We start from the raw sequence: 144,179 nt of genomic DNA, 5'->3' as shown, positions 1-144,179 counted from the left end.
CTGAACCAAGCTGAAAGGACCCCTTCAGATGTAATGTGGTTTTCCCTTACACACACGCTGTGACTATTAAATTTGTCTCCAGGCGCCTAATTTGCATTTGACTCACTGGGACTTTGGCTTTTGTTTTTAATGAAACTGTATCATTTGAGTAACTTTGGGGAATGTAATTAGACCTGACAAAAAAACACACACACACACACCCCACCCCCACACACACCAACACACACACCTGCACATAAATATACATCAGAAAGAATTTCTGAACATTATTCAAAAAGTTACCCTAGGGGGAACAGACGTTGCATTACACATACATCACAGGACTGAGCTGAGAAATCTGTGAACCTGATCTTCATCCCCCATGGAGTTCCTCCCTGATTCATACCCTTTGCAATCTTCAGGCCAGTCCTCGTTATACAGTGATAAACTTTACTAGCCTCACCATTTATGACCAAGCTGTATGTCATAACCCAAGCGGTTATTGCCCATAGCTGAAATTGCAGGGCTGGCAGAACCCTGTGAACTTCTGACCTTGCAGTATGGCACATTTTTCAGCCCTTGAAATATGAGCTTCTCAACCCTCCTGATTTACTCCACGGCTCTGATTCTGCTTTTTGAAGCATCCTCACAGCTCACTGGACAAGTCAGTAATACATCACACTCTGCAGTTTGAAGCAAAAGAGACCCTTCTTCTTGCAACAGAGATGTACTTTTAAAAATCTCCAGCATCTGCCAAAGTTGCCTTCTCCCCATTTCTTTTATCACAAGTTATCAGTTCTAGGTTGGACAGCTGTTACTCCCTCATTGCATCTGTCTTTCAATAGATGGTGAATCTGTAAGCAGGTTGACGCTGGCAGTGACTGGAATACACTTTAAACTTCACATTAAACACACAAATGGTATAGATGAGCATTATTTTGAAAAACTAAAATGTAACTAAACATTATAATTTTTTTTCAATACTAGCATTATGTGTACTGGACTTGAATTCAGAAAAAAAAAACAAAAAAACTTGTTTAGGTTGTTCGCAACTTTTTTTTTTTCTTTTTTTTTTTTGTGAGTACCTATGCCAGTCCTAAGACATGCCGCTCTGGGCAGGTAACCGCAACGCCCATATCAAAAACCGCCACCGGCTCTACAGAAAATGTTCACTTGGGACTAAATTTCTTTGCGGTTCTGTCAAGCTAAAACATACCGCCTGTTTGATTTCACCGCCTACTGAAGCCAAGCAAAGGGATGTATTCTAAAGCAGCAAATAAAGACTTTTTGATTTTTTTAAAAAAAAATGAGGTTTCACTTATACATTGTTTAATATTGACAGAGTATCAGCAGCTACCTGTCTATGGAGAAATATAGGATTCATTGTGAAAGCTTCCATGGAAATAGGCCAATTGTCTCAGTTTGCTGTAAACAAAACAGTTTGTACAGGGTATCAGTCAGACACACTCTAAGTGTTGTCTTCCAAATGATGACACAAAGTGGGCTGAACAGCATGCTGTCAAAGAAAATAGTCCACAAGCAGGTGCAGCTGTGTGAGTTACAAAGCTAAGGATGTTACACTCTTGTCTCATAAATTAATCATTGGTGCTGGCAGAATTACAAACAGTTTTCAAAGAACAATCAAACTGCTTTATGTCGCTTTTGATTTCCAACACCTTCCAGGAGTTGTGTGTTAGATAAATACAAGCACGTACAGTATATCCACATTGAAAAAAAAAAAAAAAGTTTTTCTGAGCAGTTCTTTGCCCTGTTCTGTGGATGTATTTTTCTACATTCATCCATTTCTTATACATTTAAATGAGGGGAGTTTTCTTTTGTTTCATATTAGTAAGATTCTGTTTTAATATTTGACTTCACCTGAGCTCATTAAGTCAAAAGCAAGTGCTACCAGATTATGAGAACAGGTACAGAACCAACCATTCATTGTCTATACCCACTTATCCTTGTAGTGATGCATGGGGACTGGTGTCTACCTACGGCAGTCATTGGGTGAGAGGCAAGGGATACCCTGAATAGATTGCTAATCCATTGCAAGACAACAGATAGACAGACAAACCACACTCACATTCTATAGAGACCAATTAACCTACAAGACATGTTTGTAGGCTGTGGGACGAAGCCAGAGTACCTGGAGAGAACAGAGAGAATATGCAGAAAGACCTCAAGCCAGCATTTAAACCCAGGACCTTCTTGTTGCAAGACAACAGTTCTGTCAACTGTGCCGCTGCCCAGCGCCAGTATGGATCCAGCCATCCATTCGTTCATTATTTTGCTCACTTTCCCTAGCGGGGTTGTGAAAGGTGCTAGTGTCTATCTCCAGCGGTCAACTGCTGAGAGACGGGGTACAACCTGGACAGGTCGCCAGTCCATCGTAGCATATGGAACCAGTCAAAAGAATATTTACAAAACTATAGAACTACATGTAGAGGGGATTTGATTTGATGATCCAAGTTAATTGGCAACAGCCTGTAACATTTACTGTATTGATTCTATTTAAAATTCATACCTTGTTCACCAAATATCTACAGTAGGTAATATTTTGCACCTCTAAAAAGAAGCGTGGTAAAAACCAGCCAATTGTTTTATGTTCTATGTGGGTCTGGACTCTTGGATATTGGAGCCAAACATGATGGCTGTTAACGTTGAATCAATATTTGGAAGTGTGACCAGAGGCTTTGTTTACTTCCTTCCCTGCCACTACAGGCAGACTACAATTCTAAACCAGCACAGAAAATCAGTGTCATCATTTACAACTTCTTCTTCTGTTCACTGATTAGCCTGGCTGAAATTTTACTGGAGGAATCTGAGTCAGTGGGAATGAGCCCAGAGTGAACTGTGAAGAGAGATTAGAATCAAGCGGAATTGCATAGGAAGGCAATGGCCAGGCTACTAAAAAGTGATTTTTTTTTTATTTTAGAGAACTTTAACATTTAAAAATGTGAAGATTTTTCCTCCTGTAAGCAAAGCTTGTATTAGGCATGACCACAAAACTTTCTAAAGCCCTTAAGTTGTATGTTTTAGCTTTACAGTACTGAAGAGAAATTTTGTGCCAAGTCAAGAGCTAATATGATTCTGATTTAGGCTAACTCTTCATTGCAGAGAGCCATTCCTCCTGTGGAACCCTAAACAGGATCAATATTCCTTCATTATAATGAGATTACAGCTGTGTGAGCAGTAGATATTATTTCTTAGAGTTCTTAGCTCTAAAAGTCTGAAAAGGCCATTCTGGTTCCTAAGGGAGCAACAGTGCAATCAATTTCCTAATGCTCAAGTGAAAATGTCAACGACATTTCAGAGTTGATTTGCACCGGGGCCCCTGGTTTCATGTGAGTCTCATTAATTGAATGTACTGTAAAAGTCTTTGCGCTACTATAGCGACTGAGCATACTGCCAGACATGTTTCATTTTTACTAAAAATAAAACCTGTTAGTGTTTTGTAGATTGTCACATGGGAAGATAAATATAACAAAACATTCAAACTGATGACCTAGGAAATTTCCTGTTGATTTATGAATATATGTTTTTTTGTAATTATTTTTAAGTAACCTAGTAGAGACTGAAGTCAGAAAAGGTTGTAGATCTGGGGGTGCTGATGACATTTTGGAAGTTTGCTTTTTTTCTTTATTAATATCTTGTAAGTTCAAGACTACTGTCCTTCACCATTATACAGTTAAAATTCTTATAAGTTAGGTGTGAAGATGATACTTTATTCAAATCTATACAAAATCTTCTGAAAGTTCTGAAAGTTAGTTTTTATATGTTTGTGTCAAGGTCCAAAAAGTTAATAAAGGAGCAAAAGCACTGAGGTGCTTTTTATTTAAATGCAACTGATCTGTACATGTCACACTGATTTCAGTTCATCAGCACCAACAAAATTTTTCTCCCAGAACCAAAATAATGTTGGTCCAGGGTCATTCAAAATTGTTTTGCAATAAATCATGCTGCACAGACATTTCCAAAACCTATCCAAGGAAGAACAAACATCTCCAGTTTCATTGTTGTCTTTTTTTAAATTCTAGCTTTCGATTTCTCTCATATCACAGTACGTACATAGATGCATTCAAAGCCCAGAGTGATCTACTTATTAAATCAAGTAACAGTATACATCTTTGTTACTTAACATCAGTGATAAAAAAAAAAGTAACCATGTTGTGGTGTTGCTTTTGTCATGGTTCATTGTTCCTTTTCTTGATGGAGTCTAGTTTCAAACATGATTTCCAATCTTTTCCTGTGTCATAAGAAGATGGCTTGATTAGTCTGAACTACAGGCTATTTGGGATCCCAGAAAAGGTGGAGATCCATCCATCCATCCATCCATCCATCCATCCATCCATCCATCCATCCATCCATCCATCCATCCATCCATCCATCCATCCATCCATCCATCCATCCATCTATTTATTTATTTATTTATTTATTTATTTATTTATTTATTTATTTATTTATTTATTTACACCCTTGTCCCTTAGATGGGTCGGGAGGGGTGCTGGTGCCTATCTCCAGCTAACGTTCTGGGCGAGAGGCGGGGTACACCCTGGACAGGTTGCCAGTCTGTCGCAGAGGTGGAGATTAAAAAGAGATTGAAATCAAGGATGCAGTTCACACAAGAGATAACAGTCAGAGGAAATAATACTTCTGGAGAAAATCTCTAATGCTGAAGTAATGGCTTTTTTTCAGTTTCATTTCAAATTCCACAACAAACGTATTGTGCTATTTCAGTTGCACCAACACTTTTCCTTCCAGGGTTGTATTTCAGGAATATCTTACATTGCCTTATTGTATTTCATGAAATCCAGGTCATTTCATGCAGAAACACTGTGTTTATAAAACCGCCTGAGGCCCTTTGATGAGAAAGATTGTTGCCTAAAGCCAGCAATCCCAGTTGAATGAGTTGAGCCAGACCCCGTCTTCACCTGACTGATAAATGGCTTGGACCAATCCCCTCGCTTTGCTTTTTTATGGCGTCACCTGTCTTTGATGTCATCAGATAATTGCTCCTTTTAGAACTCGGAAAAGGGCCACTCAGCGCTCCTGGGATGGAAGTGTATCCATGGTGACAATCTTTGTTATTCCACACTGCAAAAAAAGGTACCTGTTTGTTATACTGGATGAGAAAAACACTTTTGAATGGATACGGAGCACATCTGGGGCTGAGGAGAACAGGAGACAGAAACATAAAGACATAAATTATCCAGGAGAATAGAGAACAAGATGAGAGACACACTATATTTGTGTCTATAAGCTGGTGATGGAAAGGAAGAGAAATGGGTGCTGAATGGACTCTGAATGTCCCGGGAAAAGAGAGAATGCTTGGCTGTTGTAGAAGAAAGAAAGACAAATCCGTAGGATTAGCTTTCACAGAAAAACTCTATTTGAACAGCATCGATCTAAACCTGGCGACACATGTATCCACCAAGTCTCATAGTGACCATTCAATTCTTCTTTCAAAAACTGCCCCTTACCTATATGTTGCCATCATATTAACCATTATTTGTCTTGTAAAATACCAATCATAGTCATATTTTAATTAACTGTGTTAATCCATTTGGAAGTTTGTGTTTCTTCTTTACTGAAGTCACTGAATTCCTGAATTTCTCATCCTCTGTCAGTGTCGCTGTGCTAAACTCCACCACAGGTCGAAACACTTTGAATCACTGTCCTCTTCATACTCCAGTGCAACAAAGAAATTGGCCGTCCAGCGTTATGCAGTTATTACAGTTGGATACTGCCCAATACAATTATGGTAGGCAATGCATGGCTTACATCCAAGGTTTAAGTATGACTGACTGCCATCTTAAGGTTGATTTTATCTTGACAAGGTGATGAGAGTCAAACAGTCAATGTAGGTGATCACCTATTCTCACTGTAACATATTTAGTGCCACGGACAAGGAAATGTTATACAACTGATATGTGCAGGGCGTGGCGAAACTGTTCACCGATTTTGAATTTTTACATTTCTTTTATGTGACAATCACAACATTTGGAGGTGTTTTGGTGGCAGACCAAAATAAAAATATTGCATTACTGTAAAGGAGAAGGATATTTAGGTTTTTTTTTAAATTACAAGTCTCTTAGAGTATGTTAATAGTATATTTCTATATCTAGAGATTGATGTTTTTACAGCACATTTTAGGTTTTGCAACAGATTTTAAGTTAACCTTAACCATTCTATTGTCGCTGTGGATGAAGTTTTAAAGTCATTTTGATGCTAAAAGTTGAACTTCTGCACCAGGATAATGTCTTTTACAGTTTCTGACTGGTTTTCCTCCAGGACTGCACTGTCTGATTTTCCATCCATCTTTCCATCAACTCTGACCAGGCTTCCTCTCTGTGCTGAAGACAAGCATCCCCACAGTATTGGGGATCCCCACAGAACTGGTGTTTTCACCATTACCTGAAGTTACATTTCCTTCTTTCAAATATTTACTGTGTCTGTTAAATTCAAGAAAGATCTATTAACAGCTTTTTTCTTACCACTCTTCCATGAAGGCCATTTTTGTGGAGTTCATTGATAGTTCCTGCCAAAGTTTATTGTTGGCCCCTTGCATGCTGCTTTGACTATTGCTCCCCTTGTCAGACTCTCAGTTTATGTGGATGGCCATGTCTTGGTAGTTTTGCTTTTGTGTCTCCTCCTTTTTTGGAAGGTGTATCAAACAGTATTTGTTGAGGTGTTCGAAGGTCGAGATATGGTTTGTTAACCTTATATTGCTTCAAATGTCTCCACAGTTTTATCACTGACTTACCTGGTGTGTCAGTGATATTATGGTCTTCATAATACTTTCAAATTATTAATGTCTTCTAATAAACCTCTGATGCTATCAGAGAAAAGCCATATACATTTATGCTTAGAATAAACGATTTGCATGCAGACTCTGTTCACTAAAAAGGTGACTTTTAAAAACAGCTGGTTGCAGTGGATTTTTTTTAGGTATATCAGAATGGGGCTTCACACAAATGTATGACACTCTTGTTATATTTCGATTGAAGACAATCTTCTTTACACCCCACAGTTATATGCTACTTTGTGTTGCTCAGCCATATGTGGTTGAAACGTGTCAAAATGTGAAACAAGCATAATGACTGTTGCAAGCCACCATGACATATTTTGTGAAAACCTTCCTCTTTCTTCAGACAAACTTTGAGATTACCTTCTATGCAATATGTACTGTTATTTTAAAACCAGATGAAGTTCTGATCACTCATGGATATCCTCTGCTGTCCACAGCAGGTTCAATTTTAAACAAGTGTTAGATGGTGATGGAGTTGTTAAAAATATGTATGGACTCACGGAAAAAAATCCTCTCTGGAGGAGTGAATGTAATATGTGTTTAAGTGTAAACCACATGGAGCCCATATCATGTGAAATTGCCCTCTGTCCATAGCCATCTGTTTCTGATCTAACCATGGTTGTTGTGGTGTATGCTGGAGTATTACCAGCAGCACTTGTATCAGTGAACTCTCAAAGATATCTCTGGGGTTTGGAAGCACTCACCTTCCCTGCACTGCATTGCAATGATGGAGGAATGGATGCAATAGAAAAGAAAGTAAAGGAAAGTAACAAGAGCAGAAGGAAAGTAAAGAGTAGATGGACATCTAAGATGTCACGTTAATGCAAATCTACATATCCAGTGCTGGAAAAAACTATTTGCCCTCTTATACATGCCCTTCATCCCCCTTTTTGTCACATTTAATTTTTTCAGATCACCAGCCAAATTGTAATTTCAGATAAATGCAACTCAGTGAAAACAAAATGCTTTCAAATTATGACTTTATTTGTTAAATCCTACGACTCCATTTGAAAAGATTCACCACTTTTCTGTGTTACAGTTTGTGGATAATGGCTCTCGCTGTGGTTCCCTGGGATCCCAAAAGCCTTAGAAATGACTTTGCAACCATTCCAGACTGATCGATATTAGTAAATTTGTTCTCCTTTGTTCTAGATTGGACCTGCTTGTCGTTTAGTCTTCATTGTGTCAAAAAGTTCTTTTTAAGTGCTTTCTTGATTTTAGATATCTAGCAGTAACCAGGCCTGCATACAGCTAGTGAAATTGAACTTAGCTGTCCAAACAACTAATGCAATATAAGCTCCACATGCTGCAGCTTTACATGTGGACGCATCATTTATGCATCTGGCCGTGGATGTTTGTGATGGACATCACACCTGAAGGGTACATCTTTTTAAATATATTTTCCTCTTTAATACTACCACATGTCTCTTAAATGTACTCCTACCTTTTAATTTAGAAATAATCTAAATCAGAGTAGCTGCTTAAGCAAAATGAGGTCTGTTGCTTTTCTGATGCCTGCTTCTTCATGTATTCCACCTGATTACTGTCTTGCCCATGGAAAAACAGATGCAGTAGATTGTTGCAGTATAGAGCAAAATATCTGCAGAGGGATGAAAATGGATGTGTGGGTCATCAGACATTGTTTGGAGGGTCTTATAAAGCCCTCTGAGGCAAAGCTGGGGATTTTGAGCCATATAAATTGACCTGATTTGAGAAGCACAGAGTGGAAAGGGGACAAAAATAGGACTAAGGGATTGCCAAAACAAAAAAAGAAAAAGAAAAACAACTAATAATGAAGACAATCTTCTTTACACCCCACAGTTATATGCTACTTTGTGTTGCTCAGTCATATGTGGTTGAAACGCGTCAAAATGTGAAACAAGCATAATGACTGTTGCAAGCCACCATGACATATTTTGTGAAAGCCTTGTCTTCTGCAAACTGACCACAGTCTAAATAGTTACAGAAGGAAGGAAATGATTGAGGCTAAAGAAACAAAAGAGTTTTAAAGAAAGGTGTGTGTGTTATGTTCCTGTATTCTAGTTTGTTTTAAAGACTTTGTTTGGCTTCACTTTACTTTGCTTGTTGCCAGTGTACATATGATCCCCATAGAGTTTTGCACATTGCATTAACGTCACTTTGCTTGGCTGAGCTTTGCTATAAGAGCTGTATATTGTTCACACATCTGTGGTAATCCTGACCTAATCCTGTTGGATTAGTGCTCAAAATTCTCCTGTGGTTTTCAGACCCATCTTTATTGATGCTGATTTTTTGTGTGGAACCTCAGGAGATGATTTCTCTCAGTACGACCAAAATCAGATATAATTTCACTGTCTACTGCCTACATTGATTTTTCCCAGTAGCTGCCACTGTCACGTTCATCCGTGCAATTCTTCTTAAACATAACTTACTGCTGTAAAATGAAAACGGTCAGATATTGGTCTTGTAAAAGAATTACAACATTTAGAAACTACATCATTACATTAAATTTCAGTTTTGAAGAAGATGATAGATGTTCAAAAACAAAAGACTTCATTTACTTTTTTGTCTTGTCAGTTCTTGAGCTAAACAGAAGTAAACCAGTTGTTTTCCACCTTTGGAGTCCAGCAATGAAAGTGCTGCTGATGCAGAGGGGGAAAAGATGACCTCAAGATATGAAAGAGCCGCAGCTCGTCTTTACTGACATTTACTATTTAAATAAATTAAAGTTCAACATTTTCATTCTTCTGACCCCAGTTTCTATAGATATGAAGGGTACAAAACACAGCTATAGCTATAAAATATCTTAAGCTAAAAAATAAGAAAAAAAAATAAAGAGAACCCACCTTTTAAAGGGTTGTATAATTGTATATTATGTGTTATGTGGAGCTCACAACAAAGAGTTCACACTTGCATTATATAGTCATTTACTTATTTGGTTTATCAAATATTGCATTTGGTTATTCAAATGATGTAAGGATAAAAACTAACTATGATGGATGATAGACAGATGGATAGATACTTCATTTATGCTAACAGGAAATTCCTTTGTCTAGATAGCACCTATAAAATCACAAAAACAAGCACACCAAAAATACAGTACCATAAAAAAATCATTATATTTGTGAGATTAGTTAATGCTGTATTCAACATCACATTGTGTGCTTTACTAAAATTACAAAGACATGGTGTTGTACAATATAAAAACAAGAATTGCATGATGCTGGGCTGGCCCTGGTGTGATGGTTAGCTGAAAATACAGTTGTGTTTCTATAAGCACCTTAAAAAAGTTTCCATACCCCTTGAGGTTTTGATTTGGTTTACATGGACAAAAAGGATTGGGCAGAAGTGAATGTTTATGTGCACACCATTTGAAGACGTTTTTGGGTTACCGTTTCTGGAGTCAAATTGTGAAATGGTTGGAGTGTGGAGTAAAAGGGAACATCCACATACAAAGCAGTTCAAACTGGGATATATACGTTTCATCAAATACAAAATTTTATATTTTGTCACAGATACTTCTGTGACAAAATTACTACTTCTTAATAAATCTGATTTTGTAGTTACTATTTTAAATAACATAATTGATGAGTAGTACAGAAACCCTGAGATTAAATAGGTTTTCACTTCTTTCCAATCCTTTTTGTACTTTTAGACCAACTCAAATACAGAGGGCTTTAATGTAGTGATTATGTTTTATTTGTTTTGCTTTTATTATTTTAACATATATGTATAGCTATATGTCTACCTATACTATTTACATGCCTGGAAGTCAATAAACAAACTACCTTACTCCTTAACTTTGGTCAAGTTTAAAGGTGATTAAAGGCAATTTCTGCATTACTTCAACATTTACACTATTTTAATCCACTTTGAGGCCTAATTTTGCATTAATAAATATTCATGTTTATATTTTCTTCTTGGTTTGCTTGTTTATGTGAGACCTCATTGTCAGACTGTAGAATGTGGGTGTCAAGCAGATATGCACACACAGAATTTCTATACTTAAGGCTTTACTGTAACCCCAAATAGGAATTAGTTTTTAAAGAAGAAATATTGCCCCAGATTAGTAGATTAATTAAAGTAGGAGGAAGGTGTGAGATTTTAGCTGAAACATTTATGCTATTTAATTTTGTTTGACTTTTGATAATTTGCAAACATTTTTTGTCAACTTGCCAAAAACACTTTTACTTTTAAGCAGTAATTTTTGGCGTGTTATGGTTTCCTTGTTTTGACAATTGGAAAGCATGATTATAGTCATTTTTAGAAGGAAGTAAAACCTTCAGAACAATTTGAATTTTGTCCAAATTCCACATATGAAATAAAGGAGTTTTGCCAAAAGCGTTCTTATTAGACTTTCAGCATTTCTCATTAATTGTGGTCATGACCCTTTTCCCACACCTCCTTTCATCCTCGTGGTAATTGACAGCTTTGGCTGTTTTTATCTACCCCTTCTGTTCCTTTGCTCTGACTTTCCGGAGGCCTTTTCAGCAAGAATACACAACCCCTATCTTCATAGCGTTCTGTTCAGTTGGATATTCTGTGACGATTATCAGTCTATTTTTAAAAACCAGAACTCTTTGTATATGACTACATAACTAGGTATTATGGGGTCTTAATACCTAGTTATGGTTTGCATTGTCTTTCTTAAATCATTTAGAAAGACATTGCAGACATCTATACATTGTTTAAAATTAGATTTTTTATTTGCAATGGCTGGTCTGTAAAGTTAGCACATTAGCATCACAGATGTTCCAGCACACCTCCGTGTGAGAGTGACGCAGTTGCTGCAGAAGCATTCAGACCCCTGAGGGTAGAGAAATAAGACAAGCTGACAGCAAGTCTTACTTTTGCTGTCAGCTTTTGTGACAGCATATACTATCATGCTCCCTTCACCTGTGAAAATATCACTTACACATACAGGTAGACACCCCCCCCCCCAAACTGCTGCTTCAGCAGGAACATCCTCTGCGAACCTTCACAAGCAAGAAGGAGGAACTGTAAGAAAACTTTTGTGACAGTTTAAGACTGAAGATTGCTGTAATGGCAAAGGAATTGTACTCTGATATTGCAGATGTTGACAGTGTGTTGATCCTGTGTTTGCATTATTAATAGGAGTGTGTGCTGTCCATGCTTTGTTTACCTATTGTCATTTTGTTTTCTCTGAAAAGTAAGTTTTGTTGTTTCAGATTAGGTATTAGTATTCAGGATGCCTTAAGTGCAAACAAAAGAATGAATAACATTTTTGGTAATAAATAAATAAATAAATAAAACCGTTTCAAAATGATTTAGCATAGCTCATGAATGAGCTAAACTATATTAATGATTTACATCTCAAATCTATGAAATAGATAATCTGAAGAATGAAATCCTGGCCTCTCCATTAAGATGTCCCTTTAAAAACATCAAGAGAAGAGAAATCTGTTTATTTCCAAGGGCTAGGATTTATGTAGAATCAATTACAAGAATTAAGGCAGGCAACTTTATTTATATACCTTTTGGCCAAGGGCAACTCAAAGTGCTTATTCATAGAAGATAACTTGTTCTTATTTTTAGCTCAATTTTTATTAGCTTTGTTTAATTGAGTAACATTCCTTGTTTCCTTGTTTTGTTTTTGTGTTGCTATTATCTTGTTTGTTTTATCAAAACAGGTCTCTCTGGCAAATGATATTTTGGATCTCAAAGGCTACTCATTTTAAAATAACTTTATTTTAAAGTTATTTATTTATTTTAAAATAAAGTAAATAAATGAAACAACAACAACATACATCAAAATAAAACACATCAAAACATATTAAAGAGACTTTTAAATAAAATGAAGTTAAGTGAATGGGACAAATTTTTATGCAATTAAAACAGGTTGCATAAATATTTGATAAATATTTGCAATATGTATATATCTAGATATACATACACACACACACACACACCACACACACACAGATATAATTTTCATTATTTTGTACAATCAGCTTTTTTACATCGGCTCTTTTGTTGATCATTACTGATTTGTAAAAGCAATAAAAGTATAAAACATCCAAAAGACATAAATGGGTGCTTTATGTCTGTCTCCTGTGAGATTTGTCTGGTTGTAGATTCCTGTTTAGGAAAAATAAAATTCTAGAACACAAATATTCTGCCTCCCCCATCTTACTGATTTTTTTCTATCTATCAACTAATTTGTATTTTTCCTTAACAACATTTAAAGTGTCTCCCAATATTTCAGATGAGAAGGCATAAATATGGATTCCTCTGCAGAAAAAACTTAAGAAGGAAAGGTCAAGGATTTCATTTAGACAGCAAGTGGATGCTCTGCTTTAATGAGTGGCTTTTTTATGAGGATCTGTACAGTAGTAAGGTTCATTTTTGTTTCTGACTCAAAACTGGAATAGCAGTAAATTTTGACAAACAAAAAAGATACAGGAGAAGCAGAAAAACTAATAAGAACAATTATTTGTTTGCTGTGGTTTGTCTATAGTTACACCTTCTTAAAAAATTACACCCAGTGTTTAATACAGGAATCCTGGAATGAAGACACAGTACAGAAGATTGCAGACAAAGACATGCTACTTGTAAATGATTTTAATCAACAGAGTATCGCTGTGTTTTTTTCTTTTTTCCTCTGGCAATGCATATTGGAAATTTGTTAAATAACAAACAAAACAAACAAATATTGATCAGGAGGCTTCCAGTATATTTTCTCCCAAAATTTTTCCATTTTCCTCCCACTACTAAGAAACCAACTGAGAACACACACACACAGGTTCACCAATAACATTTCCTCCTGCAGAACTCCTCGGTCACCTGCCAGATTTATTCACATCACAGCCCTGTGCAATCCACAGGCGAGTTGTGCCGTTTATTGTTGGTGATATATGGAGCCTCATGTGTCCATCAGTTGAGGTTGCTGGGTTTTTTCCAGCACTGCCATGAGTTTTTGTTTGAGCAAATATCAATGTGTGGCTACTCTCAGTGAATATTTGCATGCACACCCATTTATATTTCTCTAGAAAAGGATGTAGTCAGAGCAGCAGGAGATAAACCCCCTGGCAGCTGTTGGGTCTACATGTATCTAACCGGCATCACAGACTTGATCACTGAATGAGGGATCAGGCTGTTCTCATGCTTTGGATACGGAGCGCTGCAGTTGGTCCAACAGAGATGGTTATTCTTCTTCTGCCTACCAAAATAAGTCTACAAACATAACCATTGACGACAACCTCAGACTTCACAAATGTAAAACAAAAGCAATGAAGCTCTCAGAGTGTGTCTACTTATGCATGTACAGACACATTCAAATGACTAACACATTATGCAAATCACACGCAGTATGTGCAGCTGTAACTACTAAAGTGACATATTGTATATATTTTGAGCAAGAAAAAGATTTATCTTTCAGTGCACATGTGCCTGCTGCAGCTGCTTCCTCCAGGGTTTTAGTTTAACTTCTGGCCTGAACTTTGATCATTCTTCTATTAGCTCCATGCAAGAATTCTTCCTTTAGGGTTTCCAGGTGCACATATTTAGGCACAGGATTAAATGTTTGTGGCATGTAGACATAAAGGTATACATAGTACTTTGCAAAACTATGCAAAACTATTCATAGTAGTGAGTTGATGCATATCAACGGGTTAAATTAATGTATTCTGAGATTCAGAGTTCAGTCCTTTTTGTCCCTTCAATGGCCAGGCTCAAAAGAATGCATGCGGCTGTATATTCCACTGTGTGATTAAACGCATTAATATTTTCAACACAGCATTTCTTCCTATAATGAATTAATTTAATTAATGTGTTAAAGTCCCACTCTTATTCCCAACCATGGAACTTTTCCCACATTTAGGTGCAGTACAACCGAAGACTCCAATGGTTACTCTGAAGGAGTTAAAGAGTGTTAAAGCTCATGTGTGTAATCCAAAAATATGTCCTTTATGGAGGAGTAACGAGAGGAAAAATATTTGTTGATGAAATCCTGTTGGAGTCTTCAAAAGGCCAGAGTGGAGGTTCGCCTCCTTTCAGGACAGCTAAAATGGTTTGGCTCAAAACATATCCGTTTGTTGCAATGAACCAAAGTCCAGTCCTCAGTCCAATTAAAATTGTAGTCAAAACTTTAAAATGGTTATGCACAGTCATTCCCCATTCAACCTAATGAAATTTGAGTTATTTTGCTGTGAAGTGCAAGCAAAAACATCAGCCTCCATGTAGAGACATGCCCCAAAAGACTGCCAGCCTCAATTACAGCAAAAATTTGTTTTGGGAATAAAAATCCATGGCACTTACTTTCAGCAAATTAAATTAAATTAAATACTATGATTGTACAAAGTTTGAAAATATTCAAAGTGGAAAAACACTTTGGCAAGGCATTATATAACATTTGACATTAAAATGAAATCTTTTTTTTTTTTTTGCAATTTATTCTCTGTTTTTGTATTTGTTTTGTCTGTTGCCAGATTGTTGTAATAGTTGCGTTTTAGTTGGGTGACTTTAAATCTATCCATATATGGGAAGAGTATTTTTTTTGTTTGTAAACACACTTAACATTGACCCCTTAATTTTTCAAGCATAAAAAATGCACACATTGGTGCTTTGTATAGTTTAGCAGTAGAGCAGATGCACCATAAACAGAACCCAGTCCTCAATGCGGCTGTCCTGGGTTCAATTTCTTATCTCCTGCATGTCTTCCTCCTTTCTCTCTGCCCATTTGTCAATAAAGGACATAAGTGCCAAAAATATTTTACATAAAACAGAATGCATCCATCATCAAAGGATGAACTGCTGTTGTAACCACACTTACTTATTAAAAGAACCAATCTAAAATTCTGTCTCCAGGCGCTCTGTTAGTAACAGCCTGTCAGAAAGATATAATTAGTTCCCCTTTCTTCAGCTGAGTATGTGAAAATACCAAAGATAACATGGTTTGACAGGCAAAAAAATTGTAATTTTGCATTAACAAGTTACTAGCATAGCACTTAGGTTTTGAATGTAGGTTACAGTAGATGAATCAACCAAGGAATGATTAATCTTTCAGGGTCATCTTTAGGAAGATTTTTTCTTCAGTTTGGTTCTGAGATTTTTTCAATAGCTCTTCATGTAAATGATGAACATTTTTAGGTGAGAAGCTTCTTCTGTTTTTCTCTTTTCCAATGTCGTATGTTTTTCCAATGGTTCTCAAACTTTTCAGGCCTAGTCCTCCTTCAGAAGAAAGGAAAGTAATCCATCATCATATAATAATGTTCATATAAGTCTCTAGTACACAGAGAAAGCCTTCTGTATTAAATTGTGTTTTTTAAAGATTATAGATTATGTTTCAAAGACATTATCGTTGTCAAAAAGGTTAAAGCTAAAAAGTAGAGAAATTAGAAGATGAGCTTTTTTAAGTATTTAGATTAACAAAGAAGCACATTCTTGAGACAGCAACAGTAATCTTGCAAAAAATATTGCTCAAGTTTTATTTCTGTTAAGTGAAAAACAAAGACTTTTATTGCAGTTTTTCAATTTCCTATATTTCTTGCAGAAATTAACTATTTTTCTCTGTAATTTTTTTTCAAAATAAAGAGGCTTAGAAATAAGAATAGCACTTGAACAATAATGAAAGAAATGATTTCAAAAGAAACAAAAATGCAATTTTATACAGAAAAGCCCTCCACCTTCTCTCCTGTCATGTCAACATGTCTCCGTTGTGGGCACAGCACAAAGCTGTTAGATTTAACACTGTTTCCGTAAAGTATTAAAGAGACACTTTTTCAAAAATATGAAAATGTCCTTCATTATTTTCATTAAACTTTCTACTATTAAATATTTTTCCCACATTATCATCACTTTTCAACAAAATGCAGACACATAAGTTGTTCATACTTGCTGTTCTCTTATGTTAAGATGCAGAGTGCTTATTTTAAGACTCCTTTTCCTGGACATCAGCTCAGCTTTTATTTCTTCAAACCCCAGCAATTAACGGAAAAGCTGAGCTCACAAGACCAAAATTAAGGAGTCTATAATTAGGTATTGGACTTCTTGACTCTGACTGAAATCGTCAGAGTTGACAGTCTCGTATCGACTATCATCTAAGAGACCACAGCCTCACCCTAAGACTTTCTTCTGAGCTCCTGCTGTTCATCTTGTTGACCCACGACTGTGCTGTCACATTAATCAGTAATTACATCATTAGGTTCACTAATGATACCATAGTTGACAGTCTCATCAGCACAAGTGGTGAGTCAGTTTGCAGGACACACAATCTCAGACTACAAAAGATCATGAAGATAGTGAAATGGGAGGTTCACAAAAAGCCATGTCTACTGGTGATCACAGATGCCATGACCAAGATGACGGCCCATAGCACAGACTCGACCATTTTCAGTCTAGAATCTGGGATGGATCTTTTCCAGTTTGTCTTTGTAACAAAAATAAGCTGTGAAACAGTAGTAATAGTAAAGGGCCACATAGTTTTATCCCATACTCACCTCCACCACCACCTGATGCTAGAGAGAGGTGTGCAAAATGTAGAGGTAGACTTAAAGGGAGAGTTCATAGATAAATTTGAATTTTGATTTATCCCTAAAACCCACTCACTGCTGTCTGGAAAACATAAGGAAGTGTCTATGAAATGACGTGAAAGTTGGACTCTTAATCTTTGCATTTCACATTGAGATTTTTTCCTTCTTTTATTTTCTTCAATGTGTCCTGTCTGACTGAGTGCCAAGGTGTGATCCAATATATTTACTTTCACAAGCGGAGCATTACAGTTTTCTCTTTGATTCGCACAGTTTATTAGAAATTGCTTTGAATTTACTTCAAATGTAATGGACAAAGAGAGAAACAAAGAGGGGAAAGAGGGAGAAAGGTGAGGGAAAAGTTTATAGGGAAAGAAGGTGATAGAAGTCTAAATCTGCACCGGCAGAAAGAGAAAGAGAAAAAACGAAACCCAGAATCTATGTCAAGAAATATACACATATGTAATAACATCACTGAAAATTACACTTTATAATACAAGATGTATTTAATAGCAACTGCAGTCCAATGTAGAGTTTATCTGAAAACACCAGAATATAATTTTCTGAGATTTTCATTTCATTTTTTCCCTCTATTTGGCTGGGAAAGAAACTCAAACGTCAGTCTCAGACTCAAATGTATTCATATATTCATTTGGGATTATATGAATGAATAAAATTGGCATAATATAGCTTTAGATTAGACAGGTTGAGCTGGAAGTTATTTTTTTGTCAGGATCAATGACAACACATTATGCAAATAAACAGATGATCAAGGAATGCTAGAATAAGTATAGCACTACTTAAAGACACTGATTAATCTTAATCTTGCTGTTCTCAGCAAGATTTCTGCTGAGAACTGCTTTGTTATCAGTTTGCTAAGATGTGATAAAAAAGAGGTAAAGTTAAAGTTTTTCCAAAACCCCTTAATTAGGTGAAAACTGGACAATCAACAGTAAAGAGGAAACGTATTTGTTTTAGCATGTTCATTAGTCTGTGCATAGATTTGTGCCTGAAAGTGTCCAATAAATGAACACATCTTTCGCCTGCGTCAACGTCTTTTTGGCAATTAAGGTAACGTCGCTGGAAGTAAAACTGTCTGTGCCTCATGAAACAGTGAGCAAGTGGATAATGTTGTTAATAGAGATCCACGGTGAAGCCATATCATTAGAGGATGGGGTTCATTACTGCTAGAAAGTGTCAAACTTAGTGGTGGATTTTAAGATGCAGATTAACACGTAATCACTCAACTGTTGCCCTCGAGAAAAAAAGCAGACATATTATTTCGACTTGGACTGTGTACGTATTTATGAGATGCATGGTGGGATTCTGTGAAAATGCACTGCAGGAGCTGGCAACAGATGAAACAAAGACAGTTGTTGCTTTTTTTGGTGAAATACTTCATTTTAAGGCAATAGATCCTTTTCTTGGCAACACGTTTCTTCTTGGTGACAGGCAGTAGAAATGATGCAATAAGCCAAGGGATCGTTCCTTCTCCAAGATCCCCACCTCTCCTATCCTGTCTCTGGCTCTTTGTCTCTTACTCTGTCTTCCTGTGGTATTAACAAGGTGCCAAAGGCAGTGTGGTCAGATTTCTGATTTTGACTTGATCTTGAGTGAAAGTCACTGCTATAGAACCAAGAAAGTATTATTTATTTATTTATTCTTTCTTCTGTTGCTAGATTTCGAAGGTGAATAAGAAATTTAGCATTTCAGTAAACTGGTTTGGTGATAAAGTTCTTGTTTAAACAAGTTACTGTATATGTTTAACTGATCTAATTTCGTACTACTTTGTTTCTTGGTAAAAATCTTGTCCCATACATCAAGTGTTATTTTTATGATTATATCACCATTTATTAACAGTCCTTGGTAAATACGTGGAAAAGGACAAAAGATAAATCCATCTATTTTATTAGTTGCACAATCTCAATCTGAAATATATAGAAAAATCTAATCGATTTGATCACACCAGCTCCAATTTAATTGAACAAAGTTGGCTATGCTAACAGTAGTGGCCTTAAAGAAAGACAACTGAAACATTTTTTTTAAATTACCAACCCAGAGTTTAAAAAAATAACTTCTATTTTCTTTTCCTTTTGACTTTTTTACTTGGGCAATGGTGGCAACAGTTATAGGAGTTCCTACTGTAATTGGTGGGTTGCTGGGTTGAGCCCCCACTTTGTTAATTTCAGTTCTTTCCTATGCAAGACACTTCCGGCACTTCACCTGCTTTGCCTGTTGGTTCTAGTCAGTGGGCCCAGTGGCGCCGTTGCATGACAGCCTCACTTCTTTCAGACTGTACCACGGCAGCTGAGACTACAGTCCAGTAGCTTGTCACCATCAGTGCTTGAATAACTCAATGTAATTTTAAGTGCTCTAGACCTTTTCACAGAACCAGTATACATTAATTGCTGTTGCCTCTTTCAAAACTAAAAAAAACACCCCATTGGTTCAGTAAGTGTTTATTTTAAGGTGATGGAAAAGCCTTTAAATTTCAGGTCCCAGGCTGGTTGAGCATCTGCCTAATGCTTCAGGACAATTATAACTTCAATCCTTACAGATCCCAACTTGCAGCACATTGGATTTAAAAAATCTGCTGCCAATTTATTGGTTTCCATTTATAGAACCTCTCCATGGTTTTAGTAGAGTTCATGCATCAAAATCTCTGGGCTGTTTTGGGAACGTTCTATTATGCAGGAGGTCTGATTGGTGTATTAAGCAAATAGTATTGTTTCTGTTTTGACTGAAGCCATTGCAAATTTGGAACAAAACTATTTTCCATTCATTGGAATTTTCATTTTAATTGTGGCCACTATTTTCCTTTGATGTCTTTTATAAAGATGTTTTTTCTACAGAGAAGTAAAAGTAAATGGTTGGCTCCTTGAAAATAGCTGCCCCCCACCCCCCCTCATTCTTGCTACATTAAGATCTGCCCTGGAAAGAACTGTAGGACTGCATTTTCTTATTCCTGTTTTAACAATTGTCTTTAATTTTATGCAAGTTAGTGAAGAAATGAAGAAAAATGAAGCATTAAAGCACCTTTCCTCATCAATTAGTGAATTTAAATACCTCTCATTAGAGCTGCCACTTCAGTGGTGTTGGATAATGTTGCTCAGTGAGGAATTGTCTAAAAAAATTGCTTTTTAATGGCAAGCTTGAATTTACACAGAAGAAGCTAAGTTTCCATTTAATTCAGAGGAAAGTCTTTTTTTATCATAGGTTAACAAGTTAATGGTTGCCAGTAACGCTGTTTAAGACATTGCAAGCATCTTTTGACATTAAAAGTAATATGCAGATGTTTTTATGGAAAGTAAAATTTTAAAAGTTGTTGCTGTAAGCTCAGTTTGTGTCATAGTACTAGTGCTTTTGTTTTATGTATTATGAATTTTGTTTTTGTTTTGAGCTTTAGTTCACGGTTTGTGTTTCTTATATGAAAGAAGAAAAACACTAAGCTTCATATTTATCTGACTTTTACCCCTGTAGTTAAGGGTGATGTAACATGTTTTTGTGTGTACTCATTCCTGACTGTAGGAATCCTAAAATCCACTGTTTTGTCACCATTTTTTCAAACCCAATTTCAAACTCTAGTCCTACAATTTGATCTTGACTCTAAGACTTAGTTATTCCTTACAAACTTGTAGGCTCTAGCAATTTTCTTGTGGTTATTGAATGCTTACAGGGTTTGATCTTATTTTTCGTGTCCGTTGCACTATAATAAAATATCCAATAGTAGCATAAGTGTACACATAAAAGAAACAAAACACATCTCTGAAATGATAACTCCCTCCAGGAAAACTGAGAGGGCACTTGTTTAGTTTAGAGAGGTCTCTGTTTGATGCAATCAGTGTTTATGTCACGTTGTGGTGCTCTGTACCCCACCTCTGTGTCTTTGCCCCACACACTTAACACTGTCAAAGTTTAGAAGCTGCAGAACTCTCATAAAACAACACTAAGCAGTCCTCTGGGAAAGGAAACTTTAAGAAGTGGCAGCATGTTTTTCTTTTTGTAAAAGCGCAGTCAGACAAGTTCTTTAAAGTTTTAAAAGCTGATGTGAACTGTTGCCGAGGTTGAGACTCTTCATCTCCTTTATGCCTTTGAATTGTCTGTGAAAGCAGCAAGTAGCACAATGGATTAGACATTGTTTACCCATTTTTGTGTTTGCTGTTGGCCTTGAGCCCATGTCGTCCATCTCAGTGATGAGTCTGTGTACAAGCGGGTGTCTGATTGTCTGCCCACAAGAGGCTGTCTTGTCCATCAGAATTTGGATCATTTTGCGAAACAGAAATGACAAATTTACTTCCAGCAAACCTGCCTTGTAAAAAATAACCTCATCTAAAAACAGCCAAATGCCCATTTCTCTGTGTCAGAAAGAGTTTTGTGGTGTTCTATCACAAGCTTGAGTAAAGAGAGGAAGCGTCTCCGGGGTGTCATGGGTTGCGAGATCACTTTAAAAAGCTCAGACAGATCACAACAACCCTGAAGTATATTCTACGCCAAAAATTTGGTCGTATATGTTTTTCTACTTTTATTTATCCTAGTTTTTTTTTCTATTGATGTCCATATTTGAGTCCTTTTTTTAAACTTTTAGGTAATTTTCAAAATTCAATGTTTTTCCCCTCCAATTTCCCATTGCAACATATGCACAATTCATATGGTGCACTGAATCTTTCTTTCATTGCACCATATTTTTCTTTTCCCTTTCTGACCACTCAGAAAAATGTGCCTTAAATTTCTTGTGCGTAGCTCTTCCAGCAATCATTGTCATCATATTACATTATGGTTTGTAATTTTGTTTAGTGTATATCTATAGTGGTTTAGTACATACACTGTCAAATACACACATATCCCACACATAAAATGTAATCATAGTGGTTAATGGATAATAATGAGACAAGGAAAACTCTGGAAAACTGGTTGGATAATATATTTAAATGACACTGCCAGTACACTTGTGTGGTTAGCTTTCGCCATTATCAAATAACACCCATATCCTGATTAGTGCTTTTAATAGAGCTGAAATTTTCTCAAACACTCAGCTGGACTGAGAAGAAAAAAAGACATCAAAATTGTGTCCCAAATAGATCAAAGGCTTTATTGTCAAATCATCAGATCTTGAGTTGTTATTAAAATACATCACAGTGCTTTTAACATCTTAACACCACTGTCAGCAAACAATATGCTGAGGAAATGTATTTTTAGACTATCATTGGAGAATTAGGATATCAACAAAGTGCTCCTTGATGCCTTTGAATGCAACCTACATTTTTCAGTTTATATTTAGGATCTTCTTAGGAACAAACATTCAATTTGACAATCTGACAGATTTAAAATGACACTTGAAAAAGCTTATTGATAACAGACTCCAGTTTTGTTTTGCTGATGCTAGTGATGAAGAGTGTAGACGTTTTCGAATGACTTACTAATTACTGTGACATATTTTACTAAAAAAAGAGCAGATTATTAACAGTTAGAAAAACTTAATATTTTCAAACATTACATTGAAGTTTTTATAGTTCCTTGCAAGTTAATCAAAAGCCTCCAACATTTTTGCATTTTGCCACATTATGATAAAAGACATCAGTATATTTCACTAATATTTTATTTGATAGGCCAACAAAAAGCTTTACAAATCTGTGAAGTGGAAGAAAAAGTTATATATTCTTTTTTTTTCAAACTAAATTCTGAAAAGCAGTGTATGGATTTGTATGCACCCACCTCCCTCCCCAACAACTTTTATTTTATTTCATTTGACAAGTACTTCTTTTATGTGTTTTGTTTGTATAGCTCATAGCAAATTGCAAACAAGGCCTTACAGTTTCTTTCATCATATGACAAAAATGTCATAAATGTAGGATGACTTGTAGTTGTTACGACAACAGATTATCTGACTTGAGGTTTGGATCTTTGCAGCTCCTCCATAGGAGGAACCTTCTGATGGCAACTGATGAGACTCAGTTTAATTTTGGAAAGTCAGAAGGGACATGAATTCAGTTGTACACCACACTTTTAAGATTCTTAATTGTAACACTTGTGAAGTATCTCTAATAAGGTCGTTGCCGTATTTGAAGCAACAACTTTTAAACTTTAATAGCAATGACAAGATCTTAATGCAAACAAACAAATGTCAGATGTTTGGTTTAATAAGAGTAACAAAAGTAAGCCAGCCTCTAACTGGCCCCTATTTTATATAATTTTCTCTCTCTTTTTCTCTCATTTTCTGCACTGAATGCAATTCAGCCTTTGTGTCCTCACCCTGCACCCATCTAACTATATTTCACTCAAGAATCCCACAGTGAGTGGGATTAATGCAGTCCCAAATTCCAAACCTTTGATAGAGCAGCATAGTTCGACGCAGCTCGGCCTGCTTTGTAATCCTATATATCAGGACTGACATGTAATGATATTAATGGTTTCACACACTCAATGTGATTCATATTTGAGAGCAATACCTTTCTTTGCTTTATATTTCATCCTCTACTGTAATGGTTTCTCTGAGCCTGTCATAAGCCCAGAACCTGACCCCAAAGGCTGCACTTATGTGATTATTTTTCTCCAAATCCATTTGATTCTACTTATGTTGTACAAAAGCAGCAGAAAGAAAAAAACAATGATACATTCAAAGAAACAGGAAGACTATAAGAAGAGAAAGATCTCATGGCTGCTGTGGCAGACTATCAGTCACTTTAAAACTTAATGGACATACTGTAGCTTAACTAATCTATGTGGTTATAAAAATAAAATGTGATGACTTAAAAGAAAAGGATTTACCCTTTCCACTGAATTAAAATGAACATTTGAAAAGAAGTAATCATTCTTATTTCTGTATATTTATTGAAGGAATAAACACTGAAAATCTAATAGTTTACTAAAACTTGTAGGGAAGAATCACATGTGCTTAATGCATCAATGTCTACCTTGTATCAATAGACAAACTGAAGACAAAAAAACTGGCCTAATTATCCAACAAACAAGAAGAAACTAACACTACAACAAATGACTGAGGCCTGTAATAGACTGAAAGTTTTTTTCCTTTAGAACTAAATCTTCAAAAATGTGTTCAAAGAGCCAGTTTGTTATTATTTGTGATTATCTTTAAGGGCACTTTCATAAGGTTTATGTATTTTGTTTAATGCAAGAAGGGAGTTTAAAGTTAAAAGAGGAAAAACCAAATTAAAGTTTTTCATGCAATAAGCCCCCAGCCCTTTTGAGGTTTCTGCAACCCCAACTCAGCCCATCCCTCCCCTCATTCCTACCTCCCTAATGTCTGCTATTCGCGTAACTAAATGGTCAAAGTGTTACTTTTTATTTCTAAAAATGTTTTATATCTTCCATTCTTCTGTTTTATTGGAAAGTAAGTTTGGTAAGCACATACTGGACTACTGCAGTATAGATGCTGGGCTTCAATCTTTTTGAAGTGGATTGTTGCACGGAGCTTTTGTGAACCTCTTGTGTTGGTGTACTGATGTCACACTGTTAGAAAAGATGTGTAGCCCTTGCCTAGAGTAATTTTTGAACACCCTGACCTTTTATTCACTGAGGAAGTTGTCCTTGCTTAAAGTGGCATGTGTTTATATCCCACCATCAGATGCCGAAAGACAGCTTGCTTAGCTGAGAACAGACGTGGAGGAAAAACACCCAGCCTTTCTCATTTTTATTCTTTATTCTATTTTAACATGACAAACCTTTTCAATGAGCTTCCAAAACGTAGGCAACATATTATGTGTTCCACAAGGGATAAAAACACACTGCACCACTGTTGTGCAGCTTAAAGAGATACATATTATGCTGTCACAAGGTCTACTTTGGGACTTTCTGATCACCAGCTGTTTTATCTTATTTCAACCTAAAGCAATATATGAAAAACGTCTAAGCCTCTGGTTGGGGCTGTTAGAAAGTGGAACAGTCAAAGCAGATGTTACAAGTCTGCATAGACTGGTGTGGTTTGATGCTTCAACAACAGAATTAAGTGACCATGCTGAAACTCTGACTTCATCGGTTTTTGTCCATTTCTTTACCATAACTAAATAAGAAATAGATGAGTTGTGCATGACTAGATTTTAGTGTGATTAATAATAAACTTAATCCTGGTTATAGCTGGTTCTCTTAGGATTAGCTGTAGTGTTGATTAATCTTAGTGTCCATTCTTAAGATGACTTGATGCATTTATGAGATTTGTTTTTTAACTTTTAACTTCTTTTTGCTATAACTAATTTGGATAGTAAAAACCACCATTTCTTCATTTATTTAGTTAGTTTTGAAATGTTTGTTGATCTGAAAAGCAGGTTCAGAGCACATTTTTTCTACTCGTTGATGTGTGTGATAATAAATCATTAGTTATGAAAACACAGTGAGCACAGGAATCATTCATTGGTGCACAAGTAACATATTCTTTTCATGCACTATGGATATTCAAAGAATAATCAAAACCTGTAGGTTTATTTAGTGACATTAACTACTTGCAACCTCAATTCAGTCATGTACTGTATGTTCTGAATAAATCATCTAAAAATTGCATCCTCAATTAAGCTAAATTGAAAATGAAGGTTGCATGTTTGTCAGTATTCGGTTTAGAGTTAGTCACACCTGCTCTACAGTGGATATGAATTTATCAATAAGATTCATATAAGTTTCAAATAAGTAGTCCTGTCAGGATCTGATACCGCAACACCTTAACTTCATGTCTTGTTTGTTGCATTCCTATCTGTCCTCTATCTGCAGTCTGTCCATCATCCCACTCCAACAGATCCACTACAAGCATCATCTTGATGTGTTGCCACAACAACAGGTGCCACCCATCTTTAGCAACTTGCATGACTCACTGGGATTTCTTCCTGAACACTTGTTTTTCCTGCGACAGTCCCTTATCTTTTCATCTTGTGTAAGTGGATTTGTGTATAGGGGTTACGTAACACATGATAGGAGATACAGTGGAAATGTTGTCTGTTATGTTTTGCATTATATGGTGTAATGTTTCCAAGTTTTCCGTACTTTGCTGCAAAATCTTAAAAAAGTTTTAACTCTAAGCACATAGATATATTTAAAGGGTAACCTATGAGTAACTTCTTAAGACTTTTTTTTTTCTCTAAATCCTTTTTCAGGTAAATGTTAGAGAATCTTGAAGGTAAAAATGCAAAGATTTGAAACATGTAATTTTAAGCCAAACATGTAAATGTACATACACTGAATGAAGACAACCCTGTGTCTCAACTTGATTAATATACTGCATGTGATTGCTTGTTATTTATTTATTTGTTTGTTTGTTTATATCTAGTCATTATGACATATTCACTCTTTATTATTTACTCTTAGGTATATATATATTTTACAAACTTTGTATTTATCACCTAAGATGGAGTCGCTTTCAACAAATAAGCAATTTCCCCTTGGGGATCAATAAAGTATATTCTATTCTATTCTATTCTATTCTATTCTATTCTATTCTATTCTATTCTATTCTATTCTATCTGTCATTAAGTCAGACTAAAGTTGCCCAGCTATAGGTCAGTTAGGATACTTAAAGTTATTTCCAGCTGCTAAATGCCAGAATATTGGCAAAATGTTTTTGTACAACTTTTAAAACTTTCTTTGAAGTCAGAAATTTACATAATGTCTCCTTGGTATTTGTATATCTTATTATTTGATCCTACTGGCCAGATCTATATGCCTCCCAGGACAGTCTTCAGGTTTGATCTATTTGACTTTGTTTTCCTTCAGCCATTTTGTAAGTGAAATTAGTGACTAACAAATTTATGATCATTAATTTTTAATATCCATTTGTGCAGAAGTTCTAACTTTATGGCGGATCTTTCAAGATCTTACTTTAATATTTCTGGAGCAATACACCCCAACATGAAGATGCCATCCCAGCACTTTAAAGTTAGTATGGTATTCTCAGGCTTGCACGTTTCCCCAGTTTTACTTCAAGTATAACAAAAGTCAAATCAATTTTATTTTTATCAGATCATAGGACACGTCTCTAGAAATTAAGGTTTTTCGCAAATCAAAACCTTGCATTTTGTGTTGCACCTGAGGTAATGGCTTCTTTCTCACTGAGTGGTTTTTTGGCCCATATTAGAACCCAGCAAAATCTGAATTTCTTACATGTCCTTTACAAATATGGTGGTGATAATCTTACAGCTCAGCAGAAACCCTGTTGTCTTGCTCCTTATATTCCTGAACATAACGACGGGCATGCTTCCAGAAGGTTTTGAAAGGGGTGACCACATGATGACCGCTGATAGTCTGATGTTGATGGCATATCCAAACTTGAATTTTGTGAGTTTTGGGATAGGGTTTGTTTAAAAGTGGCAATCTTTGCAAAAACTAAAGAAAAATGCATAAATAACTTAGAAATAAGAAAATGTAAAAAAAATAGTTGAAGCACATTTACTTCCATTTTAAACTCACTGTCGTAAATAATATTCAGCATATGTGATTGGTGTGGAAACAAAATTGTAGAGGTTTCTTCATTCCCCTTGCGGCTCCACTGGACATAAAATGGACTCAGGAGTTTTTAATGACAAACTAATTGCTTTTATTTGTTTCAGTGCTACAAAGCTTGTTGCGTGAAGATGGAAGCCCCTTGTGCCTCATGATCAAAATGCATTGAATCAGCACAAGACATGTTCTGCTTGACAATACAACAATGGTTGTCAGTCGCATGTGGGGGGCTACATAGCTACAACACTGAAGAAATATGCTTGTACATTGAAAATGTATGCCTCAGCCTTGTTGTCTGCTTGTTTAATACACAATCTTTCTAAAACATTCTGTCCCTGAATAAAAAGTCTGTGAGTTTTTTAATGATCTTTTCTTTTTTGCTGCTCTGCACAGTTTGTTAACATCTCTCTTTCTTCTGCACCTAATTTTATAGAAGAAAAATCACATTTTTGCGCTCATGGTCTGTGGAATTTGCACTTAATGATCTTCTTGAATGCACTTTGAAAGTCTTTGTTAAAATAGGCGTATATAATGGGGTTAAGGAGGGAGTTTGAGTAGCCCAGCCAGTTTATAACGGCACCCAGCCAGTCGGGCATGTAGCAGCTCTCCGCGCAGAAAGGCAGAACTAGCGCCACAATGAAAAACGGTAGCCAGCACACAATGAATGTTCCCATGATGATCCCCAGCGTCTTCACAGTTTTGCGTTCCCTGGAGAGCGCAAGCTTTCTCTTTGCTCCCGAGTTCCTCTCGTTCATGTTCTCATAACCATGAGAGGAGGACTGAGGGGTGTTAGGCAGAGGCAGATGCGTCTTGGAGTTGCTGATAACTTCTATAATCTCCAGCGACTCGCCCTCCTCTCCGTGCTTCACAGCGCCGTTTACGCACGGAGAGCTGGATTTGGACTCGTCGCAGCGCCTCCAGCCTTTTCCACGAGTCTCTCCATTGCTTTTCTTGTGGAAGATTGCCGGAGACACGGCCAAACACTTGTCCGAAACTTTCGCCGTCTCTGTTTTCTTAACCGTTTTTCGAATCCGAAACCGAGCGGCCCTGAATATTCTGCCGTACAAGACTAGCATGAGGATGAGGGGGATGTAAAAAGCCCCGAAGGTGGAGTAGATGGTGTAGCCTGGATCCTGGCTGATCATGCATGCGTCTGGGTTCGCCCTGTCCTCGGCGCTCCTCCATCCTAACATGGGTGGGATGGAGATGGAGAATCCGATCAGCCAAGTTGCGGAAATCAGGAGCGCTGCTCGCTTTGGTGTTCGTTTATTTACATAATCAATGGGGTCTGTTATGGCCCAATACCTGTCCAAGGCGATTGCGCACAGATGCAGGATAGAGGATGTGCAGCACAACACATCCAAGGGAGATGAATAAGTCACAGATCTCCTGCCCCAAAGTCCACTTATTTAGAACCTGGTAGAGGGCTGCCATAGGTAAAACCAACACCGACACCATCAGGTCTGTAACGGCCAAAGATCCAATCAGATAGTTTGCCACATTTTGGAGAGATCTCTCCAGGGCGATGGCTGCCACAACGCACGCGTTGCCAAATATGGAGCAGAGGATGAGGGCCACCAGGAGCAGAGAGGTGATTATCTGGTAAGCAAGCACCAGATCGGGTTGAAACCTAGACTCCGTAGCGTTGTTTCCCCCGATCCAGTCGGCGACCACGTCCATCCCTTCGGGGTAACCGCCGGTGGCATTGCTGGCATTGGTGCTCGTTAGAAAATCCATGTCGTCGAACTCAGAGCTGCAACTTTTCTACCGCAGCTGGCGATGTGTAAGCGTAAAAAAAGCATAAGGCAGTCAGCTTACACTGCTGCAGCTGCTGCCGTGGGTTTTATGGTGTCCATCGGAGTTCCTACTGTCGCTCTCAGGACGCATGACGCGGTGTTTGTGGGTATGCGTGAGCGTGTGCATGTGTGCGCGTGTGTTTATGTGTTTGTGTGCGTAGGGGTCAGCCTGTGTGTGTGTGTGAACAGCCAGGTGTGCACTGGTGCTTGCGAATAATCTGAGCTTGGTGAGTCCGTGAATTCATTTATACCAACTGCTCTACGTACGTCAGACCGGGAGGAGTTCACCCTGGAGTTTTCTGCTGCTGCGCTTCCCAGATGCTTCACTTTTCGCTACTGACAGAAGAAGGACACGCTGTCGTTCCCTTAGGTTTTATTTTAACCTTTATTATTATTATTATTATTATTATTATTATTATTATTATTATTATTATTATTATTATTATTATTATCATCAGGACTAGTACTTAAAAACTCACTTGCTTGTGATGAAACTACAACCAACCTTATCCGGAAGTATCTTATTTTTTTGCTATAACCTATTATTTAATTAAATTGAAGCAGATGTTTTTGTTTTTGTTTTTTGTTTTTTGTCAAAATGCTTCCAAAGGACAAGAAGTGCAAATTCAACGTGCGCAGACAGTGGAAATTGTAGTTCAAGACCAAGAACAGCTCCTTCTAAAGGCCAGACAGGAACAATGCTGCCATCTGCTGTTCACTTTTTATCTTGCACCGACTGTTCTTCGGACATTTTCATTTTGGCGGAATGATTGGGCTCTCGGTGTAGAGGATAGGCTGCTTCTTTTTTTATTTATTTATTTAGTCAGGATGTTTTTGCTGTTTCTGCGAGCTGAATTTTATGTTCAGAGTGATTTTACTTCCAAAATTAACCCACAGAACATTAGATTTGTTTCTGCTATCTGTGTAAGACGTCCTGCAGTGTCCAGTAATGTCTTCATGTAAATTAAGATAAAGTCATTTAAATGTTTTTCTGTATTTTATCGAGATTGTGTGTGACAGATCAACACAAAGTAGTGAATAATTGTAAAGTGGGAGAAAGCAGAAACATGGAATAGAAGCAAAATACATCATGAAGACCATCTCACAGGTCAGGGACATAATCTTGGAGAAATTAAAATAGGATTTGTTTGTAGCACAATAAGTCAAGAAAACTGACACTTCAGCCTGAACACATGATTTCCTTTGGATGTAGTGGTGGCAGCATCATGGTAAGAGGAAGCTTGCTGACATTGATGAGGTTGGATGGAGGTAAAAAGAGGTCAACCCTTGGAGAAAACAGATGCAGAATACTTAAGACTGAGCAAGATGTTCACCATAAAGCAGGGCATATATTCTAAAAATACATTTATTTCACACTTATTTCAAACTTCATTCAAGCATTACAATGTCTCAGTCACAGTCTAACTACTACTAATGCAAAAAATAATGTCACAAAAGCTGGTTTGTCAAAGTATTGATTCAAAGTTTAGAATACATATACATGCCACACTTAACAGATTTTTATTTGTAAAAAATTAAAAAACTATTTTCCTTTCACTTATCTATCATGAGCTACTATTTGATGGACTATGACATACAATAATAATACTTCCACTAATAATAAGGATGTTACTTTGAAATTTGTCGTAATGTGACTAAAAGAAATTCCATAGGTGTGAATATTTTAGCAAGTCACTGTATCAAATAGTGAGTGAAAAGCTGATGCAGTGCTATTTACCATTAGACAAAATGTGACTCTGACTTTTCACTTCATTTTTGTCAGTCCTGTTGGTCCATAATGGTGAGTTTTCTATAGGTTGAACAGCACTATAGTGAGGCTGTGAACAGAGCAACTATTGTAATGGAGCTCAGCATGAGGACTTTGTCTTTGTCAACAGTGTGGAATGCCCCAGGGGGCTCGGTGGGGTAGGACAGGCCAGACCAGAGAGCTGCACCGCTCATCTGCCCTGAGCTGGAACACTCTCTGTTTCTCTAAAATAAAATGCTTGAAAGTACGTGTAGAAGAAATGGGAAGCAGTAGGAAGAGTAAGTGATGTGTGAGAGAGGGTAAAAGCTGCTTAGTTGGTTGAAGTTCCATCCAATGTGATCGGATAATTACGGACGGGTTTTAAAGTTCATAATGAGCTCCCGCATGGGAGTGTCCATCACTGGTGGCGCTAGCAGAAACAGAGAAAATGAGAATGAAGATCCGAGTGAAGGAAACGGCAGCAATGAGGGTCACAATCAACGGATGAGGCCGACGACATCTTGGCTGAGTGATGCAGATCAAGCTGGACAGCATCTGGCCAAACCTGCCCTGTCTGGAAGAAAGGCACGCAGAAAGACCTGTCCTGAAGACAAACAAGGAAGAAGAGGGGACAGAAACCAAGAAAGGGACGAGGAGAGACGCTTCAGAGGTAAGGACAAAGGTCAAGAACTGTCTAGAAGGATGGAAACAGTATGTGCAGATCAAGTCCAAGATGAACCAATGAGAGGAACCGTCTGAATGCTTTTCCAGCAGTAACTCTGAAATGCAGTTAAAAACCATTTTTGAAGCTGGAGAACCATCAAATCATTCAGAAAGACAACATAAAAGTTTTAGATCGCAAGCTGTCAGCTTCACCCAAACTACAACAACCAATTTAAAATCTCAGTCTGGACGGCCTGCTGTTCAAAGTCGATTTACTCATCCGTCATCACAAGACCCTTTATCCAGAGATTTATATCCATTCTGGGCAGAAGTGAGAACAGAGCGACCATCACAATACCCTTTGAGTCAGGACGCAAATCTCAGTGTCAGAGGATGAAGAAGAGGAAGATGAGAACAAGGAAGCCATTGAAGAAGGCTGTGGTGTGATCGAAGTGACGGGTCGAGCCATGTACTCCACAGAGACACCACCTTGTATTGCTTCAGGAGAGAGGAGGATGAGTAAAAGAGAGAAAAACAGGATTGAAAGTCTGAGAAGGAGGCAGAGGAGGAGGGAGAAATGGAGACCAAGTCAGCAGCCAGAGAGCACACAGGTAAATCTCACTGTGGTTACAGTAATCATACCGCTTTTATTAAATGTTCTTACTGTGAGTTCATACGTTTATGCTCTAAATAAATCAAAAAAACAATTATTCAATTCAAATGAATTTCTTTTCTACTGCTATCCATTTGATGTTAGATTCATCCAACATAATTAATTTAGTACTTATTCAACCTGAAAATAGGAGGTTACACAGAAGTTTGCATCAGTTTTCATGGGGCAAGCACACTGACCAGTGAGGACATAGGAATCTTGCCAATGTTATGACTTCAAATTTGGAAGAATTGTTAAATTGCATATCATTGACAAAGCAAACTTTAACACTGCTGAAATTTTTATTAAGGTATTCCAGATTGCTCTAAAGAGCAAGTTGAATGTGTGTACATGCAGGATGAAAGCCTATGACCAAAACAAAGCAACATCTGTGTGGGCATTTGTAGCACAAGATAGAAATTTTAACTTCTGTGCTTCTCTCCTTTCCACCACATTTATATTTAGGTCTTCACATGACACTGCGTGTGTCTGTGTGACTGTGTAAGTTCAGCTCAGCCAAACTCCCAACACTTGACAGCTATGGCTGCACCTAGCTCATTTCAATAGCCATTGTGTTTGCGTGGTTTAAAGTGGGGTTACATCTGAATTAGCTGCATGATGAGGCTTGGGCAGAGAGCCCTTCAAACCTGGCCAGACAAAAGAGCTGGTTCAGTTTTGATTGGTTGCTGCTGATCTGTAGTCACGCTGCCAGACTAAAATTATTCTAACTGCTGATGCAGGAAGACTAACATGATTGGTGGAGTAGAGAAACTTCCAATACCAGTCACATAATTAATAGATCACAGATAATGATATTGTTTCAGATGGTGTGGCACCCCAGGTGAGGAATGATTTTAAAAAAAGAGACTTAGAAGAGATTTATTCTGTATATTAGTGGCATAATCTATGACTGAATAATTTTATAAAAAATACATACCATACTTTAGTTTCAGTATATCTACTGTATACATTGGGGTAAGAAGTTTTTTTTTTTTTTACAAAAATCAACATAGCCACATTTATTGGGATCCTTCCATTTAATACTAATTTCCCAGCACATTTTTTAAACTGGCACTTAAGCTTTTCCTGTAACATTTCACAACGTTGGAGCAATCAGAGAGAAGAATTTTTTATCCTTCTTCCGTCAAGTCATCTCTTTTGTTCTTATCCATGCAGCTCAGTACAGGTGTTATATAGAATACAGGTTTAGGAAATTTGATTGTTTTGAAAGAAGCTTTCTAGTTTTTTTAATGAAAGATATGTCATTAAAATGACTTGATTTAGAAAAAACTGTAAACTGCACTTTCATGAGGTTCCTCGAAGTCTTTGCAAAAGAAACAGATCTACAGCATCACACATCCTTCACCATGTTTTACAATGAAAAACATGGTAAAGTTGTCATGATGGCCTTTTTCATAAACTCTTTGTTTCATAGCTGACTCATACAGTGTTTGTTGCCAAAAAAGTCAACTTTTGGCTTTAGTGCTAAGAGAAGTGCAATGTTTTATTTCAAACACTCTGCTACGACTAAATACTAAACACTTGGAAGTATCCACTACTTTATGTTGTGTCACATAAATCCCAGTAAAATACATGGAAGTTTGTTTTTCTACTTTTGCCAGGACCTGAACTGTGGATTTTGTTATAGAGGAAGCATATCACTATAATATCCCTTAATTAATAATTTGATCTGATTCCTAAGTTTTATTTGTTTATGAATTTGTTTTATTAGTTGAGATAATTGTAATCAGATATCTGTTTTATTTGATTATGAACCAGCTGTAGCCAACAAGACACTACCGTGTTATACATCCTGTGCTGCCAGGGAAGAACCTCAGTGTCCGTGATTACTTAAGAGCTGTGTACGCTCAGCGTCCTCTCCTCTCTCGGTGTTAATGACACACCTTGAGAGGCAGAGTTGCTGCTACAAGGAAGTCCCTGGAGCTCCCCCTGGGTGAGAAAGCAGTAATTACTGTGGAAACACCCTTAGGCTTTCTTAACACTGAAGCTCAAGGCACATCTCCCACGGGTCTGCAACTGACACATCTTTGTGCAAGAGGTGGAGGCCGAGGTAAATCCCTTCACATGAGGTCTAGCTGTTATTTGGAAATGGTAGACTCAGTGTAGATTCAGGGGCAAAGACAGAGAAACTGACAACTCAGTAGTTTAGGTATGAATAATTTGACTGGGGAAATATTTGGTGTGATGCAAGACACATGAACAAATACAGATGATGCAAGAAATATTAATGCAAAACTGCATTTACAGTGCCTTAAAAATGTTGTTTTTTAAATGAAACACTAAACACAATGTGGTTGTATATTGTAAATATTCAGCCTCTAGGTGAATTCATTCCATAACAAAGTCTTGCAGCAATTACAGCTGCCAGTGTTATGGGTTATGCCACTATCAGCTTTGCAGATCTAGATATATAAATGTTGTGACTATTCCTCTTTGCAAAATAGATGAATCTCATTCAAAATGGATGGAGAACATCTGTGAACATAATTTTAAAGTCCTGTCACAGTCGCAATTGTATATATGTCTGTGATTTAACTTGGCCATTCTAACACAAAAACATTATTTTATTTTAACCATCGCCCTGCAGCTCTGGTTCTAAGTTTAATGCCATTGTCATTGGCAAAATGTATAATAGTGCCTTTCTTTGAACAGCAGCTTCCTTCTCGCAACTCTTTCTTTATTTCTGACCAGTCTGAAGTTTCCCTTGATTTTCAAAATGTTTGAATACTATTACAAGGCATTGTATAAGTGATAAATATATGGACTGATTCATTGAATTGAGAGGTTTATTCTGGAATTAGTTATCATTCCAGCATTTTTTTCTGTTTTCTATAAACCAAGTTCAAATAAGAGCCAGTATTTATATCAAATAATTCTCTCAAACAAATGTTCATACTACAATAAGATGCAATAAAATGCAGATAAAGAGATAGTTTAGCTCCTTGAACTAACTCCTAAACACATGTCTACTCACACATATTATTATATGGCAAAGAAGGTTAACACTCATCAAAAAGGGTGATAAAGAGAGAAAGACTTTCACAAGGAGTTGGCAAAATATGGTGAAATATTTATCACCAGCTAGTGCAATATTGTCTTGTAGAGTGAATATCTTGTGTTTGGAGTTACATAATTGCTACAAGTGATTCCAAGAAGGGGGAAAAGTTCGGAAAACAAAATCATTTCAAAATTAATTCTCTATACCAGACGAAGCTGTGAAGTAAAATTTTCTGTCTCCTTTCCCAAGTCCAGTTGGAACTGTGGTTGCAAAATTTGGACAATGCAACTAAGAGTGAATGTCAAAATAAAGAGTATTACAATAATCTAACTTTGAAGTGATTTCAACAGTAATAACTCATTTTATGTCATAATTAGAGAGAATGTATTTTTATTTTGTTGTAAGAAAGTTGAAATATTTTAAACTTTGAATGGTTTTCAATAAAAAATTTAAAAAAAACTAAATTTCTTGCCTCGGCCTGAAGATTAGAAGAATCTCAAAGAGGTGTTTGAAGGATCAAAGCTGGCAGTTTCTGAGTTACTGTTACTCATATAAAAATACCTGTTACCATGCTTTAGATATAAGGCAAAATAGTTCAGTCAAAAAACCTGCAGTAATTCATTATAAAATGTGGTAGAAATGTAATTTTTTGCTTTAGTATTGCAATTTCTTTTTCATGCTTAAAAAGCAGGACCCAACATGAAAACTGTATGCTCTTCAACATAACCCCTTCAATGCTGAAATACCTTACACACATTCACAATAGCAGCAAGTTTGCTTTCACACATAAAAAACATATTTGTGTACTTATGATGGGATGCTGACTTAATTATCAAGCCACATATTTTTTTCACTGTCTCCTTTTATTCCAGAGTTCAACAGAGACCCCCACTACCACCAGCAGCTGCAGCAGCACTGAGGATGAAGAAACTCTGAGCATGAGAGACAAAGAAGGTTTCATCTGTGCCGTGTGCTTGGATGTGTACTTCAGTCCTTACATGTGTCACCCATGCAACCACATCTTCTGTGAGCCCTGTCTGAGGACGCTTGCAAAGAACAGCCCCACCAATACCCCCTGCCCTCTCTGCAGAACCATCATCACTCATGTCTTCTTCCAAAAGGGTGAGTCAGTAGTCAAAAACATCTATGTTTAAAGATTTGTAAGCATTATTTAATTTATCTGTGCATCAAAAGTAATATGATAAAAATGCAGCATTAAATATGTTGTGACTGAATTTTTAGTTTGTTTGTTGTTAGTTGTACAGATTAGATCTCTGAGCTTCTGATTGTTCAGAGGGCCCAGCTGCACATGTCCTGCAGGGAGCAGGGTGGACCTTTTGTTCAGCTCACACCAGATGAGTCACAGAGGCCGAGGGGACAAAATCAAACACAATCCAAACACTTTCATTTGATCCACTCCAGATATAAGAAGTGGTGTTCCTGTTTGGTAGGAAAATAACCCCTGTGATAGAGTGAAAACAGATGTATCAGGATTGTTTTGTACTATGCTGTAATATTTTAATATATATTAATTTCAAGCTATTCATACTTATTATTTAATCTAATAGACAAACAGAACAATACATAATTGTGAAGTGAGAGGAAAATGATCAAAAACTGTTCACTGGTTTTGGAAAATAAAAATCTGAAAAGTAAGACTTTGTGCCCACTATCTTTGCTAATATACAGTCTGAAGTTTTTGCCAATTTTTCTACTCAAGTCCAGACTCAAGTGAACTTCTGGGTACAGCAATGTTCAACTGCTATCACAGATTCTCAGCTTGATTTTAAGTCTGGACTTTGGCTGGGTCCGTTGTTAAACATGAACATGCATTGATGAGAATGATTCCCTTGCTGCTCAGGCTGAATGTTTAACTTCATCAAACTGGAAGGTGAATCTTCATCCCACTATCAAGTCTTTCTAGGGTTTCTTTATAGATTGTCTTTATTCCTGACCTATTGGTCATGTTCTTTGAACATCATGATGATTCAATACTTTTGCATGGCACTACATAGTGAAATTCATAGGTTATTTACTCATTAGGTAACTTCTGAGGGTAATTTGATTTTGTTTAAGGATATAAGACCGGTGTCTCCAACCCTAGTCCTCAAAGTCTTTTAATGCAAGCCTTCTCTACCACACCTGAATCAAATGAATGGCTTGTTACCATGCCTTTGCCAAACTTAATGGCATGCTGAAGAAGAGATAATTCAATAATTTGAATCAGCTGTGTTGGAGAATGAATGAATCTAAAACCTGCAGGACATTAGATCTTGATGACAACGGCTCCTGTTATAAAGATAAAAGGCTTTGAAAAGACATGCATGCTGCATTTTTACATTTTATTTGCTCTATGTTCTATCTTGTGCTGATCTATCACATAAAGCTACAATAAAATTAATTTACATTTGTGATTTTAATGTATTTTCTGTGATTTATGTAAAGGTTAGGGGTATACATACTATTCCAAGGCACTGTGTGTCCTACTCGCCAACCAATGAATTAGATGAAATTTTATGTGAACTAAATAAAGATTTCATCCTATATGATATGACTCTGACAAAAATATGAATAAGTAATGAACTTCATGATTCAGACTGGCCTACTTTTGGATACAAAGTATGAGCAGCATGGTAAGGATGGCTGCTAGGACTGCAGAAACAAGTGTTCTTGTAAATGATAAGATGAAAAGAACTTGAGATTGTGTTGATTGTGTAAGTCAAGGTCACACTGAGGCCAGTGAGGCTAAATCTGTTTCTTTCCAACATGGTACACAAATCAGACTACAAAGAAATGAAGCTGTTTGTAAGATGATCACTTATTATATAATTATTGTGTTTTTTTAGAGCTGAATCAAACAGCAAAGACATTCTTCCCCAATGAATACCTTTCCAGGAAGCAAAACTTTCAGAGAGCACCTTGCTCAAAGTGGCCTCTCCCAAGCTGCAGGAAGCTCTTCCGCATCTTTCGAGGCAAGCATTTTTTGTTTTTCCATTTGTTTAACTAGCTTTTATTAATAATTTGGAAAATGTGAACAACTTATGGGGTTTTACATAATCAAATGTCGAAACTTAACTGGCATAAATTTATTAAATATACTTACTAAAGTAGGTGTAGATTTTTACTGGATACAAAACTCAGTCATGTAAATCACGTTGGTAGTGTTTTACAATAAGCTTACATGAATTTTGTTTCATGAATAAGGTTTCCAAAGGCAGTCAACCCCAAGTGTGAGACGCCAGTTCCCCCATGGAGGAGGATTCCCACTCGACACTATCGACTTTGAGGATGACTCTAGAGGCTGGCGTTTCGACATGGACATGGTCATAATCTACATCTACTCAGTCAACTGGGTTATTGGATTTTTCATATTCTGCTTCCTTTGCTATTTATTCTTTCCTTCCTTTTGACAATCTTGCCGACTGTGATGGGACGGCACAGAAATGCAGCACGTTGAAGACTGAAGAGGAGAAAGTTATTATTTAAAGACGCATTAAATGTATTGTGGAAGAAGGAAGACCTGAGCAATCAGTTTTAGCGAGAAGCCAATGACTGAACTTCAAGTAGGTGCAAAAATAAGAACTTAAAAAGAGCAAATTGTCTAGATGAGACATTTTGAACTTAAATGTTCTGTTTTCTGACTTCATCTGACCCACACACAGGGAAGCAAAGCCAAGTTAATAAATCATTCAGGCTGCAGTGTTTATTTTTGACCTGATTCAGTTATTGTTTAGACACAATTGGTAGGTGTAGTTGTTCAAAACTAAACATTGATTTCAATTATGAAATACTTTAAAAATGCAACATAAATATTTTGTCCATATGTAAGACCTAATAAAGGAAAGTTTTTTGTTAATTACCAAAGTTTTGTTTTTTGTTCTTTCATTTTCTTTTGGAGGCCTGAGGGATAGGAGGGACAGTGCTATAACATGCAGCACTGTCCCTATTCATTGGTGTAAGACATCTTTAATTATGGTGACCTTTTAATGTAGCAGCATATTTTCGCAGTGCAAAATTAAGAAAAATCTAACCTGAAAACATATATTCAGTAAACAAAAAATACAGTATATTAACAAATTGTTGTTTTAACTAAATCAATGTTGCCCTTATGTGTTATCACTCCTTCAATTTCATAGAAAACAAAAATTCTGCTTTTGTTTTTCAAGTTGATCAAGACTTCTTAAAACATTTAATTAGTAATCAATAATCCAGGATCCGAATTATTAAAACTTATCATTGTAGAACTGCAACAAAGATCTTGAGGTCATAAACTTCCAACTAACAACCATAAGACAATTTCACCATGCCAACCAGTTGTCGGGACTGATGTCTGGAAAATAAAAGTCCTACCATCATGAACATAAACATGCTGAGTTTGCTAAATACAGCTGGAAATCTTGTATGAAATATATACTGTATGATGTGGTTAGATACAACCAAGATTTTAAAAAAGGAGAAAAGGTGTAAAAAGATGGAGAGACATCTAATGCCAATGCTTTGGAAAGAGGATTAGAAGACATGGGATTATAGACTACTTAAAATACAAAGACATTTAAAATAAATAATAAAATGAATATTGTTCATAGGAACAATATGACTTTATTCGGATAGTTTTATGAAATATTTTCTAGTAAATACCAAACCTTTTCACTTGAAGTATAATCACTCTTCTTTCATGAACATTCTAGTCTCATGCCCTAGAAAAGCTGTGGGTTGAAGCTGAAGAGTTGAAAGCAAAAGAGATGATGTATTAGGATGATCTAGAAAGGTTGCATGAAGATGAATAGTTAGAGATTCCTCCCTTTGTTAGTTCCAGACCTTCAAAAGTAACAGTTGTAAGGACTTAGTGCTGTTGTAAACTGGTTATCACTGTACTTAAATACAAAAAATATATTTAACGAGTTGGCATTTCATTTGGAAAATGTATTGTTTATTTATTCTATCAGTGTTGAGCTCTCACTGAAGCCAGTTGAACATACACAATACATTAACAGCAGGTATGCACATGAGTAGGGTTAAGGTTTTTAGTTATTGATAAGTGAAGAATTGCATCAAATGTATCTTTTAGGATGTAAAATTAGATATGTGAACTGGAAATCTCGACTGCTGTTTTTTCAACAGAGGTTTAACTTTCTCCTTGTATTTTGACTTGGAATTTATGCATGTAATTATTGCAGTAATATCAGACCTCTCAGCGAGTCTAAATTAAAACATACTGTATTTAAAGAAAATCTATCTACTATTTAAATGAATTAAGGAATTATGACCCATGATGTAAAGTTGCCTCATAATGACTTTCTATGATGCATCATTAGAGTTAAAAGCTCTTCAGAGTCTTCCTCTTAAACACTTAAAAGGTAGTAGCTTGTATGAGCAATGTTTAAAATGAGCAGATGTCTGTAAGTCTATTAATAAATTATGTCTATATGTTTATAATTTATCATATTAAAATGGCAAGCTGTCAGACTGTTTTAGAATACAGCCTGACACATCTTTGTGTATTTGTTACTAATGCAAATACATTTATCTGTATGATTGCAGTTGCCTCATACTTGAGAAAGCATTGTACTCGTTGGCCTAATATATGATGTGTTTCCTTACTTATTTGGTGCCACAACTAAAACATTTCTATTTTTATTTTGAAAGCCTTTCCTTTGAATTCACAACTCTATAGCAACATATCTACAGAAAAGCCACTACTGTACACTGAAAGTGGTTCCTAATTGATTCAGGACATCTACGTTCTTTTTGCGGTTTGCTTGTTTGTCCAAGAAGGACCAAACAACCATTGAAAGCCTGCAACAAATTGAGATACATTAACAGGAAGCAAATGTTTGAGAGGACCATTTCCTTCTGTGAAAGAAGTAACTGACCCATATTGATCACTTTAACATATATGGATTTATATAAAGCATATGCAATTGTTTTATTTTCTATATAGCCACTATCCATGTTTGGTGCGATGCTCAGTGTGTGGCTACTTTGATCATAAAATATGTGAAATAATTTTATTTTAAGAGAGTTTGCTGTTTTAAGCCTGAACATCATAAAAACAACAAAAAAAAAACCCACGTGTTTATTATTTGGCACTGATTGTTTTAAATTAATGTTTTGAATGTCTGCTCTGTTTTTATTCAGAGAATAACATTTTGAATATGAAGGATAGAAAAATCTCTTACAAATACTGATCTGGGAGTCTACAATAGGATATTTCCATACAAAACTTAGTGATTGATTACTGTTGTTTGTAATAGTTCATAATTGCAATTCTAACAATTCTAGAATCTTTCGCATACACTTAGTTAGCTTGAATAGCTAATGGTAGCTAGCACCTAATGGTGCCAATGTGTGAATGGTTTTGGTCACATACTTTAAGGTGTGAACTTAAAAAAATGCATGTTCGTTTAAATGAGAAGAGATCAGAAAAATACTTCTCTCCATTGCAAATTCGATGAGGACTCAGGGCTTGCTAACAAAAGGTCTCTCATCATTCATCATTGTTCTACATAGTTGCTGTCGTATCAGGATTTGTTAGTATCATTCTATAAAATCCACAGTGATACAACACTATGCTCTGCGTGTGTATGGTTGATGCTTCTGCTGCTGTGTGTGAGTGTTATCAGAGAAGCAAAGCTAGCCGTGGGGTTGAAACAAACATCTATTATTCTGGGGCAGAAACTTTGTTGACGTACAATTCAGCTGTATTAATTCTCTCTTCATAACTTTCTCCCCCTGGATAGACACCACAACCTCTGGATTAATACTCACAATATTCTGTGAGATTATCACAGTAACACTTTCCCTGAACAATATTCACACCCTCCTTAAAAGATAACTCTTTTTCACCTTAACAATAGGTGTAAGTTGCCTGGGGATACAAGTTAAGACTACACCGCAAACAAACTGGAGAAGATTCTCTGTCATCCATGATATGGTGATCCTTACAGTACTTACAGTAAGTAGAAGACAACTGGACGTCTTCTCTTGTTTCCCTGAGATGTTTAGGACACATGAGTAAGCTTAGCTCAACATTTTGGTCATTGTAACTTGATAATCCAAAAGTGTTTCTGATGATACCATGTGAGTTGTCCCAAGATGTGATTTGCTGTAAAAACACCTGGAGAGACAAGTCAGGCTGCAGAATAATACTCCTCCATGTGTGTGTTCAAAGTTAGAATCTCCCCAAAATCCCCCCATTCAGTTTTCCATTATTATGCTTGTACAGTAATCGAGCCAGACACTTTTCTTCCTAAGATGATTCCAAAATCTGGTTTGGTATTTGAGGAACACAAGGAAGTCTTAGCCAATGTTTTGGGTATGCATGTGTGTGGAAACCTGTGCATCATATTGCTTCCACAGGAAGCAATATTAGGTTTTTGGGAATTAGAGTTAGGGGCTGGAAAAGATAGATACAAGAGATACAAATGTAATGCTAATAATTTGTTTATATTGGCCTCCCTCATTATATTTCAGATAGGTAGGGTTAGGGGTTATGCAGTCAAATTGAAAATCAACCTTGAGGTTGGTTGGCGAGTTCTAACTTTCCGAGTCAGAATTTGAGCATTGCCTAGCCTTCTTATTGCTTTTCTGACTGGGAAAATCCAACTTTTGAATGTAAAGATAATGTATGGGTTTTATGTCACCATAATTTTGTAGATTTTTTATTACTCCTGTTGTTTCTGCACATTTTCATTACTCTTTTTCCTTCCACTCAACCTTCTATTAATGTTTCCGGATAAAGCAACCTGTGAGCGATCAGTCTGTGCAGCAATCTACATCTGTTCCCTGCCCTCCCTATGGAGGGCGTAACTCTGTGTTATATCATCTTTGATGTTGTTCCAAATTACAGAGTTGCACCTGTAGATCACAGCACAAAAAGTACATTTCGACTCAGTTTAAAAGTTTAAAGTGACCAAGTTCAGTCCTCACATAGCTCGCAGCATTTTTGATTGGACAATAATCTTCATTTTCTAGAGGTTTACTAGAGTCTGGTTAAAGGGCCCTATTAGTATTCCCGTCCCACGGGTGCGCAGTGTTGCCAACCACAGAGCCACGTCAGGCCTGTAGGAAGTACTCATCTTCGTTCTGCCTTTCCAAGGTTAGAGATAGGCCCGCCCGACTGGCAGGAAGCACTCAAAGAAGAAGAAGAAAAAAGACACTCAGAGCCGGACTGGAACTCCGACGCCACGGATCAGTTTCATATTTTCTCCTACACAGAAGCTCAAAGTGTAGGCTGCGACTTCTATTCTCAGCGCACTCAGACGGCGTTATTTGGTCCGCATAGAACAGAAGAAAATATTTTTAATCGCCCGGTGCTTGATGGAAACGCGCAATCATAAAAAATGGTTGCATTTGGAGACCATCCGTGAATGCGATCTGACATCTGTGCGTCAGAAAGGACGCTTCTGCAAACTGGACTCCTAGCCGAGTGTGAAGAGTCCTCGTTGTACACCTTTATAGCGGCGCGGGAGTGAAGGTGACTTGAGCCCCGACGCAGTCAAGGCAATGCGGAGAGGAGCCACAGGCGCGCATCCTCTACTTTTCCTGCGCCCTTAGGCTCGTCTGGGATTTTTTTTCCCCTCCCTCTCCTACAATAAATAAAGGTAGCGACAAAGAGCAATAAGAATAGATCGAGCTTCAGTTGTCGAAGGTGAACGGTAAAGGGTGCAGGGTGGTGAGGTAGAAGGAGGACAGCGGTGGAGGAGTTTTTATCATTAGAAATATTTGTGGCTGGAGTCGGACAGAATCGTTCCGTTTTGGGGCTGTTTTAATCGTGGATGTGTATGCATGAGTTCTGCATCGAATGGGCGCAAAAACCGCCCCAGATCCACCGGGAACATCTTCCAGATCGGCAAGCCTCCGAACCGAGACCCGCAGCGGAGGGAGAGCACCGAGAGTACCCGCAAAGCCCAGCGCGCCGTGGCCGACTGCAGAATGGTAGGTCTGCGGCACGTCTGTGTCTGCAAGGCGCCTCTGATAAAAAGAGTGCCAAGATTTCTTTTGCTGTTTGACAATTGAATATCCTGCGCATCTAGCACGCAAAAATGAAGTGACTTTACCCAGGTCTGCCTAAAAATAGCCGTATGCATTTACACTTAAGCCAAACAGAACACCTCGGCGTGCAGACGGACTGTGTGATTTGCATTTAGAGTGTGGAAAAGAGATAGGTGCTTATGATTTGGGGCTGATTTGCTGAGATTTTTAAAGAAAGGATATAATTACATGAACATATGTGCAGATGTTCCTAATCACGGCACATCTGTCTTGTGTTTTAACAGAAATGATCAAGCCTTTGCCATACATCACTGATCGTCATGCAGTCTTCTCGTTTTCAGGCAGGATGTACAACACGAGCAAAAATACCTGTGCCCCAATACGCTCACAATCTTATTTCTCCAGGCAAAGAAATTAAATAAAACATGAGTCCCCCCCCAAAAAAATTATATATGGGTGCACTAACTCTTGTCTATATAAGCTGTTCTAATGGCGATGCTTCATAAATCTTCAGTCACGTTTTCCTGACTTTGTAACTGCAGATGTTCAAGTCTGCACATTTTTCGTTTGCATACTGCAGCTCCCCTTGCTGGGTTTAGGTAATCTTCGTTTTCCACCGCTTCTCATGTTTAACATCTCAGACTTTTCTGCTGCAGTGACAGGACAGGAACATAAGTTTTCTCAAGGAGGTGCTGGTCTATGAGTCAGTTTTGCTGCCCCACTCCCACAATTGTATAGTATTCATGCAGATTTCAGATTAATAGTAAGGAACACATTACCTCCAAGGTTTATATTATCCAAACAAACAACAAAACAGTTTTTCTGAAATAACCTCTTGTTGAAAGTTTTTTAAATCACAATATAATTTCCTAGCATGTCTGCACCCATATAAAAAAGGACCAAAATCTTGCTAGTAACTATGCCAGACCTGAATGTAGTGCTGTAACATGGTCATGAAAATAGATATTTATCAAAAGAAGGAGCAGTGGAGCATTTGCTTATAGTTGCTGTTGTTTTACATCTGTGCTTGAGGTGAAGTGTATGGTTAGATGTGGGGCCATAATGTCATATTTTTCAAATTTTTGCATATTGGAATGAAAATCCACCAATTCAAAACACACAAACTTAAACTTGCTTTTTAAAACTTCTGTTGGAAATTTATAAAATAACCATCCATCCATCGCATACTCGTCTATCCATTTTAGGGTTGGAGATGTGAGGTGGCTGCCTGTAATTGTAATTTTCTGTCACCATTCATTCTGATGTGCTGCTGTTTAATGTGTCACTTGAAGCTCAGATTAATTTTTGTGATCCTTTTTGTCTCAATTTAACTCAGATCGTCCAAGAATTCAACACACTTGTGGCTTTGTACCGTGAGCTGGTCATCTCCATCGGTGAAATCACTGTTGACTGTCCTACTTTGCGGGCCGACATGCTGAAGACCCGAACCAAAGGCTGCGAAATGGCAAGGGCGGCACACCAGAGTCTCTCATTGATTTCAGGGTGAGTTTGCTGTCCATGGTGCTGAAAACTATCACAATGTGCCACATTGTCGGAATTTGGAAAGTGGTTTACTTTTTTTCTTCAAAGCAAACCCCTTGTTTGCATAAGCATCAAGATTGTTGGCTGGCTTGTTTTGTTTACCTCAGCCCCTGTAACACAGACAGGACAAGGCATAACTGAACTAAGCAGCTGCTTTTGGTCCCTCTGGCCAGTGCATGTGCTAGACATCTCACACTGACTACAGATATGAAAACATCCAATTTATTGCCATGTTTTTTAATAACTAGACACAGATATAAAGCAGTTTAAAAATGTCAGGATACAAATTTTAGAAGACTTATTAAAACTTTGGTAGAGCCTGTAGTTGCCAGCTAAGAGAAATGCTGTTTGTAGTTTGCAAATTGTATTTTTAAAACTGTGCTACCTTAACGTACATAAGAGAAGAACCTTCTTTATTTTACGCACTATGACTGTTTCTGTTTTCCATGCAAAAGTGTTTTTCAAATTGTTAATCACCCATTCATGTAAGCTAGGTGTGCAGCAACAAAAACATCAAAACATGCAAGACTGAGGATCAGGATTGGGGACTTCTACTTTAGACCACAATAACAGTAAGATGAAAAATATTTGCAGTTAAAAAAAACAGATATACTGTAATTATTTCATTGATTGGTTTATGAACGGCTATAGACATCCAATTAAGCATAATAATAAATTAATAATGTTTAAAAAGATAACACAAAAAAGCAAAATGTTTAAAAGGTTTGTGCTTAATAGCCTATCTGAGTGAATATATCTTTAATTAGCTTTTGAAAAGTGCTGGTTCAGTGATAGCACAAAAATCCAAAGAAAGTTAATTTCTGATCATGGGTGCCACCATCCCATTGTCCTGGGAACATCCAACAAAAGATGTCTTAATGACCCAAAGGATATGCCACTCAAACAAACACTCAAAAGTCCAGTTAAATAAGGTCTGAGGTCATTAATAGATTTTAAAAAAAATTCTAAGTTTAATATCAATTGTAAAACTAATACGACACCCGTGTAAAGAATAAAAAATAGTAATAACATACACACGTGAGGACGTCTTAGCTAAAAGATGGGTGGTTGCATTTTGGACAAGCTGAATATAATTTAGGCTAAACTGGAAGACACCAACATACACAGCACTATGTTGTTGAGTCTGGGGCAAATAAAAGCCTGAAAGGCTTGATTTGAAAAAAGGCTTAACTTTGTCCAGAAGACAAAACTGAAGAAAGTTTGTCCGGACCACAGAGTCTATTTAAATTTTCAATTGTAAAATCCTGATCAGTTATTAGCCCTAAATGTTTAACAATATTTTTCAAATTTAAATTCTAAGCACTGACCTAAGTGAACAATTTAGAAGCAAACAAAATCATTCTGTTATAAAGTTAATTTTTCTTCCAACACAGAAATAATCAAGCTTGTAAAAACTAAAACAAAAATGCATTGCTGCTGTGTTGTCTGGTGGATGATGGACTTTAGTGGAAATGAGGCCCTGACTCAAATTCTGGTCAGGACCCAGGACAATCTTGAGCCGCCTCTGCTCTATAAACATGCAAGCATTAGCCCACTCCATTAAACATACTGAGTTTGAGGGAAAAACAGAACATGAGATCAGCTTTTAAAAATCATCTGTAATTTGCAAGCGGAAGAGCTTTTCCAGGAAACGATCACCACACCATGGTGTAACCGATCACTTCCATTTAGCTGTGGCTAATGCACAAAGTGGAGTGGCAGTGGGATGCTTCCCCGGATGAATATTTGAGAAGATATTATCAATGCTATAAATCCAATGATTTTTTCCCATGCTTTTAATACATTGTATGCTTAGTTCTGACTTAATTTTATAGGTTGTTTCTTTGTTCTGTGATTTCTGTATCACGACTGTGCTTATTTTCCTCGCTCCTAAGTGGTCATTATAATACAATACTTTGGTATCTTTTTTTCTAACAATATCGTGGATGCAATAAAGGAAACATCAATGCTAAGTGGTTAGAGTTTAAATTAGTTTCCTCTTTCTTGACTCAGAGTACAGTTTCATTATAAATGTACACTTTAAAATAAATCTAGATAAATAGTGGTAACAGAAAGCTGAAAAGGCCTAGTTTGACGAGAGGTTTCCTTCAATACTTGTGCCAGTGGATGAGGGGGATTTTAAGATCCTCTGAGGGGTAAAATGCCAGATGCCTTGGCACCATCAAACTTACTTAAACAACAATTGGAAAAATTGCAGCCAGTGGTGGGTGAGAGGAGAGAGATTTGGAGGATGTCTGTAGTTCAATGTCGTTGCCAATGCCCATTGAATGTTGGAAAGACCCCAGTATTAAGTTTATTGATCTAATACAGCCCATATCCTTGCCTGCCTGTGATTGGCAGACTATTAGGTCTGTAAAATCCCTTAATGAGCTTTCACTATAATTAGCATTTTACTAGAGAAATATAAATTTAGCTTGTTTGATTCTTACATAATTTCATTTCTCGTCTTTCAACATTTATAAAACTTTTCATTAACTGTTTGGTGCTTTTGTTTTACAAATGCTCACATATTTAGCCATTGATTATTACTAATCTTGGTTTAATATCACCTGGATATTTTAAATCAGGACTGCCCAGTGGAGCTGATTTGTTGCAGGAAGGTAGTCGATAAAAACATCTTTCTGAGACATTTGTGCATGCAAACATGAATATTCTCAAGAGAGTCCAGTTGCTTCAAATAGGAAGATAACGTACATGTTAAAATTATTGGCACCTCTAGCTTGCCCTTAGGAGTGAGTGTGTATGCATGGTTGGTTGACCTGTGATAGACTTGCATCCTGTCCAGTTTCTTCCCCACTTCTTGTCCATTGACTGTAGGAGATAGCAGGTATGGGAAATGGATGAATAAAGATTTTATTCCTAGACAGGAAATACAGCAACATACTTTTATAATCATTTTCTCAAAGCTCACAATTAAATAATTAGCTGAGGAATGCAGAAAACTATGTTTTTTTTCTGGCATATTTCTCAGCTATAAACCTTGAAAATGAGTAGAACTTTTATTTCCTGGTGTTTCACCTTCTGAAAAGAGATGATACCACGACTATTTTTGGAGGCTATTAACTGCTGATAACATTAACCTTTTTCTTTAAGATCCTTGGATCTATTGTCAAACCCTGACCATGCAACTACTGGCAGCTAACACTAGTTTCTTCTCCAGTACATATACTGTATATTTACAATACCATGACTGCACACTCACCCCATACAACACCCTGTTTCAACTTTTATAGATGCCGGAAAGCAGGGTGTTGGATCACCAGCTCACCTCTGGTACTATAGGTCATGCTTGAAAAACTCAGTGTAATTAAATTGCAAGTGCCCAGAAAAAGTCACAGAGAGTTTTCAACTCTCGCTTATCTATGTAAAATATTTCAGGTTGAAAAATGATTATTTCTGGTTATAGGAATAATGAGGATTTACACAAAGTTAAAACGTTAGAGAAGTAGTCACATATGCAGCGATGGTCTTGTATGAATTCTTGAAGGTCTTAGAACTAGAAATTTGGGTCAATATATACCCTGTAGGAAGGACAGTATAGCCTCTCCCAGTTATAATTATTGACCAACTCACATATAGCCCCATTGGGATTTAAACATCACTTTATCATGTATTTTGTGGTGACTGAATCAAACTTAGAAGTTTTACTTTTTTACTACTTTGGGCCTTTTTGTGCCCCAAAAAATGTTGATTTGTGACTAATGAGTCACAAATCAACATAATGGTTGATAAAATTTTTCAAAAAAAAGAAACATAGGAAACATCAGGATACTAGTGGCACTTCTCATAATCATTGAACAATAAGTATACTTCCTGTTTTTTTGTATTTTTTCAAAGACTGTAGAGAAAGTGGTAGCCCAACAATTAATATATTTATATATACATTGAGTCTGAAGTCCACCTTCATCCCATTCAGTTCAATTTCTGGATTGATTATTCCACTATAACATCATGTTGTTTTTTTCTGGAATTCCTGAAATTGTCCTTGTAAAAAGGTAAAGTGGTAGGTTCACCCTTCTTTGATCTACAGTAAGCTTTTTACTGTGTTAATATTGCTGTGTCAATATTACTGTGAGTTAATATTTTAAGTTGACCTGGTTCAAACTGTTCACAGTTATCACTGCCTTGCTAAAATCCTACCATCATAGGTGTTCTCAGTGTCTTCCTAAATGATGCCGCTAATGGGACATTGCACTACTGAGGTGTCAAAAGGAGACGTTTGAGGCATCTGTTATTTAGTTTATATAACAACCTCTCATCTGTGTTTGGTAATGATGTTGATGTTCAAATGTATGCTGACGATACAGTCATTTACACACAGGATAGACATAAAATAAGTGGCAGCCATATTATCAGTAGCAATGGATTGAAGTGCAAAATTGCAAAATGTCTTTCTTCAAAAAACAAACAAAAAAAAAACAAAGTAACTGATAAAGGAGAAAAACAATGTCTATTGATGAGCATAAACATCAGGGAACAAATTTAGACTCTACTATTAGATTTTAAAACATATTAACTACTGCTCTAAAATGAAATTTGTCTAACTTTTGATGTATAAGAAACATCCTATCCATATGGATGGATAAATACTCTGACAATCCAGAGTGATATGGGACACATGAATTCTTTAAGCATATCTTCTACACATTTTGCAATGACACCTTAATGTTCTCATGTTCTGTTTTCAGTTCTCCAAATATGACAGTATTTAGCATTTGACTTTTCCTGCTACTTCTTTATGTTACAGAATACCATAGAGTGCCCATAAACATATTGATCTAAGACCTTTAAAATGGCATAACTGTCAGCTGTAGCCAATAATGTTTTTTTGCTTTCACTATTTGCCATTTCAGGCCAGAGGACGGGGAAATCCACCCTGAGATCTGCAGGCTTTTCATCCAGCTGCAGTGCTGTCTGGAGATGTACATCACAGAGATGCTGAAATCTGTCTGCCTGCTGGGATCCCTGCAGCTCCACAGAAAAGGTTAATGCACATAGACTGCATGGCAGTTTATGGGTAACATTAAATCAAGTTTTTAAAAAAACGTGAAATGATTAACCATAAAGCATGAAGCAAATATATTATTTAGTACTTCAGAATGAATGACTGTATGCAGATCAGAGGATTTCGTAGCTTTGTTTATGTTTGTACCAATTACCACCTTCAACTTATGTTACATTAACTTAACTAAAGGTTAAGTTAGTTAACCTTTAACTTAGCTAGAAGTTAAGTTAATGTAACAGAAGCTAAAGAGGCTAAAGGTGGTAAATGATAAGTGATCAGATTACAAACTTTTCTTCATCGGCTTTCTCATTTTCAGATTTTTTACGTTTCGGATATTAAATAAATCGTATCAAACTTATTGTCTTTGTGCTTTAGGTAAAGATTCATGTTGTCCTCCTGGAATCGACACTAAGACTGAAGACTCTGACATCCCCATCCTGGAGGATACCTCTTCTTCACCCACTGATTGTTCTCAGCTCTGCTGGCTGGTGGCCACTGATATAGAAAACATTGAAAAGTAGGTTGAAAAATGTTTTCTGAGAACAACCTGAACGTTTTATGTTTTTTTACGCAGGTCTTCAGAACTCTCCTAACATTTAGACACTAAAAGTAAAGAAATAATGCTCAAAAACATATACCAAGCAGCCATGTATTTTTTTTACTTAATTATTTAATTTAAATGTAAATGAGAAAAAGGTTTTCAAAGACATTACATAAAGTTGTTTTGTGGGGGATCTGTTTCACACAAGGAGCCAGCCGATAAAGTCTACCGTATGAAAAGCCTCATCGAAAGGACTTTAGAAGTATTGTACTTCTTTACAATACTGCAAAGAAGTGATTCATGCTCATTGGATTTTTTTTTTTCAAAACTATCTCTAAAATCTTTGTCCATTTATAGTTATAGAGAAATCAGCAGATGTTTTCACAGCATGTCCGATGGTGTAATATGGTTATTGATTATTCATTTTAACAACGTAATCAAATCCACAACTGACATCTGAAGATGTCTGAAGATACACAATAAAAACTGAAGGAAATCTTTTCTTTAAAATGTTCTGTAAAATTTAATAAAATTGCAATTTCTGCCAACAAATTTTTTCGAGTAGGTGTTCAAAACCTCAACTTGATGTGAATTAAGGAAACTGAAGAAAATTGGAGACTATTTTAAGCTGGGTTGGGCCTTGAGAATTGAACAAAACATGAGTGTGGCTTCACTTCAATAAAAGAGCTGTCCGGTCTGGCCTATTCAGCATTTGCAGCCAAAATATATTGTACAAAGGAGAGTGAACGACCAACATAATGTGATAACGGAGACATGGTTTGGAATAATAGAGTGGTCTGTCTTTGAGGTACTGCGTCAAACTTCCTCCACTGCTGCTTCCTCTTCCGGCTATGACTCCCCAGCCTCGAATGACTCCATTTACAGTTTTGGACTCTGTGTTTTTAAGTTCTTCTCTTTTGTTTGTTTGATTTTCTGCACCAGGTCAGCCTATCAGCAGGAGCTCAGTAACCTGCAGCATCAGATACATATGTGTAAATGCATCTTCATCAGCTTTTGAAAAATAAAGCTCTCTTGCAAAGGTGCACTCCTGTGAAAAGAATTCAAAACATTAACTGTATATTCAAGTACATGTGTGTGATATTTATAGAGTTGGAAGTAGTCCAAGAAAATAATTCCTAGTTAAGTTAATGAAAGGTAAAAATAATGAATTTTAATTGAGAAGTTCAGACTATTTTAACCAGACAAATGGTTATATGTAGCTCCTTTGAACCACGTTGACTTCTTTGACTCTGTCTCTGAGTAGAATCGGAATTGAGAATAGTTTGGAACCGGAATCATAATCGGAACCAGAATTGTTCAAATTCAAACGACGCTCAACCTCAATTTTAAATGCCACATTTCAGTTACTCAAACTTTTGTATTTTTACAGGGACATGAGAGATATGAAGAACCTTCTAAGTAAACTCAGGGAGACAATGCCTTTACCACTGAAGAACCAAGGTAAGGGAAAGAGTATGCCTCATTTAACACTAAGTTTTATTCAGTAGAAAACCAAAATAAAAATGCTATCCATATAATAGTCAGAAGTCCCAATAGGTAAAGAAAGTTGGAATCTCCTTGCCTATATTGCATACAAATGGTATATATGTAAGATATATACAAAGCTGTATATATGGTGTTTAAATATACCGTAGCATATCCATGATGCTGTGTGCTGCCTCATCTCAGTTCCCAGACATAAACTCTGTAGTGAAACTCTAAGTTTCTGTAGTGAAACTCTGAGTGAAACTCAGTAAGTTTCAGAAAATAAAGCATAAAAGAGGACTCAGGGTTCGTAACAATCTACAAATTATAATATTTCCACTTCAAGATTATGCAACTGTAATGAAATTTTTAACTTTTGGGTTTTTTGAAGTTATAATATGTAGACATTTATGATCACTTCGACTATCTCCCATAAACTAATTAGTCTAGGTAACAATTGAATGTGTTTATGTTCATTTATTTTGCCTTTGTTAAAAAATAATTGTGTGCTCTTTTCTCCAGATGACAGCAGCCTGCTGAACCTGACTCCCTACCCTCTTGTCCGACAGAGGAAAAGGCGTTTCTTTGGGCTCTGTTGTCTGGTAACCAGCTAAAGTCCCCACCTTCTAACGTAGGAGGCGACAACAAAGACATCATCACCCACTGTCTGTCACCACTCGTGTCTCCCACCGATCTACTACTGCCACTTTCAAATGTTCAAATGTTCTCTTTTTTTTAAAAGGCTGCCCATTTTATAATTTTATTTTGTAATACAAAGGAGAATTGTAACTGCAATGTAATAAAAATAAAACACCATAATCATATATTTTAAGATATTTTGCAGAAGCTTTTTTCTTTTTCTTTTTTTTTAGTAAATAAATCGACTACTTGTCTAATTTGAAAAAAAAGAAAAAAGAATGTGAGCTCACATGAAACAATGTCATTGTTTGGTTATTGCCACAGTCCCGAATGAGTGAAGTAAGGATTCATGTTTCAAAAAAGGGAATTTAAATGTCTGTACTTGTCAGAAATAATGTGATATGATTAAAAGCGATTTGAAGAATTAAAGGCCACACTCCCAGAAATAATGGGATGCCTTTGTCAAATATTAGATGGCAGGTTTGTGCAGAAAAGTTGTTGTGTATTACAGTCTCTGTTTTCTGTTTCTTGCTGTTTTTGTTCTTACTGTACTTAATTTAGTCTTCCATAAACCAAGAACCTGTATTCAACTTAAACTATCCAGCTTCAAATGGAATATATGAGACATTATTCAAAGGAAAACTTCTTTGCACACAATATCTATCTATAAAGACGTTAGACTTGTACATACACATACGCAAGGCTCTTAATTATTTTCAAAGCTGGAGTTGGTTAGCATAGAGAACCTGTTTTGGGGTAGTAAATGAGCAAGGATCTTGTACTAACTGAGGTATAATGGAAAAGGAGAATGTGAAAATAAAAGCTGTAATAGGTCATTTTACATTGTTAATAAAACTTTGTTATTGAAACCACTTAAATGGTGTGTCACACTTGTCTTACAAGTAATGCATCAAAGTGTCCATAGGGTGGAGACAGAGAAACAAAATTGAAAGACTATAAGGGGTTTATTGTGAACACAAATACTGCACATGAACAGAACAGATGCATGATATGTCATATGTCAAAAGTAACTGCACATTTCTGTTGATATATACATAATGGCATCTGACTGATTATTCAGAATGCCTTAGGATTTCAGGATTAGGATTAGGATTTTTTTGTGTGTAATTGTGTTACTGGAAAATTCCTGTGTCTTGTTATGTATACTTATTTGCATTGTTTTAGTTTTTCTATCTGTACTTATTTTGCTCAGGTTCCTTGTTCACAGCTGGCCTACATCATCTGATCTGGAGAAAGCTAAGTAAATAATGCAGATAGGCTGAAGGCTGGACTTCCTTAATACTTTAACAGTGCCACAGATTGGTTAAGTCCTCGCCATGTTGCCTTGATGCAGTAGTTTTTGCAGAAGAAGCCCAGACTAGTTAAGTGCCTATGCTATGTATATAGACACACTTATTTATTTATTTATTTTTTCTTTTCCTGAGAAAATTAATTTGATGCTTTGATTATATGTGTTAGGATTCAGTTTTGTGTGAGTGCTCTTCCTATAGACGATTTTCGTGGGAGAGTTCTGGCAGGCTGGCACACCTGCAGCTGATTCCAGCAATCGGCTGGTGGACTCTTAAGAAGAGCAGTCATTCATTGCTCGATGGTCTCACTTGTTAGTCAGAGTCAAACCTCAAGTTCATGTTGCTGTTGTTGTTATGAGTCGTCAAGTTAATCCTGTTTTGCCATCTCTCAGATCCCGATGAACTGTTTGGATCAAGCCAGGAACCACGTCCAGCCAAGCTCGCATCTGCGACTGCTCCTCGCCAACTGGATACTACAGCCTGCCGCTCGTTTCCCCGCTACCATCTCAGAGCCTCTGCACTTACCTGAATCCTTTCCTCTCCCTGAGCACCACCTCTGTCTGAGAAACAGTAAGCCCTTCTCTCTATTCCCCCTGTCAAGATTCCCTCAACCCAGGTCACTACTAACTTCTCCCTTCTCCAAGCAGAACCTAAGCCGGCCAGCCACTCCCGATCCCAGAGGGCAAATCTGGAATATATCATCGTCAAGTTTTACTGTTACTAAATCATTGAGTCAAAGATCTTCCGGCCTTATGTGTGAACCTGTATGTGGGTGAAGAAACTCAAATCCAACATGACAATATGTGAGAGGGCAGAACTCTTGTCTGACAAACAAACCTCACTGAAACACATGTTCTAATTTATTGAATATGACTCCATCCATACATCATTTTCATGCGAGTCTAACACAAGCAGGTACTGACACACATGGGCTCACAGTATGAGAAGGCAGCGAGCCAAGTGGAAGGAATAGACTGCCAGCAGGAGTGTGTTCTGCCAGCAGGGAGCTTCTATACTGTCAGTTATAGTGAGCAAATCTCTTAAAATATATTTCAGTTTTAAATTCTAACAGTAGAATTTACATGATCATTTTAAGGAACATTTTTTAAATTTTCTTGTCTCAGGTAAAGAACTTAAATTTCATATGACAGTCAGTTGTGTTTACAAAGCATGCAGTTCAAAATGCAATATTGCCACTATATTCAGAGTAGCTGCTTAATGCATTCTGATTAGGAGTTTTTAAAAGTGTCAATTAGTGAGGAATAAACCATACACAAAAAATGCTTCATGACTTAAAAGCACTTTAAACAATGTAAGTGAAATATTTTATTGAACAAAATAAAAAAGGAAATAGAACAACATAAAGAAGAAAATAGAAGATACAGTTGTCAGTTTTCCCTCTGACCCTTTAAGCTTTTGCGATGTTTCTAAACTTGCTACATGCAGTATCTTGGTATGTCCAAAAGGCATTTATGTAGGTTGAAACATGAGGAAAAGAAACACATGTTGTGTGACCACCGATGTGTAATATTTAAACAGAAACATCTGCGCTTCTGCTTAGGCTGCTGCCCCCATAACCTGATCCCAGATTAAGCACATGATGCATTGGTCAATCCATCATGTGGATCATCCATCCATCTATTCAGTTATAATGAGCAGTTATAGTGATGCATGGATGGATGGATGGTCAAGAGTAATTTCATGCATTTGGCTTGTTGAAAAGATTGTACTTTCATCAATACATAAAAGGAAATGAATACATTTTTGTCTGAGCCAACACTTCCACAGTATGCAACTGGTCAAATGCTGCTGAAGCACAAAGCAGATAAACAATAGCATGAGTGGGAGGTATTAGGAAGCACATGGTTGGATACTGACAACAGTCACCTTCTCCCCTTTGCATCGTCGAAGTCCTGCTTCACACTCGCTCATGGTTTGTGGTGCAACCGTTGCATCCTCACCAACACGGATGCACACACTTTCTTCTGGATTCAAGCAGTCTGCAGAGTCTTTGCAGCGACACTGATTGGTTTGGGCTGACAAAATGGTGTGAGAGTAAAAAGGGATGACTGATGAAAACCTAAAAATACCAGAGATGATTTTCAATTGTTTGTGAGCTTCTATGATCTCACCATCACAGTTTTCCCACATGTGACATCTGGTGCAGTCTGTGGTGCTGCGCTGTGGCCACTTGCAGTTGCTGTCATCTGCTATCTCAAGGCTTTTTCCCGATACATTTGATTGCCTGAATCTTGCACACAGTCAAGAGAACAAACTGTCCATTTATTGGACTTATGGCACACACCTCCAGCGAAGAACTGATAAAAAATGAAGAAAAATAATATACATCAAATTAAACCAACTAGCAGGCAAAATGCTAGATGATCACAATGATGGTTAGATCAGCAAATATACCTGCACTCAGGAGGCATTTTGCAGACACATTTTCCTCTAAATGGCTTCTGCCATTGTTTGCATTGTGCTGGGGAAGCAGTGGGCTTCTGGCTTCTTTCAGCTGCGGGATACATTTTTTTTTCCATTAACAGTAAAGAACAAAAATAAGTTAAAAGCACTACTGTACTCTAAATTGTAGTAAAGTATCATGTCTTGGCAATCTGCCATCGTTTTGAATATATTGCCAATAAAAGGTATTCACCCTATTGGCTGTTTTAGCTCTCTTATTGCTTTTTGCTCCAAAGCATCCCCACAACATGATTTTGCTATCATCATGCTTCATTGTGGTTAGGATGTATTTGTGGTAATGTGCCATGTTTGTAGTCTACAAACATATCTTCTTGTCTGGTCTGATGGCCAAAGAGCTTCATTTTGGTCTCCTCAGAGCAAAGAACTTTCTTCCACTTGACCATGGAGTCTCCACATGCCTTTTGGCAAACTCTATTTGAGCCTTGATATGAGTTTTCTTTAATAGTGGCTTTTTCATCACATAAAGCCCATAGAGCTTTGACTGATGAAGAACCTGGACAACAGTTGTATGCAGAGATAAGATAAAATAGGGGGACAACAATACCTTGGATGCACCTGGTTTGAGCTGGGTCTGGAGAAAAATTCAAACTGGAATCACAAGTAGCCGTAGCTTCACCATTTAATGAACGACCCTGTGGACAGGACAAGCTAACGGAGTCTCCCAGATGATAAGCCTCCTGTAAAGGAGATGCTATGACATCCGCAGCGAGCGGAGGAAGCTTACACACTGAAACTAGGAGGGGAAAAACAAACATGGAGTTAATAAAACAGTTAGTTAACTATGATATTGTAGTTCACATTTATTACAGATATAGCTACCTGCGCATAGCCCAGGGTTTGCGGACCAGGTTTGATCAGCATTGCATTGTAGGATGCTGTTACCAACAAGATAAAATCCGGCGGTGCAGCTATATTCCACTCTGTTACCCACATAGTAGTTGTCCTTGGGATCCTGTGCAATGTGGTTGGAGAAATGGCTTTATTATAAAAAAAAAAAATCTTTATGTTTCCATTTTCAAAATTTGTTTCAGTGTCCACAATACTGAGTATGGCTAAATTTATCACATATTTCCTGATTACATATAATTGGTTACTGCAGGTGTAATGTTTTTATCAGTGTTGTATAGTAACGAAGTAAAAATACTTCACTACTTTACTTAAGTATATTTTGGAGTACTTCATACTTTCCTCGAGTATGAAAATTTTTGATGACTTTCACTTTTACTTCACTACATTTCCGAACTTAATTGCGTACTTTTACTCCGATACATTTTCAATGTGTGGTTTAGTTACTCGTTACAAAAAAGCGAGAGAGAGAAACAAAGTGTTTTGACCCCACCTACTGATTAGCAAGTAGGCTACCGAACAAAGTCCGTAGCCTGCTTGCCTGGGCTTGTTCATCACCTCCAATAGGATACACCTGTTTCGCTTCTCCCATTGTTGGGGAAATCAGAAATCAGAACACCGTACAGAGTGCTGCCCGCACTGACGCGGCTCAGGGATTACGTGACACGCAGCGCCGTGCCCTATAATGCACTGTAAGCTATGTAATGTGTTTGAGGCAGTTGACCAAAATCCCGGACAATTTTTAAATTCCCCCCGGACATCTTTTTAGGTCTGAAAAGTAGGACATGTCCGGGAAAAAGAGGACGTCTGGTCACCCTAGTTCAATGGGGGACAGAAGCCATAGCGATAGCAATTTAGACTAAATTTAACGAATATAGGAAAGGCATGCAAGTTCAAAACCACAAACCATTAACATGTGCTACTCTTTAAAACTGGAACAATTTATTAGCAGGTTTAATTTTGTCTGCACTTGGTTGGGTACATTATTTTAAGTTTATTTGACAAGTTTACCAAAATATAAGAAATGTCATTCACACTTGCCTTGTTTTACTTTTTACTTGTACTTTTCATTACATTACTTGAGTACATCCATTTTTACAGTAATTTCCATACTTAAGTACAAGACGTTTCAGATACTTTAAGACTTTTACTCAAGTAACATTTCAGTCAGTGACTTCGACTTTTACCAAAGTCGTATTTTGGAGAGGTACTTGTACTTTTACTTGACTTTGAGATTTCAGTACTTTATACAACACTGGTTTTTATTGTGCAAAACACTTAGAACTACCTTGTTGCTGAAGTGTGCCATACAAGTAAACCTGACTTGACTTATATATATATATAACTATATCTGGCATTATTAAGGTGAGTTCTATTTGAGGTTGAAATATTAAAGTTGTTCTTTTTTTCTTTTGGAGTTGGGCAGGTTTTACTTTCTGTTTGGGATGGAAACTGTCAGTCAGACCTGACAATTTTGGTCATAAGCTTACTTAGTTAATCCATGTTGGAGCAACTAACAGATGCTGTCCTGCAGAGACTCCAGTTGGGCCAAAATATTTGTTTCAATCAAAAAAAATTTAAAAAAGGAGGCCGCACCCTCCAGAGGGAGTTGTAATACAGATTGAATTTTCCTGAACTGTAATGAAATACTTTTCAAGCCAACACATCACATTGGTTCAATGAAGCATCCAACTTGGACTCAGTAGATTAAGGGTTAGACTTGATGTAAATAGCACTATGAGTTTTGTTCGAGTTCCACTTTTCCTTTGATCCGCATTGTACAATAATTTAGCTTCATCTTTACCAGGATGTAGCCGTTGATCAAATTGGGTGGAGTCACACACTTCTGAAGTTCTGGGACAGTTTGATCAAAGCACTGAGGCTCCATGGTTCTGTGGAAATGTTAAAATAAAAATTTGTATTAGTGGGCTTTCAAAAAAATATTGTCTCCCTAAAAGGTTAGCATATTACAATCACTTAATGAATGTCTACAAATACATTAATTCATATATTACATTGCAACTAGCTCTGACCTTAAGTACTGCAGGTCCTCTTGATCTTCGCAGCCAGCAGTCTCAGTTGGTTCCCCGGTACAGTGATGTCCACCGTTCTGAGGGGAAGGGTTAGAGCAAGAGCGACTACGCGAACTTCGACCCCCAGAACACAAAGACCAGGCAGACCAACAGGACCAACTACCATGGATCACACCTCATTTAAGGGGTGCAAGAGAAAAATAAAAGCATTCATAGTATTTCATTTTAGAAGCAATTGTAAAATAGTAAATTATATTGTATGAAAATCAAACAGCTACCTGGTTGGCCCTCTGCCTCAACTCCTTGCTCACAAGCCAGCCCTGATGTGCCAGTTTTGCAGATGCATTTGCATTTGTCTCCATCCATGACAGCCAGGCCATTATTTCTGCAGGACTGGCAGTGGCAGGGATGGCTCTCATACAGGTATTGTTCTATGGCTTTACGGAGGAAGAGTCTCTTAACTCCAGGACACTGAACTTCCTTAACCAGTTCTGAAAGAGGTCGAAGCTATCAAAACAAAAGAGTTAGAGGGTCAAACTAAAGAGAAAAGTCCTTTATTTAAATAAGGTAGGACATTGTTTTCTTCACCTTTTGCTTTATGACCGCAGGGAATGACCTGATAGAGTCAGCCCAATTTGAGTACAATTCCCAGTTCTTGTCTGCATCATCAAGTTGAATTTTCTCTAATGCTGCAATATGTGATGGACCTCCTCCCAGCACCTCCACTTTTGCGTTATTGTCAGATCTGCTGGCACCTGTTTCAAAACACCTTTATGGATAAGAAAAAGGCAATATCTAGCATATTTAGATTTCTTTATGAGCTGGAAAAATTAACAAAAGTTTTACCACTGTGCCATGTGCTTGAATCTCTAGCGGTTGTGCAAACCACTCTTGTGATAGGGAAGAACAGAATCCAGCGTTTTTTCCTTTCACATTCGTGATTGTCGAAGCTCTGACTCGCTTTAAAAGAGATGAAAAGAGAGGGAAATGCAAATTACCTTTGAGGTAACTTAAACTAACTCTAATTTCTTCCAAAAAGTTTATTTTTGCACTAATTTACAATTTTTTTCAGTCCAATTTCTGCAAAGGTTCATGACAGACTACTTAACTTAATTTGCTTCAGAAGAACATAGCAAATGAAAATTAGAAAAGGGCTTGAAAAAAAATTATGCCAAAAGAATTGAAGTTGTTATAGATCCATAGTGGACATTATATTAAACCCTACAGATTAATAATAGGATATCACTTAAAGCTCAAGTATGCAGCTGTTATAAAAACATGTTTTTCACATATTTGTTAGAACTGTTACTATGTCATTATTACAGTATGGTATGAGACATAAAATATGTAACATATGTAAATTGAGCTCCTCTCCCTTCTCCCAGTGCTCATTACAGAAATGTACAACTCGGTCAGAAACAACCAATCAGAGCAAAGAGGAAGATCTTGGCACTTTCAATCATACTTGCTCTCAGCTACCTTGCAGCTTTTCCTGAACAGCAGAGCCACAAAAAAGTGAGAAAGAGGAAAGACATGTGGCCAAGGTTATGGGGTCAGGACTTGAACTGATGATGGCTGCAACAAGGTCAAAGGCCACCGTATATCGGCTAGGCGCTCTACCTCTTCGACATAGCAGCACTAAAATTCATAGATTTACTAATCTATGAATTTTTTCATAGATTAGTGAATATTTAAAAAAAATGTCTTAGAAACGTTATCTGCTGCAGATTCAAATTCATACGTCTGTGATGGCAAAGACAAAACAGACATAAAGACCAACCAAAACAAAAATTAACATGAGTTTAGGAAGACAAAAGAATTGTGTTACTTTTTAACAAACGTAGCTCACTGTAATGAGTGATCGGATGAAGTGTGATTACTTCAGACCAAAAGTCAATATAAACCAACTTAGTCACCTAAACAAATTGCAAGTGTTTTAACCCTGCCGTAAAATTACCACAAAGCAAAATTTCCGTTAACATACTTTTAACTGGTCTCAGAGAAAAATGATAAATGTTTATTAAACTTTGTTTTTGAAATTTGAAAATCCTTACTGATGCGCTTTTCAGTTTCTTCACTGATTGAAACGATGGAGTTCAAGGTGCCCCCCATGCTTCCCTCAGATATGTAGTGTGTTCCAAACCTCTCCAAAATCTTCCTGTAGGCTGAGTAGTCATAAACAGAGGGGAGCTTGGCCAGGGCCTTCCAAAACTCCTCTGATATTGGAAGGTACTTAGGAGAGTTGCTTTGGAACTGAGCTACTTCTATCTCATTCTTTAACACCACAATCCTTTTAGTCTATAGAAAAGGAAAAATGTCATTTAATGAACATCATTTTTAATCATGGGTTTAGTTGTTGTTGTTTTTTTTTTAAAAAAGGGTTTTCAACAGTATTTTCTGTTGAAAAGCAAAAATGTGAATCCAACATACTTGAGACGCGTCATGTTTATCATGGAAGTCATAATTACGATGTCCTGTTGTTGTCCCGGTTACTGTCTCTCTGTTGACAATATCTTTTGCATAGTGCCATTGGCTGGTAAACATCTCATCACTGAAATCCTTTAGGACTGTAACCTGAGAAAATAACAGGATTAATAATGTTTCCATATCAAGATAAACAAATATTTTGAAAAAAAACATGTATAAAAAATAAAATTGCACTCTATAGTTTAAATCTTCGAGCGACAGATCAAAGATGTTCCTGTTATATTGCTGTCAGTTGTTAGTGTGTTACTTGAAGTGGGTAACTGTTTGAACAGCCTCCTTTTGGAGAAATAAAATATTCATCCTAACAAAAGAATCAGGCAAACCACTTAGATTTCTAATTTTAAAACTATTGTAAATAAAGTTCACCCTTAAAAAACTAATTCTCAGGTTAGAACTGAAACTGTTAATTCTGAGCAAAATAGACTTATAATTTGAGTAGGTTCTTATTCATCAGTTATTTTGTGGAATTAAGTGAATCATTTAGCACAGTGGAGTCACTGGTCCAACACTGAATCAAGTTTCCTCCTCAGAAATTAAACAAAAATGACCTAATTATTTGATTCAGGTGTGTTGCAGCAGAAACCCATTCAAAAGTCGCAGGACACTGGCCCTCGAGGACTGAAGTTTGACACCTGTGAATGAGCATATTAAGTAAATCACTCTTTAGGCATTTGGCACCTCACTTTTGCCTGCATATTCACATCTCTTTGGTTCTCTGCTGTTCTTCTTGTTGATATTCTTTTGGTCTTTTAGATTGTACACCACTGGCCACACCACCACTTGGCCAGTTGGAGTATAAAGACTGGTGTAGCCTGCTGACTGCTACTACTAAATATACACTGTATGAGTTAAATTCAAATTATTATTATTATTATTATTATTATTATTATTATTATTATTATTATTATTATTTGCTCCATTATGTTGCAAATCTATGTTTCTTCAAGTTGTGGTTATTCAGCAAAAAAATCTACTTTTTAAGATTATGACTGCTTCAAATAAGTCCACATAAACCCGCTCAAAGAAATCTGAAGTTATCTGGATCTATATGTTTTGTTTATAGAAGTGAGGTCTGCAAAGAACTGCAAACTGAAGGGAGTAGTTGTACAACACAACAGAAGAAAGGATAATAAAGCTGTTCAAAATATATTCCAGAAAAGAGCCATGTTGGTATAAAATTCCATCTGAGCTAAAGTGAAAGAATGAGAGAAACCCAATTATCAATCATTTTTGCTCTGAATCTTTTACAAGATGCCAGACTTTACTCATTGAGCACTAATCAGTGATACACAACGAGTGAAAGAGATCGAGTTCAAAGGTAAATGGTTTGTACTTGTATAGCGTTTATCAAGCACTTCACACTACATTCAGTCATTCACCCACACACTGATTATGGCATCACTACAGGAGGCAGACAAAGTTGGAATTGAACAGGCAGGCAATCCACCAATTGCGGGCACAAACTCCTACCACCAATGCCACCATCGTCCCAACCAAGGCCCTGATTCTTCTACTAACCAGGAAGTTGTACTGAATAGTGCTGAGGGGAAGCCGATAAATGTTTTTGTGGACATCACTAAAGGCGGTTCGACACTGGCCCCCAAAGCTCCTAGTGTTGATGACACTTCCTCTGCTCTTTCCAGATACCACATCAAACCTACAGGGAAAAAAATACATATATATATATTCTGATGTTCAAAGGCAATTTGTGGAACTGGATTTTATTTAGGAATATTAGTGTAAGTGCAACTTAATGCACATGCATGATACACTTTTTAAAGATTGTATTGGTAAATGGTTTTGTAAGCCAAGTATAATTTCCTTTCAATTTCACAGTAATGCTCTACTCTGTATTAGTCTATCGCATAAAATCCTGAAGTTTGTGGTTATAAAGTGGCAAAATGTCCAAAAGGACACAGGATGAGAATGCATAGGCATGATGTGCTTTTTCAGATGGTTAAACGCAAATGTTTCTCTGCAAAGGTTTCTCACTGACCCATTCCCAAGTAGCTCTACTTGAGGAGGGGGAACTGTATGTTCACATGTGATGAACTTTTGAACCGGACAGTCCTGCTCATCTAGTCCATCTTCTTCACAGTCCTGATCTCCGTTACACAACAAAGACTTGCTAATGCACTTCCCTGCAGATCAAAGAAGAAACAGATATTTAGGGGTAATGTATTTTGTTTTGTTTGACTTTATAAAGTAAAGTTTATTTGCAACCTGATTGACAACGAAATCTGTCTCCGCATCCATCTTCCAATGGACAGGCTTGTGTGGTTTCACAGGCTCTGGTCTCAGTGCGGCCACCATCACAGGGGTTCCCATCAAACTGAGCATAGACAGCCATGGCTCGGCTTCTTGTCTATAATGTGAAATGACAAAAATCAGCTTTATGATTTACAACCCTTTCCAGATGGGGAACCAAATTAGCAAAAGTATTTAAAACTTCTCCAAACCTGCAATTTGGTGCAGGGATCACAAGCTGACCAGCTTCCAAAAGGCCCCCACTGGCAATGAACACGCTGCACACAGAGCCTTAAAAGAATAATTCAAATCTAGTAATTCAGCACACTAAAGGTAAGTGAAAAAAACTGCAACACATCAAGTTTGTTTTTTTATCACCATGGATTTGTAGTGAAACAGGAGAATAAACTTACACTCTGGCAGAGTGCAGGGTCAGCAGCAGCGAAACTGTTGCACAGAGTTGCACAATATTCTAACAAGAGAAGAGAAACGACAGTCATAAAAAACAAAAACGAAAAGAATACACATTCTTGTTAAGATCACATTCAAATGCTAAACATCTGTGCTTATCCAGAACTGCTATTAAGAACTACAAATTGTAGTCATACTTGCCTTCATGATGTTCGAAGCTGAGCAAACAGGAGGCATGTGTGCAGGCTTTCACACAAGTATATTTAAGGGGAGTGTCATTGCCGGGAAGATGCCCCATGGAATTCAGTATATTTCATAAGGCAGAGTATGTGGGGGTGGAAGAAAGGGGGAAGGATTGTTTCTGAAGAATGTGTGTGCTTCTTTGGTTTTGATGAAAAAAAGTCTCCAGCCAAAAAGCTTGTGCAAAGATTCCTTCCAAATCCTGAGTTTACTCAGTAACATTATCTCACTACTGAAACGTGGAGTTGTTTAAATGAAGTTCTCTATGTTCTTTCAGGGTCTCTAGAAAACCAGTGTTTATTTTAACTTTCCACTTTACATGCAATGACTTTAAAAAATAAAATAGCTGCCTGAAGAAAGATTTGTTTCCTTAGCAGCTCTAAATAGTCCATAGGTAATCATCCCTCAGTGTTTGACTGGGTTAAAATTTGAAAAGAGGTTTTTGACTCTTCAAACTGAGCACCACTTAAACTGAATAACAGCTGAAAAACAGCTACTTGTCTCTTCACACTTTTTGTTAGGGCTACAGTTCACTACAGCTTTTTGAATTATAAAGTACAATAGCTCTCTAGGATGTTATTCACATGTAATCCATTTTTTTTCCTATTACTCAGAATTTTGGGTGCTTGGAACAACCCGTTTAATCCCACCGGCAACAATTCTGGAACTTCTGGAAGCTCTAAAATAATTGTTTTGACTGCTTGGCTGCTAATTGAACCAGTCAAAGCTGAAGAATGTTAGTGTGTCAGCAATTATCTTTACCATAAGTTAGGTTAATGTTTTGTATGTTATTGTTTTATTGCTGATTTTTTTTTTTTTTTGTTGCAGTTATTTTAAATTAAATTTGGCATTTTAATTATTTATATATTTTTGAAGAAACTATAACTTGCAAATACTGTATTGATAAATATTATTATTAGTTGCGATTTAATTTAACAAACACTGGAGGGCAACAGAGGTCTGAAATGCTTTTCTTTTCCGCGGTTAAAAATAACTTGCATTGCTAAACAAAAACCTTTCTGTATTTTACATAACTCCAAAAAAAAATGACCCATTCTATTAGCTTAACCAGACTGTTGACGTTTATAAATGATAAATAATAAAAGATAAATGCTTAATTATGTGACTACCAGTGGTATTTTTTTAGTCCAGCTTGGTCTGTTTGCCATATTTGTCTGTATTATCCTCAGGACTCTCTAAATATGGCTATATTTGTGCAGTCATGGTGACATGCTGTGCATATTCATCACACACTAGCTGGCAATACTCAGACCTAAATGGATTTTTATATTATTTCTTTTTCTTTAGTGAGGTTGTCTTGTCTGGCACTTATTTTGGCTGCTCATCATTTTGACAAGTAACTCTCGGAGCCATTTTTCACGCTTTCAATTTTAGGGTGTCATATTATTATTAATGTAAAGCTTGGTGATAAAAATGTGCTGCAAAATCTCATAAACTGTACACTGTTGACAGAGTTTTGTTTACAATTTAGATATACAATTTGAAGTATTCAAATAGAAGAGAAAAATAAGGAAAGAGATTAAAACAAATGCATTGGGCACACATGGTAGTTTTTTTATTTTCCACACAAAATTTTTAGGGTTATATACTGTTTAAAAGTAGTGATGGCAGATTTACCAATGTTTTACAGCACAAGAGAAATTGATTGCTTTTTATCTGAAGATATTCACAAATGGGGCTAATATCGGAAATTTTATGAAAAATATGTCTCTACATAAGATTATCTATTTGGGAGATTATCTACTTTAACTATTCTTGTTGGCTTCATGCAAATAACCTTAGGGTTCTAAAATACTAATTCATGCAATATCTGTCACTGCTCCATTGTCTATTGCAGTGACACACAGCCAGATATCACTTTTGTGTCAGATTTTGGGGTGTACAAGAAACATGAAAATACAAAAATTCTTAAAGGTTCTTGGTTTTTAGTGTGTTAAAATTGATGCAGGTCATGGTGAAAATTCAAGACCATCATATCCAGAGTCATGGGTATTCTCTCCATCTACTGAAATATTTATTGCAAAAATGATTCCTTTATTTCTAATATCACCCCACTCCCTCCAAGTGCTGCATGACTTAGCAAATGTACAACAGCAGGCTAATTTCCAAAGCCTCCAGCTGGAACAGCACTTCCAACAGTTCAGACAAGAGGCCACCAGAGCGTGCCCTCCATTAGTCCTTTCTCTGTGGGTTTATGATATGCAGAAGGCCATCTTTGACTGCCATCTGCCCTAGAAGTTTTACTTGTCAAGGATCCAAACTCATATTTGGAAATTTCAGCTGCTTTTGTGCAGAAATAAATCTCTATGAATTTATTTGTATGTTCACTGTACAAGATCTGTCTACCCTAACCCTATTTTAAATAGTGTTGATTTTTTTTTTGTCTCTTGGGTTAATGATTATCAGTATATCCATTATACACTGCTCAAAAAAATAAAGAGAACACTTAAACAACACAATATAACTCCAAGTAAATCAAACTTCTGTGAAATCAAACTGTCCACTTAGGAAGCAACACTGATAATCAATTTCACCTGCTGTTGTGCAAATGGAATAGACAACAGGTGGAAATTATTGGCAAGACACACTCAATAAAGGAGTGGTTCTGCAGTTGGGACCACAGACCACTTCTCAGTACCTATGCTGTCTGGCTGATGTTTTGCTCAGTTTTGAATGTTGGTGGTGCTTTCACACTCGTGGTAGCATGAGACGGACTCCACAACCCACACAAGTGGCTCAGGTAGTGCAGCTCATCCAGGATGGCACATCAATGCGAGCTGTGGCAAGAAGGTTTGCTGTGTCTGTCAGCGTAGTGTCCAGAGGCTGGAGGCGCTACCAGGAGACAGGCCAGTACACCAGGAGACGTGGAGGAGGCCTTAGGAGGGCAACAACCCAGCAGCAGGACCGCTACCTCCGCCTTTGTGCAAGAAGGAACAGGAGGAGCACTGCCAGAGCCCTGCAAAATGACCTCCTGCAGGCCACAAATGTGCATGTGTCTGCACAAACGGTTAGAAACCGACTCCATGAGGATGGTATGAGGGCCCGACGTCCACAGATGGGGGTTGTGCTCATAGCCCAACACCGTGCAGGACGCTTGGCATTTGCCAGAGAACACCAGGATGGCAAATTCGCCACTGGCGCCTTGTGCTCTTCACAGATGAAAGCAGGTTCACACTGAGCACATGTGACAGACGTGACAGAGTCTGGAGACGCCGTGGAGAGCGGTCTGCTGCCTGCAACATCCTTCAGCATGACCGGTTTGGCAGTGGGTCAGTAATGGTGTGGGGTGGCATTTCTTTGGAGGGCCGCACAGCCCTCCATGTGCTCACCAGAGGTAGCCTGACTGCCATTAGGTACCGAGATGAGATCCTCAGACCCCTTGTGAGACCATATGCTGGTGCGGTTGGCCCTGGGTTCCTCCTAATGCAGGACAATGCTAGACCTCATGTGGCTGGAGTGTGTCAGCAGTTCCTGCAAGATGAAGGCATTGAAGCTATGGACTGGCCAGCCCGTTCCCCAGACCTGAATCCGATTGAGCACATCTGGGACATCATGTCTCGCTCCATCCACCAACGTCACGTTGCACCACAGACTGTCCGGGAGTTGGCGGATGCTTTAGTCCAGGTCTGGGAGGAGATCCCTCAGGAGACCATCCGCCACCTCATCAGGAGCATGCCCAGGCGTTGTAGGGAGGTCATACAGGCATGTGGAGGCCACACACAATACTGAGCCTCATTTTGACTTGTTTTAAGGACATTACATTAAAGTTGGATCAGCGTGTAGTGTTATTTCACTTTAATTTTGTGTGTGGTTCCAAATCCAGGCCTCCATTGGTTAATAAATTTGATTTCCATTGATGATTTTTGTGTGATTTTGTTGTCAGCACATTCAACTTTGTACAGAACAAAGTATTCAATGAGAATATTTCTTTCATTCAGATCTAGGATGTGTTATTTGAGTGTTCCCTTTATTTTTTTGAGCAGTGTATATGTTCAGATTTAGTTTTGTGTTTTTCAGACTGGCTTTTCAAAACATCTCTCCTGCAGTCTTCTGCCTCATCGTCCTTTTCTGACCTTCATTATTAGGTCTTTGGACTTGAATGTAGGTCTGGACTTTGATTTGGCCATCTTAACACCCAAACATGTTTTAATCTAAACCATTTCACTGTAACTCTGGCTGTATGCTCTGTGTGAAAATTTACGCAGAGCATACAGCAACAGCCATCTAACCTGTTGCCTTCCAGTATTGCCTTTAATTTACCTCCATCCATTTTCCAAAAAACTCAGACCAGTTTCTGTGTCACCATTAAAGAGAAGCACCTCAACAACATGTTGCTACCACTGGTATTTTTCACAATATGGATGGTGTTTTTTTTTTTTTTTTATGTTTTCAGTCGTGCCACACTATGCTCTGTGAGATGTTGAAATTGATTTTTAAAGTAACTTTGCTTTAATTTCCCCTACAACTTCCCTTGTGATCTGTCCAGTGTGTTATTTTGGTTCATGCTGCCGTTGTTCACAATTGTTCTCCAACAAACCACAAAGGCCTTCATAGAACAGCTGTGTTTATTGTGAGTTTAAATTACACACACCTTCCCTCCATTTACCAATTAAGCAATTAAGTTAATGTATGTTGAAAGCCATTCATCATTTTTCCCTACATGTCATACAAATGTTAGTTGTTTTAACTTGAAAACTTTTAAATTGTACAATGTGAAATTTTTCTGTCAAACAATTTACTTATTCTTCCCAGCATTTGAAGTTCAAAGTTCTGCTGTTTCTTTACTTGGGATTTCATGATGAGATGTTGTTACCTGTGACGTCTTCTGATATGTGGCTCTTTTGGAAAGAAGATTATGACTGAAGCAATCATTAAGTGTCTCCTTCTCTCTCTCCTCTTTATGTTGCAGACTGCCATTTTCATGTTTTTATTTATGGTTCATTCTATATTTTCTTGCGTATTTATGTAACCTGCCATGGTTGTATCCAATTGTTTATCCATCCATCTGTATCTACCAAATCCTCTTAAGAGCCATGAGGGTGAGGGGGTTTAGAGTGGTCAGCATTTTAGAGGTATTGAAATATAACCAAATAGGTCATGTATGACAGGTTATGGTTTATGTAAGCAAAAAACAATGAAATTCTTTCGTGATGAAAATGCATATTGTAGGCAGAGCAGCTGTCACCCTGTGCACACATGTAACCTTAACAAGTAGAGACAGAAGTGCTTGGAAAAATTACTCCTCCTCCTCCACATACTCCAAACTTTTATGAAGCTGCACATCTCGCCACTGCCCCTCTTTAAACTGTCTGAATGCCATCATCCATCTCTGCCTCCCACACCTCTACCTCCTCTTCACTGCTGTGTGCGTGACAGAGAAAGACAGACATTTTAACATGCACACGCTCTTTAACAAATCATTTGCATTTTCTCATCTTTTTTCAGCAAGCAGCCATTTGTACAGAACCTTGACAGCGGTGTTACAGAAATTTTGTTAGCTTTGTTTTTTTTTTTTTCCTGACAGTTTTATTATATTATTGACCTGCAAAAAACAAAAGTGAACACCAACCAAAAATTGTGTGAACAACAAAAAGAGAAATTAAATCTAGAAAATTTTGTGAAAACAACTATTTATAATAACCCATTGGGGAGCTTTACATATTTAGTGATGAGATGCTAAAACTTCAAATCTGTGATTTGTTCTCAAAGCAGTTTAGTGCGTCAGAATGAGTAGAGAACTAAAAATTTTTGTTACAAATATGCACACAAAAAAGAACAACACTGAGCTATTGTTTCTTCTTTACCACCTGGCTGCTGAAAGTCTGATGCTGAAACACAACCTCAGCAAGGTCACACTAGGTGCCGCTGCCCACCCTCTCTCTGTGCTCATCACCCTGGAAACAAGATAGTTTTCGGATGCTTTTCTGCATGAACAGTGAGAGAAATGCTGCCATGCTTGCATTAAAAGCTGAAAGGAAGTCTGCATCAGATCCTGAATAATTACAATTTGCTCATTAAATGAAATTGCAGCCTTATTATGCTTGTTAACATAATAATGTTTTCAGTCAAGGAGTTAACCAAGCAAGCGAACAGCTAGCACTCAGCAAACTGCTCACAGAATGACACTTCACCCAAAGGCATAGAAGCTTTATTTGATTGGCCATTTTCCACATAGAACAGAGTCACTTTAATTTGAGCAATATTGTTTGGATTTTTACAACAGCAAAGGACTCTTTTCACATCAAAAAACAAGTAGCCATGACAACAGTTTGGACCAGGGGAAAACACAAATGTCCTTACAACACAATCTACAACCTTCTCTTTAGTGGGGTTTTGGCAGTGCAATAAGTAAAAATTGATAGATTTTCACCTTAAAGGATAAAAACATTTACAGTTAAAATGAACACATGCTCTTCAGGGTAATAGTGTAAAAATCGATGTAGATGGAAAGAAACCGGATGAATTCTAAAAGCTTTTCATTCATGCACAAAGTGAAGTACGAAAGAGATTTGAAAATTAACAACAGCTCAGTTATGATACCAGTTATAGGAGAATGCTTTAGTAATTTGCACATTTTCTGCAGTTACAGAATGTAGAAACCTTCCACAATATAAAGTGTTTGACATAACTCAGAACCACACAGAAGTGAAAGTATTGGAGCAGATACTACAAACATGTTAGGCTGAAACTGTCACTCAGATGAGACTTCTTAAGAAATAATACATTTACTCACAAAACATACATTCAGCAATTCAGCTGAGTAACATTTTTTAAATACCAAACATTATCAGAACATCCTTACATCCTTTACCAGAAGGATGTAACGATGCCATGATAATTATTAGCTTCATATGATTATTTTCCTGCATATTGTGTAAAACCCTGGAGATGTTATAGCTGTAGGGACGTCCCAACCCAACCATTACACCTGTGGTTAGGCTACTCATTGCAAATTAGTTTTGCACAGTCAATTTTGAAAAACTATGATCTATCTTCAAGTATGTTATTACAATGCAATACTGTGTGCTATGGATATTAATTTGATGATCTTGAAAATCTGGGTTTTCAACAAGGTGAATGTTTTTTACCCTTTACCCTGGTGCTCATAGAAAACGTGACATTCTGTGAATTTGTCCTTCTCTTCATTTGTAATTTAAAGTTATTAAAACAGGGGAAGAACTTTTTATGTCAGATTTTACCGCACTGAATGACACACCAAATTGACTTGCATATGTAATGTGCATCTCGTCTCAAACATTCCCAAACAGTTGTCAGCTTAGACAATTAAGGATTGTGAAGCAACTCTAGTGTATGGAATTTAAAGCAAAAGGATTAGAAAAATGTTTTCTGTAGCTTTTTTTTTTTTTTTGCCTGAGGTTAACTGAAACCACTCTGAAATACGTTAAGTAAATTATCAACAAGAAATGTTAAAATAGAAAAAATAAGCTAAAATTAGCCAAGCACTTCCATAAACTCATCTTCAAATTGTCAGCAGGATCAAGATGTCAGTTTGTTTGTGTTTTTTACAAATGTAGCTATATGTGACAGATGTTTTTAGTGAGTTTTAAGTGATGTGTTGTCAGAACTTTATAGTAACTTTCTTAAAGACATGGTTCAGACTTTGAGGCAGCAGATGCAGCCAGCAGCTGCAATTATTTAGCAGACAAAACATCTACAAACTTCACAACTTTGGCTTGCAATACAGTAGACTGCTAATATACGGTAATGTAGCACTGAGTCCTATGGATATCCACTGTTTCAGTTTGAGTCATTTTAAACTTGCTAAAATGACTAAAAGAGGGGTCTGTCTATCTAGCTGTCAGCTGCCACCACACTGCGAATTTTATAATTTTTTTAACAAGCTCACTGCAGCATAGTATTTCCCTACATAGAGTACTATTACTGATGATAACTTTACTTAGAGTAACTTAAAAAATCCGTACTATCCTTTTAACAGAGTTAATGCTTGCTGGAGAAGCATATTAAGGCTGAACTGCAGAAACTACAGCTGGAACAAAACATCATTGTCAAGGGATATATGCATATTGATGTTTGGAATATTATTGGTGAGTGCATGTAATCCTGGTAAGGTGTAATGTATTTTACTGAGCTTCACAACTACCATTTTTTATTAACCATAGGTTAGCCTGAAACTGTGACACAAAATTCAGTCAATTAAACTCATTGTACAGCACGGTGGCCACATTTGAACTGCTTAATCTATCATGCTTATATTTTTTTGACTTGAATTAAGTTGCTAAGTGACTGCTAAGAAGTGTTATCACCTGTTATTATGAAGGAGAAGATCTCACAATGACTCATACGTGCTGCAGTATAGAAAGAAGCACAAACAAACATACAAGGGTCAAGTTAGTTCGCAAAAAGAAGGCAGACTGTGGGTACACTCATGTACCAAAATATAATAATTTACACTTGGCTATCGCAACTTAGAATCCACCATGTAGTAGAACAAACAGTTGGATGTTTAACCATTAGAAATGAGGGAATAAGTGAATCTAAGTGCATTTCTAACAGAGCAAGTAGAAGCTTGTTATGAAAATGGGAAAATTATTGTCAAATGCAGATGGAGAGAATATATCTGCACCAACAGCATAAATATTATTCCCCAGTTAGCCAAGCTGCACTCTGGCTCTCTCTTCCTGTGTGGTTATAAATGAGCGAATCCACAGTTTTAATCAATCAATCCACAGCTGCCTATAGGACTGCCTGAATAAATGTCTCGGCTGTAATTCCAACTACAGTGCATATCACTACTGAGTAAAAACCTCAATGAAAGATTACTGCTGGAGGACAAATATGGAAATTATTTCGTTCTTGTCAGTGTAATAAATAAACACACTGGAACACCACATTTTTATGACACTCTGCAGTCCAATCTTCAGGAGGAGTCTTTGAAAAACACCTGCAGTGATATGAAAGGATGCATATTGTCTGAAAAATAAAATAAAAAAGACTGCACTTGGACTGATTTTTCAAACGGGACATACAAGAGCTAGCTACAATTTACGAGCCAACGATTTCAGTTACATATATTTATTTAAAACACCCTCTGGCAAAACTATTATTATCACTAGAATATCAAGACGGATGTAAAAGTAAAGTCAGTTGAAGGTAATTATGCTCTGAAAACCTGTGTTAGACGGAGTTGCGAGCCTGAAAATGGCATATTTGTGGGAAAAGCAGACATTTTTACAGCCAAGGGAGTAACTTAAATCACCACTAAATCTGGAAATAAAAAACGTCTTGATCCCAAAAATAGGAAATCAACCTCATTCTCATGGTGCTCCAACCAAACATCAGTGTATTTTTTCACCAGCCTAATCTTGGTCTCTTCTCCATCCTCCCTGATCTCTCAGTCCACTATAGCCCTAAATAAAGAGAAAGGAGCCGCAACATTGCTTCCCTCCTGAAATAAATGCCAAAGAGTGTAAATAGAGAGCAGAGACCAGAACAACCGTTATCCGGTAGTGGCAACTGCGCTCTCTGTTGTCCCAACGTGGGCTCTCAGGTTGCATCATCATCTTCGTCTTCATTCAGGTGATGATAGTTGAGGCTGATGACAGCACTGATGAATTCACCGAGCTCAACAAAATCAGCTGTAATAATGTTGATGCCATTCTCCCCAGGTCTTTGAGATCTGATCCACTGCATCATGCCTGGTAACGCCCTGAGAAGAAGAACAGAAACAAACAAAAAACACACATACAATAGCGTGTTAGGAAAAAAGGGCAGGTACTTCAGGTAAATGTTTCTCTATCAGCATTAATCGTTTAACTACCCCCTGGGAGTTTAAGGTATGGCATCGTTGACATGGTACAGTATTGTTTCTCAGAGAAACGTATAAAACACAGTTTTGTGTACGGAAAAAGGAGCTGTGATAAAAGATCTTTTTAACACAGCATGTGATGTCTGGCTGTGTCCTTCTCACAGCTGGTGTCGGGCTGTGAGAAGTGCACTCCGAGCTCTTGCTGGACATGCTCATGAATATCGAGCAACAGGGGAGGACGTTATCTTCGCAGATACCTCACTCCATGTGGCGCCCCGAAATTCTAGGAGTTTTCTCCCTCCCCCCATCTCATGCACAACTGTTTTCTGGCATTGCAGAGTCCTCTACTGATTTGTGAGTGTTGTGAAATGAATCCTTGGAACTTTGAAGGATGTCTACATCAAAGTAGCTAACTGCCTGGTGAGAATGGCTGATAGAGGAATTATCAAATGAATAATTCATACCAGGAAAATTGATGGTTTTGGTGCCAAAGCTTTTAACAAGCTGGTGACATTACGATGGAGTGAAACACAGACAAAGCTGGGGATAAACCTAGAAAATTAGTCCTCCAACACGGGGGAGGTACACAAAGAACAAAGAGAAACAAAAGCAATGGTTTTGTTTTTTAAAACCAACAAACCAGCTCAAATGAGGTCACGGCCAAATGCTGGGGGACATTAGTAAAACCCAACACGCATGCTGATTAAGTTATTTAATGCCACAACGGCTCACATATTCCTATCTCAGTGTGTCCACACAGTGAGTTGTTATGGGTAAATTATGCCACCTCAGAGACCACTGGCGCTTGGGGTGTAGCAGCAATTTTGGTCCCAGATGGTTGTTACTCTTTTTCCTAATTGGTGTAAACTCTGCATGATTTGCATGCCCTATCGTAATGCTGAAAACAAGCATAACAATGTTTTTGTTGGGGATTTTTGGCTTCTCTCTGGAATAAATACCTTTCCGTTATCGTCTCCCTCAGTCCGCTGGCCACGCCCTTCATCACAGTACTTGCCTTTGGTGTTAGAACCACCTGGGAGACGAAGAACGTCCCCTTCCTCCTGCAGAAAAAAGAACATGTGTATGTAAACTTCTGATCAGAATAGGATGAGAGCTGGTTATTGAAATAGATGTGGTTGCAAACCTGCGGTCAGTTACAGATGCCTGGAGAAACTGAACGAGCTTCTCTGGGTCGGTGGTGTTGGCCCACGGAGCAGGCATCATCTGGCCAGGCCACAGGAAGGGTACCTCCAGGGCCATGGGATGGTGGTAGAAGACAAGCACCTGGTACTCCTTCTCCCAAAGATACTTCAGAGTCACCTATGCATAGTCAGGGAATTACAGGATAACAGATCATTTAATGAGAGATGAACCTTCCTCTATTGTGAGTTCAACCAGATGAATTGTGCATAAAGAAGCATCCTAACAAGTGAAAAATTTAATATCATGGGTCTCGGTTCCATTTAATTTGACTGGAAAAATACATTAATCTGCATGTTTTATTTCATTTGTGTGCAATAGAGAAGAAAATATTGGCAGAATAAAGATCTGAGGAGTGCAGGAAGACAGAAAGATTGTACAGTGCTGTTTTTAATCCACTTGTAAAAATAAAAGTATTAGTTTCAGATCCAGAGGGAGGCTATATGAACTATCATTGCTACTGTGGAACTTTCAGCCTGAGAAACAAGAAATGACTAGCCAATCAGACTTTGTGGTGAGAGACAAAACAGAACAGAGAGAATCACAGATCGAAATGATGATTAAAAGTAACAGCAAGGTAATATGAGAAGCACAAAAAAATGCCATAGGTTCAAATAGCAAACAAAAAAGCTATGAAATGTCGAGGCCTCTGCAGCACATGGGGCTGTGATCTCCAAACTGGGGGAATGGCTGCAGCAGATTCCAGAAAAAACCTCTGAGATCTCAGATGAGTACAGTTCTAGCAACAGCTAAGATATGGAGAAGTGAAGAGAGAAAATTCTTCGACATTCCAGCTGCACGTCACCCAATTCACCATGGAGAAATCAAGACTGAAATCTTTATTGGAGCCCACTGTGATAAGAGAGTGACTGTGAGATAAGAAGACGTCAAAGCAATGGTTTATTAGAGTATCTTCTACATGTGATAAGCCAGAAAGACGGGGAGAGAAAGTGCTTTAGTACAAGTCAGGCTGCAAAATGATTTCGAGTAGACTGAAAATAAAACCTTCTGAAAAACAAAACCGACTAAAAATGGAATGTTCATAAAAAATAAAAAACTATCATTAAAGAAATGACAATCATCAAAGTGTAGATAAAACTACACTCTGTCTTCTGCACAGAAGACAGAGTCTTCTGTGCAGTGCAGGGCTGAGATCACTCACAAAACTTTTATATCCTCATGGACACAAGTTGTTAAAGTTACAAAAACCCTGAAATAAATTACAGGGGGCTGCATTGTTGAAATGTAGATGCATTTGTACCTCTTGAGCAAAAACCACTGGGCAGAGTTTTTCTCCAAACACTTCTTTCAGCATGGCCACCAGCTTTTCGTGGTGCAGGTTCTGTACACCATAGAAGTGGTTGAAATCCAGGAAAATGACTTCTTTGGCATGTGCTGATAGGAAGCTGCTGATCTGCTCTAAACCCTCGCGGACCTGAAAACAGACACACGAAAGTCCATCTATTGACATTCTGACACCAAAACTTGAACCTCTTGAAGTACCTTGCACAATTAGGCTCTCAGTCTGCACTGGTTCATAGAGTTAAATAAACTGCCACGTGCAAGGAAATGAAATAACATCACTTAGCAACCACAAGTATCACCAAAAAGTCATTGCATCAAAAAAAAACAAAAAACATCAGAGCTGTGTGCTTCTCTGACCGTGGCACTGAAGAGCCCGTGGGCGAAGTACAGCTCGTTGTCGGGGTCACGGGGCTTGGTGGAGATGCGCAGGTCAAAGAAACGGATCCCGGCCTCCAACTGGCTAGTGAAGTTCATAGTCTGCGTGGCCAACCACTTTCTCATTAGCTTCTTGGCTACCGTACCGAAAACAGACACAAAGTTCTGCACTGTCTCTGGCTGTTCGGGACCCACTGGGGATGCCTCATCAATGTAGAAACTGAAGGAGTCGTGAGAACCTAAAGGAGGACACAAACACGAGTCTGCATAAATGTACTGTCAGTTGCAGGTTTTATTTCTGGTGAAAGCCAGCTGGCAAGAAAGTGGTCAGTAAGTAAAATACCAGGGTGCCATGGCAACAAGTACGTGAATAATAGCACCATGAACTCTGAAAACTTCAATCAAATTAAGAAAATCGGTGAATGGTAATAATAATACTTTTCATCCATTATATTTCCCAACTTTTTTGGTAAACATTTTTTTTCCCTATTTCCATGGCTCACTTTCAATTAGCTGTGGCCCTGATAATCACTTAGGTACAACAAGGGCTATTTTGCTTTGACTGTCAAGTAGATGAACAATTTTGGACGTTCAGTGTTTAATAGTAAACAAATAAGGACATTATAATGGTATAAATTAAGCCAAGATTATTTGTATAGCACATTTCAGTAACAAGGCAGTTCAAAGTGGTTTACATGAAACAAGCAATAAGCTCTATTTCATTGATTATTCTAATTTCAACAAACAAAACTAAAAAAAAAACTAAAAGTGGAGATATGAAAGGTACATGCTGTCTGATGGTGAAAATACAGAAGAACAGAGATCTTTGCATTTATTTAAAACATATCAAAAAGCTAATTCCAGTTATTAAACATGGAAGTTATGTCCTTCCATGCCTGCTTGACAAGGTAAACATGTTGTGATAATTGTAAATGTTAGTAGGCCCTGTCCTTGCCATTGCAATCACTCCTGCCACAAAATCCCATTTCCTGCTTTTTAGGCACACAGAAGGACTACCCACCCCTTCCATCAACCAGCTGACATGCAGCACGAACTGACCTTCAACTATCTACACGCACCAGAGCCAGGTCTTCACAGCCAGCTCAGAGAATGACCATAAGCAGGGTGGACAGCTGAATCCCGGGGCGGTGGAGCTAACTGCATCACTGCTGGCTGAGCTGCACCATTAGGGTCACAGTGTAACACGCTGTGACCTTAACCAGCTGCAGCAGCTGCACCGCTGAATTATTATTATTTTGTTATATTTTGTTTTGTTTCGTTTTTGTCTCTCCCTTTTTGGCACAGGAAGTTTTGCTTCTTTACATATGACAATTCAAAAACCTTTTCAACATGATATTTTGATGTTGCCTCCATTTATATATTAAATGGAGGCTGGAAGCAAATATCATTAGCATCTGATATGCTACAATAATCAACATCAAAGCATGTAAAAAGAAAAATCACTCTTAGTCTCATAATTTATCTGATAAAATATCAAAATTCTGTCTGAAGGAGAACGACATGGTTGAGTGAAAGAGCAGGGCTCCATATGAAAAGGCTACAGCTCTCAACCGGTTCAATTCTCAGCCTCTTCCTGTCCATCTACTAGTGAATAAAGGTTACTTATGCCACAAAAAACTAATTTCACACACAATGTGACAGGGGAAAAAGAAAACAACGGTGGCTCTCTCAGTTATTTAAATAGAGGGTTTCATTAACTAAAATTCTGAGTTATAATGCCTAACACAAATTTAGATGCCGTTGATAAAGGGAGGGAGATATGTCGAAGTTGTCACACCACTTGGACAAGTCAGTTTTCCCAGGTTAGAACACAAATGTGGAACTGGACAAGAGAGAGCCTATTTTAGGCTCACTGTAATCACACTGTTGGCCCACATAAGGAATCCACTTGGAGTTCTGTTCATGACGCTTCATTTCTGTATTATTCAGCTCAGCTGAAGGTAAAATCTCAGCTCAAAAGTGATTGATTTAACCAGAATAATCACTTCCATTTTTAGTTGCGCAAAAGAAAAAAAAAACTCCGGACTTTTTTTCCCCACCAAATCTGCAAAAGCAAGGAGTTTTTGTTTTTGAGAATGACAACAAGAATGGCTGAACCTTTCATAAATATTTATAAACATGAACCGGTTTAACCTTAAAACCTCATTTAAATGTTGGGGAACTGCAACAGCATAGCATAGAGTTATTTATGCTGGGGAGATCAGATCTACTTTTGTGTCTTTCAAAATGAAGTTTGCAAACATTTGGCAAATGCTAACAGCTTTGTGCCTCTGCCCTCAGTGAGTCAAAGGTGTGAAAGGAAAATAACAAATAGCTTTTCAAAAAAATTTACACTAAGATAAGAAAAACAGAACAAAGCACATGCAAAAACCCATTTATTGCCACTGAATCTTAAAAGCACGATGAGGCCACCATTCTGACTCAGCTGTGAATCTTTTTCCTAGCTCTATATTTGGTTTGTATCTCTTTCCGTCTGAGTCTCTGTGCTCAGCCGCACTGGGAGCCTGCAGCTTCTGTGGAAGGAGTTGTCAAGAGGAGCTGATTAACTAATCAGTAGTGGACTTTGGAAAATGTGTATCCACATCTCAGTAGGCAGCTACTTGGGGGAAGAAAGATTTTTCTGCCACATTCTTTAAAATGGAAAATAAGAACTGTGATTAATCAAACATTGCTGATGGAAACCATCTCCTCGGAGATTGCAGCTTCCAAACTTGATCATTCTGGACTAAAAGCAAACTTACATTACATTAATTGCTATATAAAGTTTAAAAATCAAGGATTTGTTCAGTTGATAATGTATTTAAGAGGACTTAGTTATGAGTACAACTCAGAACTATTACTCCAGGCAATCTAAAATTTTTGTGATTAGCATACTAAAGAAAACATACATAGCATATGAAAAATCAAAGTTATAAGTCCCTTGATTTTTCGGCAAGATTACAACTCTTGAGATTTATTTTAAATCTGAGCTCCTAGGGCAAAAATAATAAGGTTTGTTTGTGGAGCGCTGAGAAAAATGCTTTAAATATGTATGATGAAAAGCATGTGGCTCATGCTGTACTGCAAAGAGAAACGGCTTCCCAAAAAAAGTCAAAGCAATTAAGATCAAAATATTTATCCAAATATGTAGAAAATCTTCAGTTATTTGAGGTGAAATGTGTAAATGTGGAGAAATCAATCCAGCACAATAAAGTTCTGGGTGGTTCAGTTACACCCATATCTAGAGTGATGTCTCACACCTAAAAGATTTATCTAAATGTGTTAAAATAAATGATAGAGGTCACATTTAATTCTTCCAAAAACTACGGTATAATGCTGTTTGCTTCAGTTTAATGTTGCCTTTTGCAAACTTAAAATGACAAAGATTACAGGAAAAACAGTAAATCCTGCTCACAACTGATCCTGAAATATCAGCAGACTTTGAATTCTTATAATTTTTTAGATCCTTTATTGACAAATGTCTGATAAAATATAATTTCTAGTTACAGTATACTAAGGAAAAGAACAAAACACATTGAACAGTGTGATTGAATAATATATTCAGATGTGCATGACATCCGAGTATGTTGTTCAAGGTCTATGCAAAAGTATTCATAGACCTTGAACTTATTAACACATGTATTTATTTGACAGACCAAAACAAAGTAGTACATAACAGCAAAGTGGAAGGAAAACCGTCTTGACCGTCTTTTACAAACAAAAACCTGAAAAGTAAGAAGTGCATCTATGAGTCCAGATGTTGTAGAAATATGTCACACTGCAATTAAAGATTTCGGGATATGTCTCTGCCAGCTTTGTACATCTGGAGACTTTAATATGTTTTACCTATTCTTCTTTGGAAAAGCCTGTGCTTCATCAAGCTGGACGGAGAGCCTTTGTGAAGTTTTGCCACATATTCTAAATTGGATTGTGGTCTAGACTTTGGCTGAACTATCATACCACATGAATATGTTTTGATGTAAACAACTGTGTTATAGTTATGGGTGTAGGTTTAGAGTTGCCTTGGTGGAAGATGGACCTCCGCCTCAGTTTCAAGTCTTGTTGCATCCTCCAACTGGTTTTCTTCCTGGATTGCCATGTGTTTAGCTATTGCCCATCTTCCCCTCACCTCAGACCAGCTTCCCTGTTCTTGTTGTGTACCTATAGCATGGTCCTGCCACCATGTTGGTCACCAAAGGAATTGTATTTTCATGGTGATGCAATTAGTTTTTTAATGTACCCGAAATAGTTCAGTTTTGGTATCACATGGCATTTCTGTGTTCTTATGGCTGTAAATAGGCCCTCTTTGGGCTTCTACTCAACAACAAATGCTAGCTTTGTGAAGAGTAGAGTTATTGGTAATCTTATTGACAGATTCTCTTGCCTGAGTACGGATCTTTTAAATGTTGTTGCATACGAACATAAAAAGTGATGTAATAAAAAAAGACTAATAGAAATCTGTCTTGTCTTAAACACTACATGGATTTCATACCAGTCCGACAGCAGAACAGATTGTGGAAGCAGTGAGAACTATTTTCTTCTGACAGTCAACCATGCAATCACATGTCAGGTGTAGACATGAAGTTGTCACGTCCACACTGGAACAAGGGGGAAGGAGACAAAGAACAGAAAGCAGAAAAGTAAAGCTGAAACTGGCTGAAAAGAGACTTATTGACCATTATGATGGCAGTGTTGTCTTGAAAATTGACCGGAATTAAATGAGTGATTCTCCCTGCATGAGAGTGGAGCATTCAGAAAGGACCACTGCTGGTTCGAATCCGGGGGTTTTTGAGAGAGAAAAAGCATTTCAGCTCACCATGAATCCTTTTCAGATCTATTTTTGGATGCTGAAGACAGGAGAGAAGAAGGGAAAGTGAGAAGGAAATGGAAAGTGACAGGATGCAGTACAGGAAAATTTTATGGAAAAAATTAATTTAACCTACAGGTCTCTAATTAGTTCGGTTATATTTCACCTTTTGAGATTTTACATATAGTATTACTGTCATTCATGAGTGCTGCTTTTCCATCATCTTATGACAGTAGCATTTCATTCTATTCTAGTCTATTCCCGTGTGTACATAGTATGATTCAATTTCTGGCAAAAATATGTAAAATTAGATTTATTGGTCCTTCTGACCTGAACTGAATTGTTGACAAATGGAGAAGTAAAAGAATCATACATGGAAATCATTATAAATTATTTCCTCCAGTTTTTTTCAGAAAAATATCTATCTAAGGAACTTAGAAATTTTAGAAATTCTAAAAAGTTTTAAACGTACGTCAGAGCAGAGTAGATCGGTGCAGTTTTAAAGTTAGTGTCCCCATTGATGGGGTACTGATATAAAAATAAAATGACAAAAATAACATTTTAATTGTTGAACATTCAAACCCCACAAAACTATTTAAATGTGAAGTTTTAATAAAAACAAATCTATTTTGCTTAATTTTTTAGAAAGAGAAAAACATAGAAAGAAATATTAGAGTATTTCTCTAATTAAATAAAATAAAACCACTACAAAGTTAATGTTTTCCGTTGTATTACTTTAGTATTAAAAAAATACAAGTACTATGGTTATTAATTATGTTAAATTTTAACTTTGACAAATTTCCAGTCATATTCAATAAATCTGAATGTGAGTTTTGATGAGACTCAATTTTCAGATTAAAAGTACCTTTTAAAAGAATACCTCTAGTTAGGCATAAAACAACTATTCATGAAGCCTATTTTCTGTATTAAAAATTACTTTTTTAATGGTCTGATATTGTGTTCTAATCTCACCAAGCCTAGTTTGGATAAATTAAATGAAAAAAGTGTCAAACACATCAATGTATGCTACTGTACTAAGGACAAATGGACATGTTTTATTGAGATAACTGCAGAATCCAATTCTTGGCTGATGCAGTTCCTGAATTCATCTCAAAATGCCAATTTCATCCAATCATCTACAGTCCAAGACAGCTGTGGGGTGCTTAGCTTTTCTATATGTAAATCCCACTGCTTTTAGACAGTTGTATGCAGTCTGATCTCTATATCAACTCCTTTGTCAGCCGACATAATTTATTTATTTCATTATGCAATTTCTGTTTTCGAGGCACATTCTGTTATCTAAGTTATTCAGCTTTTCAATTATTCCTTTATTTTTGGAAACATGTGTCTTCTGAATTTAAGTAGCATTCATATTTTGAAATGGCCAAGCCAGAGTCCTCACTTTTGATATGGAAACTGTGAAGTGAACTAAAGATTAGGATTATGGGAAGGCGGTCATACACACTCAAGGGATTTAAAGTTAGCTTTAAAACAGCATTCTACAACTTGACCTTTGGGCATCAACAAATCTAAATTTTGAAATATTGAAAACTATATTTGAAGAAACTTACTCTGCATGTATCTGCTGGGTGTGACACACACACACACACACACACGCACACACACGCCCGCACACATATATATGACACTATATTCTGCAGAGCACCAAGGCACTTAAGGGATCTAAGATTTTCATTAACGAAGACTTCACGGATGCAGTAAGGAAAAGGAGGGCGGAACTAATGCCGGACTTAAAAGCAGCACGTCAAAGAGGGGACATTGCTTACCTACGTTATGATAAGTTGATCACCCATCCACGTACTAGTACCCCTAAATTATCCAACAATGTATGACAGACAGCCAGACATAGCCGACGTTCACTTCTGAAAGAGAAACATGCAACAGATCGCGGCCTATGAGGATATAGAGCTACCCGTATTCCAACACAGAAACTATCATCAGCAAGATATTGAAACTGACATTGATCCTGATAACAATTTCTATAATGTCAGCAATGATAGTTGTCACTATTACAGCGATGATCAGTTCAACAACAGCATTAAAACGGAACAAAAGCTGTCAATAATTCACTTTAATAGCAGAAGCCTTTATGCAAATTTTGACAGCATCAAACAATACCTCCAACAACTTTCACAGACCTTCAATGTTATTGCCTTATCAGAAACTTGGCTCAATAGTGATAAGGGCATAGACTTTGAAATCAATGGTTATGAAATGGTTTGTAAGAACAGAGAAAACAAAAATGGAGGGGGAGTAGCTTTATATGTTGACAAGAAGATTAATTATAAGTTGATCGAAACAATGTCAACTGTGATGGACAACATGTTTGAATGTGTGACTATAGAAATACTCGTGGAAAAAAGGAAAAATGTCTTGGTGAGTTGCATTTATAGAGCCCCTGGATCAAACATTGAAGTACTCAACAACTGGATAGAAGAAAAATTTATAACAATTAATCAAAAAATAACATTTTTCTGTGGGGATTTCAATATTGACCTTCTTAATCCAAATAAACATAGAATGACTGAAGAATTTATTAACACCATGTTCAGTCTAAGCCTGTATCCTAAAATCACCAGGCCCAGTCGCATTACATCGCACTGCGCTACCTTAATTGATAATATTTTTACAAATGTGCTGGAAAATAATTTAACTAGTGGAATATTAATGAATGACATAACTGATCACTTACCAGTGTTCATAGTCTACGACTGTAAGTGGAAAACAGACGATCAAAAAATAGAGACGCATTACAGACAGGTTACGTCTGAAGAGACATTAAAAGCTCTAGAAGCTGAGTTGTTGGCCTACGATTGGAGATTAATATATAAAATGAATGATGTGAATTCAGCATATGAAGAATTTTTAAAAACATTTAAAATATTATATAACAAGCACTGCCCAATCAAACAATATAACAGGAAAAGCAATCAAAAAAATGAACAGTGGATCACAAAAGGAATACAAAAGGCATGTAAAAAGAAAAACAAACTTTATAGAGAATTTCTAAAACATAGAACGTCTGAATCAGAAAACAAATATAAGAAATATAAAAATAAGTTAACTAATATTATAAAAACATGTAAAAAGGACTATTATCATAAATTACTGGATAGGAATAAAAACAACATTAAGGAAACATGGAATATTTTAAATAGAGTTATTAGAAAATCTAACAATAACAACTATCCAGATTATTTTATAGATAATGAACAGAATATTACTGGTTTGAAAAGTGTCGTCAATAAATTCAATAGTTATTTTGTTAATATAGGACCTCAATTAGCAGAAAAAATACCGACTACAAAAACTGCAACTCAGCAATATCAAATTGAGAATAATCCCAGCTCCTTATATCTCAACCCTGTACTAGAAGAAGAAATCATAAACATTGTGAATAAATGTAAAAATAAGACATCCACTGACTGTGATGATCTGGACATGAAAACTATTAAAATAGTAATTAAAGGAATCTCTAAACCACTAACTTATATTTGCAATTTATCATTTCAAACGGGATCATTTCCCAACAAAATGAAAATAGCTAAGGTCAAACCAATGTATAAAACTGGCAACAAACACCTCTTCACTAACTACAGGCCTGTCTCTCTTCTCCCACAATTTTCTAAAATCCTGGAAAAACTCTTTAAGAAAAGAGTGGAACAATTCATAGAAAAACATTCGCTACTTATCAGCAGTCAATATGGATTTAGAGCTAACCGGTCAACATCGCTGGCCGTAACTGACTTAATAGAAGAAATAACCAACGCAACAGATAGTAAGAAACTGGCAGTAGGGATATTTATAGATCTAAAGAAAGCTTTTGATACAATAAATCATGAAATCCTACTTAAAAAATTAGAACGCTATGGAATTAGGGGAGTAGTTTCTGACTGGATGAGGAGTTATTTAAAGAGCCGGAAACAATTTGTGAAATTGGGAGATGTGGAATCTGACTGGCAGGAGACTGTCTGTGGAGTACCACAAGGATCAGTATTGGGACCAGTTTTATTTAATCTTTATATAAATGATATCAGTAAAGTGTCCAATGTGTTAAAATTTATCTTATTCGCTGATGACACAAATATTCTAGCCTCTGGCGACAATTTAGAGCATCTTCTCTCAACAGTCACCTCAGAGATTAGTAAGTTAAAGATATGGTTTGACCATAATAAATTATCCCTAAATTTGGACAAGACGAAAATCATGGTCTTTGGGAACTGTTATAAAAATACTGAAATCCAAGTTCAAATAGAGGACGTAACTCTAGAAAGGGTTTTTGCTAATAAGTTCCTCGGTTTAATAATAGATGACAAAATCAGTTGGAAACCTCATATTAAACATTTACAGAGTAAACTCAGTAGAAGTATATCCATATTGGCTAGAGCTAGACATGTATTGAATGTTGAATCACTTCATATTCTATATAACTCTCTGATTTTACCATATCTATCATATTGTTGTGAAGTGTGGGGAGTTAATTTCAAGAGCTCTTTACATCCGGTAACCGTCCTACAGAAACGAGCCATTAGAATCATCCATAATGTCGGTTATTATGAGCATACAAACCCGCTCTTCATAATATCCAGAATTCTCAAATTTGAGGAGCTTGTAGAATTTAAAATGGCTCAATTTATGTTCAAAGTATCTAAAAAGTTGTTACCTGAGCACATACAGAGCATGTTTTCTGAAAGAGAAGGGGGGTATTACTTAAGGGGTCACTCAAACTTCAAGATCCGCAATTTTAGAACAACAAGAAAAAGCTTCTGTATTTCAATTAAAGGTGTAAAGTTATGGAACAAGTTACATGAAGATTTAAAACAAAGCAATAGCTTAACACAATTCAAAAGAAAGTACAAGGAGGTAATTTTCAATAGATACACATATGGGTGACAGAAAGCAATAAGGTGTGTATTGCAGATAACAACTTGGTGTAAGGGTTTAGAAAGACAAACCAGCATAAAATGGGAAATGTATAGGTAAATATTAGTAACTGTTACTTCTGACTGCCACTTTGATTTTGATTTTTTTAATGACAGTAGGACTCTAAAGTTTCAAGTGTTTAGGGGGTAGGAGTTTATAAGTTCTCACTTCTTCCTACCCCATTTTGAGCATGATATGTTAACTGAAACAAAAAATCTGTGTTTTCTCTTCTTTTTTATGCACTTCTTGTTACTGTGCACTATTTTATTTTTATATTTGTATCATGTTCGAATAAATTTCATTTCAAATTTCATTTCAAAATATTTTCCTTCTATCACTGCAAGTGATGAAACTCCAGGGAAACTAATTCATAACATCTTTGGCACATCATTCTTGACCAACTCAATGAATAATGTGCAGACGGGGAGTGTGTGGCATTCACCTCGCAGATCCAGTAATAGCTGCTGAAAAATGGCCTTACCCACTTCCCTACTGAATAGCTTGAGGGAAAAAGAAAATTTAAAGCCCTTTTTCCTTTATGTGACCCATCTTTCATCAACCATAAGTACAACTAGATGTGGACAGCCATCTAGTCTTATAGATTGTCTATAAGCCAGAGAAGGCGTGGTTCCATGCATAATTGCTGGTTGGACAAAAGTTGCAATTGTGACCAACACTAAAGTGTTAGTGGTAGACGGGAGAAATAGAAAAGCAGCAGAATGCTTACGAAGATACAGTATGTAAAGATGTTATATTAGAAATAACACAAAACCAATGCTGCTGTGTCAAGTTATGAGTCACAGCATTTTATTTTACATTATTTACAAAAAGCTCAGTACCAGAATTATGTAAATGATAAATTATCGGTCAATATTAATGCTCCTCGCTGACACTCAAAATCTTCCAATCTCAAAATTGTGTTGCTTTTTTTATGGATGTGCCTAGAAAAAGCTGTTCTTCACTAACTCCTTCTATTTTTTTTCTGGCCCATTTTCAATCAAGTTTCACAACAGCACTGAGTCAACTCTCCTCTAGGTGACAAATGAGTCACTGGTGTCTTTGGGCACTGCAGAAATCCTGCTATTTTAAAAACAGTTGGACCCAATCCTATAGACAAAAATAGTAAACTCTTATTTATGGATTGTCTCTAACCATATTCTGGATATTACGCAACATGATTCCCGAAGCTTTTCTGTAACCTAGAACTAAATGATTGTTTCATTTTGTTCTACACACCTTAGAATATTTTTTTAATAATAGCACAAAACAAAATGCACTCAGAAATTGGCTAGTCGCTGGAAATACACAATTTTAGGCTTAGCCACTCCTGATCAGAGACTAGCTAGTAAAAATGAGAAAAATCGAATTCTTTTCAAATAACTGAAAGCACAATATTGACATGCCACAATATGTTGCAGTATCAGCGTTACTCTTTACTTCAGTGTGGAAGTTGTTAATTCGGGAAATAGAGTGAGTTTCGCAGTGAGGTGTAAAAAAACGAAGTCAATGACAAAACAAAAGCTGGCACAGCAGCAGGTCGGCTGTCCATTCGGTCAGCTGCAAAAGAGCAAATTTTCTATGAATGGTGATCATTTCACTTTTTGCCATTTTGGTCTTTTTATTTTGGCAATGTGTTATTGAACTGGAACAGATGCAAACTCGCTCAGAGATTATTTCAATTAAATATATCCCAGTTTATTTACATAGCACCAATTCCAATATTGTCTTAAGGTACTTTACAAAAAACACGTCCCTTTAATCCGATCGTACAGATAAAGTAGATTAATTCCAAATTCATCATAGTTTTCAAACAATGCAGTAAAGTTATATTTGCTATTCAAATTGGTTAAAAAGTTTTCTATCTATGGAAACCCAACAGATTGCAATGAGTCACTGACTCGCTGCAGTCACTTCTTCTGGATCTGGCAACAGTGGACAATCACTTGAATCGAGTCCTTAACCTTGCAGCAACACCTTATACTGATCCTGCATGCAAGGACAGCAAAAAGAAAAAAAAAGAAAAAATACAAACAGTAATATGAATATTGCACATAGTGATTTTGAAATAATTACACATTTGCAATAAATTGAGTAACCCTACCTAGATATATATATATACTGTATATTAAGACTTTATTTGGGAGAAAATAGAATAAATTAAGAAAACAGCTTTCATAGTTCACCACCTATAAGCTTTCTGAATTAAGCGCACATCTCTAACATGATTAACCAAATTAAATCTATTTATTATTATGGGTCAACTGACAACACTTTACAGCACTTAATTAAATGTACAGATGTCATAAAATCATCTTTGCTGATTACAGGATAGGGAAATGTCATGTTTTTATCATTTGTGTTTTGAATACTGTAGCTCATTGCTAGTGGGAGACAGTAGGTTAGTCATGTCTTGCATGTAGTTTGGTCAATAAGTTACACTTTTTATTTATTTTTTTTCTTCATGGCTCAAAATTTGATAAGTCTGGTTTGCATGCGTTAATATTATACACTGATGGGTACTATTGTTGTTTAGATGTGTACAACATAAAAGCCTCTAGTTGGTGATGTAACTTGTCTCGGGCGCTGAGTGTGAAGACGAAGGAATGACGTACAGTTCAAACAGAGTGCATTTGATGCTGAGCATCCAAGAGAAGACAGTAGTGTTTTCTCTTTAGCTGCAAGCATCTTTTTTCGGTCAGATAAAATACTGAAGCCTTGAACAACCAATGTGACTGCAAAAATAAATCTTTGTCTAAAGGAGGCAAAACCCAGGAAAAAGTCAAGTGAGCCTCAGTCAAACAATTTCCAAAAACAGAGGGCGACCTAAGTAGTCAGACTTAAAAGAAATGTTTGGTTCTATCACACTTGAGTGTGTAACAAAACCTGAGTGTTCTTGGTCTGCAGTGGTCAGAATCCATCAAAAGAGTTTCAAGAAAGGCCATAGGATTGTTGATGCATGTACGGAGCAATGGCTGCATGATCCAGTCCTACAGACAACCAACTGCAGCTAAAACACATGGGTCCTGATGCAGCAGGCATCTCTGCTGATTCAAGTTTACCACCAAAAATATCAGCGACTGGTATATCAGCATCGGAAATAAACCATAGAGCAATGGATCTGTAGCCTGATGAATTATGTGGATGACCAGGTGTGTTTCCTCTACCTGAAAATGCATTATGGGAACCAGACAAACTGGTGGAGGCAGCATGATGGTTTGGGCAATATTCTCCTGAGAAAACTTTTATTCTGTCATCCATCATAATGTTAATTTGACATAAACAACTTGCCTAAGCATTACAAAATATGTGCAATCATTCAAAGAAATGTATTCTTTGATGACTGTGGTCTCTTTCAGCAAAATAAATTTAAAAAGTACTTTGAAGCAACAAAAGGTTTGGGAATTAAGTAAGAATTTAAACAAGGATTCCAAGGTGGCTAACTTGTCTGAGATTTCAATCCAGTCAAGGATCTGTAACAAATAGAGGATCCACCTCACAACGTTAAGAGGTAATAAGAATTTGCTGCCAAATTCTAGGTACTAGATGCCATAGTTAACCTTCAGAGGTCTATTGAGGTTTAAGTCTATGGATCAGTGCTGATTTGGTAGCAAATGAAAGGACAAGTTCACTATTAAACAGGCAGTCATAATGAAATGCTTCATCAGCGTATGTGTGGACTATAAGCTTCATGTGTCTTTTTTTTTGCATTTTATCCAGTTACTTTAAATATCTGCTCACATAAAAAGCGAGATTCACTGTAGCATAGTGCGTAGCGCTAGGTCACTTTGAGATTAGCTGCTGCTCCACCACAGCCACCACCTCAGGCTCAATTATCGACTGAAGTGATTTTCCATTTGCCTATTATTAACCTCTTAATCTTTAGAGTGTGCCATTTCAAGATTGATTATTTAAAATTAAAACAAACCAACAAGAAGCACAAGAAGAGCAACCAGCAGATGAACCATTTAATCAGCAAATCATCCAGACAGGGTGGGCATTCACTGCACCACGGCGATGGCATCTTTAGACCTGTTTTCAGGGTTAGAATAACACAAGTCGGGTGAGACATCACCAGCAGACACTTGCAGGTATAACCTATCATTTGACAGTTGTTGCAGCGTGTCAGTCAAACTCTGATGCTTCTCTGAGAATCTATTGTACCATAAAGCCATACAGAGAGCATTCTCCCTCCTCTGCAAAAATCCCTTCTGCAGCATAATACCTCAAAAGAAACAATTTTCACATCACACAGAAGGCGTTTGCAAGCTTACTGCTGTGCAATGCTTGGAACACAGACAGGCATCCTTTCGAGTTTCTTGGGAGGAAAAATTATTTTGACCTGGATCATAGAAGCAGTGGGGAATTGAATAGGTATCATCAGTAGTATGGTGAAATCTTTATTAGCACATCTTACAAAGATATTTAAATCTAAGGTCAAAAGATTATGTTTCCAGTTCCAATCATGCTTCAACAAAGCCTTATTTATTCCAAGAAGAAGAAACCAAAGACAGTGATGTCAGATGAGCTTTTTGAAAGAAATCAAAAACTGCGCACTGAAAGGAACACGTGGTTCCTGCTAAAATAAGCTCTCATAAAATCCTGAGGATTTTTGAGAATTATCTTGGCAAACATGATGTGAAGTGTGTGCAAACAAACGCGAAAAGCCAGACTAAGTGAGCCTTTTCAAATCCCGTGTCCAATTGGAGGACAGGCAAAGGGCAGCAGAGCTGCAGAGAAGTAATGACACCTAATTAAATGAAACAGAACATGTTCTCACGCCACTTTGGTGTGGGAAATTATGATTCAGCTGCATGTAAAGCACGCGTTATTGCTGGCTCTGTCCTTTGCTGGTGACAGGTTAAATGCATGAAGAAATGCATGATTGCGTGTGGATTTTAGGTATTATTGAGAGCTGTGGCCACTGCTGGTTCAAAAAATTGCCACGCCTCACTGGATACTGAGCACTAATCCATCTGCATGTAAAAATGACTCTACATGCAAACCGTTAAAAAAAAAAAAAAAAAAAGCAAGCGATTGTTCATGTTCAACCAAGAGGCAGCAAGACCACAGTGAGATGGGAGAAAAAGAAAGAACGATCTGTAGAGCTGTTCTTGATCGTAAGATAGCAGATTTGTGAATTAATGGGCTCCAAAAAAATTTTAAAAAATTAATAAATAAATAAAAGCCCCTCTATCGACCAGCTTTGCGCTGGGCTTTACAACCAGAGTGTCTTAATTTGAATGGAGTTAAAGAGATCTGCGCACTGATTGGTTAAAGGTCTAACAGCTCATTTCCTATCATCAGCACCATCATCATCTGAGTGCACTGACAGAACTCATCCCATCCCCTCTTGGGCACCACCCCGCTACAAACATAAAACAGAGCAGCAATTCTGCTTCTTGTATACTCATCGGGTGCGAAATAAATAAATAAAAGCGATATGTCACCCATGTGCTATTTATAGGTACATCGCGGGCAAGCTGAAGTGAAACAAATAGATGGCACATATCCCGTTGCGCAACAGGTCTCACCCTTTGTTCTAGTGATGCACAGTTGAAGTCATGCCCATTTCTGCCCAATGGACTTTAATTAAAGGCAAAGTGAAACACAGAAGTTTGCAAAGCAACGGTGTTAAAAAAAAATAACCCAATGTTTTGTCATCTTACTAGCACAGGATCAGACGCGCGCTGATGGAAACAAATGGCCATTATCCACGCGTGATTTAACGGGGCTGGTGAAAATAAAATACATAATAACAAACCTACCGGGGATAGCCATGTTGGCAAGCGGGACGGTGTGCATGCTCTGCGGTAAACTTGCCATCCAGTCTGCGAAGCGCAGGTCGCTTCTCCCGTGAGACGAGGCCATGCTGCCACCGTGCACAACGCTCCGTTCTCCGGGACCGGTGCCTGCGCCAACCTGGACTGCGCGCTCGCTGTCTCTCCCTCTTCCACTATCTCTCTCTCCCTCTCTCTTACACACACATTAGCGTGTCCAACGCCCGGTTCAACATTGGAAGGATGGAACAATTATGTTAAAATGCGGTTGAAGCACGCTGTCCAGTAAACCACCAAGTAATACCAGTGAATTACATTTCCGCGAAATTCACCATCCAGTGGATGATTCTCTCTCCCTAACATAATAAACAAATAAAAACACATCTGTCAAACGAAGAACAGCTTCATCTTAATTCATCTAAATATCGAACAGCAAATTGAGGAATTCAATTAAAATCAGTGGACAAAATTGCTCATCCATCCAAATCATTGAGTACAGGTGTTCTCATCACTTCCACATGTCATGCAGACTCCATCAAGGATTTGTAGAACACTGGGCGACTCTTGGGAACTTGGTGAATTCCAGCATAGAAAACCTGATACCTTTACAAGTCCAGACGTGAAATTTCCTCCCTGCTAATTATTAAACAATCAAATGTCAGTGGCATAATAGCAATCTGAAGAGATAAAAAAAAGTCAAGGACTTGATCATGTAAAATCTCAGAGTCAGGGTCAGTGGATGTTGTGGATTATATTATAGATGATCGGTAACTTTCTGCAGTGTCAGTATCTACAGAACTCCATCCAAACCTCATGCTCCAAGAGAGTTTATTGGGTTTGGGTTCCAGCTGCATCCAAGTCTTACATCAAAAAGTCACTGGACAGCTTAATAGTTGCCACAAGCCAACTGCCTGTGTGAACAGTGTTAAGGGTAAAGTTTGGTGGAGATGATTTTATGGTGTGGCTGATTGGAATTGAGTTCATCAGTCCCTTAATCTCTTGTAGAGGAACTTTTAATAATGCAAAACACTACATTTTAGACAATGTTTTACTGACAAATATTGTGGAAACAATTTGGGGATGACCTCTTCCAATATGACTGCACAGCACTGCACAAAGCAAAGTCTAATAAGGCATAAATGAGTGAGGTTGGTGTGAAAGAACTTGACTGACCCATACAGGAAATGAGGGATGAATTACAGCGGAAGCCGAGAGCCAGATCTGCTCGTCCAAAACCAGTGTGTGACGTCACAGATGGGCATCGACAAAGAAAAGGTTACAAATTCCAACAAATGCAGTCTTAAAGATTGTGGAAAACCTACCTTCATACTAACGCTAAGGATTAAGAATGGGCTGTCACTCAAGTTCATGTGTGAAGGGAGATGAGCAACTACTTTTGGCAATATAGCATATAAAAATATTTATTTTTTGTTAGTTGTCATTATTATGGCTTACATCTTTTGAAAACCCCAAATTACTTTTCTGGTACTTGGTTGTTTAAAGCCCTTTATAGATGAATTTAAGTTTTTTCTTTCATTTGGAAATCAAGGTTCAAAATATGGGGGAAAAGTTGTCAAGTATTGCAATAATTCATGCAAAAGGAACACATTCTATGTAGATACACTCTAGTAAATTTCATTTAATTGACATTTATTCATTAAAATTTCTTTTTTTATTTGTCGTATTAAACTGTGTTATATGGATTGAATCTTATGACAGGAATGCATTACTGGTGCTATGAAAGATTAAAATGACTGCTAACAGAAAATAAACACGCTGTTTGTTTTTATTGAAAAGTCTTGGTTGGTAGCTTTAAACAGACTTTTTCTAAGAGTAGCAACATAATAAATTTTTAGAATCAAACATCTCTAAAGTTGACACTTCAGTTTTTCCCTGAAGAAGAAACATTTGTGAATTTCCTGTACGTATTCATAAGAGATTAGGGGTGTTCATTTAAATGCATTCATATTCCCTCTAAGACCTCCAATGGTAGGCAATTTAGAATTAAGCATCTGACATAATCTGTGATGAAAATCAGCTGGCAAGGCACCTTCACATGAGTCATTCACAAAAATAGGTCACAGTGGTATAAGGATTGAGAACATAGACCTGAATCCTTTTCATATGCAAACTGCAACACCAACACATCCCACGACTAAATCAGGCGACTATCTTGGCTCTGTAATTGTTGGTGTTAAAGCAATTTTTGATAAGTGTGCTAACATGTCAGAATAAATCTATTAAAATCTCTCGTATGGCTACATTATACTTAAATGCATAATACATTATGCTTGGGAATACAACAATAATGTAAATACTCTATATACAGTATACAATTTTTTTTGCTTTCAACCAGCTGTGTATATCTTGACACCAAATGTTTTACACATTCGTCTTTGTATTTTGTCACAACGGTTATGCTTAGCCTTTTACTTTAAATATAAATAGCAAAAATTCTTCAGTTCTAACATTTGTTGCAACAAATACATTTTGAAAAAAGCAAGCCCCTCCCCTGAAAGTCATTTCTGTTCAGCGTGGAATTCCTACCTAACTAAACCCATTTCAGATGAATCACTGTAAAAAGATAAGCTTGTTTACTTTTGCTGTTCAGTGACATTTGTTTCAGCTAAATCCAGCCATATTTCTGAAATCCATTTACCCACTATGAGAAACGAGTTACAAAATGCAGCGTTATGGGGAACCACTTAAGTTTGACTCATACAGATGTGCTGGATTACCATCAACAGCCGGTAGCAGGAGTCCCTGTCACTTTCTTCCATTTTTCTGCTTGATGATCCAACCTGGTTGATCCTCCTGAAGCTCAAAAAACCCACTGGCTTAACTCTGCGGTTATGTAAGCCCCCTCAGGTAATTGCTGTGCATCTTTGGTTGAGTAGAGAAATCACATCAAGAACAACATGTTGATGGAGAAAGAGCCAACCTGTGTGCCGTTTCCTTTCTGTCTCATCTACGTCTTGCTGTTTTTTCACTTTTAGAAAATATAAAAACATATTAAAAGAGACTAATTCATTTACATTACTCTGCACAACAGGCTTCATTTCATTTATTGTATAGATATCTGTAAAAAAAAAAAAAAAAAAAAGGCTTATTTTTAATTTGAAATGCATGAGTTACACACCAAATAGACAATTCCCTTCCATTTTTGAGGTGATTATTACAAATATGTCTCGATTAGACTCACTTTATGATATATCCTTCATTTTCCAGATGGATAGTAAAAAGGTGGGCTCAATCAGCGAATGAATAATATGAAAAGCTTTTGTTAATTGATTAAGACTGTGGAAGTAAATATGTGTCACCAGGATTTGAATTGAAAATGCCCCTGAAATTTTAATGTTACATATTTGTGCTTACTTTTTCAGTGTTTCAGTGTCAGTCAAAATACATTTTTAATCTAGAAAAAAATAATAATTTTCATTATTTCTACATGGTTGAGTTTTGATTTATTTTCACTTCAAGTTAAAAATTCACATTTCTATTTCAAAGTGAACATATTTTCAATATCTGTTTTTCAGTTTAACTTTTCAGTGTTAAAAAAAATAAATCAGCTTATATATGTATGAGAATTTTTCTAAATTCATGGCCATGTCACCGAATTTTGAATGAACGCCAACTCAACGGTGAGTTTAGTGCTTTTATTTTCTATACCACTTGCGCCAAGTCTAGCATCTCTTTGGAGAACTGATGAGTGACGACTTTCTGGGTTGTTTGTATGTTGCTTTAGGTGAGTTGAAAAAAAAAACAGACAGGCAGTCTTATTAAAGTAATAATTTTGCAGAAGATCCTAACGCTAATGTAGTTAGCTAAACTTTCCAGGGGTGGGTTAGCATATTAGTTTTTTTAAGTCAGGATGATGAGGTCCAGTCAGCCAGTTATCCAACTTAACATTGTCCAAAATACCCAAGTTTAGTAAGAAGTGACGTCAGAGAGAAAAAGGACAAAGTGCAAGTTTTCTGCCTCGAACTGAAACACCATCCATCCACGTGGAAATGACCGGGTAACTTTTATTTAAGGTAAATTCTGCTTTGAAGTATGAACTTTAAAGCTCTGTATTCGTTTCCCAAAATTACACTTGTATGTATTGATATGGTGTATTATATTACTTACTTTCTGTTGCTCCTTCATAACCTAACAATGTAAAACTCTCAGAAAATGTATTTACAGTTTTGGTAGAAATAATGAACATTTTCTTTTTAGGTTAAACGTGTATTCTAAATATAGTTTAACACTGAAAAGGTAAGCACAAATATACAACATTAAAATTTCAGGGGCATTTTTATTTCAAATTCTGGTGACGCATACTTATATCCATAATAGACAACTTTACAGATCTACAATCATACAATCTGAAACCGTTTTGTATTGCATTTTTTATATTTTTACGGTATAATCAGGTTTTAATCTTACAGAATGTGTAACTGAATTTAATTGTTAAAAGGTAGTAATGGTTGTTTCTTCTTACAAATTATTTCAAGAACATTTTAAAGGAACATTTTGGCTACAGCTGCACACATGTAATTATAAACCCAACAGTGAAATATCCACATCACACCATAAGAATCATGCACAATGACTCCAGTTGAGTCCTACTCCTTGGTCAGTGATGCTGAGTAATTCCTGATATTTGAACAGTCATTGCCAGATAACTGAACCAGATATATGTTTTGTAACCTTATTTGACACAGAGCGTCCTCTGTTATTGGCAGTTTCTTAGCACAGAGTAACTAACAAGCCAAAAAACATCAAAACACCTTGAAACGCTTTTAAATCTGCTGCATAGGCCTCAGGTTGGAAGACACCTGGAGAGGAACACAAAGAGAAATGCTTATTGATATTTGGTGAAGATGTGTAAAAAATATTCAAACAAATTGACATTTACTGTCAAGCCCGAGGATCTGATTATCCATACAAGTTTGGATTACCTTGCATACTGTGGGAGCACACCAGTCTAACTTTAGAGAGGACTTAGGACCCTCAACATTGTAGAGAAGCTGTGCTTTAACAGCAGGATTACTAATATTTCTGCTACAGTTGATTTTAAGAATGCTAATTTCTTAACATATTAATGTTTGAACATCTTTCATAAATATACTCAAAATAATTTCAGTCTGATAATACCTAGCAGCAATAAAAGATAAATTCATTTTGAGGCTTTAAACACAATCTAAAATGGGAAGCCGATAACGGAACGGTTATGGCGCTCACCTCAAAATCTGTGCCGGTACATGCCTTGATGTCCTCAGGATTCAGTCCCTCCCATATTTCAATCAGAGTCAGACCTTTTGTCTTATCCACATCAAACACAGCCTGGTAAAGAGACAGATGGTTGAAAAATGTGAGGATAAAAAAAAGAAGAAAAATGAGTAGAAAGACGATGGTTGATGCCGGGACTAAAGTGAGGTACAGAGAGAGACAATTTCAGGAACTGAAATATTAAGCAGACATAAACTGTACAATGAGGCCACACTTTAAAAAAATCAAAAAGCAGCAGTTTGGGCATGAGGCCAAAGTAGCACTTTAGTGTCATCCACACAGGAGATGACAAAAAAGCTGCAATTATTGTTGACACATACAGAAGAGGCAAAGAGGAGCCCTTGACTCACTGAATCCGGACCCCTACAAACCAGTGAACAGTTACACTGTAATTGTTGTAGTACTTCTGATAGTTTGAGCATGACAAAAAATCTATTTAATTCATTTTGGGTAATAGATTCAACATTCTCAAATTTAGCATTAATTCTAAGTAATGAGGGGTAGTAGTAAATTTTTTTGACCAGGGGTCTGCAACCTTTTTAGTCTTAAGAGCCATTTTGGACTGCAGTGCAGCTAAATAAAATTTGTTCAGTTACAAATGTTACATGACCTTTCAAGCAAAAAAAAAGAAGAAAATAATAAGAACCAGCATTTTATTTCTTTCATTTTCATTAATGAGATGTTGGTATTTGTGGCAGATGATGTAAGAGATCACATGGTTTACATTCAATGAAAAGAAACCTAGATTTGTTTTAGGTTGAATGGAAATAATAAAATAATTTTTATTTGGCAAATGCTAGAAAACTTAAGAGTTACTTCAAGAAATTAAAAGATGCTTCACACTTTAAAGGTACTGTACCTCCTTAAAAGAATGATGACAAAGTATCTGAAACATCAGGGAGTTTGTCACTGTATACAGCTGTAAGCAGAGGATGTGATGTGCAACAATAACTTTTTAATGAGAATACCTTGAATGAATATTTGATTACTTACTGGGGACAAAAAAAGGATATAATAAGCACTACGGATAAATGAACTGCAGACTGACTGACAGAAATTCAGTGGTGTGACAGTGTCCTCAAAAACAGTTTTACAGCTAAATTATTGAGGTGTCTTGAAAGTCCTTGTGATTGAAATATGGACTGGTACTGTGGAAAAAACAGTCAGAGTGTCTTGGTTTGCTAAAATATATTATAATATATTATAATATATACATATATCTAAATATATAAGACTATTCCAGGCACACAGTTAGAGAAGACTGTAGTTTCTGCTTATGCAGATAGTCTGATTAATTAACCAGCAAATATTTGTCTTAATATCATTGCCAGATAAACCACAATGGCAAACAGGTAATATTTTGCACGAAAAACATTTGAAACCACAACTTTATTTAAGGACGCTTCGATATTTCTGTCGATACATGAAAAATAATGTGCTGACAGTTTTACAACCAAGCCGTAGCAGTAGGTGTCATTGTTTTTTTCTCCTTTTTAAATGAAACCAGTAAGTCCAAGTCATACATTTTTGTTTATAAAATGTGCTGTGAAACCATTGTCGTATTCAAAAGTTGTATAGTGAGGAGATTAGACAGGCCCATGCCCCATGCGTACTATCCACTTCATAAAAAACATGCATAAAAGTGAATCAAGAGAAATGCCAGTTTCCCTCCTCTGGTAAACAATACAAAATTAGTTTAAGGACAGTTCAGGCAAACTCTTCAGAGCCGGGGCCTGATACCTTTTTCTACAGGGACTGGCAGGCTAAGCCTCAGCCACGGCCATGTAAAGCCTGTCAGGACTCTCAGCTCATTAGAACTCCACACACTGACAGGGCAGGAGGCAGATATCTCACTTCAATATAGCGAGACAGATGGAATGTCATGAGGACCTAGGGTCTATGGGTAACGCAGACAACGACATGCATCTCTAATTGTGACACTCTGTCACAAGTGATTAAAAGGGATTAAAAGGTTTATCAAAATATGCCAGAGCTGTGGGTTAAAAATACAACAACAGTGTGGTGTTGTGGGAAGTGTAGTCATAAGTCAGTGAAAGTAAGCTTCAACTCTGCTATAAAATGTACGACACATGGCAGTGTAGGTCAGTACATTATCTCCTGTCCTCATCTCTAATAATCACACTTTGTTTAAATTGTGCTCCATTTGCAAAGTATCTCCTTGTTTTGAAAACTTTGGGTCACCTTTCTTCACAGTCTTCAAATCCCCCATCATCATTAACCAGACTGATGAAAGTTATTAATGAAGAGGCTGGTAGACGACGTGATGTGCCGTCTGGCTGGAAGTGGGCTGAATGTCAATTAAAAATAGAAAGCGTAATGTTTGTAGGAAACAAGATGTTAGTATGTAATTGAAGCAACAGGAGCAATTAAGTCAAAGTTTATTTCTACCACGCATTTCAGCAAATGCGATTAGCAAATTTGGAAATGTGTTTACAAAAAAGCTCAACGTGGGGCTATAAAAGAATTTCAATTTGGCTTCTGCAGTTATAATTGCTGTCATTGGTGTTACTGTCATTATGCAAAATGACAAGGTGACATTTTTCTGGAACTATTATGACTGAATTATTCTAAAGACATTAAAATTGATTTAGACAAATGCTTTTTTTTCTGAACAAAACAAAAAGTAATTTTAACTATTAAGAGATAGGAGGGGACTCCAAAGCTGAAAATGGGCTTCAGCGGTGCTCTGATTTTCTCTCTCGCAGTATGTTAAAGTACATACAATAAAACCATTAGAAGTACCGTAAATAAGCAATTAAACAGCATGTGTGGTTAAAAAAAGAAAAATGGGAACATTAGATGATTCATCCATAGAGAAGAGCAGCAGAAACAGCCTGAGGCAACAGGTTTACCACCACCCTGAGTCTACAAATCAAAACACTAACTATTTAGGACAACACTCAATTTACCATCCCTGCAGGTTATCAAGAGCCAACAAGGACAATGTGTTTGAGAGAATATGTTGCGCATGTCACCGTCTGTTCATGTGTCTGCAGGCATATCCAAAAATGACCCTTTTTTCTGTCCTTATTTAGAAAAACCATTTGTTAAAAAATAAATTAACATGCAACTATTACCATTTTTCAAGTTAAAATCAATACTTTTGCAAACACACATTAACTTGTTATTCATTTTAGGCCACTTGTCAAGCTGAAGCAAGGAAGAAAAACAAAGGAAGGAAGAAGAAAGAATGCTGCGTAGATTAATGAAGGTTGGAGTGACGTGTGAAGCAAAGAAGGTTTGGACAGATGGATAGATGACAGTCCCACCAACGAAGGGATGGACAGATGGACCAGAGATGCTATGTATGTATGGATGGATGAACAGACCAGAGAAGTGGTAGATTTACAGACAAACAGATTAAAGAAGTGATAGACAGATGAATAGAAAAAACGGATCAAAGAAGTGATGGATGGGTGAATGGATGGAAGATGTTTTAAACCAGGGGTGTCCAAACTTTTTTCACTGAGGGCCACATACATAAAAATATAGAAGGGGCTGGGCCACTTACAAAATGCTTTCATAGTAACTTGGGGTAAATTTCTTCTGTGATTGTCCTTTTTGGTGGAGCAAATGCCTTGATTTACAGTAGCTTCCCCTGGTGTTAAAACTAAGAAGTGCAATACACTCAAGCAAAAGTTGAAGTGTGGGCCATATTCTATTCTATCTCTAAAATTTCTTGTGGGTCAAATAAAAATGGACAGCGGGCCAACTGCGGCCCGCAGTTTGGACACCCCTGTTTTAAACATTGTTACTTTATCCAGACCTGGAATGTGCTTTTATCAAATTCTGTATTTTTCCGACCTTTGTAATAATGTTGACTGTATCACCTGCTGAAAACTAGATTTAGGGTGCTTAATATGAAGCTAATGATTCACTACTGGTATTACCATAACAATAATTTCCTGAGCCCACAGGCAGTCGTAACCAGAGTTATTTGTTATCACAGTGGAAATAACTGCAACACTGTATTATTCTGACAACAAACAACTAAATAACAGACGTTAATTGGTGGGAAGTCTTATGAAAAAACACTGGCTGAAAACTTACTCCAAGTCTTCGGATGTTGTCATGGAAGCAATTTGTTAAAAACAATCACATAATGTCAATATTGAAGCAATAAAAGGGGGAATAACTATTCTTCTGATAGCATTTTAAACAGCTTTTTATATTGATAAAATTTCTTAATGGGCTAATAAAGCAGCTTCCCTCTTCTATGTTTTCATGATGGAAGCAGAGCAAAGTTATTGCTTCACTTTCAAAGTTAAGACTTCCACCACTGAGACTATACATAAAAAACAACTTCTCATAAGTGACATGAACACTTCTTTTCATTTTGTTGCTTTTAGAGGAATAACTTGAAAATGTTTACACTGCAAGAAATGAAATACTTTGACTTCTAGCTGCTACTTAATCCCAGTAATAGGTTGAGCAGTTTTCCAAGTTTATTTTCCTGTTAATCCACATTACTCTCAGATGAGTTATTAAATGTGAATAAAAAAGGCATGCTGACCAATCATTATTATGCAGTTAAGGTTTAATGTCAGGCCCTCCTAAATTTAAATAACTTTTATTAAAAAAGTTAAGTTTAAACAAAATCTGCCTCAGATATATTTATATAAAATATAGCTATAAATATTTAACAAGAAAAGCTTTTCTTGTTGAATATTTTTTTCCATATAACTGTTACCAGGGATATAGTCTCTTAAAGTGAAGTAGAAAGTTCTCATGACGTTAGACAAAAAAGTTTGTTTTTCAGACTACAAGTTACTGGAAGGCTCCTTCATTGAAAATGGGTGCAAAATGGTTCATAGCACAGACTTGAGCAACCAACTTCTATGTTCTTTTATGTTTATTATTTAACAATTTTGACTGGAACTTGATTAATCAGGTTTGTTTCCCCCCTACATAACTGAGCAATAAGAGTTATTACTGGAACAAAATTGTTTCACTGATTGGCTAAATAAAAATCAACACTCTGAACATGCTCTACGACAGAAAAAGTGAATGTGTCAGTAAATACAGTGCTTTGCAAATATATGTACTTCCTTGTATATCATCACATCACGACCAGAAACTTTAATGGGTTTTATTGGAAATAAATTACAGGAGGCTAAATGAACCGGAATCAACGTAGAAAATAGTTCATACTTTTAGCACTGTAAGTGATAAAGCAACTGAAGCATCATATCATGTGGTGCTACACATAGCTAAATCAGGACTTTGACTTTAAGCTAATCTATCCCATGTCTAAACCAGCGGTTCTCCAATCCAGGCTTTGAGGGCTGATGTCCCACAACTTTTAGATGTGTATCTGCTTCAACACACTGGAGTCAAACAATCAGGTCATTAGCAGGTCTCAGGAGTACTTCAATGCACTGGAGAAGAGTATTTCATTCAGGTGTGTTGCACAGGGGACACATCTAAAAGTTGAAAAACATCAGACCTTGAGGAATTTAGAACCTCTGGCCTAAACGAGGGGCCTTATAGTCCTTGACTGGAGGTCTGTCCGGCAGCTTTTAGATGCATTCCTGTTCCAACACAATTGAACTGAATGGACAACTCATTGCCAAGTCTTGCTAAACTTGATGACATGCTGAAGAGGTAATTCAACCATCAGATATTAGACCTTAAGGACTGGAGTTAGAGGCCCCCGATAAAGCATTCATAGTAGCTCTTGCTGAATGTTTAGGATTGATCAATTCTACTTTTAGTCTAAGGACCCAGGTAACACTTTTTGCCCTACCTGTAGATTTAGGTGGACACCCATGCAGTTATAGGTTAGAAGTTGTGTCATACACGTTCAATTGTTGGTTCAAATGAAGATTTCACCTACATATAAAGTGACTCCATTTAGTAATCAGGAGACCTGTGATGGCAGCTTTCCTTCCGATTCACAATTATGCACTGTTTTGTATTGTTCTACCACATAAAATCCCAAGACGTGAACAGCTTTGCATGGCACTGCAGTCAATTATTTTGTCACAAGAAAAAAAGTCATATTTAATTTACCAATAGTTAGAAAATCATCCAACTGCTGACCTCATTTAATTTTTTTTTTTCATAACAGCCACTGAAAGAGCAACTGAAGGTGATATATTCTTGGCAGTTGTATTGAGGCTGGTTTTTTTCAGGTGATGACGAACTGACGACCACATTTTAGAATTTCTGAAAAGTTCAGTTCGTTTTGCCCAGACTACAAAGAACGGGGGTGGCACTGTCAAAGACTGCCTTCAAAATGCTCACACATTAGGTCAACATATGCCAGCTTATTGTGTAGTTCATTGGAATAAAGCAAAGAACAAATCCATTCAAAGCACAAGAGACAAAGCTGAAAATGGTAGGAGGGGGTTAGTAAAATACAAAGCATGAAGAAAAAAGAGAAAAATATGTTTTGAAAAAGAAGAAAATGAGGTCATCAATTATAGAGTAAGAATTCAGGCTGGAGACAGTAAAAAGCTGGAAATGTATTCAAGGAGCGAGTGTTTAGGGAGCAAGAAAGCCGAGGCTTAAATGAGGAAGATGGAGAGGAGGAGATGGCAGCCGTAGTTTGTAATTCTGTATAAAGGGCTGTAACCTTTTCCAAATGTTAACAGAAAACTGCTTGCTGAGAAAAGCTGTGAGATCACAACAGAAACAAGCTGAGCAGAAAGGAATGAGTGGGTTGTTGGGCAGATGGTGGGGGTCATAGAGACAGGTCTTGCTTTTAGTGAACAAAGTTTTAAAGGCAGTTATTAGAAGGGGGGAAAGGATTATCTAAACTGAGCACAACACTACATCTGGATCAAAATCCACTTAAGACAAGAACATCTCTACTGATTTGATTTCCACATCTCCACCATTTTTCACATTTAGTAGTCAAAGCTGCGGGTTTCTTCCATTTGAATTCGACTAGCCACCCCGATGAATCTTAACTTTCTTCTACAACAAAGGTTACAAATCTAGATGTTTTTCTCTAAAAACGGTTCGCCCTGTGGTTTCCATTTCACATGTATGTTCATCTAGCGACCTCTGGATAAAATTTAATTAGTCTCAAAGGCAACCATCTAGCATTCAACATATTCCAAGTGTACAGAGAGCACTGCCTGTGAGTAGGTAATCATGTTTGTGAGGAGAACTTGCTTAGATGCAAGCTACCTGAACCATAATTGTAAAATAAATAAATTCAGAAAATGTTTATTTAGAACCATTATTATAACAAAAGGTTATGGTTATGGAAAGAAAAAAAAATCTTCATGGACATGAAGACTTTCTAAATGCCAAGCCTGATGCTTCGAATTATCAAAATATGAGAATATATTTATGAAATGCAGTAGATCTCCCTTTTCACCACAGACCAAAAATAAAATCGAATTAAGCCAAATTAGAGAAATATGTGAATTAAATTAAGAATGTAATCCATTCATTCATCTGTCTGTCTGTCATACCATCGATCAGTCCATCCATTCATCTCCTGTCTGTCCCTTCCTCTACCTTTCCATCAGTAATATCATATGTGTACCGCTTTCCCCTCTATTCATCCTTTAATCCTCTGCAGGTTTTGATTTTATTCTGCAGACATATATTTTTAGTGAGGTTTTGTATTTATACTTTAAAAATAGTCCATAAAGAACTCACTGTAATAAAATATGACATTTAAAAAAAAAAAAAAAAGTAGATAACCTGATCATATTTTGGACATTAAAAATGCAAATTTGCTAGAATGTGTAAGAATTGGGTAGCTGGTTCTTTATTTTTACCCACTCCAACAAATAAATTCCTTATACTACATTTCAGACCAATTCAGTTTCAAGATTTTGATTCAATTAAAATGCAAGATGTAGTAAAATAATAAGAAAACAGTATTGCAACATGGTTTAGACCACTTCTATGGCAAGGTCAGCTGTGGTAAGAGATGACAGGTTCGTGTGTCATCTGTTCCAATTAACCAAAAATGCAGGTCCAAGGCAAGTCTAAAAAACATAATCGCATAACTCGTGGCCCAGGTATGCACTACATGTGGCATCATAAATAGCCCTCTAGCTCTTGTTACCTTTTTATTCAGTCCATCACAGCAACACTGCACCATAAGTCCTGCATTTTAAATGCTCTTTTCTACAATGAAAATTTACTTTCAAAAACATTTCCAGTGCATCAGAACATTTAAATTATTCACAGTCCAAATTGATTAAGCACTAAAAATGTATGGTTAATGGCTCACTCATTAAAGTATGCAGATTGACTCTCATCTTCCATTCAAGTGGAATAAGGAACATTTGCATATATTATGTGCACAAATGAAGATAAAGTTGCACCTTTTCTGTAATGATTCGATCCACACACTGCTTCCCTGTCAATGGCAGGACGCATTTCTCCATTATCTTGTGTTTTCCTCCCTGAAAGGAAAGAGACACAAGTTAAAAGCAAAGATGCATCGCTTGCTCAACAAGTTGGTCAAATAAATATAGGATTTTCCTGATTATGCAAGCACATCCTAAAAAGCATGCACTAAACTCCTTTCTTTCAGTCTTAGTTTTTACCTTTTCTGTCAATTTTTAATAAAAAAAGAAGACAAATTCCTGTCATGCTTCACCTTTTTTCAACTGTCATGAATGAAAAAAGCCTTCAGGGTTGTACATTTATGTTCACCTGCTGCACCATCTGGACCTTTGCTGGGTGCCAGACAGAGTCCCATTAGCCAAAGAAAAAAAAAAAAAAAAGAAAAAAGCACCCAGCATGTTTCTGTTCATACAGAAGAATGTGCTTCTGTCGCATATCAGTCTGGATTTTCTAACAGTAAAGCTATGCATTTTGAAAAGAAAAAGAAACTGAGTTTATCTGTAGCTGGAACATGTTTAACTATTAATCAGCTCTTCCAAATGCCTCCCCGTCCCATAAAAACTGGACTAACTACAATTCTGGAGTTGTTTTTAAATTAGCTCAAGACAAATGAAGAAGGGATGCCATCTGAGCAAAACCTCATTAGGATGAACTGGCATTCTCAGATAAAAAGGCATTAGGCAATCTATTAACCGACTTGTCCCTAATCAGCCATAACAGTAACAGGTCATTATTATAGGAAGCAAATACAAAGTAAGCTGGCAAAGGAAGCAAGCATGGGAAAAGGGAATTGCCAATTTAGTTTGACTCAGAAGGAAAAAGTACTTAAGTAGAAATTTAGATAATAGGTTCCAAAGTTCAATACTTTTTACAACAGAGAAACCTGACTCACATTTGCTAAGGGCGTTTTATTTATTCAAAGCAGCATCTAGTTATTTTTTCACAACATTTTCTCAATTTATTTGTCAACAACTGCTAATTCAGAGTGGATGGAGGACTGCATTTTTGAAACCTATACATACTTAATTTTTGGCCAGCGAGGTACTGATTGGAAACATGTGTTAGCTGGGATGTGGTACAATCTTCAAGCTAATTTGCAAACTCAAACAGGGGCACAGGTAGGAATTTATTTAAGACAACATGGTGAGCTGGAATAAGAATAAGCACAGTGACAGCTGATCCAAAACTTTATTTATGATATGATCAACCTTACAAAACAAACCAGTGACTAAATTCATAAGACAAAATGGGAAGAGCGGGCTGAACTGGAGTTAGAACGTCACCAGATCGGAAACAATGTTAGAAAAGTACAAATAATATTACTCCTTTAGCTGAGGTGACTTGAAAGTAAGTTAAAAGCACACACTCCTACACTGCTACGCATACACACCTTCGCCGAGTGCTCCATCGTGACCACCACCTTAGTTCCAGCACTAGCTACTAGATCCATGGCTCCTCCCATCCCTTTCACCATTTTGCCCTATTGAAAAAAGGGAAGCAGATTTTGAGTTTAGTTATCAAATGTAATTACAATTTTTACCCAGAAAATAAAACAATATGCATTCCTTTACTGTAAAATAAGTCTCTAAATCAAATCCTTCTCAGAGAAACCCCCCCCCAGATGTTTACAAAAAGCTTTGTGTCCTAGGTGCTAAGATATCTTCTAATGCTTTGTTCTCAACAAAACTTAATTTTATCCCTTTTCTTGTGAGAAGATGGAAACCTTCACAGTGAGACTATGGCAGAAGGAGCTTACAAATCTACAGCTTCAACAAATATGGTGAGCTGACAGTGGAAAAACTACAAATGCTTTCTAAATAATGAGAATGAAATGTGTGACCCAGAAATAATATGGATTCTATGAAGCTATTATTCCTAAAGGTTACTGTAGGAGTTCACAACAGTATAGCTTTATACTCATAATTGGAGGAACTGAAACATGCACACCAGAACTCAGCACATTCAATTGATTATACTAAGATCAATGCATCTGTCAAAAGAAGCTCTGATCAAAAACAACTGAAAAAGGCAAGTTGCTATAATACAAATCGCAATTATTAGTTTCACACAAAAAAATGCTCAACTAAAATGTATATTTTGGCACAGATAAGAAAAAAGGACATTCTCCAAACACGGAATTAAGCTATCCAAATATAAATAACCACTAGAGAGAACCCCCTCCCTCAAAAAAAACATGTTTTTCTAAATTTGGACCCATAGACCGAAATGCAGAAGTAATGTTATCAAAATCCAGATGCCTTATATAATGGATAGCATAATGCCATATTGAATCTGTTGGTCAAATGTAATAAAGAACACATTCAGAAGGGGCAGCCATGAGTTTCTAGTATTCCATTCAACTCTATAGAAACAGATGGAGGTCTCAATGAACAAACTGTGGCACACTATTTGCTAAATATTTTTTTAAAAAGTACGATGTGGACACGAAGCAATAGTTAAAAAGAAATGTGAGCAGAGGACTGGGGGAAGATTTTCCAACATACATAAACTTTAGGTTTAAAAATGTACAACTATGTATAGCTAAGTCCAAAATTATTTAAACTCCTGGTATATATTAACAGTTATTTTTATGGAAGAAGTTTGTTTGATGGGTAATGATACAAGAATTTCAGAAAATAAAACAATGGAAAAGGAGTATCAGTTTTGAAAAAAAAAAAAAAGAAATTGCACCTCAAATAGTGAAATCAGTGGAGGCTCACAAATTAGTAAGGTCACATAACAGCAGAAAGTGGAAATGCAGAAAAGAAAATACATGATAGTGTTACATCTTACAAGAAGCAGAGACAAATTTGCTGTCTTTTCAATTATAAAAACATAGCATTTCACTTGTAAGGAAGAAGCAAGAAAGGTGTTTTAAAATGGGAAGAGCAATCTGCGAGTTCATCACCACGAGAAAATTTGTCAGATGAGTGAAAAATCATTTCTCAGTCTCCCATTGTTCCCAGCAAACTGGTTTCCAAATGTGGAAGGCTGACATGCAGATATGGCCACAGGGTGACGGCTCAGTAACTGAATTAAAATCCCATTTCCTCATCAATCATGTGAAGAGCCTGTTTTGCTCTCTGCTCAATAACCCAAGAAAATATATGCCAAGTGTGGTGCATCATAAGGATACTGTCAGCCAGCTGCATAGGAAAGATATCAACTGAAAGCAGAAAAGAGGTTCGGGAGACACAAGGTGCTTTTGAGATGTGACGGGAAAGCATAAGCTTAGCATTTTATCCTGTATAGCCAATTGAACATTGACTGATGTAGCAGCTTATCAACATCCGTAAATAAAATCATGAAAATCTGTTTTAGTCATTTTTTTTCTCCCCCTTCTGATCTTCAAAAACATCTTTGTTATCCATCTTTCTTCAATCAATCTATCTGTGGCAGTTTGTGTGGTGGGTGAGTATAAAAGCTGTAGATGAGACTGATGAAGACGGCAGCTAAATGGTGAAAATGCCTATTATCCGTGCTGGACATCTGCTACTATTTTTAAGATGACCACAGTACTATTAAATAAATCTAATTTATTTAATATTAAGAATATTAAATAAATTAGTATTTAATATTTTACCGCACAAGTACGGTCTTCTGAAGATACCTTTAAATCTTACTCTAACCTAAAGAAAGTCCCATGTCCACATTCTGAGCACAAAGTTGAGGTGTTTCCCTGCAAGGCTGGATTGCAGCAAGGTTTCCCCTTCTCACTGATCTCTGACGCTTTTGGATAAGATCTTAAGTTGTGATGATTGAGAGAAGTGCCTGGTTTGGAAACATTATGGTCCCATCTTTGCTTTTTGCAAATGGTGTGGGTCTGTGTCGGCATCTTTAAAGAATGGACTGGAACTTCATCTGAAGTAATGTGGACATTGAACCAGTCTGTTGTGGTGAAGAAACAACTGGTTGAAAAAGCAAATCTTTCTGTTTACTGGTCTCCCTTCATTCAAATTTTAAGCTATGGTCATCAGATATGGATCACGACATTCTGAGGTCATGAGGCTGAAATTAGCTTCATTGGTAGGGTAGCTGGACTTAGCTTTATAGTAGGCGAAGAGCCCTGCCAATTTGCTGAACGCAGAATATTCACACCTGCGGTCACTGACTGTCCAGGAAGACAGAGGAAGAAACTTGGACAGATGGATTTTTATCTAAATGCCGGAGAGAATTTGTATACTCCAGTGACTGAGAATTCGGTTTAACCTGGAGCTGTTTGGGAAAATGCATTTATTTATTTAATTAATAGTAGATGCACAATCTGATTTTTAGTTTAACCAAACATAAAAACGTCACTATGCTCATAAATTTGACAGAGATTACATCAGTTTGTTTTTTTAAGAAACTAGCCCACATTGTATATTGAATATCAGCATTAGTATTAATTTAAAAAAATAATTAGGTTTGCAACCCACAACCCACAGGTAGGGTCCATTTTATATTCAAAAAAGTAAAACAAAAATACCAAACAAATGAACATTGGAGGTTCTAGTGTATTTTTGATGTCATTTATTTGCCTAACAGCATCTTGAGACTATAAGTGAATTCAAAGCATACTGTACTGCACACCCAATAGTTTCCTAAATTCCAAACAGGAAAGTGATTAAAATAAGCAGCTGCTAACACTTAGGAAGAAAAATAGCAGCAAATCATTGGAATTCTACAGAAAATAAGGGACAAAAGTACAGAGAACATGGGGTCTAAAACATACTGGGCTTTAAAAACAGTGGTTAAATATGATCAACACAGTGACATTGATTTTAATAACTGGTCAGTTATCAATTATTTTTGCTTGTGACCTAATGCATACAACAATGATAGAATCAGACTAAAGCTTTCAAGCAGACACCATTTAATTACCGGTACATGCTGTTCTGTTTGGCAAACTCAACAATTATAATGATGTGTGTCTCTGTGACAAAGCACACATATCAAGCCGATTAAAATAACATTTGTAAAAGATAACATCTGTTCCATCTTGCTCCATTGTTTCTGATAGGTTTGTTCAATATATACATAGATTTTGGTTTTGAGTCTAGAAAGAAGAAAAAAGGCAACACATTGGAGAGCAGGACAGATCATATTAACATTTCTACAAAATCAATGTCATTGTATCAAAAAGAGGTTGATGGGTCACCTGACTTCTGACCAGTGGAGCATGTGCAAGGCCACTCAGATGGAACGGACATATTTTTCTAACAATATTCACAGAAATACCCTCTGAGAGAGCCACCAACAACAGCTCGGTAATTTAGTCATTTAATTAACAAAGCCTTGATGTTATTGACCTTGCTGGTCAGACTGAGGCCCCAGAGGTTTTTCATTTCCTCAACGCTCTGATTGTGTCCATTTGGCTGCTGCAATCTGAGCACAACAGGTCCATCAAAAGCATGTTTCCAGACACATTTCATTAGCAAAAACAGAGATAAAACTGTGAAACTCCTCTTCTTTTAATAAGAGAAAACTAGACTTTAGCTGCAAACTTACAATTCTGATGAACACACTTTCACTCATTGTCTCAGCTGAACTCTTACAGCTGCATAATTTGTTTTTACAGATAAGCTATTTATGATTAAATAGAGTCACAAAGAAATTAGGTTAGAATATTTAAAGACATTCTTTCATTTAGCTCAAGGCTTAAGCCACTCATCATACCAGAGGAACCTGCAGTGGCCTATATATGTATTTCAAATTGAAAGTTTAATTTGGCCTTTGTATAATTGTTAATAATTGAACCCAGTTCTTAGAATATATTTTTCATTTCGACCTTGCAAAGTTGAACAGCACAAGTGACTTCATTCAGTGCAACAGACACTGAAGCTAGAGATTTTCTCCTTTTAATTTTTAAATAATTTAGAAATAAAATGGGAAATGAAAGTGCTCTTTAATACAATTACATCCACTAAAGGTTAAATAAAAATTTCTACCTACTGCTCTGTAAAATCAGAAAGACACTTCATGAATTTCCCTCTGAGAGTAATAAAGTATATTCAGTTCAATGTAATGCAATGTGGGAGTTGTACGCATAGACTACTGGAGACCATGTCAGTAGTATCAAATCCAGATGAAACAATACTATCTAGTGCTTTGAAAGAGTTTTTATACCATTGGAACATTTTTATGTTTTGATGCCATTTTCATGAGATGAGAGTTGGGGGTGGTGGGATCAGGCTGCAGGGATGTTTGTCTTTAAAGAAAATGCAGCTGGCCAGCAGGAATACATAAGTGGAATGCTGACACGCTATTGGCTGCCATTTGCTAAACAGTCCACAACCCACTGCATTTTCCTTGGAGCTGATTGGCTGTATACACAACGAGGCGATAAGGAAGACTAAATAGTAGGTTCTGTAGTAGTGCTCAGATGGCTTCAATTGAGTGTACTAATGCACATCAAGGTATTTTTGGTGTTTCAACTATTAAAATGGGCAGTTATGAGTGTTTCTAGTTGGAGTCTCAAGTACTTGCAGATTTCAGCTATTTGCTGGCGGTTGTGCATCCCTGATGCACACAAATAGAGACATGCATAAAAGACTTGTAACTGCAGAAAATGCTGGCTCTACAAAATTTGGATTCTGGTGGGTTAAATGGGGCTGTCAAATGAAATGAATTAATCAAATTCAGTTTAAGTAGTGAAAGATCGAAAAAACAATGTAATAATCAAAAAAAGCAATATCTTATTTTACAATATGATTTTTTGCATGATCTGCTTAAATCAGATCATGCAAATTGGATAAAGCCAGATATCCTTGTCACTTCACAACATAATCATACAGTGTTTTGTGTTGGTCTAACCTATAAAAAAATCCATTAAAACACTTAGTTTGTAACATAAAAAAGTGCAAAAGTTCAAGGGCTATAAATACTAAGTGAACAACGGATATTTTCCCTGAGAGCCAATTTATAAGAGAAACTGTTTGATGTGATGTTAACACATGATCTCCAAAGTGTAATAAATTCTATCCAACTGATATAAACCATAACAAAAAAACAAAGCAAGACCATAATAAAAACCAGAAAACATAAAAACAAAACTGTTGAAACAAAAGACAATGGCATTAAATTATACCACTGTGACAATAACACTGAAGAACTGCATTGTGAGAAGCATATTTTGACTGAAGCTCCATCTTACAACACTTTAGGGGCTTGCTGCATTTTTTGAGTTGCTATAGCAACACTTGAATTTATTGTGGAAGTGGTAGGATTCGGTTTATGGTGGAATTACCACAGAAAATGACCCCCTCCACGATGCAAGAGTTCCCACTTACCAACTAGCTTTTTTATTCTCCCCCTCCAATTCTCTTGACGGTCTCCACTGTCTGATACAAATGGCTCTCTATTTAATAACATAGCGACAGACTGCTACAATGCTTTGTTACCCAGACAACTAATGACAAGAATCAGAGAGACAGAACTGACAGTAAGACAAAGGAAACTGTGTTCCAAGTAACAAAAAACAACAGCTAAACCTACATGTGACATGAATATTCTGTGATTTTACAATTTAAAAGGGTTTTAACTTAAATTACAAATTATTATTATTTTAAATAAGCAGCAGATGTGTTGGAAAAGAAAAGATGGAGACTTAAAAAAAATGGAAATCAAAGTAATGGGAACCCTGTTTAAGTGAATGTACTTGAATTCTGAAATTTAGGGTTTAATTGGAAGGAACAATGCATATTAATTAACATTTCTGTAAATGTGCCAGAATTAGTCATTATTATTTTATCTGTCGCTGGGCAGTGGAAAAATTTGTCTATACAAAACAAACAAAGATTGTATAAAGAAAGGTTAAAATGACTTAACACAAATTACCAAATACAACACAAAGGAAACTGCAATACAATTGTTATAAAAAGTACAAGAAGGCCTTGAAACTAATTTCATCCATCAACATGGCAACAGCATTTGACATTAAGTAAAGTTACCTCTTCAAAATGTTGATACATCTGATGTTTTATGATCCAATTTCTTAACAGTTTTTTTAAAATAGATTTGTGGTAATTTCTACAACTCATTAGAAATATGCATTCTCAAATACATTGTTAATCCCCCTATATAGCATATTAAATAGCATTTTTTTATTTAAACTATGTAAATTATGCGTTTATTTTGTTACTTTTAAGAGGAGTTTTTGGTCTACATTTCTGCAGTTCACTATGAGGAAAAATTATAGATTATGCATTAACAACTACATGATAAAGTTCAAAATGTTTTTTACTGTATTGCCCTTTTGTTTTCATCCATTTGCTTTTCTCTCAGATGTTTCACACAAGTGAAGATGTAAAAGCATTTCAAAACCCTGAGCTGGAAAATTTTTATCTGCATTTTGCATATTAAAACATTAGAAATCTACAATCATGCTGAGAATGCAGCAACAAAAACTCCTACGTAAAAACATTTCTAATTTCACGCTATGAACCCATCTTTAGATGGTGAATACTTCATTATCATAGTAGGCAGGAAATGTAATTCTCTTCATCCATCCTTTAAGACGAGGAGCTAATGAAGATTGAAGCACAGTTTAGGGTAAGATATGTGCAAGAATTGCTACAGTATTTTACAGCTTTTTACAAGTCTCAACAGTCAAGCGCTCTTCTAATAGCCAGCTATTTATCCCCTTGTATAGTCAGAATAACCAATGTTCCAGTGAAGGAAAAAGTTCTCAGATAATGGGGCTTCCTCCACTGTGCAGTCTGGAAAACATCTCCTTATCATGTCAGTAATGCTGAAAGCCATGAAAAATGTCTAGATAACCTTTTTATCTGGATGAATAAAACTTCCTTCCAGCTTTAGATGTCGCATAGTTACCACTATCTTGCAAAGTCAAAACAAGTAGGTTTGTGGTGTGGGAAGAGACCTGGCTTTCAACAATATCTTTTGTCATTCAACAACTTCGCCAAGTGTTTTTGATTTTGCTCTTTGAGCCCTTCTCTCGCAGATGTTGTCATAGTTAGAAGGCTGTTGTCAGGACCCATAAAGGTCTTAATTTGGTTGACAATCTCTGGATCATTATATTTCTTAAGAAGAAATCGATTTATCTAAAAGCTTCATCAGTAGCTTCCAACCTTTTCAAAAATCAAAAATTGACCAATTTCACCCGAAAATAAAGATCAAATACACTGTTTCAGAATTTTGACACAGGCTTTTCTGCATATTTATACAGTGAGACACTTTGGTAATGGAAAAATGAGGCTTGATTTCAAGACAAGAATGTCTGCAGTTTGTTGCAATTATAATCAACATCCATTGTGAAAAACCTTGAATATTTAAGAAGTAGTTACCTTCAAATTTGAAGACATGCCACCCAAAAAAACAAAATCACACAAGTAGTATTGAGTGCAGCAACAAATTAGGATCCAGCTTACCTTTAATTTTGCTTACATATTCTGTATTTATGTTGTATTATATTTTTACTATTTACGCTTTAAGCTCATTTATTTAACTTACTTTTAGCTGCATGTAAGAAACAATAGCAATATTTGAACATTAAAACATTGGATGAGGTCAATCCTCATTTCTATGCATACTATAATTTCAAATTACATAATTAAGGCATAAAGGTGTTGGCCCTTTAAAGCCAGAAGGATGAATTAATGATTTTGTTTCTTGTTGCATGTTTTCACTAGCTGAAATATAATTATTAAATCAAAGAGTGTTTCTTATTTGTAGGATCAAACTTGCAAATAAATAATTATTAAGTAAATATGCAACAATTTTATGTATTTGTAATTGAATAATAAATCTGGTATGACTTAAAATGAAGATGAAAAAATAAGTGGTATGGCACTTGAGAGTACTTTCACCTGGACAAATACATAAATCTTGATTTAAATAACTTCACTACAGCATCTAAAACTCAATGTACCAAAACAAAAAACTTATGAACAGTGAGACTTTTAGCTGCTTCCTTTCACCACTGTTCCATACACATACACCCCCACACACCCCCACACATGCCTCAAATGCTCAGAAAATAGCAATGGCTTCCTAAATTACTGTCTGAATTTGTGAGATATTTTCAAACTGGACATCCACAATACATACACAGTTTTGTGCACTGAAAGCCAGAAACTGTGTGTCTGCCTACATTTCTGTGTCCATTATTTTTGGACTTGACAGACAAGCTCGGATGCATCCTTTGACAAATTAAATATGTTCAGGGGTGCATGGACAAAAGTTGGTGCTACTTCTGGGCAGAAACTTCTGTACAATCATGTCACAAGTTGTCACCACAAGTTCTGCAAGCAGCATTTGGAACATTTTTTCCTTTAATATCATATTCAACACAATAAAAATGCAGTAGAAAAGACATTATTAGAAATGGTAATAGATTTAAATTAAAGTAAACCTCACAGGAATCATCCAGTTGGCTAGATCTCCATATTTTGACACCTGCATGGCTCCCAGCATTGTCAGGTTGATGTGACCCCTTGAGAGATGACACAACACAGAAGGACAGCTGTCAGTTTTGGGATCAGTTAAACTTATGAACTTAGGTCCATTCATAGGAGAAAGACTAGTTAGAATCTTAAAAATATCAACATCCCATCTTTGTTTTCTTGACACAAAACCTTTCAATACATTGAAAAACATACAAAAAAAAAACATGTCATACTGTATCTACATTCTCCTGATGCCCACAGAGTATAAATACCTGATCCAATAGGCAGGAAGATCCAATTTCCACATAGTGGAGTTCAGAACTTCTTGTTTTTGTTGGTATGACCTTTTCACAAGTTGTTAAGTAGTAGTGGAAATATCCACTTTCTTATCTCATGTTTTAAAGTTTGGCTGATGCCAATTCTCGAAAATCAGAATTTATCTTTGATAACCATAGGATATCAATATAAGAGAAGCTTTAAACATATTTCTAGACTTGTTACTATTAGTATTTATTTATACTATGAGCAGAATCATGCTGTGTTTGAATAGGCAATTGCTATTTTTTTTTTACTATTACTTTATATCAAAGACAAAATGAATTTGGAGAAAATATTTTTAAAAACCTTATGGATCCAATTTTTGCAATTAGTGCAGTTAGTGTAAACCTGTGGAAAAATATATGATTCTTGAATTTCTAACCTGTCAGTCAACACTTTTTCCCCCATCAAGCTGAAAACTGGTCATCAACTGATTTCTCTGGACATTTAATTTTTTATGTTATATTCCTATGCCAAGATATGCATGAAGTGAAATAAAAGGTAACTGTTTAAAAAAGCCTAATAACTAACTGAACAACTTTACGTGAAACATAACAGATAAACAGTCTCAACATTGGATGTAGTTAAGAAGGAGTAGTTCTAACATCTGTAGAACTAAATTTTAAGCAGCTGGACTGTAAATTTTCTATTGCAGCTATTGGAACAGCTACAGTTAAATGATAAAGGCTAGCAGCTTAGCTTGTTTAACTGTGTATGCTTTTGCAACTAGCAATCCATCTCACAGAATCTCTTAAACTCTCCATTGCGTCTTCACAGCAGGAGACCAAAGTGAGTACAAATTCAGCTTGATTGCTTTTAGTCTCAGACAGTGTGACTGGACATTATTGTTTATGACCACTATTGAATTTCCTCTGGGTGGCCAAACAAAACTAATGCTGCAGGGAGCACGGGTGGGCAATATCAGTCAGCAGGCAAATCAATAAAAACAAGAGACTTAGGATATATTGACAAGGCTGCTGTCTAGTTGGGCTGGTGACAGCAGCCATTTGTTATTATCCAGTGTTTCACATCCTGGTGTCCTGTGGTCAATCATGTTTATAGCTTTAAGGAGGTGGTTTGGAAGAAAAATAAGTCTCTGATTTGGAGGAAATGTGGCACTTTCTTCCCATTTTTCACAATACCCTCAGTCCATGGGGTTGAGTCACCATATTATGAAACCTATTTTTTTAAGGATTTGTATAGTGCAATTACATTTAAATGTCACCCATAACCAACTTTCGCTTTGCAAATAAAGTTTTCAAAGCTTGTTTGTCACGGTCTTACCCTCGGATCATGGCAAATGACTCATCACTGGAAAAATAGGCAGCCCCCGGGAGTACAGTGACAGTCTCCTTCCCTGCAGAATAGGGACACAAAGTGCAAGGGTTAATACATTACAGCAATAGACTTAACAGCACATGGCATTTGCAAAAGCAATAATATTAAATGATAATATAGTAGGTTAATTTTTGAATCAAGATTAAAAAAGAAAAGATGCTAATACATACAGCGCCTTGCAAAAATTATGTTTGCAATTGTGACAGTGGCCTTATTTAAACCTTATGAGGCGTAATTGTGAAGGAGAAAGCAAATGAGCTCTCAAAATCTGTGAAGCTAATATTTTCAAAAGCCTGGCTTGCAAATGTTCTCAGAACCTAGAACCAATGCTTTGAACAACCGTCTTATTGTGGTAACCGCTGATGTGACGAGCTCACGCTCTGTCAAAATGGATGGAGATCAGATGCAAAAATGTTCCAAGTCTCGCCAAAATTCTGAATTGGATTTAGATCTGGACTACATACATATATATGCTTTGATATAAAATATTCCATTGTGAGTCTAGCTGTGTGATTTGGGTCATGGTCCTATTGGGAGGTGAAAAACCACTATTTAGGTAACTTCGGAAGTAAGTAGGATTATTATGTTCCAAGGTTTCAGAATAAAAGTAGCTAAAATATATGCATGGCAACCATTTTAGATTGTAATTTGTAAAAAATAAAAATAAAAATAAAAAAGTGTATCATTTCGCTTCCAGACAACAATCAAAATAATATTCTACTTTGTGTTGGTCAAACACATAAAATCCTACATTATAGAGGATATAATATGACAATTATACATAATACATAGTTTATGTTATTCCTGTTTAGTTTCTAAAATGTGAAATATGTGTGAATTCTTTTGCAAGATTTAAAAAAAAGCATATGGGGGGGAGAAAGAAAAGCCAACTCTTGAGTGACAGAATTAATCAAGCAATGTAGAGGCATGTATAAGAATGTATGTAAACCCCAAACACTTCTTGATCTATCCAAAATGTTGAAATGTCTACTTGAATTTTTTTCTCAAATATAAATTTATCTTTTAAGGCATTGATCAATAAACTTTACCAGCATTAATAAGGTCTGCATCCACTTCATTCTCAGTGGGGTAGGGCCCCTGTCCAAAAAGAAATGAAACATGAGTGTGCACACAGGCGCACAAGCATACATCTACTCACACACGTCACTCATCCTGCCCAGCTAAAATCTTTCAAGACAGAGACAGATACAATCACATCTCTAAATTAGATAAGATATTGATTTTTTTCCCCCTGTGTACAACAAAGGGAGCAATTCTTTCACCAAAAAAATGAAAGGTGTAGAGAAGAAAGGTGAGAAGGATACCTCTTGAAAAACCAGGGCTTTTAATTAAAGGAAGTTTTGAAAAAAAAAATTGCATAGGCAGTAGGCACCCACACATTTCTGCAAACACAACCAATTGAAAAGTCATTCCACAGGAGCTCCAGCAGCCTTTGTTAAAAGACTCAGGAAGCAAATAATGACTGTAACAAAAAATGGAAGGAAAAAGTGTCAAACTGCCACAATCCGTTATATAATGAACCTTGCACATCTCAAATTAGGGACCAAACTAGCAAAGATAAAGTTTAACGTCTGACTATTTATCTTCCCGTACACTCTAAGCATAATTTTGCTTTAAAGCCCTCACCTCTGTGAAATTGACCATTCTTTCAACTTGATGTCTTTGAATGCAGAGAGGAAAACTCTTACCAGTCCCAAGAGTCCGTTTTCACTTTGGAGGTGTACAGTGATGTCTGGTTTGATGAAGTTGCTGGCCAGCATGGGGATACCAATACCAAGGTTGGCTGTTTTTATTTAAGTTAAGAAAAATGTATGATGTATATTCATGAGATAAAAGTCAAATATGATATATTTACAGTTACACTGCAAACTGGGCTCCTACACATTTAAGTAAAAAGACTTTTCCAGACTCAACTTTTCAGCGTTTTCAGTCACTTGAATTCACCTAAAATATTCCATTTGAAAGTTTATTTTTGGCAAATATTTCTGCAGCAGGCGGAATTTAAATATGTAACGTTCACAAATAAGCAGCTGGAAATAAGAATGATCAAAGGTGGCAAGGAAGAGATTGACAGAGGGTAGGACAAAGACTAGAGGGATGCTAGAAAAGAAGGATAACTATAGAAAGTTATAAAAGACAGAAGAAAAAGAAAATAAGGGAACAAAGGACAAGGAAAATAAGAAATGAAGGAACAGAGGAAGGAAGCATACCAGAAAGAAAGGAAGGAAAGACTGTTACATGATGGGCAAAAGAATAAAGTGTTGAAATACAAATATTTGTCAGAAATCTTTTCTATGCTTACCAGAACTTAGAAAATAATGAAATCAAATGCCATACACTACCTTGTACAGAAATACAAGTATTTATTACAGTGTTATTTGTGTTTGTTGGAGTTCCTGACAATGATTTGCAAAATACCTCTTTTTGTAACAGCATGAACATGTAGAAACATTGTTGTCATTTTTTCAGTAGGGAGATGATCAAAAATTGCTTCTGTTTCCTGAAGATGTTTAACTTCTTTTTCAAAAGGCTTCTTCCGTTCTAATCATGGGTTAGGGATGTAATGAACAGGATCGGAGGGTTGGGTCAGTCACTCAATGCACCATAAGGGACAATTATTGGTACCCCTGCTGTCAAAACCAATATGGCCTGTCTTTGCAAACAAGGCAGCACTTAGTCTTCTGATATGAAATTTTACATAATTTCAGCATACAGTGAGAGCAAGATCTATGATTGTTACCTTTTCCCCACCTCTAGATCCAAGGTTCTAGTCCTGGTTCCTCTTCAATTCTCTCTTGTCTGCAGCACACCTCACAGATTTTTAAATAGGATTTAGGTCTGGAGACTTATAAGGCTATAAAAAACATAATTAATTTACTGCCAATTTGACTTCATATCTCCCATCATAATCCTGCTAAAATACCAAATAAGCACCAACTTTTATTTTTTGATGGAAGCGACAAGATTCGATCAGGATTGGTTGGTGTTTCACAGAGCTGACAATGCCATGCACAGTTTTTCCAGGGTCTATGAAAATGTGGAAAAGTACCTTATGCCCACTGCTAAGACCAGCAGTTCATTAATGTGACTATATATTCAAGACATACATTTCTAAGGGACTAAATATGTCACATCAGGATTCATTATAACCAAATATAATTAAATACAGACTAAGAACTGTGTCCATTAGAAGGAAGAACTGCTAGAAAATAATATAAAATGTTAAATAAACTACTGCTGCCTAATTTCAATTACTTCCAATCAACTGCTACCAAGCCTACTATTATTCAGTCTTTGTGGAGAAGTTTCCTTTTTTCAGGAGCTATGGGCTGATACTTGTCTGCTTCAGTCTAATATTACAAAATCACACAGCCTAAAAACAAAAGGATGTCAAAGGATACCATACATGCCATCTTCAAACTCCAGTGCTGCCCTGCGAATGATCCTTTCCCGAACAATGTCTGAATCCTTCTTTGGTTTGGGCTTTTCTTCTTGGCCTTTTCTCACAGTGCGTTTCTAGAAGCATACAGAAATAGATGAGAAACAGCAAGATGGCATCTTGGGAGTCTATTTCTGAGCAAGCGCAATGACACAGGGATAAAACATGAAATCTGTGGGTTTTACACAATGAAACCCTGCGATAATGCTCTTACTGTGAAAGAATGCCCATAATAGACATTGCAACAACATCCCACTGTCAAATGATCCTTCCATTTATGTAAACTCCAACAGGTCTTATTTTTGTACCTCAATTCTTTTCTCATAGCTGGCTCCCTGAACAATCCTGTGGACGTAGATACTGGGTATGTGTATGTCTTCTGCAGCAAACGTCCCAACATCTACCACCTCCTCCACCTGCAGAGAGACAGAGTAATGAGCACCAGCTTCATCTCCAAATTGACCCACGATCCCTGAGATTGAAAGTTCAGATAGAGAAACCATGCAGTGTTGGAATTACAGTACCAGAAAATGACCCCTGTCCAACAGGTTATGAAATTCAGAAAGTTAAGTTGATAAAAAAAGAAAAAGAAAACTGCTGAGTTGTTGCTGATGTTTAGCAATCAAGATAATGTTATCTCCAGATATTTTGATTTCTTAGGTTTTATATATCATTACCGATACCAAACATGGAATTAAATGAGAAACTTATAGTGCCTTGCCAAAGTATTGACAGTCCTAAATTTTTCAACAAAGCTGCACACCATTATGAAGTGGAAAAAATATGACATGGGTTTTCAAAAAAATAAATAAATGCACTGACATAAATCAATACACTGAAAATTGATTGCATGTGTTTTATATAGTCGAATTTGTTACAATTCTGTGGACTTTAGCTTTTTCAGTCCATTCAGTATACTCTATTTCCTATTTTGAACTTTTCACTGCACCAAAAGTGGCATAATTGACCCCATGTAGCAAAGTTAGTGAGCGACAGCTATCGACAGAATTTTCAGTCGCAGGAGTCGAATGCTGTCGATTGCGGAATCCCACAAACAAGGGGTAGATGCATCACAATATTTACTGCACAATGCTAAAAAAGGTCATGGACTTCCGGCTAACCAATCCGCCATTTTCATTTCTAGCAGTGATTTTGCTTTCCAAGTTCAACTATGTCAAAGCTACAAGTAGATAAGTCAAAAATGTTTGGTTTTTGGGCCTGTCATAGTTCAAAAATGAATCCAAATTGAAAATCTGTGGCAAGACCATAGACAAAAGAGGGGAGAAAAATAAACCACAATTTCAAAACTAAAAACCACACGTCATTGTCCTTCAACTTTACAAATAAGCACAATTTTGTGTTGGTCTAACACATAAAATACCAGTTAAAAAATGAGGTTTGTTACAGTAAAGTAACTAAGAAAAAAGGGTATGAATACTTATGCAAGACAAACTAAAAGTCAACACAACTCTTTTAAAGGTAGTGTAAAATCATATATTTGGCTTTATAACATCCTGCAAGTTTCCATTTTTGGCTAAAATTGCAAATTTCACATTGGAAAAGGTCCAGCATTAGACAAGGAGTCTAGGTTTTTCTAGCTATTCGTTTAGCAACTCCACAGAGGCCGGTAAAAGCCGACTGTGTACCTAAATCCAGCTTGGCTACATGAACAAAGAAAAGGATCATCTGATGCAACAAGCACAGAATATATTCAGGGATCAGAGGAGGAGAAGAGTAGAGGTGAATAGGAGAAAGACTACCAGTGTATCAAGACTAAACACAACCGCCTTCTGCAAAAATAAACCATATTAAAAAATAAACACGCAGTTTAAATAAAACCTAATGTTTCAACCACTCTCACACTTAACATAGAATTAAAAATTAACTCGTTTAATCCCACCGACAACAATTGTTGCCAGACATTTTTTCTAACTTCTGGAAGCTGTAAAAGAATTGTTTTGACTTTTAGCAGCTAGTTGAAGTTTTTAAATCAAATAATAGAGCATCTACTCAAAGCAACATCAATTTCATGTATCTAGTGTAAAAGATCACATGGCCAGACCTCTTTACTTTAAAAGAGGTCTGGAGGTAAATGTGTCTTACAAACGTGTACAAGAGAAAGTCAGTAAAATACTTTAATAAAAATATATAAATAAAATATTTTGTACATATGTTCTTTCAAGTGTCTTCTACTGATATATATAAAAAAATTGTATCCATTCATTCATCTTTTAATCATAAGAAGAGTGAATGTAAGTGTGGCAACAATTGTTGCCGCTAACATAATACATAGACAGCCCTGTGCTATGTGTTTGCTGTTTATTCTACATGTCTTGCTGTTCCCACACAGCTTAAACTATAAAATGTTTTAGATTTTTTTAGGCCTGTAGGAACCTCAAAATAATGTCTTCTACATCACTGTTATTCCCACAGTTGAACTCCTCCCCACTCTCCACCCCCCAAAAGCCGACCTTTCCACAAAGTGTGGCCTATGCACTGAATGACGACTACAAGATGATGCCACACCTGAAACTAGTTCAGGACAAGGCAAAGGTCTTGTCCTTGGTCTGGTGGAACAGGGGCAATGTCCTCTCAGATGCAGATTTGTTCATACTAACATTTTCACCTGATTTTGCCTAATTGGTGAAATAATCAAATGACGTCAAAGGTCACGTGGCACATTGAGACAATGACATCTGCAGGATGTGGCATTGAATTTTTATGTTTCTAAAATATTTCTGAACACTCGTGTAACCATTCTTTGTTATAATAAGTTATGCGTGTCATGATTTTTCTTATTTTTTTATGTGTATAAATAGGCCAGATTTGTGTAATTTAGACTATGCAGTTTCCCACCAGCAACAATTGTTGCAGAGTATAAAACCTACATTTTCACTAACATAACTAACATAAAAGGTAATAATTCATAAATATCATGTGTTAGGGAGGTCCAAGGATTGAAATGCATGCACTTATATTGCAGGAAAAAATTTGGGATTTAACGGGTTAATTATACAATCCACAATGAACAACACATTGTATTCTAGACTCAGACAAGTGCATCCATCACCTTTTTGAAGAAAGTGTGCAGCAGAGAAGTGTACATAAGGGATTATTTCTGTCTGACTAACAGGACGGAGATGGAAATGGGTATTGATTTAAACAGCGCTCGGTCAACATGACTGGTATAAAAATCCCACAAGAAATACACCTGCCTTCTTCTCTCCTTAGGTAACATTAGGATGTGCTAAAAAGCAGGCTCCCAGCAGCCTACACCCTAACAGGTGTGAAAATGGAACTGTGCAGCATGACTGGGCTCCACTAATCTTGTTGGCCGTTAGTCGTCTGCTCAAAACATTTAAAAACTCCTGTTTCTTTCATGAAACAAACGCCTTGCAAACCTCTCCTTGAATTTTTCACATTTTGTCAAGTTACAACCAAAGCTGTATTTTAATCGGTTTTTAAGTGATCAGCTGTATAATTGTGAAATGGAAAGAAAATATTAAATTGTTTTTAAAACCTTTTGGAAATGAAATCTGGAAAAAAAAAAGCAATATTATGAAGTATTTAAAATTTCTATAGTTGGAAAAATGAAAAACACAATTCTAAAGGGAACTTTAGAATTCCCTTTAGAATTGTGTTTTTGGATGTATGCTTGTTAAACAAAAAGAAATGACTAAAAATACAAACAAATTGCAATGGTAGTATGTTAAACATGATGATTTTGAATTGAAGATATAGAAAAATGGCAAGCATATACAGATTGATCTATTTAGTTCAAAAGGAATGCAAGACTTGATATACAGACATAAATACACACACGTATGTAAATCCACAAATAGAGATAAATATAGAGATATTAAAAACTACTTAAAAGTAGCAAACTTCCATATCTCTGTTTTGTTTGAGATTTCAAAATTTAAGCAGTGCATCCTCAGAAAAAGTCTGACTCTGTCACAACCAGTTATGCATCTCTTGATCTTCCTTGGTACTAGTCATGTTTACAATGCTAGTCTTTTGGGCCTAGTTCCTACTGATAAATAAAATGCCGTCTTCAAAGGGCCAGATGTGGTACGCAGACCGTAAAATACTGCAGTCTGACCTAAACTATTACATTTTAAATCTGGCTGTGTGTTTTTAGGTTGTCTCAAGTCTTTTGCAGCCTCCAACCGTTTTCTTCTCCCCACAGGATTGTTCAGCATTTAGCTCCATCCATTTTCCCCACACCTGACCAGCTTTCTTTCCCTGCTGCAGGAACACATCCCCACAGCATGATGCTGTCACTGCCATGTTCAATAAAGTGCAACGTTGTTACTTTTCCCAAACAGCATTTTCCATGCAGCGCAAAAAGTTACATTTTTGTCTTATCTGACCTGAGAGCATTCTCCCACTTTAGCTGTGTTCCGCACATGGTTTATAAAATGATTCTTGTGGGGGGAAAAAAAAAATAAAAAAAATGTGAAAATGTAATATGAAGGGGAAAAAAAGCTTTGCACAAAAGCAATCATGTTTCTAGTGACTGAAAGAGAATTTAACCACAACAGCACAATTCTCTGCTTCACTTCTACTTTTCAGTGCTTTGCTTCCTGTGCAGCTCACTGTGTAACCTACTTATTCCATCTACATGAGGGGCAGCCGTTCAGAGCAAATTGAATTGAATCTCTCCTTATCTCTGCTTCTCTCCCCCAGTTCTCGGTGCTGACTGAGAGGAGTCAATGGCCAGGAGTGGATCCCATCTTTGTGTTGTCATGGATACGAAGGCCTTGGTCTCTCAGGAGCTAAGGCCACTTAGGATTGTAAAGTGATTTTAGACTCCTTTTATGGCTCTTTAGGCTGGTTTGTAGTAAACTTCTGACAAAGAATGAGACTGATGGAAGCACAGCAACAGGAGTGTAGCATATTTAACTCATCTTTGCCCAGGGGGCTCGGTCTGAGTTTTTTGATAGTAGTGAATTCATGACATTTTTATCAAGACGGAAACTGTAGCAAAATACTAAGACTAGAATCACAACAAACAGTTTGCATACCTTTCAAGGCCAAAGATAAAATAATTTACCTGGCACTTTATCTCTTCAGTAAAAATATGGGAGTCAAATGAGAAGCAGCAAACAAATAAATCCACACCTCAGAAGTGGATTTTTTCATACAGTTTTTTTTTTTTTTTTTTGCGCTCTCTAAAACATACAGACCTCGAATTTAGAAGCATTTTCAATTAGACTTCCAAAGCTAAATCACAGCACAATAAGAAGCTCATACAATTTAAATGTGCCGCACAGATAAAAAGCCTCAGTTCCTTTCATCTATGTGATGTGTCCCGAATGCACAGGAGGTTCAGCGGACAAGGAAGGATAAAACATTAAAATAAAATAAAAAACACACACACACACACAATTGAGCAGGTGTGTCGAGAAAGTAAATAGACACATGCATTTAGATTGATATTCCCGTATTTGTAGACAGATTTTCACATCAATGAGAGCAAAGCGAGGCATGAAGTGAGCTGGCAGAGGGACACAGGGAATCAAAGTGCCCTCTGGGGACACAGCAAGGTTTTTTTTGTGGTTTTTTTTTTTTTTTTTGAGAGGGTGCGCTTTTTTAGCCCACAAGCTTTGTCAAATCTTGTTAATCTCACATGGATCTGTTTACAATCCAACCAAATCCTGCAGCCAAGTGTTACTACACAAGTGTTCCCAATGCAATTTTAAAGAAAACCAGAAAGATGCTGTGAACATCTCAAATATTTTGAGAGTAAAATTAAATTTAAACTTATGGTAATACAATAAGCTTGATATAAAACATATAATCCAAAAGAGACAATGTATAAAATATAAATTAACCTACATTTTTCTGTAAGTACGAAAAGAATGTTGTTTATTTGGCTGGCAGGAGCGCAACAGGATAAAAGGTCACATTATTTCCCAACCGCCAAGTCAAAGAATGAAGTGAGGTACATTGTGTTTTATAATGGGATTTTGTCTGGTTATAAACAAAATTACAGGTTTACAAACAATTAAAAACAAATTACCAATGTTATTCCTTTATCAAATGTCAGACAAAAGAGAAGCAGACACGTTCTGTACTAAACAAAATTGCCTACCACAATAGCTTGACATTAACTGACTAAATAAATATTTCCCATGAACAGAAACAGTCTTTGCAATTACACCAAACAGATGGGGAATTCTGAATTGTCATGCACAATCTGGAGTACTGATTACTATTAAAGCAAGCAATTTCAACAATGTTAGTTGTAGTGTTAGAAACATGACTTTTTGAGTACTCAAATGGACACATTTTACATCTGGTTTTAAGAGGACAGACTGAAATTATTTTTTTATCCAGCAGATGATGATCAATGTAACATTTATAAGAAACAAGCTATTAGGTTGAATTTGTTAGTTTTAGATTTCAGTACTTGTCTAATATGCTATTTAAGGTCATTAACTTTTAGTTTGAAAGTCAGCAAACTTTTGAAATTACTCAAAAAACTGAGCTAAATGTACACTTTCTGATGTATGTCTGGAGATTTCAAAGTAAACCACAACTTTGGCAGTATTACTCATATTTTTGTCTGGGAAAACAGACAACTCCCAGCCTTTAGCACTTCAGCTTTAGTGGATCCAGCTATATACAGATTGTTCTATGGAACATGGAAAAAGGTCATTTTTAACATTAGGGTCTTTTATTTATGAGAGTTCTTTTAACAAAACACTCAGACAAACCAAAATCATCAAGATGACAAGAGTGTCAGACTTCACAGTTCACAAAAACTACAAATACATTGCAGCCTGCACACACAGTCACACAAATATGGCTGACATGCTGCAACGTAGAAGTTATAAGCAAGAACTTTAAGGTGCTATGCACCCTGGAGCTCAGATATTCACATATTTTTAAAACAGGATAAAACAAGATTAAGTCATTCAGAATTTTCACATATCAGTATAAACCACAGGTACTTATAAATTATTAAGTACCTCATGTAGTAATAGTGAAGCTATTCGAATTCATATTCGGTCTAAAAGTGTTTCACAAGAACAAATATTAAAACTGGACAGCAAGAAGATGAGTAGAAATAGCTACAGGAAACAAAGTGAATACGACACTGCATTCTCATTAATGTGTGTATTTTTAGTCTTTCCATCCTCTCCCCATTGTGTGGGCACTTGGCCATGCTCTGTTGTCACTTTCTGGGATCAGTGCAGACTCCATCCTCTAACCCAAAATACAGGCATTGCGAGCAATCTGTTTCCTCTCTGTGGAAACTCGATTGCCTCAATAGTACCTGGGAAACAGAAGCTAGCCAGCCGATTGGCAACCCCTGATAACACAAGAAGCAAAAAATATATTTCTCCAAATGACGCATATTTATTCCTGCGCATTGGGAACAGACCAATCACAGAGGTTTATATCTCACAAGAAACAATAAGGGGAAAAAAATTTGAATAATATGCATTTTGTCCAAGACAAATTCAGATGACAACCTATTAATGAGTCTCTTAAGTAGAGAGGATATGCGTCAAAGAGAACATTAACTGTAACAACAGACTGTTTACTTAATTATATCTGTGAAAAAAAGAGACTTGTGTGACACTTTTACAGTCTGAATCCAATCTTCCAAAACCCCTTTCTCACTCTGATGGGTAAATGCTTTATGTCAAGGAACCCACCTTGCAGAAGGAATGATAGAAACATGATATTAAAAACAGATATTTTCTCAGAATGTCAAAATTAACACTTTTGTTTTAAATTGAATGATTATATTGGATCTAGAACTAATCCCTGTCTTTTTGAAAAACTAAATTCAGATTTCTGCACATATTTTATTTATTTTCATATTTATTTATTTAAGCAGGTAAGTAAGATAACTAAGAACCAGTTCTCTATTACAAAGCCAACCTGGGATTTTAAATACCCTTCTTTACTTTACGGAAACTTTTAGAAGAATGAGGAATTTGATCAGAGTAAGGCTTTGAAGTTGGACAGGTCCCAATGCCAAAAACAGCCTAATTAGCAAAAGGGCTGGAAGAGACCACCACCAGTTTGGTCATTTATTTTCAGCTCATGGTTCAGTTATCATTGGCCTTGGCCAGCAGTCGATGTCCGCCCAGGGAGGTTACTCAATGGCTTCAAGGCTTCTGGATGTTTGGCTGTTTTCTCTTTGGAATTCAAAGCCACATTATAAGCAATTTGAATTAAAAGAATGTTACTTACATAAAAAAATAAAAATTAAATGTGGATAAAAACTTTTTTGTAGATGTGAATGGGTATGACTTTGTGTTAGTGTCTCCCTTCTCCTCAAACTTGAATCTGCATGACAAAAGTATTTAAAGAGCGCTACATCCTCCCTTCAGGGTTACAATAAAGAAAATTGACCATGATTGAGGTTCCTCAGTAAATGTATCATGTGTCATTTCACAGCTAAATGAGTATATTTGAGCAGAACTCCAATTCACTTTCTTCCTTCTTTTACATGAAGACAAGTAAGTACTTAAACTTTAAGTGAATGGGGCATGGATGTGTTTTGATACTCATCTCTCTTGATTTTACTGCAATTGCACATTATCAAGACCTGCATTTACTACAGTTTTCTTTGGAGAGGTGTATCTTTGAGTACAAAGTGGCACTTTTTTAAGTACAGTGTTTTTGATGTGGAATAATATGAGCTTGTTTTAAATGCTCATTTAAAGCAAGCTCCATAAAACTTGCAACATTTCGTGCAACAAATGACAGTTCTAGCTCAATGGCAGCACCGTACAATGATTGACTAAACAGCATGAAGTTAAAACAGGGGGGGAAAAAAACCCCAAAAAACAAGAAAATGTATTGGTCACTACTCCAATAGTTCATTATGACTACAATTCCATTGGCCAAGTTCCAGCTGGCAGTTCAGTGATCCGGGCAATAATACAACAAGGGTTGCTACTGTGACAAAAACCTCACAGTGATCACACAGAGCCCTCATAACATCCCTTACTAAAGGTTATGTAAAAATGAGAGCACTGCACATTTTATGCCCACAAAGTCTGATCAACTTGTTTTGGCAGGAAGGTAACTGGATTTGTTGAGAAAGCGAAAGAAAGACAAAGACAGAAAAAAATAAGACCAGGAAGCCCAAGGAGACAAAATAAGCAGTAACAAATAACACCCAGGTTGTTGACTGTAATTGAAATTCCAGCAATAGGGCAAACAAGACACAAGATATTCAGTATCGAAAGACTACAGTATAAGATTTAATATTTCAGGAGCAAAAACTGGAGTAAGCAAACCAACAAAATTCAAAAGACAAAACACACAAAGTTCAAATTAGTAAATACTAGTCTGCAATGAAAACTGTGCATCACATGCAGCCACTTTATGAAGTATACCCATCCAATTACTTGGTAATACAAATTAGCAAATTAATCACAAATTAAGCAAATAAGCAAGTCATATGGGGACAACTCAATGCCTCCAAGTACCTAATTGTAGTGAAGACAGCTGTCTGCAATTCAAACTGAACATCAGAATAGAACAGAAGGACAATTTGATTGACAACTTCCTGCAGGATGTTTCACCATGTCACAAAGCTCAAATAGTTCTCTCAGTCCACAAGTCGGCAGCAGGATGAATGTTGATAGTAACAGGTGATCTAGTCTGACACTAGCCAGGTAGTCCTACTAAAGCGGATGGTGAGTTTTGTATCTTATTAGTCAATACATTAGAAAAGGTATTTTAAGTTGGGAAGTGTTACTAAAAATTTTAAACCTACCGTACCTCTGCAAACTAGACAATGCCATGATGATCACATAAAGCATTTCATGTTAAGTACTTCAGGATGAAATCCTGATACCTTCAAAGGGTGTGCATTCCCAATGTACAACAGCAATAAAGGAATTTTAGTCAATACCATACTATGGAGATCTTCTGCAACAATATCAGTCAAGCACAGAACTCTGGAATTATTTCTTTTTCGCACAAGTACAGTGAGTCGTTCCTCAACCCATTCTTTTTATATTGGGTTTCAACTACTAGCCTTAATGAGGAATTTTTAAATATTTCACAATAGTTATGACCAACCAACAGATTTAGAGAATTGTAGTCCTTTTAAGATTGCTTTTATTAATATAGGTGTGGGCTAGCTTGCTTCTAAAAGAAGCTCAAAGCCTTATTTAATTTAGGGTATATTGGTTATGATGTTTTTACAACAGCCCTGTGCATCACACAAAACTGTGATTTGCTACCAATTAGTGGCAGTAGAAATTAATCAATCACCAAGTCAAATCATTCTTATGAATATTTTGTTCATTTTAAAACATTTAACAAACCTCAAGCACAAAAACAAAATCTGGCTTAAGGTGCAAAGAACAACTGCTATTTTTATTTCCACACAAATGTAAAGTGGGAGGCTGATAAATCACTCGGAATACTCACTCGGTCATTTATATCCATTTAGAGCTCTCCTCCAGTTACACAAACAAAACACGCAAAGATATAAATTCTTGCATGAGTGGTTGCAGAGCACACACATTTATTGAACTATACTGAAATATTGTTGTGTCATTTACCTGATGACCAATTGTCAAATTATAGCAAAAACTACTGTGATTTACTACACTGACTCCCATAATGCACTGGGGGTGTTTTGCTGTACCTGCATTAAAAGAGAAAACCTGAGCAGCTGGATACCATGGAACTGTGAACAATCAAACAGCAGATCTGGTTGCCTAGCAACCATGGCAGGAGCTGGTGATGATCTAGAAATTTTCTTCAGTGACAACTGATTTTCTGACAGTTTTCCAAATTCTTAAAGTTTAATGTAATTGAGAAAGACATTGATTTACTTCAGAGAAACTCAGCAGGTTTTTTCAATCATCTTACTAGATGAAGAGTAAGGCTCTTGTATTGGTCAAGGCCAATTCTTGTGTGTGTGGGTGTGGGGGTGCGCGAGGGTGTGTGTGTGTGTATGTATATATTAGTCCTTTTACCAACATTGAAGCAAACCTTGGGTTAAAATTATTATTTTACAACGTCCCGTTTGTCATGAGTCCATCTGCTATAGCCTGAAATTTACTATCCCTTAGCAACCATTAACTGGTTAGTTCCTAAAACATTAAGAGGTTACCTGGCTGCAGACAAACTAAAGCATCCTATGAAATTTGACCCAACAGAAGGTTGTCATGTTTTTAGAAGACCTTAGTAATGAACTACTTGGAAGCTGAGCTGCAAGTAAAAAAGTCAGTTTCATAAAAACCGACAAGGTCTGGTGGTTATTTAACAAGTGCACCCAGACAGCAGGTTGATTATGACAACGGATCACTGAATTTATGACTAAGTCTGGCTCGAAGCCTGGAGATAAATCTATTTTCACAAAGACAGTAATTGCATCATTATCAAAGATAAAAGGTTTTTAAATGGCATTGCAACATGTGTCTATTACTTTCTAATCATGAAGAAGTTGTCACAGATAACGTTCATGTTACCTCTGGTGCAATAAAAAAGGTACTATAAACTAGAACAAGTGCTTCGTGGTTGTACGCCTGTAACAACTAATATAAACAGCAGGTTTCATCTTGCTCTCTCATGTGGAGAGCAAAGAGTGTGCATGTTTAATAGATAGTGGGGAGAAAAAGGGAAAAAGGTTTGATTTGTGTTGCAGAGTACAAACTAAAAGTCATAATCATCAAAACGAACAGAAATACAACACTTATGATCACTGTGAAATGATCATAAGTGTTGATCATTGCACAGTGATCATAAGTGTGGTATGATCACTTAAGAAAGCTTAACATGGCCATTAAGCCTTCTGAACTACTTAAATAATCCAACTTTTTGACCAAATTATAATTTAATGAGAGGCAACCATCTCTCTAGGTAGCCGTTAGACCCGTAATTATTTATGTTTAGCCCGTAATTTCTGACAACAGTTTACCTAAATTCCATGCCAAAGAGATAAGATGTAGAATCGGTAGAGCTGAGAGCCAACATGAGGCAGTTGTAATAACATGAAATTGGACCCATTTTGCTCATGGTTGTAATTTAGTTGTGTCCAGTCCATCATTACCCTTCAGCTCACTTTGCTCTTTAGGGGTATTAGAACAAGCCATCTTTTCATTTTACAAAACAAAAAGTTAATCCAGGCCTTCTCATAACATTATATTCCCACAGGTTTCACAAAGGTGAGTTAAACCAAGAAAATCCTTTTCCTGCATGAAGGTTTTTTATGGTTAAAAAAAGGAGCAGCAAACTTTGTGTGTGTCATTCTGAGATAAAACAAACATTTAGCGTGTTCAAAAGGAAAGCATCCAGACTCAACTTTATACTTTATACATGAACCATCTACAAAGTATAACAAGAGCAGGAACTATATTATGTACAGACAGATGTACTAATGCACTTATAGCACATCTGCTGCATGCATTTCAAAGACAGGAACCCACTAATCGCTCTGCATAGGAGGCTAAAATTAAATAAAGTTCAATCCACTCGATCATTATAAAGTAAGATTCGAAATTCATATAACTTAAATGTCTCAGTGATCTCTTAAGTGATACAGTTAAAGTAAATTAGACTTGGTGCAATAAGTCAAATTCACTTTAACTGTGACATTTTACTTGGGCAGCACAGAGTACATCTGTGATCAGAATCAGTGTTTCATGGGTTAAACCTCAGTGTTTGAAATTAAGAGGGTAATTAAAACTATACAGAATAAAAAAAAATCTAATGATTCCAAATGAATATATTACAATGGTTCATTTGCAACAGATACAAGTAACTGGTTTATGTACAGTTCCATTAAACACAACTGCACCTCTACACACTAATAAGGTAAATACCTAAACACCTGTAAAGTAAGAAAATTACTTCTTCATCCACAAAACTTTGCAGAGGCTGTTTGCCATCATATCTTTTCCTCAGACCTTGTTAACTGGAATATGTCAGGCAAATCCTGAAAACCTGTAATACTGTAGGATTAAAATATTTTTCAGCTCATGCCATCCACTTTCCATTTTTGCAACCAACATTCCTGCCATCCGCCACCGTTTGTGAGAAGAACTGTTACAAAACAATCTTAGAAATGCAGCTGGATGTAGCTGAAAAAAATAGCTCCAAGCAAAACCCAATGCATACTGGGTCTACAAACACTGTGGGTCATTTTTATTCGTAAAAAAAAACAAAACAAACAAAAAAAAAAACCCTCAAACAGATAATAGTCAAAGTTAAATATTAAACTTAATTATCTGCAAATTACAGTCTTTTATTGTTATGAGTGCTACTTTAGATAAAAGCTATCATTATTGAAGGTGTTTCTTTGATAAAAAAAAGAAAGAATTCCTGTTTGCACCAACTCTTCATTATTTAATAAGTCATCACTGTCATGATTGCGACCACAACAAATCTGCATGACGACATACAGCTGAAATCAAGAAGTTCTTTTAATTAAGCAGGAAACTTTATGGCTCACCGACTGGAACAAATTAGTTAACGTATTAAGCCCACAGCAGCTCCATGGTGACTCAATTTATTCTCCCTTTCAAATACTTCTAAAATCAACAGTAAACCAAATCTCAGGTCCAGCAACTGTAAAATAATTAAAAATATGCTTTTGGTTCTTAAGATATTTACAGTATTAAACAAAAGCTGACCACAGCTTTTTATTTTGAGAAAGTGCTTGCATTTAAAGGTTTATCCTAACACACACACACTTTCTTTGAGCAGTGTCTACATCGGAGGTGTGAAGCTGTGTGTTGGTGGAGCTGAGAGGGAGACACACAAGGAAAAGATAAGTGATGACAATTCTAAACTGTCAAATGCTGGACAAGTAGGAGACCAGACAGCTAGATTGAAACCGGTCATGTCATGGACAGCCTTCTGCACAGAGTATTATGCCTTATCTATAAATAATACCTAATGTCAGAGTTCAATTCAGTGAAATATAAATAAATTTGGAGTTTGTTGAGACATTTTTAAGCTGCAACTATTAACACTTTATCTGACACGTAAAAGAGCCTGGTTTTATATTGGTTATTTATTCTGCATGAAGCCAGAATCTTATCATTGAGCCTTTCTTTTATCAGGTAAAAAGTTTGAGAACCAGTCCTCAGTTTCCAACCTTACAAATATCTTGCAATCTCTTTCAGGTAGTTTGAGTTGTTTAGCCTCTATACAGACATCTTATATGGAAATGTCTTGATACAGTGTTTTACAAAAGTATTCATACCCCTTCATTTCATAACAGATCATAGGGCTGACCTTCCCTCCATTCAGGACTTCTACAGGAACAGGGGTCAGGAAAAGGACATCTAACATCTCTGCAGACCCCCCATATCCTGGACATAAACTGTTTAAACTTTTACTTTCAGATCAGCACTACAGAGCCCTATTTGCAAAAGCCACAAAGAGTTTCTACCCAGGTTGTCTCTCTGATGAACACAATGAACATCTTACAGCCCAACTTACTTACTACTGTACTGTGAAATAAAATTAGGATATTTGAACTACCACAACCTGCATTTCCACTTGTCTTTATAACAAACTGGTTGTCCTTTAATCTTTTATGTATTTCCTCTACATATTATATATCAATACTTATTGTCTGTGCGCTGAGAGAGTGTGAAACCAAGGTTTGTTGTTTGTACTCACAATTCTGACCAATAAAGCTGATTCTGTCATTGGAAAATTGCAGGGCAGCGCCTTCAATGGCTGCAGCCCCAGGCATCAGTCTTCCTTGTGTTTGTCTGTTTATTGTCTTCTTTGGATGGGTTGTAATGAAATGAATTTTGCTGTGCTTTGGTACAATAACAATAAAAGCATTCTGATTCTGAGCATACCCTGAAATGTCATTTAAGTAACTTAAGTAAAAGCGTATTCATAAGTTAAAATGACCTGGTCAAAGTCTAGACCCAAAATCTATCTTGAAATGGATCTTAAAAACTGCTGCCCACTCTCCAACCTGGCCTGGCAACAGTTGTAAAAAAAAACTATTTATAAAGACTTTCTTTAACAATGTTAAATTATCTCTTGCTTTGATAACACAAAAAAATGTGTTATTTTTTAATAATAACACTAATCTAAATGCTTCCTAGCAGATTAAATGAACATTTATGTCTACCTCAACAATTGTGGTTTTGGCTGCCTTGCACATGGGTTGGTTGAAGTTTCTTGCCGTTTTCCTGTAAGACACAAAAACAACGCACATGATTTCTAGAAAGTTATTATGCTGGGGAGATTTTTATTCCAAAACTGGACACAAAATGGGGTTTTAAAAAGGGTTGAAAGGAGTGTCTACTATACAACCTCTCGAATCAGCTGGTGCTGAACTGGAGAACACTGCCCTCTTGAGGATAAAAAAATAACTATACAAAAGGTCAAGATCAGTGCATTTGATGAATGAAATTAAGTTTAAATTATTATCAATATTACTGTGAGCAAGTTATATAAAAAAAACTTGTAAAACACTTAAAAATACACATTCTTTTAACTAGTGCATACAGTAAAAAAATAGTAACCCAAGGTTTAATTTAATCTGTGATCAAGTAAGATTAACAATAACAAAACTATTACATGTGAACAAAGCATTTTATAAATAATTTTCTAAAGTGTTTCTTCCTTTTAGCTTTCAATGGGTTAGAAGGCACTGGAATATTCCCAAACCACAATAAAAGGATGCAAGAAAAGTAGATTCATGATAGAAACTATGAAGGATTACATTGTTGCAAAAACACCACATAGAAAAGCAGTGAAAAAACTTGTTTTAAGGGCCAAAGATTTTACTAAATAACAAAAATACTTTTTACAGCAATGTACTGATGTGCACCTGTCTATAAACAGGACCAACATACTCAGCAAAACGGGCCTGAAATATGGCTGACAACCTGCCACCTGGCTGTCAGAAAATAAATGAACTGTGTCAGCAACACCAAGGTAGATCCAGATACTTTACAAATATTATTGCACTTATCAGAACGGGAAAAAAAAATCAACATAAAGCAGGCTGCTGTGTGGGAACAACAACGTATTCAAGATACGAGACATGCCTGCAACAAGTTTAATACAATGATGTGAACAGGTTAACATTTTCTCCTGAAACTTAATTTCCCACATTTACACCAAGTTTAGTCAAAAGAAGGAAAAGGCTCATTCTAGCAAGTCTGTAGATGAAGTAGTTTTTCCTTTCTTTCAAAATGTCGTATAATTACCTAAAAACAATGTTTCCCGCTTTGTCAGCTTTCCATGCTTTGATCAGAGCAAAATCCCCAGTGATGGCTTTTTCCATAATGTAGTGCCTGCCATTAAACTCCCGCACCTGTAGATAAACAACACAGCAAATCCAAAAGAAAGAAATTCAGACTCTATCATACAGTGCAACTGGAAATAAAGCCCACATCTTAACACTGTAATATCATAAATAGGTTTAACACAGAGTATTAGTCCTGACTAGCCAGCTATGCCGACTTGCTTTACTGACGCCATTGATTTATGTTCAAAACCAAATATGTTTTCTGTGGAGACAAGGGTTAGTAAGGGGGGGCAATTATAGGACGATTTTTGAAGTGTACAATTGTGCAAAATTGTACACTTCAGTAGTTAAGTGAAATATAGTTATGCCATGAGAACTGATCAGTAAAGTTAATGTTGTAACTATGGTACACAACTGTATTTCATGATCTTCACAAAACGGATATTTTCTGGATTTAAGGAATCCCAACAAGAAAGTGTTAAATGAATGTGAGGAAACTTATTGGCTACAATAAAAAGCAGGATGTAGCGAGTGCTTGTCTTGCAAAGCGAGTGGTTGAGTTCTGTAAAGAAGACAAGGAAGCAAGGAAGAATGCTTTCTCCTCACCCACCAGAAACTCACCTTCCCTTGCAAAAACTATTTGCCCCCAGGATTTTTTAGAAAATGGAATCTTGAATTTAAAGTATGAAGCAACCAAAAGCCGAGGGAAGAGCAGTCTAACCTCTCGCTCCTCACTAGGAATAGCAATGCTGCCATCTTTGTTGTACTTAATAGGAGAGCCTCCCTCTTGGATCAGAGTGCCATAGCCGGTGGGAGTAAAGAAGGCTGGAACCCCAGCACCTCCTGCCCTGATCCTCTCTGCAAGAGTCCCCTGTGGTGAGGAAGAGACAAATTTATTGCAAGTGCAATAAAGTGTGTAAACTGAGCCATGATCAGAAGAATTTACATTTTGATCAACAAAAATAGGGTGTTAATAAAGCTTAACTTATTGAAAACATTAATCTTATGCTTGGTAATGTGTGTTTTGTACTGTAACATTTCTACACCAACCTGTGGCGTTAGCTCCACTTCCAGCTCTCCTGACAAATACTGTCTCTCAAACTCAGCGTTCTCTCCTACGTAGGAGGAAATCATCCTTTTGATCTGCTTGGTCTGCAGCAAGAGGCCCAGGCCAAAGTTATCCACTCTAGGAAAAATAGAAAAAATTGTCATAAAAAAAATTTAAAAGAATCTTTAGGATTTTTTTTGAATCCTTATGTATCAATCACCTAAATTAATTTGGATCAGTTTTGGATCACAAGGTAAAAAGCCACAAAGATTACATTTTTGTTAGCATAACTGAAAAAAAAATACCTCTACTTCTGCAAATTTAATAAATTGTAAGCCATTTAATGCATTTACAAACACAGAATCAGCATACCTCCTAATTTCCACATTGACATAAAAAAACGAACACTCTTACCCTGCATTATTACTGACTGCAGTGATGCCCTTTACGCCCGTCTTCAGCAAACTGTTGATTAGATTCTCTGGAATCCCACACAACCCAAAGCCTGTGTTGGAAAATACCAGACAAATAATAATGAAATGATATAAAACAGCAATAATAAACAAAATCACTGTGTGAAAGGTGAAACATCAAGATCAAGTTGAACTTTTACCTTGTATATCTGCGACATGTCAAATTTGTAGAGCAAATAGGCACATGACAATTACAAATCACACACAAAACCGCAAAGTCCAAGGATCATGGATGACGCCATTGGACATTCAACTTCTTTAAATGACACACTGATCAGATGATCATGACCATGAATGTCGTGTGTTTATGATAGCACAACAATCATAAACACACAAAAGGCTTTAGAAATCTAGGCTTTTGAGTCGAATGAGTGAAATCTTTTGACCAAAACACTGAGAGGTTAATGTTTTATTATTGCTTTACATGAGACTTTCCTCAAACAGGAATATGACGCAGTGGAAAATGTTCAACAATGTCCCTGTGAGCTTGACTATAAATAAGAGACAAGGAATTTGTGCGTGCTCAATGTTTAAACTGTAATCAGCCAGCATGCTCAGGCTAACACCTCTTCATAGTAAAGTTGCCACTGCACAGATAGTTTCTGTGTTGAACGTACAATTAGCTCTATGCGACTGAAGCCATTCTGGTGACGTAGACGTTCTTTTTCTTTTTTTAGAAAATGCTAAATATTACCTCCAACTAGAATAGTAGCACCATTAGGAATATCCTTCACTGCCTCTATTGGATCTGAGTAGAACTGCGAACTTCTAGGACTGGATGTGGAAAAATAGCAACCACAAGTCTGCAGAAAGAACAAGAGGGAATGAGTTAGGTACATGGACTGACATGTAGTAGAACTGGACATTATGTTGAACCAATATAATACAATTCAAAATTCAAGTTCAAAAAAATAAAATCAAAAAAGGAAATTTCTTTCATAACTTGTACTCATATACATTCTTCAATTATTTATTGCTGTTCATTTTGAAGGTTAGGCCTTTTAATTGATGAGGTTGAATATGACCTTCTCCTATACCTTCACACATAATGGTTGATAGTTGTTGGGTTGTCTCATTATTCATAACCAAACAAATCCTGATCAACAACGGTAATGGTAATCAGGGGCTCAATAATCTCAGACATTACATTATTTAGAATATCTAGCCTGCAGGTTGGAATACAGTGTCGTTATTTAATTTTGTTCCACATATAAACAACTGACCAATGCAGCGACCAATAGCAACCCTGTGTTTTCAGGGTCTCAAATGCAGGTTGTTCAATTTGTGCAGTAGCAGAAAAACAACATGTTACATTTTTAGAGGTAGATTCAGCCAAGGTAGCAGTCTCCTTCCCTCCATTCACCTATTGGAATTTGCTTCACACCCCCCCCCCCCACAATTTGAAAAGCTTGCTGCACCACTGGTTGCAGGTTTGCATGCAGTTTCCCTGCATTCAAGCTCCTAGTTATCCTCTTGCCCCATCGTGTCCTGCCATCAACTCCTTTGCTTATGATTAGACAGTCATGGAATCAATTTCCTGCACTTGCCGGCTGTTTAGCAGGTCTTTTGGGGGCATTTTAATAAATGCATTCTTTCTAAAATAAGACTTTTGAATCTGTTTTTGTTTTAGGTATGTATTTTAGGTTTGAGTTTACCTGATGATGATGATAAATTAAAACTAAATTGCTTATGCATATTTGATATCTGTCAACTTAACAATTTATTGTCCATTATAGATATGAACAAAAGCCCATACCCGAGTAAAAATGGGCCATTTATTAAAACCATGGGAAGGGTCTTAGCTGGGCGCCAAGCATTTATCAAGTACTGCTTCCTTGTGTTCTCAGCAATAGCAGACTTTTAGCTGTACTTCCAAGGTACGTCCTTGGGTATCGAGAGCCTAACGTGATCTCGAGTTTTGCAGCCAACAAACAGAAACTCCTTAGCGATAGTTAAGACACGTCAACCACAACTTTTCTTCCTTCTAAGACACATTTGAGCCATAGTTCAAAAACAGACCTTTAGGAGGCGGTGGCCAGCGAAGTTTACTCTGGCTCTTCGATGACCTGCGAGGTTTTTGAAGATTAAACCCTCGGCTCTGCAAAACGCTGTAAGGGTCGCCATCTTTTTTGGATGTACACACGAGGGTTAAATTAATTATGCAGCAGGCCGAAAGACAGCTGAATGTAGCTAGGTGCCCTCCCCTAAAAGCTCGACGACATGTGTCGGAGTTCCTAAACACTCTTCACAAAGGAGATGTTTTCAAAGGCATGACCTGCTCATTTAATTTTAACCCTTTCGCCACCGCTTTGCTATAGCTTTATGCAGGGTAAAAATAACATAACATTAATTTGGCTTCGAACGTAATTTCGTAAGGCCATATGACAAGACGCAAGCCAAAAAATTATTTGGTTTTTATAAACTTTGTCTTGAGAAGCTACTTTAAGATCAGGAGAATAACGTACGTCAAAAAGGTTGAGAAAACCCTAGACCTAGAAAAAATAGAACTTGCATGAGCTTACGCCGCCTTGCCACCATATTGTGAGTGGCATTTTGTAGAAACGTACGATCCTCCTACTCTTACTCTTGCTCTGCTACGAGCCACAGATACCCTGTGGAGGGAATCTAATTTTTCGCTTGTATCTGCGATCTTGTTCTTTTGGTCACCCAGAGCTTGAGACCATGATGATGGTATAAAAACTGAGATTGACCAGTAAATTGAGAGCTTTTCCTTTTAGCTCAGCTCTTTCTGCGACCCTTACACCATCACTCCAGATGCTACACCAGTCCCCTGTTGATCTCCTGCTAAATTTTTCTCTCATTGTACTATTTGAACCATGATGATTCATTCTTGTCCCTAACCTAGAGATGACTATTTACCCTCAAGACCAAGGTCTTAAATTTTGAGGTGCTGATTTTACGAAGTGCTCCAGTGAAAACCGGAGATCATTATCTGATGAAGCTAATATCATCCACAAAAAGCAGACTCAACCGTTAGATCACTAAAATTGATCTCTTTAATGATTTGGCTGCATCTATAGAAATTCTTTCCACAAAGGTTATGAACAGAATTGGTGACAAAGGATAACCTTGTCAGAAAGACAGACACTGAATTTGATAGATAGATAAATCTTTATTGTCATTGTCACAAGGACAACGAAATTTAAATGGAGTTTATATGTAAGTTATATTCATAAAAAGTTCAAGAAAACAAGGCTTGACATATTTCACTCCTTGAGCAACAAATCAA

At 36.7% G+C, this 144,179-nt stretch overlaps 6 protein-coding genes across 6 annotated transcripts; 2 read left to right on the top strand and 4 right to left on the bottom strand.

The window, feature by feature from the left end:
* Positions 1-27,763: 27,763 nt before the first annotated feature.
* Positions 27,764-29,693, bottom strand: htr1aa (5-hydroxytryptamine (serotonin) receptor 1A a). Its single transcript, XM_032579560.1, is given in 2 exon segments — positions 27,764-29,057; positions 29,059-29,693. Coding segments are annotated over 2 exon segments (1,281 nt in total). The 5' UTR covers positions 29,431-29,693; the 3' UTR covers positions 27,764-28,148.
* A 1,429-nt stretch (positions 29,694-31,122) lies between these two features.
* On the top strand, positions 31,123-39,429 carry rnf180a (ring finger protein 180a). Its single transcript, XM_032579561.1, has 4 exons — positions 31,123-32,510; positions 36,443-36,692; positions 38,417-38,542; positions 38,775-39,429. Exons 1-4 carry the CDS (start codon positions 32,367-32,369, stop codon positions 38,978-38,980), a joined length of 726 nt encoding a protein of 241 aa, XP_032435452.1. The 5' UTR covers positions 31,123-32,366; the 3' UTR covers positions 38,981-39,429.
* Positions 39,430-43,620: 4,191 nt separating this feature from the next.
* On the top strand, positions 43,621-54,675 carry rgs7bpa (regulator of G protein signaling 7 binding protein a). Its single transcript, XM_032579573.1, has 6 exons — positions 43,621-44,507; positions 45,901-46,067; positions 50,981-51,111; positions 51,508-51,649; positions 53,064-53,134; positions 53,681-54,675. Exons 1-6 carry the CDS (start codon positions 44,358-44,360, stop codon positions 53,770-53,772), a joined length of 753 nt encoding a protein of 250 aa, XP_032435464.1. The 5' UTR covers positions 43,621-44,357; the 3' UTR covers positions 53,773-54,675.
* Positions 54,676-56,413: 1,738 nt separating this feature from the next.
* Positions 56,414-65,935, bottom strand: c7a (complement component 7a). Its single transcript, XM_032579736.1, is given in 19 exon segments — positions 56,414-57,143; positions 57,240-57,327; positions 57,329-57,425; positions 57,523-57,622; positions 58,136-58,324; positions 58,411-58,543; positions 60,242-60,329; positions 60,471-60,645; positions 60,749-60,977; positions 61,059-61,225; positions 61,317-61,430; positions 62,525-62,768; positions 62,901-63,044; positions 64,476-64,614; positions 64,954-65,098; positions 65,181-65,322; positions 65,417-65,495; positions 65,618-65,676; positions 65,817-65,935. Coding segments are annotated over 19 exon segments (2,553 nt in total). The 5' UTR covers positions 65,853-65,935; the 3' UTR covers positions 56,414-56,958.
* Positions 65,936-72,007: 6,072 nt separating this feature from the next.
* Positions 72,008-94,162, bottom strand: plcxd3 (phosphatidylinositol-specific phospholipase C, X domain containing 3). The gene is made up of 6 exons (XM_032579738.1): positions 94,060-94,162; positions 78,526-78,782; positions 78,125-78,298; positions 76,808-76,983; positions 76,623-76,724; positions 72,008-75,564 (listed from the first exon to the last, which is right to left on the bottom strand). Exons 1-6 carry the CDS (start codon positions 94,160-94,162, stop codon positions 75,402-75,404), a joined length of 975 nt encoding a protein of 324 aa, XP_032435629.1. The 3' UTR covers positions 72,008-75,401.
* Positions 94,163-98,348: 4,186 nt separating this feature from the next.
* oxct1a (3-oxoacid CoA transferase 1a) lies at positions 98,349-143,334 on the bottom strand. The gene is made up of 17 exons (XM_032579737.1): positions 142,949-143,334; positions 141,624-141,732; positions 140,871-140,961; positions 140,459-140,594; positions 140,130-140,279; positions 139,368-139,474; positions 138,281-138,341; positions 123,498-123,605; positions 123,152-123,266; positions 121,439-121,533; positions 120,779-120,827; positions 119,676-119,748; positions 118,045-118,120; positions 109,076-109,165; positions 107,661-107,741; positions 99,298-99,399; positions 98,349-98,891 (listed from the first exon to the last, which is right to left on the bottom strand). The coding sequence occupies exons 1-17, from the start codon at positions 143,051-143,053 to the stop codon at positions 98,856-98,858; spliced, it is 1,584 nt and encodes a 527-aa protein (XP_032435628.1). The 5' UTR covers positions 143,054-143,334; the 3' UTR covers positions 98,349-98,855.
* Positions 143,335-144,179: the final 845 nt, after the last annotated feature.

This window comes from Xiphophorus hellerii, chromosome 12 (genome assembly GCF_003331165.1).
Source record: "Xiphophorus hellerii strain 12219 chromosome 12, Xiphophorus_hellerii-4.1, whole genome shotgun sequence".
Classification (NCBI taxonomy): domain Eukaryota; kingdom Metazoa; phylum Chordata; class Actinopteri; order Cyprinodontiformes; family Poeciliidae; genus Xiphophorus; species Xiphophorus hellerii.
Note: the sequence above shows the minus strand (reverse complement) of the source record. Positions and strands in the feature narration are given on the sequence as shown.

Coding starts and splice junctions, on each gene's coding strand:
- rnf180a (XM_032579561.1), top strand. CDS start 32,367: ATGTACTCCACAGAGACACCACCTTGTATTGCTTCAGGAGAGAGGAGG. Junction 36,693..38,416: donor TCATGTCTTCTTCCAAAAGG/GTGAGTCAGTAG, acceptor GTGTTTTTTTAG/AGCTGAATCAAACAGCAAAG. Junction 38,543..38,774: donor GCTCTTCCGCATCTTTCGAG/GCAAGCATTTTT, acceptor TTCATGAATAAG/GTTTCCAAAGGCAGTCAACC.
- rgs7bpa (XM_032579573.1), top strand. CDS start 44,358: ATGAGTTCTGCATCGAATGGGCGCAAAAACCGCCCCAGATCCACCGGG. Junction 44,508..45,900: donor CCGTGGCCGACTGCAGAATG/GTAGGTCTGCGG, acceptor AATTTAACTCAG/ATCGTCCAAGAATTCAACAC. Junction 51,112..51,507: donor CCTGCAGCTCCACAGAAAAG/GTTAATGCACAT, acceptor TTTGTGCTTTAG/GTAAAGATTCATGTTGTCCT.
- plcxd3 (XM_032579738.1), bottom strand. CDS start 94,162: ATGGCCTCGTCTCACGGGAGAAGCGACCTGCGCTTCGCAGACTGGATG. Junction 76,725..76,807: donor GCATCTGTAACTGACCGCAG/GTTTGCAACCAC, acceptor TTTTTTCTGCAG/GAGGAAGGGGACGTTCTTCG. Junction 75,565..76,622: donor AGGGAGACGATAACGGAAAG/GTATTTATTCCA, acceptor TCTTCTTCTCAG/GGCGTTACCAGGCATGATGC.
- oxct1a (XM_032579737.1), bottom strand. CDS start 143,053: ATGGCGACCCTTACAGCGTTTTGCAGAGCCGAGGGTTTAATCTTCAAA. Junction 123,606..138,280: donor CCAAAACCACAATTGTTGAG/GTAGACATAAAT, acceptor GTCTCTCTGCAG/GTGGAGGAGGTGGTAGATGT. Junction 107,742..109,075: donor CGATGGAGCACTCGGCGAAG/GTGTGTATGCGT, acceptor CTTTCCTTTCAG/GGAGGAAAACACAAGATAAT.